We start from the raw sequence: 144,179 nt of genomic DNA, 5'->3' as shown, positions 1-144,179 counted from the left end.
TGACTGGGGTTTAATCCCTGACAACCAATATGGTCCCCTGAGCCTGCCAGGAGTGATTCCTCATTACGAAGCCCTGAGTGCCACTGTGTGTGGCCCAAAAACAAAACAAAAAAAGAAATGTTTCCAAAAATGTAAAACTTTTTTCTTGGATGGCCCCTACGTGTTTCCCAGACACTTGTGTGGAGGACAAGTTTGGTCCTCTCACTCCACTCTTTCATCTATAGAAGCTGTAGCTCTCTGAACATTGCTTCCTACTCTCCTACAGCTTTTATCCTTCATGCTTCTTCTCTTTCATATCTAGTTTGACCAACTCCTTGAGTCCAAGCAGTAAGTGAAATTATACTGCTTGGGCATTACTAATTTGCTATTCACCACAAAGTAATATGCTATTTCCTTATAAATATAACCCCTTGTAAGCAGACTAACAGTACCAGAATTTTCAAATACTTTATACTTGAAGTTTATTAATATATGGAGGCTTCTTAAAAATCCAAAGCCAACTGCACCCAGCACCCATAATCACAAATGCTTCTGACCAAAATCTGACAAATCTGACCAAACTTTAGTTATGCTCATATTTGGATGAACATAATCAGGTATTTTTTGTAGTGAGCGTAGGAAATCTCCCCACTGCTTTCTCATACTTCCAGAAGCCCTAGCAGCCAAAACTACAATGACCACAGTATCAGCAATAGTGCTTGGAATTTCTGGATCACATGGCCAACAATTTCAATTTTTAAAATACTGTTTTCTCTATAGACAACACATCAATTTAGAGACCAATGTATATCTGAAGCTAACTAATATTCAGATAAAAAAGAAGTAAATAATAATCAACTAGCAACAAGAGATTACTGAAAATTTTGACAAATGACTTAACAATCTCATTGTGATATACAATAATTTTCACAAATTTTCTTGTACTTTCTTTCTCTTTCTTCTTTCTTTCTTTTTTCCTTCCTTCCTTCCTTCCATCCTTTCTTTCTTTCTTTTTTCCTTCCTTCCTTCCATCCTTTCCTTCCTTCCTTCCTTCCTTCCTTCCTTCCTTCCTTCCTTCCTTCCTTCCTTCCTTCTTTCCTTCTTTCCTTCTTTCCTTCTTTCCTTCTTTCTTTCTTTCTTTCTTTCTTTCTTTCTTTCTTTCTTTCTTTCTTTCTTTCTTTCTTTCTTTCTTTCTTTCTTTCTTTCTTTCTTTCTTTCTTTCTTTCTTTCTTTCTTTCTTTCTTTCTTTCTTTCTTTCTTTCTTTCTTTCTTTCTTTCTTTCTTTCTGTTTTTGTTAATAATTTTATTCCCACTTACCTGGAAACAAATTATTATGATCAATGATGTCATCTATATGATGCATGCTCTTTAAATAAAGTGATTTATATTAAAAATCCAAGGCATTCTGATCCCTTTTTTTTCTGCAAAAATATGTACCGATATGTATATTTTGTTTTTGTCTCCGAAGTGTATTATGATTCTCTGTTTTTGTTTGATTGGTACTGGATTACACATGGCAGTGCTCTGAGGCCCATCATACCTAAGAAACTATGGTCTACTGGGACTGACCATACCAAGTATGTACTTCAGCCTGCTGAGATCACTCAGTCACTTACAATTCTTGCAGGGGTCTCAAATTTGCGGCCCATGGGCCACAAATGGCCCTCCATACAACATTCTGTGGCCTTGTCCTAGAGGAATCTTTTTTTGTTTTGTTTTGTTTTGTTTTAGTTGTTTGGGTCACAGCCCCCAATGTTCAAAGCTTACTACTGACTTTGCACTCAAGCATCACCCCGATTTTGCCTCCTGCGGCCCCCAGGTAAATTGAGAATCGATACTCAGAAGTTATTCAGTTAACAAATCTTAGTTGTACCAACACTGTTTCTCTGTGAAGGAGAGAACTCCGCATGAGTATACAAAGAACAACATATGCTAACATCTTATTCTATTTGCAACCTTTGTGCTAACTAACATTATTCACAGCACTCACATTTGTTTACCTTTTAATTTCATATTTCACACTAAGAATCATTGGTAACTGTGGGTCCGGGGCAAAATTTTACAGATTCAGAAGTGCCTAGTCCTCTTTCTATTGCTGCTCTTCAAGTTACGGACACAATTGTCTGAGTTATGTTATGTGGCAGTGTATGTTCCCTGCTTTATGTTTACGTGGGACTCTGGAGTGAGAGGGCTGTGTGGGTGGGACAATAAGCCTCCTCCTTAGTGTAAACTTTCCTCAGGAATATATATGGGTGACCAGTACAGTGATCTATAATAAGTGGGGGAGACCAGGGATTAGTACATTGGATGGGTGCTAGGTTTGCTTGTGGCTAAGGTTTACTAGTCAAAATTCCTTATGGTTCCCTGGTCACCACCAGTTGTGTTCCCTGGGCATCACCATATGTCACTAAAATAAAAGATAGAAAAAACAAATGGAAGATGGAATGTCAGAATGAATAGGGTAATGAGATAGAGGAGGAAAAATCTTTTTTGCCTTGTACATGGCCAAACCTGGTTTATTCCCCTGCAACCTATCTGGTCCCATGAGACTGCCTGCAGTGGTCTCTGAGCACAAAATTAGGAATAAATCCCTATTCACCACCAGGTGTGACCCAAAAATAAAAAAAAAATTAAGTTTTGATCCCTGTTATTCTATTTTGTTTCCTGTGCACCATCAGGAGTGTCCCTGAGTAACTATGGTTATAGCCCCAACACCAAAAAATCCAAACCAAAACTAAAATATTTGATACCTTACACTACATAAAACTCATAATAAGCTGTAAAAAGGCAGGCATTTCTAATGTGACTGATGAATCTGCAGATAGAAGCCTAGGCACAGAGATCAAGAAAACATATCACATGAATGTTGCTGAAGGCAGCAGAGCAGATCATTAGAACGGTAACAGCACAAAATCTTGAGTGAGACACCAAAGATTCAATCAGGTATGTTCGATCTTCACAAGACTTTCTCAAGAATAATAGTGTGACTCTAATGAAAAATCAATAATAGGTAATGCATTAACTTTTTATTTTTAATTCTTTTTTTTTTTCTTTTTTTTTTGGTTTTTGGGCCACACCCGTTTGACGCTCAGGGGTTACTCCTGGCTATGTGCTCAGAAATCGCCCCTGGCTTGGGGGGACCATATGGGACGCTGGGGGATCGAACCGCAGTCCGTTCCTTGGTAGCGCTTATAAGGCAGACACCTTATCTCCAGCGCCACCTTCCCGGCCCCTTATTTTTAATTCTTAAAATGTTCACTAAATTGTTCTAAAGAAATTAGGTGTTTTAATTTGGACTATTTAATTTTAACATGCTTTCATAATTATTCCATATATCCTAATCTTGTTACCAAAGATAATTTAGTAATATATTATTTTTAAGTAATATCAACACATTTTTAGAAGCTTCATTTAATGGTATTCTATATTTTGGCAAAAAATATCTAGCATAAAATTTACAAGAATATGCAGTGAAATTCACTTATGTTTATCAATTCTTACAGTTCCCTTCTTGGCAAAATTGAAGCAAGAGTTGGAGGTATTTCAATCATTGTGAAGGATAAAGATTTCCTATATTGATGTCATAGTAGAGTTGTATATCATATATACTAAATGATAAATGGGTCTTGAGGTAGTATCAAAACAAATAAACAGAAATAATATTGAATTTCCAGCAAGTCTGTCTCTTATACTGTTTGGAAACATCTGTCTAGTGCTTATAATTGATATCACAAACAGATATCATAAAATGGCAGATCTGGTAAGAAGCTCTGACATGCCTTATAAACAATCTTCTAATTTGAAAATATTGATGTCCAGAGAGGTATTTAATCTGATAGGATTATATAGAATATTTTATAAAAATAATGTGTACAGCAGAAAAAAGAAACAAAGAATGCCAAAGCTAATGAAATCAATCTATTTGTAGATTGGACTTTGGGAAAACACATCAACTTCCCAATTTCATTTTTCAAGGGCTGATCTCAGAACTCCACTAAATAAAATGAGAAAAGAAGGTCAAGTACTTTACAGGCAATCTATTTGTACTGAATTCAGAAAATAGGCCAGGCAGAATTCCATGTGAGTCACCAAACCAGTTCTGAGAGTGGAAACACAAGTTGGCACAGCATCAGGCAATGTTTCATAAATCTTCTTCTCTAACTCACTTCATCCAGTGATGGGCATTATAGTCAAAATACAGAGCCGCCAAGCAGGATAAGAACAGTGATATCTGGGCCCTTAATTGGGACTTCAATTTCTGTTCAGCATCCTAAAGTCTTGAAAGCTAAAAGATTTTAAAGTAATTATGCAATTGTGAAAAATCATTTAATAAGAAAAATGTGGGATCGTATGATAGTATAGTGGGTAGAAGACACTTGGATCATAAGTGGCCAACCTAGGATTTGATCCCTGGCACTAAATGTTGTCTCCTAAATCTAGTCTTCAGAGCTAGCAATAAACCCAGTGCACTGTTAGTTGTGCCACCTAAAACAAAGCAAAGCACAGACACACACAAAAGGAAAAAATAGAGATAATAGGAGAAAATCTTAACATTGTTTTTCTAAGATAATACCTATTTTTTTATTTTTTTATTTTTATTATGACTGAAGTTCATTACACAGAATTATTTATGGTTCATAGTGTCAATGAATAAAGGGCATTCCCACCACCAATGTTGTCCTCCCTCCACTCCTGTTCCCAGCATATCTCCCATATCTCCCTCCTCCCCCCCTCCCAGAATACTAGTGTAACTGGTCTCCACTTTGCAGCTTGTTGTAGGTTGGGTATCTATTCTGTTTGGTGTTCCAGTCTGGTCATTTTTTATTTACACTACATGTTCACATGACTAGTCCTGGTATCATTCTTTCCCCCTTCCCTCAATTTATGAGGCTGAATGATTCAAATTATGCTATTTTGTTGGAGATAAAAAGGTTAAGGAAAAGAAAAGAAAATATTTGGTATCAAGTACTAAAAAAAAAAAAAGAAAAGAAAAGAAATGAAAAAAATCACCAAATAATATCCAGAAGAGTGAAAAAAAGTGGAAGAAAAAAGAGAAGGAAAATAATATCTAAAACAGACAAAAACAAAACAAAACAAAACAAAACAAAACCAGAATAAGGAATGCTGGAGTGGCAGGGTTTGGTGTTATCCCACTTTTTTTTTGTATAGGCACAGTAAGTATTGGGGAAGGAAGGAAATTTCCATGGTCTAAGAGATTCAGGATTTCTCCGCTCTTGAAGCATATTGTCATGGGAACAACCACTGGCTCCATACCTTCTCATTGCCATATTCCAGGGTTTGTTGTGTGTGTGTGTGTGTGTGTGTGTGTGTGTGTGTGTGTGTGTGTGTGGTGTCAGGAAACTTTCCTCTTGGTTGTGGATGAGAAAATCAGGCCACTGTAGCAAACAATCTTGGTATTTTCTCAGGTCCTAGGACAAGGCCTAGGATAGAGTCTTTAAGGTACTAGCAGTGGTCCTCAAACTTTTTAAACAGGGGGCCAGTTCACTGTCCCTCAGATCATTGGAGGGTCTGACTACAGTAAAAACAAAAGTTATGAATGAATTGTTATGCAAATTGCATATATCTTATTTTGCAATGAAGAAACAAAACAGATACAAATACAATATGTGGCCCACGGGCCATAGTTTGAGGACCACTGTAAGAGGTTCTGTTCTAACATTGTTGGTGTGTTTAGTTTTCTGTATCATGTGTTCCATGTTTTTGCTCAATCTCTAATTATGGTTACAAAGGTTCTGCTCAGTCTCTGTTGTCAGAATTGGGCCTTGTACTAAGAAATCTTGATTTTTTGTAAAAGACCTGGGCTATAGCCTAGGTTAGGGTTTTCCTTAATGCTCTCAAGGTACGTTCTGCCCAGACACGGTTGTCAAGGTCAGTTTTCTGTAGTTACTGTTCTTATTTCTCATAGTTCAAAGGATGATACATCTTCTGATTTCCACTTAGTGTTATGTGATGTGAAAGGACCTTCTGATCTTAGGTTAAGTTCTCATTTCCTCGCTGTCCTCATTGTCATATTAACACTAACACAAGTATATCTCCCAACGGAGCTTAGTTCCTGGTGTTGTTGCAGGGAGTTGTTTCAGTTCTATGTCTGGGATCTGGGATTAGAGAATGAACTAACAGTGTCCGATCTCATGGAGACTGAGTTGTATCCACATTGACATATGTCCAGGATGGGAAGCACCCTTGTGTAAAAAGTGTGAGTTCTTATCCTTAGAAGATAAGATCTTGTGTCTGAGTCCATGATTTATCCTTATTTACTGTGCCTATACAAAAACATATGGTGTCCTTTTGTATTGCTGGTGATATTCTGGGTAAGGATGACAGGCTACACATACAGTATCTGTGGTGTGGTCTGAGCTTTTAACCCAGGCAAGACGTTTTCTTGATTTTTGTACCAAGCAGCACCAAAACTGGTAAGGATAAAGAAAATATGCATATATAAAAATAGAGCAAATAGATAAAACTAAGATAAAGAAAAGGTAAATTGAGAAAAAAAAGGGGGGGAAAGGTATTTGAAAAAAAAGTGATGGGGGAGGTATTCTGTATGTTTAGGAATACATATCTTAAGATGCATTATTATAAAGGTAGTAAGCTTATGTAGGCAATATAGGCCTCTCAGTTAGGTCTTCTGAGATAGTCTTGTGGGGAGTGAAAGCCAAGGCACTTTTTCGTATCACAGACTTTGGTCTAGAGTTTAAGATATGATTTGCGGCATTTCAGAGTCCTGTAATGTCCTTGAGCTGGGAGTTTTGCTGCAGCTGATTCCGGTATCATGCATCAGTCCACGATTTGATGGGGGTGAGAGGGGTCACAAGCTCATGTTGGTTGTGTTTTCTTGCTGAGACACGAGATGGGGGGTCGAGAGAGTGTCTTTCATTGAGGAGCTGGATAGTGGTTTGTTGAGGAAGGAGGTCGGTCTTGGTGCCTAACTAGTTAAGAACTGAGGGAAAAGCGGGTTAAATAAAGGGGAGATAACAAATCCGAGTTGAGATATGGGGGAATAGAAGGGTCTCTGAGTGTGAAAGGGCAATGTATAAGAGGGGCTATATACATTGTATAGATGAATAGTTTAAGGTTAAGGCTTGGCAGTCAGAGAGGACAACTGTCTAGAAAGTAACATTCACATAGATATTGATTTCAGAGATCTACTTGAGTGCTATCCTCCATATATAGGGTATTCCATTTCCTTTCCTCTAAGATAATACCTATTGCACAAAAAAGTTATTGGGTGGGTAGTTTTTAAAAGTAAGAGCAGCATTTTCTTGTCAGATAACTTTTACAAAGCATCTTTATCTTTTTGGGGGAAGGCAGGTGAATTAGTTTCACTCTGTCTGGCTCTGTAGCTTCAGTTCTATTTCTGACAGTGCTCAAGTAGAGTGGTGTGTGGGATTAAATTAGGGTTAGCACCATACAAGGCAAATATTTTCATTCTGGTACTATTATTCTGGACCCACTTCCATATTTTAAAATAAAAAAATTATTGTTTGGCTAATATCATTGCATTAGGAGTCAGTAGAGAAAAGTAGAGACTATATTGAGATGTGAGGCTGGAACGAAACCACAAATTGGATGATATGCCCTATTAGGGGACTTTCATACAGTCTACTTTCCCCTCTACATTCTGATGATTTTTAACAATATGTTAATATGTGATCATGACAAATTGATTACAAAAAATTAATTCTGCATTGATCCCTTGACATTCACTTTTGATACCTTGACATCCATTGATATCTTGACCATCCTCCCCACACTGTTTAATGGTTTAAAATGCTCATAAAGCAATGCAGGCATTTTCAAGGTGACTGAAATTGAAAAGAAAGTGAAACTCCAATCTTACACTTTCTGTCAAAGAAGTGGGGCTATGGTGCATAACAGAGATTTTTATGGAAGATACTAAATTTGGAGCGCAGGCACATAAGTCAAATTATTTAGAACAGAGGAAATCTACTGCCATGCAGACATACAAAAGGAGATAAAATTCACTTAAGGGTAATTTGTAGCTGACAGTAAGAATCTTTCAGTGTCTATCCAAAGGAACAAAGCCTTTTAAATCAGACAATAGACTTGGTTATTTATTTACAGTGAGTGTTCAAAAATTACTGACATAAAACTAATATAACACTGATTTCTTTGCAATTACTCTGAAAGCTCCAATAAATCTCTATGTGAAACCTAAAAATATAAAGAAGAAACCAGAATATAGACAGAATGAGAATAGAGGAAATTTCTTCACTGTATCTGACTGAAGATTTCTCATCAATTCCTAATGAAGATGCTGGAAATGATCTCAATACCATTATATGAAATATGCATAGCACAATATTATATATAATTAGTGCTATGCATTTTTTGCTATTTATCAGGAGAAAATTAAAAAGTCTATTATGTTCCCAAAATGTTGTAAAAACATGATCACACTTAATAAAAATATTATTTTTTTCTTTGAAATATAAATGTTACACCTAATTTTTCTGTGCCCTGTGGGGAAAAATTGTTAAGTATATATAATATTCTGGTCAGACCCTTAACATTTAAAATCTTATAATCATTGAAAATAATGAGTACAGCCTCAATTCAGTAATTAAATAAATTCAAACCACTCATTTCTAGCTGAACTATTAGAATGCTGTCCCCATTACCAGAACTCTCTAACATACAATCTCTTTCATTCATATATTGCATTTCTATTTAAGCTGGCCAATTATTACTTCCTCGGTCCCTAGAAATTCAATGACATCTCATTTTCTCTTTGTTAAATCTATCTCACCCCTGCTTTTGACTTTGCTGAATAAAATCAAACACAGTTTTCATGTGTTTGTTACATGAAAAAAAAAAAAAAAAAGAGAAGAAAGGGCAAAAGGAAGAAAAACATAAAAAAAAAAAAAAAATCAAACACAGTTTTATGTATATGCAAGATTTATATCTGATCTATGTAAGACTCAGTCTTTGCCAAAAAATAAAATCTAGGGGCCAGAGAGATAGCACAGTGGTAATGCATTTGCCTCGCACAAGACCAACTCAGAATGGAAAGTGGTTCCATTCCTGGCATCCCATCTGGGACTCTGAACCTGCCAGAAGCGATTTTTAAGAGCAGAGCCAGGAATAACCCCTGAGCACCACTGGTGTGATCCCCCCAAAATAATAATAAAATAAAACAAAATAATTTAGACAGTAGATCAATACCAAAGAAAACACAATGAACACAAATAAGGTTTTTATTGTTTCTATTAAATTTATCTTACTATATTAGAAGTAGGTAAGCACTCTAAATTCTCAGTGGTGAGGTTGAGTGTGTTTACAGAGAGGATATTTCTGAATATATAAATGATTACTATAATTTGTGTGTACTGTGTGGAAGAACATATGTACTGATCATGGGACTCTTCCATTTTTAAAGTGTTACTACTTCGTTTAACTCTACTGATAAGAATGTGTGTCCATGAATTTATCTGAAATGATGATTTATATCACTTGGACTTTGGAAAAGAATCAGACCATGCTAAACTTGCTGACCAAGATGATGATGCATGTCCTAAACTTTCTCCTAGCTGGGTCAAAGTTAGATGTAGCTCATCTTTAATTTTCATTATGCTGGATTAATATGTTAGGTCAAATGGAAATGGACAGTACAGAAAACTAAGAAGAAAGTTACCTGAAGGTCTAAGGTAAACTTAAATGATATTTGGCCTGTTTGGAGTTTGCAGGATGCAGGGATTATGAAGGTCCATCCCACAACTTGAAGTTAGATAACCTAGAGACAATTCTCCATTCATCTTTCTCATTTTCTGCATACCTTGTATGCAGAGATAACAAAGGACTTTGATTCTAAAGTAATAGAATGCCGTTTACTTTCAAGTAAAATCTTTTCTTCTGTAACAAAAACCAGGCATTTCTCCCTGTTATAAAACACTTGTATTCCCTAAACTCACAGCTCTGTCAATGTACTGTGTTTGTGTGTGCATGCACAAGCAATAATCTTGGCATAACCTCAATATTTCCAGGGCAGAATTGGGAATAACAATAACTCCGAAAAAATATGCAGATTCCCATACTTCATGCTTTGGTGTAAATAATGAATCACCTGATATCATGCCATTTCCAGGATCTATGACAGAATCACTTGTTATCTTGTAACTAGAGTGAATGCAACACAGCTCTTGACAGATGTCTAATCAAGTGTCATGTTTTATAATATAATATCTAAAATTTTGAGTATACTGATATTTATACAGTGCATGCTGATGTTACTAAATGTCACCTACTTAAAGGCACTTACTTTTCTATTATGTAGTAAATAACAGAATGTGAGAAAATATTTCAGTTGTTTCTAACATGCTTGGTTCCAAAAATTCCAGTTGACTCAGAAAAATTGAGTCCCCATACATCAATATTTTAAGACCTAAAACTACTGTCTAGCTAGTTGTTTTGAGACCTCCTCAGGAATACTTTAATGATTTGACCCAGTCTTCAGAAAACCTGTAACTACATTACCATGGACAATGAATGGTATAAAGTTAATGTCATTGGGATTAGAATGGGACCAAAATTACAGGAATATATTCTCTAAAGAAAAACATACAAAATATCTCAAGGGAATTTGTGAGAAAAGGAGTAAGTGTCTATTTCTAGGGCACAAACCTAGCCAGTGAAAGAGCCATCTCAAAATGTTTGAATAATTTTCCAGTTTTGATTAAATTCAATTATTCCCTTCAGACTAAGAAAGTGTTTCACACAGGCATGTGTAAGAATAAATTCAGAGACAGTTAAGCTCCCAATGAATACAAAGGCATTGTATTAATATTGGGCATTTAAGTCTCCAATTTGCATTATGGCAAACATTTTTATCTCAGAGTGACATTTCTGCTTTCTCCAAGTAATTCCCAACACTCACTGGAGAGCAAAACAAAGGCTTTTGAATTGTCTGGATGGTTTTACATAACAGCTACACATTATTTTCATTCTGGTTCAATGATCCCAATACTTTCTGAAAAGAATGGAGAGGTTGCATTTGCACAGTGATCTGTGGAAGCTGGAACTCTGAATTGAACAGGTGGTGAGTTCCCTTGTGCCAGAACAGGGCAGATGGATATTTCCCACTGTTGTTGGTTATTAATGGTGAACAGCTGCCTCTCCAGAAAAGTGAGACAGCACATGCGTCATCAGAGCTCATTTTAATGCACTTCTGCAAACAGTGACTCAACCACTTCATTTTATGGGCTTGTTCAACCCCCCCCCCAACCAATCCATTATGGACCACATCGTTAGTAATAAAAATGATTGATTAACCTATCCAAGCCAGTTAGTAATGCCGTCCACATGCTCAATTATACTCCCTTCATATACAATGCTATTCTCATCTCATGGAGATTACTTGCTTGCTCCATCAAATATTGTTCTTTCACATAATCCTTTGGTTGTGGATATACCTAAGTAGAATATTTATTCCACTAGAGAAAGATTTAGGTCCTCATGTTCTTTTTCACACATAACACCCCTTATAGCATAGAAGAGCCATTAGTGTCTAATAATGATTTCTTTGAACATATTTATTCTATCACAAAAAGGACTGGAGATTTTTTACTCGGTTGTCAATAATAGAGATAAATCTTGTACAAAATTGATAGATTATTCACATGAGAAAATGAGAAGCATAGAATTCACTCTAAATGCAGGCTTGTACAATTATGCACATTATAAACATATACCATGCTGTTAGTGAGAGGACTTAGGAGTCCTGTATTCTGTACATCCAAATCTGCAAAAAACATATGAGTTCTAAGTCAATGACTTAAATTCTATAGTTTTGGAAAAACAGAGACAGAGATAGAGGATCAGAACAGAGAAAGAATATTCCCTATTGATTATTTGTGCCAATTAGGTTGTCCTAAAAAGCTAAAAATGCCATAGAAACAGAACTTCACTATGATCCTCCATATACTAACACATGACATTTTTTCACTTTACTTGTACTGACCCAAACTGGCACCCAAAATAAAGACTAAAGGAGAAAAGGCTAAAATAGGAGGAGTCAGTCATGAGAGAAAGTTCAGTGATTCCAGAATCAAACTTTATTTCCAGACCTCCCACCTGTTCAAATGATCTACTTTGCACTTCAAATTGGATATCTGAGATCTATGGTCAAGATCTCAATATGAAAATTAGTTGTGAGAAAGGGGGAAAGCTGTTAAAAGAAGAAAACATTTAATGAATGGAGCTAAATAGCATTTGTATAATAGTGAGCAAGACATTAACATTTCTGTGACTTTGTTTCAGTCCAATAATTTATAAAGGCTGCAAAAATAACATGGTGTTTTGTAGCAGGCATCATGTGTGATGAAAAAGATGAAAGATATTAAAGATGAAAGTTTTAGGATCTAGAATGATAGCACAGCAATGGCACATTTGCCTTGCACGCTGCCGACCTGAGATGGACCGAGGTTTGATCCCCAGCATTCTATATGGTCTGAGGAGCCAGCCAGGAATGATTTCTGAGCACAGAGCCAGGAGTAACCCCTGAACACCACCGGATGTGGCCAAAAAAATGAAAGTTCTAGAACTTTTCTTCTCACAATGAGGGCATCATTTATTTGCGGGTATTTTTTTCAATCTGCCAATTCTGGCCAATAAAAGTAATTGGACTAGAAAACCTATTTTCTTCATATTGCTGAGGAATGGTTGAGTTACAATTTTTGGTCTGGCATATTCTTGTAGGCTTTAAGTCTTCCATGATCTAAATTTTCTTCTGGTTGCTAATAGGTAGGTTTTGGAAAACACAGTATAGTTTGTCATATGAGTGTATGAATATGAGAATCATTAGGGTCCATTAGACTTCAGAAAAATGAGTGAGGAGACAATATAATTTTATAATACTATTTTCTAAATATGATACACATTTTCTCCAAAACACATCATGGACATTTACACATTTTAGATATTCTCTAACAGGGTTCAATAGCCAATAAGTTAGTTGGTGGAGATGAACTGTTGATGATTATTTTCTTATCTGGAGTTGAAGGAGACAACCAGAAAATTAGTGTTAGATGAGTGTACCCTGTTTAAAATATTACTACTAGCTCTGAAAGTTGAAAATTTTTATTTTATCAGTACCATTCTAGAACTCATAATAGCTCTGCCGTGAGGACTCTCAGAACTTTTAAGTAAGACTAAGACACACAGAATGATTACTGAAATTCATAGAGATCACAAGTAATAAAATTAGGTTCGCTCAGAATTACTAAAACTAGAAATGCAAAAGGAAAGTGAGATTAATAAAAAAAAGGGGGACCAAAACTCAATAACATATAGGGAGGGATTACTGAGTAAGACTGAAATGAAGGAAAAAGCACAGAAGTAAGTTAGATTTTAGTCAGTGGAAAAATAATTACAGAAATAAGAACTAAAAAAATGCCTGTAGGTTCTTTCCAAAGCTCTGAGGTAGTTATTTCTTTGCTGACATAGATAAATGACCAGACTATTTCTAAGACTAAAATGGTTTGGCCTTTGAGGGTCAGTTGTCAAAGTGCATCTCTTCAGAATAACATGAATTTCTCTGACAGCACACCATATCAGCCACCTTAGCTCACTGCGGACAACCTGGTTCACTCAGTCTCTGCAATTCATGAAGCATTGAACTTGTGTGAAGTGGTTGGCACAATGCTCAGGACATAGTTACTAACTTGTTTCCAGAAAATTCTGTGGTGTAATAAAGTTAGAAAACCTAGAGTGCTTCTTTTGACTTCAAAATCTCTCTGATGATCAGTGAATAATAAAGCTCTTCCTTAGGGAGACTGTCTTTCAGAGATTCAACTGTGTGAAGATGCCACAGGATGCACTCAGAAGTATAAGCTGTGGCCTGCACTAGTAGATCAGTGTCTTACCTTAACTAATGATACCTTAAGGATTTTTCTGACCAAGGGGAAAAAGTCTACAGCCTCACCTAAGCAATGTGGAGAAGCTGAAGAGAAGAACTCAAAGCAATTATACATTCTGGGTTCTTATTATTCCTGAGGGCTATGGTTATCTGGTTTCTTCGTAAATCTTTACCTGGAACTCTAAAGGAGAAATCTTCAGCAAAAACCTGAGGTTTACTTTGAACTGTATACGCAAGTGCTTGACTCCATCTTCTGTTTCTAACCCTGAGTACAATCCCTTCAACACAAACTTGAGCTTCTAAACCTGGCCTGCAGCTTCTGGTGACCTCCAGCACAGAAACACTGGAGTGCTGAAGCAAAAGTAGAATAAGCAGCTAGATGATCATAGGAACAGAAAATACTGTGAGATGATAACAGTGTGTTTTGCGAAGCAATTAAAACCACAAAAGAGGAATTCTATTGAAGGTAAAAGGAGGAATTTATATGTGTTGGCATCTTTGATTTTTAAGGAGTGTTTGCAATAGATGGGATTACATAGCCTTTTTTGCCAGAAGCTACAACAGAAGCACAAATGTGGTTAAATAACCTTCTCTAGTTCATCCATGGGCAAAGACCAAATTTTAACCATACAGAAAAGTAAATAATCAAATTACAATTTTTCTAAAATGCCAGAATGGAAAAGAAAATCTATATGTATTTAACAGACAAGTTAAATTTTTGCTAGGTTTTAAATGGAATAAGAATGTTTGAGTGGGGGAGGAGGAAAAAATCTAAATAAAGAAGTAAAAGATGTTGGATTAGCACAGAAGGTATGGAGAAAGTCTGAAGTATAAATGTTCACTGGAAAGCTATCTAGGGAAAAAGTGATAAAATAATTGAGTATGACTGATTATCCACTAGAAGCTTGAGACAGGGTTGTGCAAGAACATAAATCCATCCTGGGTCTTTAGTATGGTGGCATAATGAAAAATCGGTTAATGAAGAATAATCTGACAGCTATAGAATGGGATACTTAAAAGAAAAAAATCTTGATTAAGGAGTGAATGATATAAATTGAAAGATTGTAGCTGCAAGAAATATGCAAATGATTGAACACATGATGCATTATTAAAGAAGCTATAGGTATCCAAAATTGGTAAAGAGTAAGTAACTGCCTCCACCAGTTTCAATTTGGTAAATTGAAAACTTAAGAAAACTATTAAAAAATTGAAAAATATAATTACATTCCTTATTAAAGATAAATGTTGACTCATTTGGCATGAAAAATTGACTTTGTCCATGAATATGGCTATCAAGAAAGCTTGTTAGCAAAACCATTTACTGAACTCATAGTTCTAGAACAATCACTGTATATCACTGATATCAGATATTGGGTTAGTTACTGAACACAATCTGCTGAATAATTGACATCTTTGACCAAGATCCTAATTGGATTCTATTCTCTGTAGAAAAGATGAGAATCAAATGACCCAGAACAAACATGAAAAGGCGTGTTTTCTGAGACACATGAAATTAAGCTCATGCTGCTATGAGAAATTACATTTAGTTAAAGAAGAGTCTTTGAAGGAAATGTGATTTGAGGAGCTGAGGAGTTAAGTACTCTCTACTGTCAAGGTTAAGATGGATCCATTTGAAGAGAGGATCAAATTGACCAGCTTACATGGAAAACATAATGGGTTACAAGAAAACTATTTTTCAAAGAAACACTATTCTCTTGAATGTTAGTAGCAGATGATTTGCAAATATAAAAATGCATTGCAATGTATACTTTAATGTTTATTTTTAAATCCATAGCTTAAAAAACAAACCACAAGACTACATCACCTATGGTTACCAATATTAAAAATGGCAGAATGACCGCATAGGCCATATAAAAAATGAAAACCTCATGGATTTAAAAAGACCTTACCTCAATATCAACTCACATCAAATTTTAATTTTCTAGGTCTCTTTAAACACTGAACAAAATTACGTTATAATAAATCTACTTTGTTAGGCTGCTTAACAAAGGATGTAGCAAAATAACCTAAAAAGCAAATATTTTCTCTATCTCTGAGTACTAATTATTTAAACTAATATTAATATTAAATATAATAAGTGTTACACTAGTGAAACTGACATCTCATAGAAAATCATATTCTTAAATCCAAGAAAATGTTTGTTACATATGCACACATACATAAATCTATAGAGTATAATGTTAGAGTAAACAGAGTAGGCTCTCATATATTTTCATTGGAACTGTTACACAATCGTTAATTTGGAGATTATGTTGCTAAAAGAATTACATTGTTAAAGGAATTTATGTTGTTAAAAGATTATGCTGTTAAAGAATGGGGCCAGAGAGATAGATGGAGGTGGGTCGTTTGCCTTTCATGCAGAAGGTCATAGGTTCAAATCCCGGCATCCCATATGGTCCCTCATGTCTGCCAGAAGCATGGAGCCAGGGTTAACCCCTGAGCACTTCTGGGTGTGACCCAAAAACCAAAAACCAAAAAAAATGAATTCACACATTAGTGGGTGAGATGAAAAACTCAGTTAAAACTCAGTTAACATTGACAGGAGAGAAACAATTTTCCTTTAGAGAATAAGCAAAAACTAAAGAATACTAGCCAAAGTTTTCATTTGCACTGTAGGACAAGGAGGAGAGGACTATTTGGACTGCAGTGAAAGATGAAACTATTACCCAATCCATCTTAAAGTGCCTTTTTTGCTTTTGAAACTGTTTAATATATGTCTAGGTGGACAGAGTAAAAGACTAGACCACATTCTTTGTTTGGGGACTGTGGGCTTAATCCTCAGCACTTGGTCCCCAAGCACCATCAGTTATGATGCCCCACCCCAACTCCCCAAAAAACAGACACATAAAACAATTTTGCAGGAAGATATGCTTCCCATGCTTCCCACATGGGAAAGTTTTAGATTTAATCCCAAGAACCAACAGATAAACAATTAAAGAAATAACATAATTCTAAAAAATCTGGCATACGTTTAATATTTAAAAATGGACTTCTTTTCAGGCAAAACCACGCAACTTGAAATAGCTAGTACTGCCTCCAGTTAGAGGGGGAAATAAGGGAGGCGTCAAGTCCAAACAGGTCCAAGACTACTAAGTAGTAGGTTAGATACAGAGGGGACCACACACTCTAGTCGCCCTGGGGGTGAGGGAAAAAGAAATGGGAGGGAAAACAAAAACGGAGGAATAGGGAGGACAATTTGGTGATGGGAATCCCCCCTGATTTTATGTAAATATGTACCTAAAATATTATTGTCAACAATATGTAAGCCACTGTGATCAAAATAAAAATTATATTTAAAAAAATGGACTTCAGGGGAAAAGCAATAATATAGGGGCTAAGGCATTTGCCTTGCATGCAGTCCACTCAGGATTGATTGGTACTAAGCATCACATGTTACATATTTTTGTAAAATTTACTGCGGTAAACTGCAAGGTTGCCAGGCTTCTGCAGGTTACTGCAATAAGCTGCAAGTCTGCCTGCAGCTAGGCTGCTGCATGGCTACAGAGGCTCTATGTTGCCAGGGTCCTGTGCTGCAAGAATCAGAAGAACCCATTGGGCCTGGCTGCTGAACAGGGCCTCATGCCTAGTCAGGGATGCCAACCACCAGTCCACCAGCCCAGACTTAGAGAGAGGGATAGAATCCAAGTATCATTTTTATTTCTCCTGGAGTCTGAAGCCTGCTGCTGATGCCTGAAGGCGAGAGAGAGAGAGAGAGAGAGAGAGAGAGAGAGAGAGAGAGAGAGAAGAGAGAGAGAAGAGAGAGGACAGAGAGAGAGGAGAGAGAGGACAGAGAGAGAGGACAGAGAGAGAGGACAGAGAGAGAGGAGAGAGAGAAAAAGAGAGAGAGGCGGTGGGGGGAGTGGAGGAGGCCCTAATTCAAGACGGAAAGAAAGAGGGATAGTTACAAAGCAGGCAGAATCTTTCCAATACTTTTTCTCTAGCCCCCAGGGACCAGCAGACTATCCTGAACACCTCCCCCCCCCCACTATTTAAGCTTTTCCTTTTATACCCAACATGACAAGGGGAGTGTCAAAGAAGCATGTCCAGGTTTAACTGCAATACATCAAGAAAATCTGATCCCCAAGCCTGTAAGAGGTGATTTCTAAGTCCAGAGCCAGGAATAACTCCTGCACACTCATTGGTGTGTGGCCCAAAAACTGAAAGAAAGGGGAAAAAAAGACTAGTTTAAATTACTTTGTGTTTGTAGCACTAGCTGCAGAAATTTGAGTCCTGTTTTAAAATATTCAATGTTTCACACTACTTAACATAAGAATATTTTCCTACATTTGTTCATCTTCCCAGAAAAAAAATTCTGATCTATCAGTATTATATCCTACTAGTCTGGAAATCTGAAATTATAACAATACACAATTTATTTAGATGATTTTCACTTTTTTTCTTTTGGTTAATTAAAAAATAATGGTTGAAAATGATAGTTTATTATCATCTATACTAATCCCCTCTGTGATCTTAGAGGGGTCCTCAAACTTTTTAAACAGGGGGCAGTTCACTGTCCCTCAGACCATTGGAGGGTCTGACTACAGTAAAAACAAAACTTATGAACGAATTCTTATGCACACTACATATATCTTATTTTGCAATGAAGAAACAAAACAGATACAAATACAATATGTGGCCCATGGGCCGTAGTTTGAGGACCACTGTCTTAGAGTCTTTAGCATGTAAAAGAGAGAGAAAATTATTACTTATCTTATGATAAATGGTTGTATATACAGTTTTGACGTTATATCACAGATGTTCTTTTTATGATGAGAAAATCTAATTAGATGAGTTTGTAGGGAGAGTTTGAAAAATCTAGAGAGATAGAACAACAGACAGGAAGGGCCCTGGTCTTGCATGTGGCTGATCAGAGTTCAATCCTCAACACTTTGTATCTTCGTATGGTTCCCCAAACCCCTTCTGGAGTGATCCCTGAGCACAGAGCCAGGAGTAAGACCTGGAACAGCCAGGTGTAGCAAAAAAATTAATAAATAAATAAATAAATAAGAAAAAAAGGGGAAACAATAACTAACTGTACTCCATTTTAATCAAAGAATAGTCTGCCATCAAAGCTGGAGTTGACATCTTACATTATGTTAGATGACTTTAGAACTAACAAATGGCATGTATTGGTCCTGATAACACACACTGTACTTATTCTTCTTCCTAAATTGTGATCTTAGAGACTTCCCTAAAAGCTTTGTAATTAAAAAGTCTTTTCATTTGTAAAAATTATAAACCTATCATTTTCCCCTGGTGTATATGGTTGACAGAGTTTCTTATATGTTTTTTAGTTGATTTTAAGAACATTGAAGAGTTTCTATATATATTTTTTTCTCCAATTATTTTTATCTTACCATCCCCCCTTGTTACTAATTCATGCCTTACTCCATTCCAAAAATAGGAGCTTCTGGAATCAATCATGTGACTGAAAACATCTGAAGGGCTTTGATTATTGCCATAAGCTCAGTTTAAGAAGGGGGTTCAAAGCCTTGTACAGTGCCTGGTGTGGACCCAAACAAAATAACAATGGGAGGTCCATAAATTTCTCTTATTGAGTGTCATTCTCTTCAAAATAAGTTTAATATTTGATAAAGATAATAATATAACTTTTCTTTATTACTGTGGGTCATACTTGGCAAAATAGGGAAATATAAAATAGGGAAATATAAAGTTTTGAGGATTAAATCCAGGGTGCCCATACTGAAGGCATGTACTCTACCACTTGAGCATGTCCCAATTCCCATGCTAGACTTTCAGCTTACTGAAAAATCAAATTAGTTACTCAAAATTATTTAGCTCTCTAATTGACTTTTTTAATCTTTGGCATACATTAATACTTAGTAAGAGCTAAAAGTGAATTTAAATCTGCAAATGCCTATTAACTTTACCATTTTTGATATGGGATTTGCATTAAGTATTTATAAGAATACATACATGAGGACATTTTACAAGGGCCTTATTACTGTGGGCTATTATTGCAATGAGTCCATATGTTTCTAGTATGTTGCACATAATATAAATGAATTCAAATTACTAAATAAATTTATTACTAGTTGTTCTCCACTGAGGAGCTGGCAAATCACGAACTATTTCATGAAATATAGTCTGGTATGGTACGTCACAAAGTATAATGTGTTTAGGATCACTGGAGTACAGTTAAGTTATAAATTGACTCAGTAAATCAGAACTGGAACCCAATATCCTACTTTCCTAAAAAGCTCTGAGATGGTTTTATGATACTATTTATGAGAATCTAAACATGGGCTATACTAATCATATAACCAATGAATAAATGTATAGTTACATTTGTGATTGCAAGAGTCCATTGGATTCTGTCCTGACAGGGTAAATCTAGTTACCCTAACATTTAAGTTGCTTACCTTAAGTTCCATTTAAGTTACCCTAAATAACAGTAAAGATTTGTTGCTTTAAAAACTGGTTATGTCAGGAAAAGGAGGTTGGCTAAAGAGAATGGAGAAACAGAAAACTTGTTCTCCTAGCAACAACCCCTGAACCTTGATATAAAGAATGTCCAATTAATCTTTGTCACCTGGGATAGTTCTTTAGAGCATAATCTCAAGATTGATGGCTTCATAAAGAATTAGATCGGGCTTGAAATATCTGGACTTCAGAGCATTTAAAGAAATATTTTTTGCCTTCAAAACAAAATATTGTGTCTGGATTCTTAGTCTATTTAACAGCATTGGCTCTCTGCTGTTAAGTTGTTAAGAAACAGTACATATGTAAAGAAATATGTGTGAGTAAAGATTTAAATTTACAATTTTTTTTCAAGTGATGACTTGATCAAATGTTCAGCAATAACAGAGAACAATTTCCCACATATGACAGAATAAATTCTCTGTATCACTCTTTTTCACAATGTGTCTACTCAGAAATGTTATATTCTGAAATTTTCACACAAATAAAGTACAAAAATAAATACATAATTAAAAAGTAGCTGACCCCATCTATCGCAGTCATATAAAATATGTATTATGTTTGCATATTTAAATTTATGTTAATAATTTATTATGATTTATTATCTGGAACACGGCATATATCTTACTTGAATTAAGACTTCTGTTTTTTTTTCAGTGATCTTATATGTATAAGCTTAATTGGCAAAACTTTCTTAAAATTTGAAAATTTTTTCACTGCTCAAAAATAAAATAGCAAAAGTATATACTGAAATAATCTCAGGAGCACAACAGTACAATATCTATTTTTTGTTTACAAAAATTTTTTTTTTAATTTTTTTTTTATTTAAACACCTTGATTACATACATGATTGTGTTTGGGTTTCAGTCATAAAAGGAACACCACCCATCACCAGTGCAGCATTCCCATCACCCAAGTCCCAAATCACCCTCCTCCCCACCCAACCCCCGCCTGTACCCTAAACAGGCTCTACATTTCCCTCATACATTCTCAATATTAGGACAGTTCAAAATGTAGTTATTTCTCTAACTAAACTCATCACTCTTTGTGGTGAGCTTCCTGAGGTGAGCTGGAACTTCCAGCTCTTTTCTCTTTTGTGTCTGAAAATTATTATTACAAGGGTGTCTTTCATTTTTCTTAAAACCCATAGATGAGTGAGACCATTCTGCGTTTTTCTCTCTCTCTCTGACTTATTTCACTCAGCATAATAGATTCCATGTACATCCATGTATAGGAAAATTTCATGACTTCATCTCTCCTGACAGCTGCATAATATTCCATTGTGTATATGTACCACAGTTTCTTTAGCCATTCATCTGTTGAAGGGCATCTTGGTTGTTTCCAGAGTCTTGCTATGGTAAATAGAGCTGCAATGAATATAGGTGTAAGGAAGGGGTTTTTGTATTGTATTTTTGTGTTCCTAGGGTATATTCCTAGGAGTGGTATAGCTGGATCGTATGGGAGCTCGATTTCCAGTTTTTGGAGGAATCTCCATATCGCTTTCCATAAAGGTTGAACTAGACAGCATTCCCACCAGCAGTGGATAAGAGTTCCTTTCTCTCCACATCCCCGCCAACACTGTTTATTCTCATTCTTTGTGATGTGTGCCATTCTCTGGGGTGTGAGGTGGTATCTCATCGTTGTTTTGATTTGCATCTCCCTGATGATTAGTGATGTGGAACATTTTTTCATGTGTCTTTTGGCCATGCGTATTTCTTCTTTGTCAAAGTGTCTGTTCATTTCTTCTCCCCATTTTTTGATGGGGTTAGATGTTTTTTTCTTGTAAAGTTCTGTCAGTGCCTTGTATATTTTGGAGATTAGCCCCTTATCTGATGGGTATTGGGTGAATAGTTTCTCCCACTCAGTGGGTGGCTCTTGTATCCTGGGCACTATTTCCTTTGAGGTGCAGAAGCTTCTCAGCTTAATATATTCCCATCTGTTAATCTCTGCTTTCACTTGCTTGGAGAGTGCAGTTTCCTCCTTGAAGATGCCTGTAATGTCCTGGAGTGTTTTGCCTATGTGCTGTTCTATATATCTTATGGTTTTGGGGCTGATATCGAGGTCTTTAATCCATTTGGATTTTACCTTTGTACATGATGTTAGCTGGGGGTCTAAGTTTAATTTTTTGCAAGTGGCTATCCAATTGTGCCAACACCACTTGTTGAAGAGGCTTTCCCTGCTCCATTTAGGATTTCCTGCTCCTTTATCAAAAATTAGATGGTTGTATCTCTGGGGAACATTTTCTGAGTATTCAAGCCTATTCCACTGATCTGAGGACCTATCCTTATTCCAATACCATGCTGTTTTGATAACTGTTGCTTTGTAGTACAGTTTAAAGTTGGGAAAAGTAATTCCTCCCATATTCTTTTTCCCAATGATTGCTTTAGCTATTCGAGGGTGTTTATTGTTCCAAATGAATTTCAAAAGTGTCTGATCCACTTCTTTGAAGAATGTCATGGGTATCTTTAGAGGGATGGCATTAAATCTGTATAATGCCTTGGGGAGTATTGACATTTTGATGATGTTAATCCTGCCAATCCATGAGCAGGGTATGTGTTTCCATTTCCGTGTGTCCTCTCTTATTTCTTGGAGCAGAGTTTTATAGTTTTCTTTGTATAGGTCCTTCACATATTTAGTCAAGTTGATTCCAAGATATTTGAGTTTGTGTGGTACTATTGTGAATGGGGTTGTTTTCTTAATGTCCATTTCTTCTTTATTACTGTTGGTGTATAGAAAGGCCATTGATTTTTGTGTGTTAATTTTGTAGCCTGCCACCTTGCTATATGAGTCTATTGTTTCTAGAAGCTTTTTGATAGAGTCTTTAGGGTTTTCTAAGTAGAGTATCATGTCATCTGCAAACAGTGAGAGCTTGACTTCTTCCTTTCCTATCTGGATTCCCTTGATATCCTTTTCTTGCCTAATCGCTATAGCAAGTACTTCCAGTGCTATGTTGAATAGGAGTGGTGAGAGAGGACAGCCTTGTCTTGTGCCAGAATTTAGAGGGAAGGCTTTCAGTTTTTCTCCATTGAGGATAATATTTGCCACTGGCTTGTGGTAGATGGCCTTCACTATATTGAGAAAGGTTCCCTCCATTCCCATCTTGCTGAGAGTTTTGATCAAGAATGGGTGTTGGACCTTATCAAATGCTTTCTCTGCATCTATTGATATGATCATGTGGTTTTTATTTTTCTTGTTATTGATGTTGTGTATTATGTTGATAGATTTACGGATGTTAAACCAGCCTTGCATTCCTGGGATGAAACCTACTTGATCGTAGTGGATGATCTTCTTAACGAGGCATTGAATCCTATTTGCCAGGATTTTGTTGAGGATCTTTGCATCTGCATTCATCAGTGATATTGGTCTGTAATTTTCTTTTTTGGTAGCGTCTCTGTCTGGTTTAGGTATCAAGGTGATGTTGGCTTCATAAAAGCTATTTGGAAGTGTTTCTGTTTGTTCAATTTCATGAAAGAGTCTTGCCAAGATTGGCAGTAGTTCCTCTTGGAAAGTTTGATAGAATTCATTAGTGAATCCATCTGGACCTGGGCTTTTGTTTTTCGGCAGACATTTGATTACTGTTTTAATTTCATCAATGGTGATGGGGGTGTTTAGATATGCTACATCCTCTTCCTTCAACCGTGGAAGATTATAAGAGTCCAAGAATTTATCCATTTCTTCCAGGTTCTCATTTTTAGTGGCGTAGAGTTTTTCAAAGTAGTTTCTGATTACCCTTTGAATCTCTGTCATATCAGTAGTGATCTCTCCTTTTTCATTCCTGATACGAGTTATCAAGTTTCTCTCTCTCTCTTTCTTTGTTAGGTTTGCCAGTGGTCTATCAATCTTGTTTATTTTTTCAAAGAACCAACTTCTGCTTTCGTTGATCTTTCGGATTGTTTTTTGAGTTTCCACTTCGTTGATTTCTGCTCTCAGCTTTGTTATTTCCTTCTGTCTTCCTGTTCTTGGGTCCTTTTGTTGAGCATTTTCTAGTTCTATTAGCTGTGTCATTAAGCTACTCAGGTAAGCTCCTTCTTCCTTCCTGATGTGTGCTTGCAAAGCTATAAATTTTCCTCTCAGTACTGCTTTTGCTGTGTCCCATAAGTTCTGAGAGTTTGTGTCTTTATTGTCATTTGTTTCCAGGAACCTTTTTATTTCCTCCTTGATTTCATCTCGGACCCACTGGTTATTGAGCATGAGGCTGTTTAACTTCCAGGTGTTAAAGTGTTTCTTCTGAGTCCCTTTGGAGTTCACAAATAATTTCAGAGCCTTGTGGTCAGCGAAGGTAGTCTGCAAAATTTCTATCCTCTTGATCTTATGGAGGTATGTTTTATGTGCCAGCATGTAGTCTATCCTGGAGAATGTCCCATGTACATTGGAGAAGAATGTGTATCCAGGTTTCTGGGGATGGAGTGTCCTATATATATCCACTAGGCCTCTTTCTTCCATTTCTCTCCTCAGGTCTAGTATATTCTTGTTGGGTTTCAGTCTGGTTGACCTGTCCAGTGTTGACAAAGCCGTGTTTAGGTCCCCCACAATTATTGTGTTGTTGTTGATATTATTTTTCAGATTTGTCAGCAGTTGTATTAAATATTTTGCTGGCCCCTCATTCGGTGCATATATGTTTAGGAGAGTGAATTCTTCCTGCTCTACGTACCCCTTGATTAATATAAAATGTCCGTCTTTGTCCCTTACAACCTTCCTGAGTATAAAGTTTGCATTATCTGATATTAGTATGGCCACTCCAGCTTTTTTATGGGTGTTGTTTGCTTGGATAACTTTTCTCCAGCCTTTTATTTTGAGTCTATGTTTGTTCTGACTATTCAGGTGCGTTTCTTGTAGGCAGCAGAAGGTTGGATTGAGTTTTTTGATCCATTTAGCCACTCTGTGTCTCTTAACTGGTGCATTTAGTCCATTGACGTTGAGAGAAAGAATTGTCCTGGGATTTAACGCCATCTTTATTTCAAAATTTGGTGTGTCTTTTGGGTAGTCTTGTCTTAGATTAGGTCTTTCAGTTTTTCTCTTAAGACTGGTTTTGTGTCTGTGAAGTTTCTGAGCTGTTTTTTTGTCTGTGAAACCATGTATTCTTCCATCAAACCGGAAAGTGAGTTTTGCTGGGTATAGTATTCTGGGTGAAGCATTCATTTCATTCAGTCTTGTCACAATATCCCACCACTGCTTTCTGGCATTGAGCGTTTCTGGTGACAGGTCTGCTGTAAATCTCAGGGAAGCTTGCTTGAACATGATTTCCCCTTTTGATCTTGCTGTTTTCAGAATTCTGTCTCTATCTGTGGGATTTGTCATTGTGACTAGGATGTGTCTTGGGGTGGTTTTTCTGGGGTCTCTTTTGGTTGGTACTCTTCGGGCATGCAGGATTTGATCACATATATTCTTTAGCTCTGGGAGTTTCTCTTTAATGATGTTCTTGACCATTGATTCTTCCTGGAAATTTTCTTCCTGGGTCTCTGGGACTCCAATGATTCTTAAGTTGTTTCTGTTGATCTTATCATAGACTTCTATTTTCGTCTGTTCCCATTCTTTGACTAATTTTTCCATTGTCTGCTCATTTGCTTTAAGTTTTTTGTCCAATCTCTCCTGCTGTATGGAATTGTTATGTATCTCATCTTCCACAGCACCAAGTCTATTCTCAGCTTCTGATACCCTGTCCCAGAGCTTATCCATTTTGTCATTCACTTCGTTTACTGAGTTTTTCAGGCCTGTTAGTTGACATGTTATTTCAGTTTGGAGTTTTGTCATTTCTGCCTTCATATTTTCTTGGTTCTTATTAGTGTTCTGTTCAACTCGATCCATGGTTTCTTGGAGTCTGTTGAGCACCTTCCATATTGCTAGTCTAAAGTCCTTATCTGAGAGGTTGATTAGTTGTTCAGTCATTATCTGGTCCTCAGAATTGTCATCTTCATTCTCTATGTCTGATGCTGGCCTGCGCTGTTTCCCCATTGTCACATTTGTATTGTGGGTTTTTCTACGTGTTGTAGTGGTATTCATTGTCTATATGATGTAGGCAGCACACTCCTCTGGCTCCTCCCTTTCTGGATGGGCTGACTTGCCTCTAAGGGAGGGGAGTCCTCCGTGGATGAAGCCTCACACTGGGTCAAATCTTAGGCCCGAGCATGTAACAGAGAAGACAGTCCAGAGAGAAATGTTTGCTTCTGTGATATAGCGCCGTTCTTAGTGTGATTTTTCCTTCTTGTTGCAATGGAGTTCTTTCCTTAGAAAGAGTGCACGGCCGCGTAGCGAAGCGGAGCGGCCGTGCTCCTCTGAGCCTCTTTTTGCCCCACTCGCAAGAGTTTCACGCAAGAGGACAGTAGACAGACATAGACAGGTCACACTCACAGTCTTTCACAGCTGAGCCCCACTGGGCCGGTGTACTTTCACGGATTTTCCCCGCCTGGTGTCACACACAGGGAGCCAGCTTTTGCAAAGGATAGCCGGTTTTTATGCTCTGAAGTCCCTCCCTGAAAATGGCGTCTGGGCGAGCGAGGTTTCTGGAGGCTCTTTTTGCCCCACTCGCAAGAGTTTCACGCAAGAGGACAGTAGACAGACATAGACAGGTCACACTCACAGTCTTTCACAGCTGAGCCCCACTGGGCCGGTGTACTTTCGCGGATTTTCCCCGCCTGGTGTCACACACAGGGAGCCAGCTTTTGCTGTTTACAAAAATTTTTCCATCTTCTTTTATCAAGTCTTGCCCTGTGAATCATCTCAATGACAATTTAAATGACATTGGGAACTTGTCTCATCTAAAAGCATGAGAAGAAAGGTCAAATTACACTAAATAGTCAGAAAAAGGACAAAGTAAAGGAAAAACTATGAAGCCACAGTGAACATATAGAGAAGGAAATTAACTTCAAAAGAACAATAAAGATGTTTACAGGTATTACCTGTGAACCACACAGTTATATAACCACACAGTTATATAACAAATACACCAAAATCCCCGTGGCTCACCTATGGTCCTAGTTTAAGGCCTTGTGAAGATGAGGCAGTCACTGCTGTTCAAGTTCTTTTCCACCCAGTAATGGGGCACAAAGCCTTTCTCTACTGGTCCCTAAATCTCTTGTTTTTGTAATCATCTTTATCCATCAATTCAGAGAAAAGAAAATGGCATCACTCACCTGTTGCATCTTCTACTGGAGTGTGTCTGGAAATAACTCAGTTTTAAGTTCTGAGGATATTGATCAAGCATAATTGCAAGAGAACAGAGAAAATGTAGTGTTAGTAGCAGTAGGTTGAGAAAGAAAAAAATCTACTTTGGTCAATAGACTTGGATTTTTACCACAGCTTCATATTAAAAGTGAAAATACAGAGCAGAAAATGCAGAGAGCAACAGTATGGCATTTTGAGCAGGTTCAGACAAATGCCATTTCATTCTAGAGAAAAGCATAAAGCTAGTTATATTATTCTCCTCTAGAAATTTAAGGAGCCTGATTTAGGACCACATAATGTGGTCTAATTTATAGTTATTTTATTTAGTTAGTTACTTCAGAGTCAGGCATAGAACCTTGTATTTAGAAATGCATATGTTTTGCCACTGAGTTACGTCTTCAGTTTTATTGTGTTCAGTATAAAATAAAATGATGAGAGAGAAAAAGAGTACATGGGAGAGACTCTCCTTGCAAGTAGCTGAACCAGTTCCATTTCCACCCTAGATATAGTGCCCCAAGTACCAAGTAAGTACTAGCACAAAATATGTAGAAACCCTGAACACTAGTGGTGTGGCCCCAAACTAAATTGATTAACTTATTAAAATAAGGTTATTATTGGTCCTTGTCACATATTCAGAAAGGTTAATTCATAGGTTGTTGAATAATGATTTTCTAGCTTTTTTTTATAAAAGACTGGACCAATTTACATTCCAACCAGCAGTGAATAAAGTCTCTTTTTCCTCGATTCTGTGCAAACACTGGTGGTTACTTTTCTTTTAGATGTTTGCCAGTCTGTATGCTGTGAGATGATAGCTCATTGTTGTTTGGATTTGTGTTTCCCTGATGATTAGTGATACAGAGAATTTTTTCATGTACCTTTTGGGCATGTGTATCTCTTTCTTGAGAGAATTTTATTCATCATTTCTCCCCATTTTTTAATGGGTTTAATTTCTTTTTTTGCTTGTAAACATCTACCATGACAAGCAAACACATTTCTCTCAGTTTGTAATTGTCTTTGCATTTTGGTTATTGTTTCCTCTGATGTGCAAAAGCTTCTTACTTTAATATAATCCATTTGTTTCTTTGCTTCTGATTGCTTGGCTATTTTTATTGCATCCTTTCTGTTTTGTTTTAGGACCACAACATGCTGTGCTCAAGAGTTATTCCTGGCTCGGCACTCAGAAACCACTGCTGGCAGGCTCAGGGGACCTTAGGAGATTGCGGGAATTGAACTCAGGTTCATCCCAGTTGGCTGCATGCAAGTCAAACACCCCATTTCTGTGCTATTACTCTGGCCCCTGTTTTCCATCCTTAAAGATGCCTCTAGCTTCAATGTCATGGAAAGTTCTGTGTCTGTTTTCCTCGATGTGTCTTATGGAGTCAGGTCTATTATGGGAAGGGAAAGGAGGCTAGATCATGAAAGAGAACACACATAAGTTTATAGATATTCCATTGAGGCTGGCTATGAGGCAGGACAGAAACTGCAGACTTGGTGGGAGAAAGTGGACACTGGTTAAAGAATTCATGTTGGAATATTGCACAGCTTTAACTTTAGCCTGAATAACTTTTGTAACATTGCATTTTACCATAATCAATTAAAAATAAGTGTCATACATAATTAAAGTGACTTTTTATTTTCCCCAGGAAGAGAAATATTAAGGAACTGAATCTTCATTAACTAAATGCAATTCTCTGATATCTTTTCATTCCCAGACTTCTAATTTTCTCTTAAAGATTTGGTAAAAATAAAAAAAAAATCACTGCAAAAGGAAAACCAGCTGGAAAGAATCTTGCTTGATGATCTAAAGCTTTTGCTACTGCCTTTGAAATATTGGGGGTGTTGAGAGATGGAGCTTTCTCCAAGTCACTAAGCAGGGACTGTGTAATATGCAGGTTTTGATGCATTTTTGCTGGACATGAGAGAGTCAGATGCTTGAAGTTCAACCTCCATTTCAGGCATGGAAACATCAGGCAGCACAGACACATCTGGCCCTTTGAAGCCCGAAGTACATCGCCAAGTACCAACCATAAGACTATTCTGCCAATATTAAAAGCTGCCTCTGACTGAGCATTATGGTTTATGGATGGTTCTGTTGTTTTATTGATGAGGTGAGGGGACAGTGAGAGAAGATGCTACGGAATGAAAGCAGACAGAGTGAAAATTCACTCCTTTGAGTGCAGGTCGACTTGGCAGCCTGTGCTCAGAAAGCTGGCAGATGCCCAGAAACCCAGAATGCTTCTTTTGGAAGGATGCCTCAAAAGAGCTATTGAGGAGAAAAATCTATCAACATTTTATTCCAGGCTTGTAATTAAAAGAAATGCTCCTGAGAAAGACCATCTATCCAAACATTTCCTCCAGGCACAGAAAGATTATTAAATCACCAAAATGTTGAGTACTCATTCTTAGACTCCATGTACACAAAGGTCTCTAATGAAGATGATCAGTCTAGATGAAGTACTGATGTGTCTTTCAAAGGAAGCAGAGAGGAAACTCGAACTCCCTAGAAATGATTCCTTTAGAACCATCAAAGTCAAAAGTGGATTATTTTATCTATGATGCCAGATTCTCAAATCCATCCAAGGTTTTCACCTCGCCCTGTTTCCCTTTAGAGTCCTCTTCTTGTTCCTGCTAAGCAAGCCAACATTAATCTTGCCTTATGCTATCTCAGGTAGTTCATGGTACAAAAAAAAAAAATAAAACCACTTCATCTCATGATGTCAAGTACCACAGAAGCTTCATGTCTCTCTGCCTGTATTTATTAAGATCCCCATGAGATCACACAATAAGAGAAGGCTTAAGTACCATCGATGTCAAAAAGTGGAGCAATAAAATCATTTCCTATGGAGATAATTATCTCCAGGTTTATGAATCATCCCCAGAATACCTTCTAAGTGTGTTAACTGGAATGAGAGAGACATATGGCCTTTGTTAAATCTTTGACATGATATTCCAATTACAAATATAACTCATAAATAATACTGAATTATAGGTGGAGCTCAGAAGGAACAAAGTTATTTTTAATATTAACTTCCTTTATTCACTCCACTTTAAGAAAGGTATGAGATCAAAAACACAGTTGCCTTTTAGTGAGCTGATAATAGCAGTGGGGTGGAAAGTTCTCACTCACTTTGGGCCAGGTCTTTTTGTTTATTCCAGGGACAAACCCAGCAGTACAAAGGGCTTGCCTCCTGGTTCTGTGCTCAGGGATCACTTCTGGTGAGAAAGACAGTAGTAATTTTTTTCGATGCCAGGGACTAAATCCAGGTCAGCTTCAAGCAAGGCAAATGTACTACTCGCTGTACTATCTCTCGGGCCCAAGTCAGGTCATTCCTGAGGGATAGTTGAGGGTCATTCTGGTGCTCCCTGGACACAGGAAGTTGAATGTTCAATGACACCCTCGGTTTCTATCCAACAGCACTTCCAATTGCAACAACATATCTCCAGAGATTAGTCATTTTTTGTCTCCCAAGGGGAGTACGACTTTAGAGGTTTATGATGGGAGGGTTCTTAGGGCAGAAGCTTTTAAGGGAAAATCAGAGTATTCCTGGCAGAGAGAGTTTGCAGCCAGGAAGGCAGGTCAGAGTTCTTAAAGTTGGCTGCTTTGTAACATTGACTTTTCATGTTTCAGATGAAAGGCTGAAAAGCTTAAACCTCCATAGAGGCCAGTTCCTGGATGCCTTGTCAGAGATATTAAGATGTTAAGCAGAATCTTAATGGCAAATTGCTATTCCACAATTAATCTATTACAGGAATGATTAGACCAGGGTTTCTAGTAACACAAGTAGATCTTTATTTTAGTTACTTCATACATTGAATTAATTAGAGGTCAAGGTAATGTAAGTGTTTCTTATTGTGGAGACAAGGTGGTAATCTTGATGTTTTTCTTTTAATTTGATTACTTCTTTTCTGAGAGTTTTTTTTTCCCCAACACACAATAGAGCTCAGAACTTACTTTAGCTTTGTTCTCAGGAAATCGAAGTACAAGAGACCTTATGTGATGCTAGGGATTAAATTGGAGTTGACAACATGCAAGACAAAAACTTTAGCCTACATTTTTCTCTCAAGCCCTGAAATCGATCATGTGTTTTCTCATTTTTTCCTATACTTCATATATACTTAACTAAATTAAATTCTCTGTTAAGAGAGTTCTGGAAATCAAGCGATCCATGAAGAATATGTAATCTATCTAACTAGGTGTGTCATATTTGTGGATGCCTTGAGAGTGTCTTAGAAGCCTCTGAGCTCAGTGAGTTTGATTCATCAAGGATATTAGCCACTGGAGATTCCCCGTTCATCCTGTTGCATTTTCAAGATGTCAGTTCTTCCAGTGACCTAGTCTCAGAGAGTAACAATGGACTATGCCTCCTTTTAAGGCAGAATCATCTCTGTCTCTTCTTATAATATCGGGGTCCTCTTAACTGCATCTGAGGCTCAAGTAATCCCCAACATTTCTAGAAAACCTTTATACTGCAAGGCAGTTTGGAATATATCTATTTTCAGTTTCGCTTTCTTTCTTTTCTCTGGATGGAATATGCTGTTCTTGATTTTTTTCATTGATCAATAGAACATAAAAATGAGAAATAAAAAATAAATTTGAATCCATAAAATCATATTAAAATGTATCATAAGGTAGAAATATATGGTAAAGAAAGTTAAAAATTAAAAGGCATTCTTTGCCTGTCTTGAATGCAGTCAAGGTGTGGGGTAGGAGGGAGATTTCCAGCGTTGGTGTTGGGAATGTTGCACTGATGAAGGTGGATGTTCTTTTTTAATATGTAACTGAAACCCAACTACAAACATGTTTGTAATCATGGTTCTTAAATAAAGATAAATATATAATTTTAAAAAAGGCATTCTCTTTTACTTTTAATTAAAAATGCATGTCAAAGAAACAAGAAGCAATAAGTCAAAATCCATGTAACTTTTGGTATATATTTTATTTAAGAATAGAATATCCATAACGTTCTTTGTATTTTCTTCAAACTCTTAAGACTGTCTAACAGAAATATTATTAAACTTTTTATGTTTTCCTCCTAAATTAAATTCATATGATTTTATTGCCATTTATGCTACTCATAGTACTATACCAATGTTGAAAAGCTGTGAATTAAGAACATAATACATCATTAATATCCAATAAATAGGCCCATCTTGAACAAGAATGATGATTTTTGTTTCAAAATAGGATTTAAAATTACTTTTTTAAAAAGCATGGATATGTTTAGCTGAAAGTTAAAAGAACATTAAAGAATTGAAATCTTTAAATTCAATCTCTTCTGTAATGTTTTTTTTAGGAAAGACTAACATTATTTTCTTTTTATGGTATCATAAAGACATAATATTAATAAGGCTATGTACCCCAATTCTGATCTTACACAACAATTTTTCTTAGTGTAAACTTTCTAGTTATTCATTATTTGCACTGACAATAAAACTTCCTAGTGCATTTCTGTTATATTCCATAATAAACTCTATTTAGCTAAGATTAGTGGATAATAACTACCATGGATTAAAGTCTGTGCTTTGCAAATGTATATGTTTTATTCTTCAGAACCTTGCAGTATGCTTTTTTTGTAAGAAAGACAATTTCTTAATGTTCTAAGGAAGGACAGACAGGAGGAGAATGAGTGCTTCATCCACTATGACCAGTATCCCTACAGAACTGAAAAATATGGATGCAGTTTAAGATCAAAGATATGAAAGACCCTTATTTGAGGCCTTCAGAAGGATTTTACTGTATACACACTTTGATCTTAAACATAATTTCCAAATTGGGAGAAAACAAATTTCTGTCTGTCATCAGTCTATAGATTTGTTATAGTAAGCCTGGAAAAGGAATCCAGTGATCAAATATGATCTTGTTATTTCTCAAGTCATTTGCAGTAAGAATATATAGTCTTAGAAATAGGCCAACTTCAAAGCCAAATTTTTTTCTAAAACAAAAGGCCACATAACCTCAAGGAGACCAAGTCATAACCTATCAAGCTGAAGTGCTCAGAATTGCTTCCTGAGCATCAAACTCAGCGAATTGAATGTAGCATCCAAGCACAGAATGAGGGGCCTTTGCTCTAAGACGAAGAGTGTTAAGACAACAAAAAGAATGAGGCATTCGAGAGGTGAATTTTTCACACTTCTTTTTTTGTTTGTTTTTGCTTTTGTTTTTGGGGCACACCCAGTGATTCTCAGGGGTCACTCCTGGCTTTGTTCTCAGAAATCGCCCCTGGCTTGAGAGACCATATGGGACACCGAGGAATAGAACCTCTGTCTGTCCTATGTTAGAACATGCAAGGCAAATGCCCTACCACCTACACCAAGCTCCGGCCCTGAATTTTCCACACTTCTTTAAAGGAATTTTTTATTGACTATAAAGCAACTCTGAGTAGAGATTTGAGGTGTATGATGTCAAAGTTTACTTTAGAGATGGTAGAGCCCCATCCTCCTCTGTCCTAATTTGTAAGAGCAACTCACTGGGGCCACTTACCAGCTTGTCTAGAAATCAGTGAAGATCAGATGCTATTCTCTTTTTTCATTTCTTCACTTCCAGAGTAGCTTCTCATTGTCTACTTTTTCTTTGCACAAAAATATACACAGAAACCCTAAAAATATAATATTCTAAATTCATATATTTAATATCTAATATTAATTAATATTCTAATATTCTTATATAAATATAAAATATATTTTTTAATATTTTTAATATTTAACATGACCAGTATTTTCCATATAAGAAGGAGAAGAAATATAAAATTTCAACAAAATCTTTTGAAAACACCAGAAAGCAAGTGAATTAGTTACAGTTGCATATATGTGTGCATGTGTGTGCTCATGCATATTCACACACATTCACATACTAGTTAAGATGAAAAATTTGGATAAAAGGATAAGGAAAAGGTAAATTTATTATAACTTCTTTTGTTGTCAAATCAATATCATTTTATGGAAACTAAAGAGATTTTTGTTAGCAATAAAGTATCAGTCAGGTGTTGCTTTGATTTTGGTTCTTTGAAATTTAGAAATGGAAGTTTTACCTCTTATCTATATGCATTAAAGAATCATGATGATGTCATTTCTTATTGTGTGCCCATCTTTTCTATTAGATAATATACAAGAAGAGGTTCTAAACATGTTTTCAGTTGTGACCCCTTTTTGCCTGAGAAATATAGTCCAGTTGAACAATGCCAAGAATTCATTCCTCAAATTCATTCCACATTTGGACTTTAGTTAAGTTTTGGTCATTGAGCATTCAGAAATCTTTTACAATTTTCTAGTTTTCATCAGCCAAACATTGAATAATGAAGTCACAACACAGTTGAAGGTAGTATAATTAGATATGTTGTACTATTTTTAAGCATCTGTTTTATCATCTTTATAGACTCTAACAGTTTGAATGATGGAAATGATAACCATTTTTATTCCAATAAAGAGATTATTTTTAATTTTTTTTCTATTAGTATTTTATTTATTTTTAATTAATAATGAGGTCACAACACAGTTGAAGGTAGTATAATTAGATATGTTGTACTATTTTTAAATGCTTTGATTACAAATACGATTGTAGTTGGGTTTCAGTCATGTAAAGAAGAACATCCCCCTTGCCTTGTGCAACATTCCCATCACCAATGTCTCAAATCTCCCTCCACCCACCCCAACCCCACCTGTACTCTAGATAGGCTTTCTATTTCCCTCATTCATTCACATTGCTATGATAGTTCTCAATGTATTTATTTCTCTAACTGCACTCATCACTCTTTGTGGTGAGCTTCATGTCGTGAACTGAACATTCCAGTCCTCCTCATTTTTGTCTCTGAGAATTATTGCAAAAATATTTTTCTGTCTTAAAATCCATAGATGAGGGAGACTATTCTGCATCTATCTCTCTCCCTCTGACTTATTTCACTCAGAATAATAGATTCCCAGTACATCCTTGTATAGGAAACTTTCATGACTTCATATCTCCTGATGGCTACATAATATTCCATCCTGTATTTGTTCCACAGTTTCTTTAGCCATTCATCGGTTGAAGGGTGTTTCCAGAGTCTAGCTATTATAAATAGTGCTGCAATGAATATAGGTGTGATGAATGGATTTTTGAATTCTATTTTTGTGTTCCTAGGATATATTCCTAGGAGTGGTATAGCTGGATCATATGGGAGTTCAATTTTCAGGATTTTTTTTTAGGAATCTCCATATTGTTTTCCATAAAGGCTGGACTAAATGGAGTTCCCAACAGCAGTGAATGAGAGTTCCTTTCTCCCCACATCCCCTCCAGCACTGATTGTTCTTGTTCATTGTGAAATGTGTCAGTCTCTGTGGTGTGAGCTGATACCTCATTGTTGTGTTGATTTGCATCTCCCTGATATTTAGTGATGTGGAGCATTTTTTTCATGTGTCTTTTGACCCATTTGTATTACTTCTTTGACAAAGTGTCTGTTCATTTCTTTTCCCCATTTTTGATGGGATTAGATGTTTTTTTCTTATAAAGTCTGTCAGTGTTTTGTATATGTTAGATATTAGCCCCTTATCTGATGTATATTAGGTGAATAGTTTCTCCCACTCAGTGGGTTGCTTTTGTAACCTGGGCACTATTTCCTTTGAGGTGCAGAAGCTTCTCAGTTTAATATATTCCCATATGTTTATCTCAGCTTCCACTTGTTTGGAGAGTGCTGTTTCCTCCGTGAAGATGACTTTAGTCTCAATGTCATAAAGAGATTTATATATATATATATATATATATATATATATATATATATATATATATATATATATATACACTTTATGTTTTCAGGTCTGATATCAGGGTCTTTAATCCATTTGAAATTTACCTTCATATATAGTCTTAGCTGGGAGTCTGAGTTTGCTTTTTTCCAAGTGGCTAACAAGTTATGTCAACACCACTTGTTGAAGAGGCTTTCCTTGTTCCATTTAGGATTTCTTGCTCCTTTATCAAAAATTAGGTTATTGTATATCTGGGAACATTTTCTGAGTACTCATGCCTATTCCACTGATCTGAGAGTCTATCTTTATTCCAATACCATGCTGTTTTGATAACTATTGCTTTGTAATACAGTTTAAAGTTGGGTAAAGTAACGCCTCCCATATTCCTTTTTCCAAGGAATGCTTTAGCTATTAAAGCATGTTCATTGTTCCAAATGAATTTCAGAAGTGTTTCATCCACCTGTTTGAAGAATATCATGGGTATCTTTTCTGCTGTAAGGAGTTGGTTCTACATTTTATCTTCCAGTTCACTGATTTGTCTTCGGCTGCTGTTACCCTGTTGGAGAGGCTTTCCATTGAGTTTTTCAGTTCAGCTACCATGTTTTTCAGATTTGTTATTTCAGTTTGGAGTTTTCTGATCTCTGTCTTTGTGTTCTGTTCAGCTAGAGCTATGTTTTCTTTGATTTTCATGAGGATCCTCCATATTTCTATTCTAAATTCCTTATCTGAGAGATTAATGAGGTGGTTGGTATTTTTTGGGTCATCAGAGCTATCATCTTCATTCTCTGTGCATGGTGTTTGCCTGCAAGGATTCCCCCATTGCCACACTTGTAGTGTGATTTTTTTCTGTATGTTATGGTGGGGTTCATTAGTTAGAAAAAAATGCATGGCCACAAAGCAAAGTGGAACTGCTCTTCTGGAGCCTCTAGGAGACAGTTTTTGCTGGGCCCTTCTTTGCCCTCTCAGGATAGCTTCAGGAGACAGAAGAGTAGAGAAACATGCAAAGCCAACAGATATCCTCCATCTCTTCCAGTTGCGAATATCACAGGAGGGGCAGACCCCTCCTGTATCTTATTTAAAAGTGAAGAAAGGGGGCCGGAGAGATAACATGGAGGTAAGGCATTTGCCTTTCATGCAGAAGGTCATTGGTTTGAATCCCTGCATCCCATATGGTCCCCCTAGCCTGCCAGGAGAGATTTCTGAGCATGGAGCCAGGAGTAACCCCTGAGCACTGCCGGGTGTGACCCTAAAACCAAAACAAAACAAAGAAAAGGTGAAGAAAGATTATAAAGATGCTTGATGATAGTCTAGATTTGTTAATGTTACTCTTTGTATGTATATTATGTATGTATACAGGGACTGTTCAAAGTATTCTCAAAAGGCTGGAGTGTGGGACTATATATATATATTTAATATCTCCTTTGAAATGTTAAACTTTTGCTTCTTTTGTGAACATAGCTGTGACATAGGTCAATATTGAAAGTTTTAAAGATACTCAAAGACATGTTCCTTTACAATATTTTTAAGTGTACCTTCAGAGAGCTCCCCCTGATTAGAATTTTCTCTTTAGAAAGCTGGATGGAACAGTATTGTTTGTTTAAGATTATGACATCTCATTTTTCATGGATATCACACAAAATCTATTTGTTTTAGAAAACCACTAGACAAGTACTTTCCATTAAAAACAAACAAATTTAAAAAATATATAAGATCATAAACAAAGGAGAATTACAGCAAGGAATACTAATATGCATGATAACAAGACTGGGTTCCTAGGAATCCCCATGAAGAAGACTTGAAATCACAGGGCATGATAAAGAGGAAATTTGCACATTCACAGCTAGAACTAGACTAGTCATTGCCATATGTTCATTTTATATATGTTGGCTGCCACACAGTGGAGAGAGAAAAAGAGAGAGAGAGAGGATTCACTGCAGTGAGAGCTAAAAATCTGCAAACTGAAATAGATCCCCAAACCCTCTCACACCGAGACTGAAATTTGCACTAAAAGATCTACAGCAGCAGGTCTTTTCTGCCTGGCAAGATTTAGCTCAATTGAAAGGAGTCAAGGTTATTGCAATGTTCAATCAATGATGTTAAAGGGACCATATGATCTCTTTAGAAAAAAATTATTATAGGAAAAAGATACTAAATATGGTGAGAAATAACATAACTATTATGTTTGGCTGATGTTCTCATTGTTTCCCCTATTTCTGGCACTTGATTAGTTTACTTTTATATAGCCCTTCAAGTGAGAAAGAGAGAGAGAGAGAAAGAGAGAGAGAAAGAAATGTTTTGCTCTCTATTTAAATCAGGTAACTTTTTTCAATGTGCATAGAGCTACATGGTGTGTAAATAACAAACAGGGGTCCCAATGAATGCCAGTTGGAAATTCAGAAAGACACACAGAATAAAGAGATTTCTGTGGCTCTTTTTGCTAGTCAGAGCATAAGGAACATTATATGCAATAGACACTTAAGCAGGCACCTCTCTAAAATCACATATGCTATGATCATTTCCACTGTCTAGGGCGCTTGGAAATGGAAGCATTTCCATGCTGATTGTCCAAAAATAAAATGTAAATTGCCCAAATGGAACATAGTAGAGAAAATACTGAAGCTCTGACTCATTTTTCAAAAGCACACCTGGTCTATACTGAAATATAAAGGCTTTAATTTCTTGAACTTAAAAAATAAAACACTAAACATATAAGAACACCAGCAAGGCATATGCAAACATTTTAATTTCCTGGAACTGAGAGAAGTAATAATATTTTACGCCTGAGATCTTTGTTTATAATAAGACAAATAACTAGCACTAACAAAGTATAACTAGATTTCAGGGATGAACATTCTTAAAAGATTTTCAGCATTTTTGCTTGAACTTTCAGAAAAATCAACATTTTAGAAACCACATGGAACATCTAATCAACAGACTATTCAAAGTTAATGGGATCTTGTGAGTTATTGAGGGATAAGAAGTTAAATCAGCCTCTACTGTGGGGAGACTCTCTCCCCGCTGAGTAATAAAATAAGGAATTTCCCAATGACAAGTTTCACAGCACTAGGCAGGATTGGAATCTTGGAATCTAATTAGAATAATATTATGTCACATAACCTAGCTCTAATTTTCCACCTCAAGAATTTGTTTTTCCCTTCTATTGAGTAGTTCTATATTAACTGGAGTCAAAGGAGATTTAAGATAATAGAAGGTACTTAAAGTCAATTAATAAGGGGACCTCCATGACCTCCTTGAAAGTATGACATAAGAAAATCTGACTTCTGACCTTCCTAATTTCATTTCCCTATAATTTATAGTTTTTCAATCTTATTTTTTAATTTATTAATGTACCTCTGTTGGTCTATGATTTTTCATAAAAAGCTGACATTCTGTGCTTCAGTCTACATTTGATATTCACCATCCAACTCAGTAGGTACTAAAATATGTTAAATAAAAAATAAATAAATTATTCCCTAAGTTTTATTGCATGTTTTGTGATGATTCACTGTGGTTTTTTTCTCTTTTTGTGAGAAAGCAATTCTATTCTCTTTGATTATTTAACTAGAACACCAAGGTTCTCAGAAAATATCTAGAGATAACTTGAATCTATCATACTTAATACAACTTTAATGGTCAAAGCTATGAATATGAAAATATATTGTACTTTAGGTACAGTTCTGATGAAAATTAATCTCATCTAGAAACCATAGTGAGAAAACATTCTTTTAACCTAAAATGACTATTTTAACCTAAAATGACTGTGTCACCAATAATGGCAGTGACCTGTCATTCTTTATTAAAACATGAAATATAAAGAAGGCTTGTATTTGGAGTTAGAGCAATAGGACAGAGTGTAAGGAACTTGTTTTGCACGTAATAGACCCATGTTGGATCCCCACCATCCATACAGTTCCCTGAGCACCTCCAAGAGTGTTTCTGAGTAAAGATTCAAGAGTAACCACTGAAAAAAAAGGCCTGATTGTATTCCTTTTGCCAATCTCCCAGCAACTTAACCCTTGCTTTGTTTAAGTTTCTAGACAGGAAAGAATGTGTCCCCTCTTCCAGGGGACCAGTGTATCAGAGAATTTAAAGATCATTCTGTTGCCATAACCAGTTTGCAATGGACCCTTATAATGCACTTCCATTTTCTCTTTCTCTTCAAAAAGCTCTTTATGGTTTCCTTGAAGGATAAGATAGTCATATTGAATTTGCCATACTTGTTTTGCAAACTACATCCAAAGATGCTCAAGGTAATTCCTTGGTCTGTCCTCAGGAATCACTCCTAGAAGTGCTCTCGAGGCCATATGGATGCTGGAAATAAAACTTGAGTGAGTCGCTCTATCTGTTGTACATTCACTGTTCCCTTAGTTTGCCATGTTGCACCCTACTAGCTTGTGGCAATAAAACTCCTTCTGAATCTGTCTTTGTGCCTCAGGAATAGTGATCCTGGAGCACCAGAAGAGGAACCAGAGCTGCATAGTTACTGTCCTACACTTAAGCACTACTGTATTGCCCATCTATAGATATATGAGTTGAATAATAAACTTGTACTTTAGAGAAGATTCTCTTTCTCAGAGTGGCTCAATTTGATATATTGTTATTGCAATGAAATTATCTTGAAAATAAAGTCTAACAGTCCTAAGTTCAGAGAATGGGAGAAACTGAGTATTGGAATTAAACATGCTCTATTACTTAAGTGTGGTTGGTGTAAATCACTGATTTTAAGCTTCTAGATTTTGGGCTTTAGTAAAAGTGTTATCACGGCTAAAAATCATTTCACCCCAAAATATATCAAGTCAGTTGAGGGACAATATCTTGTAATCCAAATAAAGCAAAGCAAACCTTTATTTCCATCTACCAGCACGCCCAAGCTGACAGGCTATCATTCAGATAGGGTTTTGCACAAAAGTCTACTCTATTCTGTTATCCAAAACCAATTAGCTAATGTCTAGGGGACTTTCTACAGTTTTTGCTATCTAGGCTCTAACAAGTTATCTGTTACTGCCAGGTTAACAGAGTAGTGTTTATGGTTACTTAAGGCCTTGAGAGCCATAAGAGACCTGTGAGAGAGTTGTAAGAGAACCATGAGCTTTTGCAAATGGAAACTTAGCCTTGTTAGCCTTAAATCAACAAAGTGGAGTCCCTTCTGCTGTAGGCTCACATAAGCACATATTTTTCAACTAATTTTTCAGGAATTCCAAACCCCTTGGAAGACATTCACATATTCTCAAAAGGAATCTATATGTTATGTAAATATCAGAAATGAATTAATTTTATGTATTTAATTTAAAATATTAATTTTCAAATAAATATAAGTTAAAATTTTAAATTCAAATATGTATTTTCAGATATAAGAAGTTGAAAACATTTGAGATTTGAATTAAAGACATCTTATTATACAAGTGAGAAATCCAATATTTAGTAGATCTTTGTACATAGTTAATTCTCTAACAATTTATATTCCTGATTAAAGTATATATATATATATATATATGTTAATCAATAAAAGCTAAATCACATCATTTAAACAAAGTGCTTTTATTCAGTTGATGATTTCACAAAGAAATACACCTTTTTTTTTTTGGTTTTTGGACCACACCCATTTGATGCTCAGGGGTTACTCCTGGCTAAGAGATCAGAAATTGCCCCGGGATTGGGGGGACCATATGGGATGCCGGGGGATTGAACTGCGATCCTTCCTTGGCTAGCGCTTGCAAGGCAGACACCTTACCTCTAGCACCACCTCGTCAGCCCCAGAAATACACCTTTTTCTTTCAGACTTAAAAACACAAAAATTTAGGTAATTTGCGTGCCTCTAAATAAACTCATTGCTTAGAAAATTTCACATTTGTTTCCTTTGTTAGCTCACTACAGTGTAAAACTATCATAATATCATAACTATCTTTCTTGATCAAATGAAGATTTTTATAGAACTAGCAGGATTTTTGTTTGTTTGTTTTGGGCCACTCCCAGCAGCAGAGGCTGTGGCACTCAGGTGCTACTCCTAGCTCTGCGCTCAGAAATTGCCTCTGGCAGGCTTGGGGGACAATATGGGATGCTGGGATTCAAACTGGTGTCTGTCCTGTGTTGGCCGCTTGTAAGGCAAATGCCCTACCACTGTGCTATCAGTCTGGTCCCAGAACTAACAGGGTTTTTAAAAATCTAAAATACTTTTTATTTGCAGGTGTTGAATCAATGAGTCTTTCAAGCTAGAGTATGTTTTGGAACAAGAACTGAACTTCCATAAGGTTGAAGGGGGAGAGGGGACTGACTGCAAAGATATTAAGACACAGGGGAGATACTGCAGTTCTCAGGTATGTGGGTGGCTGTGGTGTTGGAATAATGCATACATAAAAGGTATGACTTCCAGTAATATAAATAATAGTACCTTGATAAAAAAAGTCTTTAAAAATTTTAAGAGGAGGGGCTAAAGCAATAGCACAGTGGGTACAGCATTTGCCTTGCACTCAGCTGACCTGTATTCTATCATGGGAAGGCTGTATGATTCCCTGAGCCTGCCATAGTGATTATTGAGCACAAAGCTAAGAGTAACCCCTGAACATTGCTAGGTGTGGCTCAAAAACAAAAAAAAAAAAAAAACAAAAAGAAATTAAGAGAGTATGTTTAAAAGGCACAATGATAGAGTCAACTCAAAAATATCTCCCCTGAGATCTGAAATTTTCTCATTGATGCCTCTTTCATTGTGAACCAATTCCCTGCTGAAATCCCCATGGAAAATGCCATCCAGATTGGTCTAGAAGCATAGAGAAGTGGTATTTATGCAAAACTATAACCCAAAGTTTAGTTCTGTTCAAAGTGATTTTGCTATTTGTGGGTCCCATTAGAAGGCAGTTTGTCAACAGTCACTGATTGACAACCAGAGCTGAATCCAAGACACAAAAAGGCAGAAAATGCCCATGGGGAACACTAGTGAAAAGAGCCAAAACTTAAGAAGCAGCAGTGTGGGTCTCCAGGGTGCATTAAAATGCAAAGATAAAGCATGTGAACAGAAGACGGTCATGTCTGAGAGTGACAAGGAAGAAAACTGTAGTGGGATAAGAAAAGCATATCTTAAGAAAATATTTCTTATTTTAAAGAAAAGTAACTTGAGATGGGAATCACTACTTCTCTGGAGAAGATTAAAAAAGGCAAGACTTTTAGAGATTTGAAGGAGATTTAATTTTTAATACTTGACACACAGCATCACTCTGCATTACCTTACCAGTCCAGATAAGGGATAAAAGTCAATATTTAAGAATAATATCTGAGTGAAACATTCTGGATATAGAAAATCAAGTAGATTAATATCTAAAATGTATGCAAAACAACTATCCCTGGTTTATCACATATGATCCATAAATATTAGCAATTATCTTGAGTGTAGAGTGGTGGATCTCTGCTCCTCAATACTTCTTAGAAAACATAAGGCTTATAAAGACTGATTGTTCACTAAATCATTTATTTTTTATTATCATATAAAAAAAGGAGTTGTCATTGGGTTATGGGACTTATTTTAGTAATCAGTGCTGGGAGCTATTTGTTCCTTCAATCAGGGCTAAATTAATAACTCCACTGGAGATTGATAAAACTGAATGACAGCCCCCTAAATCCTCAAATTTATTCTGATGTCTTTCAGGAATTTGACTCAACCAAACCCAAGAGTTTCTATTTCCAGAATGGCTAATGATGTCAAAGAAATAATAATACAGTGAGAGAAAAAAAAAGAGGACTTCAATCATCTGAGATGAAAAATGACAGAAATGTTGCTTTGGGGTTCTGAAGGACCAAAATATAGGGAGTAGAAGGCAGTGAACCAAATCAAACAGTAGCTAGACAATGGCAGAGAACAGACCCCCACTACCACATGGCCCACTGAAGTACTTCCCTCTAGCATCCGCCCTAGGCAGTGTCTTTCTTTGGGCAGGACCATCTCACACATTCCACATGTCCTTCATGATGAGAGACAGTTGCATGATGGCTTGCCTGCCTGCACAGAAATGTCACATTCTCAGGAAATTCTTCCATTTGTTCACTTTGCCTTTTCCTAGAGCTGCATGGGAGAGCTCTTGGCTAAGAAAGGTTTAATGAGGCTGGGCCAAGTTTAGAGGGACAAGTCACTGAGTTCCAAATAGCACCAAAAAGAGTCACCTGGTGTTCTTTCTGCCTGACCCAACTTCCCTCTGAGTCCTTGTCTTTCAGGCTCTGGGTGTCCTCACCAAGTCCAAGAGGCCCTTTTCCAACTGCACTCAGCAGCTACCTTTGAAATGGAAAGATAATAACCTGCCCTTTTCGAATCCAAAATAAGAACTGGACCAAATCAAGAGTTCTGTCTTGAGAATGCTCTTTAACTGAGCCAGACCTTCTCTTTGAAGTCAGAGACTTGGGTTTTGCTTCCAACTGAGTTTCTCTAGCTGCCTCTGTGCCCTAGGGAGTAATTAAAAGCTTCTCTTTCTCCCTATTTTATGACAGTCTTATTTTTCTAGCTCAGAAGGGAAATTATGAAAGCGGGACATTTCTGGATTTCCCTCCCAGAGATTAAATATTCTTCCTGATTGTCTACCCTGACTGATTGACCTCCCCCACAGTGTACCCCAATTCTTGACATGCTTACATTTGTTTCTGTATGACCAACAACAAAACATAGATTCCTTTCAACATGTCTTCTCTTTCTGGTTCCTTCCCAAAAAGATTTTTTCTTAGATTCTTCACTATCCAAGAATAAATACACAAGTTCTGGGGCTTGTGAGACAACAACACCACACTGGCAATGAGCTTAAAGTTGAATTATTTAGGCATAGATTGAAAAAGTAAGATGTCAACTTGTTTTCAATATTTTCCCTGAGGAAGCTACATAAAAAGTATTTAAGTAATGATAGCTCTTTAAAGATATTCTATCAAACATTGACCTTTGAAACATTTCATGTCTAAGTGCTATAATTTATAGATTTCTATTTTCATGTGTTATTTCAACAGAAGTGCATATATTTAAGATCTTTAAAATTATGAACTCAAAACCCCTACTGCCAGAATTCAACCCTGGGTGAATGGGCCATAAACAGAGGCACCATGAGGATTAAGAAACAAGACAGACATAAGAGAGAAAAGCAGAGAATCAGTGGGCTCTCAGCTCATGGACCTAGAATCCTGACTATTCTTCACATTTATTGTTCAGGGATAATCAACATGGTAGGAGGGTCAGATTCCTATCTAATGCTAATCAAGCCTATATAGATTTTTATATCTCACAAAGAGGGGTTTGGAAAGTCACTATGGTATCTTCTTCCAGGGGAGGTGGCAAAGCAAGAGTGATCCCATTCCAAACGGAATTTCCTGAGAATGCCAGTGTTCCAGTATTCAGGATTAAGAACACTTATTACCTTTTTCTGCCCCTCCCCTCAGATTATCATCTCTCTAGTTAAACTAATTTATTTCTCAGATTTCTCTATATTGAACACCTTTAAACAAAATTAATGAGGATTTTAAAACATAAATTGTAAATACTTGGCAAATTAAGCTATCCACCACTGACAAATCTAATACTGTGTGCAAGATGTCATCTAAAATGGTTTAGCATGTACTTTTTATTATTAAAATAGTGTATTCTCATTTTTCAGGTCCTTGAATATGGTTATTAAGTTAACACCATTAAAATCTACAACATCATACACTGGTATAATGTAACTACCAGTTACATGCCTATCACACTGATTAGCCAATGCATCATATTCAATTCTCTAAACCCTTATTATCTTTTTTGTATAAAAGCTTAAATTACAAACTTACCCATTTAAAACCCCAGTGAGTGTTTTCACTTTTATATTATTTATTTTTCTCTTTTAGATTATTTGTATTTTGGGGCCATATCTGGGGATGCTCCATTGTTACTCCTGAAGCTGTGCTCAGAAATCAAACCTGAAAGGCTCAGGGGCCCAAATGGGATGACAGGAATCCAACTTGGTTATCCACATAACTAAAATAATGATTTGAACTAAAATAATGTTTTTAACTAAAATAATGCAGAACATAACTAAAATAATTAAAATCAGAATGCCCAACTATCACCCTCAGTTATAGAAAGAGAGCTTCTTTGGTGCAACATACACACTAATAAACAAGATGACTTCTTTTGTTCAATCACTTTAAAAGTGGGCCTCCCTGAGAATGAAAAAAAAAAGCACAGTGAGTAAGGCCTGGTACGCAGCATACCCCAATTTAATTTCAGGCATCCAATAAAATCCTTTGAGTCCTGCCAGGAGTGATCCCTAAACATACAAATAGGAATAAATCTTAAGAACATCTGGGCATGGAAAAACACAAACAAACAAAAACAAATTCACCTTTTTGAAGCTCACTGAAGAATTTCTTGTCATTGAAAAACTACTCAGAGATAGGGGTAGGAAATTAGAAATTTTAAGTGTCAATTACATGAAGATTGCTTTTAATAGTAGCTCTTAAATTTTAAAATTGTGCTTTCTAAAAGCTGCATTTCATAAATATTTGAAGCCAAGCAAAGACTCATATGCATTTATTAAGAAATAAACATACCACTCTAAAAATCTCCTGTAGGTTATTCCATATGGTTTATTGACAGAGCTAAATGCATGTCCAGAAAAGCCAATCTTTAGCCTAAGACTTTTTTGTCACTTTGATAGCTTTGTAATACATGGTGATGTGTTGAAACAAATGAGTCCTTAAAATGTGTTTACTTTCACCTCAAAGAATCCTTCATTAGTAAGATATTTTTAGCAGAAAAAAATAACATGCTTATGTCACTCAAATCAATGTTCATGGGTGTTTTATAAATATTTAACTCAATATTTTTTATGGCCAGACCAGAAATAAAACCTCTTAATCATATGAAGTTGTTTCAAGGTTCATTTTGTTAAATATTGATTATAACTAGAATCTTTCTATAAGGAACACACATTCTCCAATTTACACAGCAGAACAACTTTAAATAAACAAAATCTAACAATGTTTATTTCAGAATTAAAATTCTTAATAATTATTATGCATCAAAATCCATAGAGAGAATGAATTATTATGACTATCTCAAACAAAGTCAGGGGAAAACTTAATTCTTCACTGGGTATTGCATGTGGGCACATTAGCGACATAATTTTAAGCTCAATTAAACTATCACTTATAATTTTCACATAGCTCTAAGTGTATGGTTTTTCCATTAGATTCTGTATAATTGTATTATTCTTCTTCAGATAAATAAGACTCAAACAAACAAAAATTATCTTCTAAATTATGGTGGCCCATCATTGCCCCTCTACAAGATCAGAAAATTCTCTAATCTGAATCAATCTGATGATGAAAGTTTGAAACCTGGGCTTCAGGATCCAAGGTCTGAGAAGAAAGATGTGCAATATTCAAGTCTAAAACTATAGATGTTCTGACTCTACAGAGAGAAAATTCACCCTCACAATTTTGTTTTGTTCTCAAACTCAACAAATTAGAAAAACCCCATTGTTGAAAGTCATTTCCATTACACATGTGACCCATTCAAGAGAAACCTCCTCTATGAACACCCTAAAAAAGGACATTAGCAACATTTCTAAGCTATCTAGATAACCATTGTTTCTATTTTATTGACACACAAAATGAACCATCACAAAAATCACATAAAATCAATTCATTATTTTCTAACAACCATTATCTTTTAACACAATATTTTACTTCTCTCACAGAACAATAGGAAACCCATTAAAAGTAATAGCTAAAGGGCTATCCCAAATCTTTCACAGTATGGTTCAAAATAAAGTTTATGCTTTGACATAAACCTGAGTCTACTTCAATAATAGCAATATATTTCCAGTTTTAAAATGTCAAATGACAGATCTAAAAAAAAAAAACAACCATACATTCCCAGTTTATTATTCAGCACACATAAGGTCCCTGGAGTACTGAAAGAAGATATACTTAGTACTATATATACATATATATGCTAATATATATAAATATATATATTTGTTTTCTTCTACTTCTTAACTTCATCTTTTTTGGTTCTGCTTGGTACAAAACTGTACAAGAAAAAGTATTTCCTGGGATTAAAACTCAGGTCAAAACCAGGGCACAGAGATGATGGAGCCTGACACTCTCAACCCCAAACGCACCAGCAATATAATATAGCACAATTTCTTTTTGCACAGGCATACTGAAAAAAGGGGAAAGTTTACATATCAAAAAAAATCTCTTTTCTAATAGGGAAAAATTTATACATTTTACAATACAGGGGCACCTCCAACTTTGAACATATGTCATGTAGTCCCAATTTAGACTCCATGTGATTAGATAGCAACCGTCCAATCCCACACCCTAGATCTCAGACATAAAACCGACACAGTTCTCTGCAACAGCTCCAGGAACCAAACTTTCTCTGGGATATTTTTAATACTTCTCTGACATCAACAAATGCCAGTTTTGATAAGACATCCTGACAATGAGGAAATGGCAACAACTTGGTCTAAGAGCAGGTTGCCTTACCTCATCACCTAACTATAAGATGAAATCAGAAGACATGTCATCCTTTGATCTGTGCAAAAGCTAAGATCGCTAACTACAGAAAACTGACTGACAACCGTGACTGGGCAGAACCTATCCCACGACCAAAAAAAAGATCCTCGTCTAGGCTTTGGCCTTCAACCTGTACAACACCAAGATCTCTAATTCCAGAGGTCTGATTGAGACAAGTGCAACTGAGCAAAACTACTGGAAATATAATGAAAGACTTTATTCTAGACTTCATCCTAGGATCGGCGCAAAAACCAAGATCACCAACTACAGAAGACTGATTAAAATAACAATGATGAAACAGAACTTCTGGAAATGTAAAGAAAGACTCCATCCTAGGCTCCATCCTATGACCTGTACAATTACCAATATATCTAGTTACTGAGGCTTAATTTTATCATCCATGACTGAGCAGCAAGTTTCCAGACATCACAAAAGGACCTAGGGGAGAGAAAAAGAGCATGTACGGAGTCTGTAGTTATTCCCATAGCAATACACTTCAAGGGAGGAGAAACCTTGTATCTCTTAGGCCAAGGGAATTTCCTTTCTAATCTCCCCAGTATTTAATGTGCCTCTGCAAAGAGAAAAAAATGAAGCACAAATTAATTTTTGTTGTTGTTTTTACTTTTTTTGTTTTGTTTTGTTTTTGTGTGTTGTTTTGTTTTTATCTCAGGACCATGGTTATTGTTTGGTTGTTGTCTTTATTGCTGTAGTGATTATTGCTGTGGTGCTTTTTTGATTTTTTGTTTGATTTTTTTGTATTGTTGTTATTTTTCTTCTTATTTTCCTTTCTTTTCTTAAATTGATATTTATAGCCTCTAGAAAGACTCCTCTCTTTTTTTGTTGCTTGTTTGATTATTGCCCCCCCCCCCCCGTTTTTTTTCTTTCTTTCTACAAAAACCACATAACTTGAACCATTTTGTTCTGCCTCACAAATTGAGAGAGAAATCATGGAGAGTACCAAGACCAGTAGTATGAACAATGAGTAGAAATAAAAAATGATCAGACTTAAACACCAAATCCAAAGCAAATGACAACAGAATTGATACCCAATCTACAACACTAGACACTGGGGAACCACTTATACTACCAGCCCAGGGGGCAAAGGAAGAGGATATGGGATGCATGCTGGGAACAGGGGTGGAGGGAGGACAACATTGGTGATGGGAATGCCCTTGATTCAATGTCACTATGTACCTAAAATATTACTGTGAAAGATTTGTAATCCACTGTGGTCAAAGTAAAAATTAAAAAGAACGTCATGAGAAATTGTAAATAAATGCATGATACCCATAATACACTCAAGAAAATGGCATGGCTGAAACATAAAGGATAATATTGAGCTGATGAACTATCATAAGTATTCTGCACCATGACTAGGAGTGAAAATGGTGCAACTACCTTGGACAAATATCTAGCAATATCTGCTTAACTCTAGTTATGAATCTTATGATTTTCTAATACTCAGTATAATGACAAAAATATATGTGCTTATATGCTGGGAACAGGGGCGAAAGAATGTCAACACTGGTCGTGTAATATGCCCTAATTCACCATTACTATGGACCTTAAATATAACTGTGAAAGACTTGTATTTTACATTGGTCAGAATAAAATTATATAATAAATTATATATTATATAATATATTATTTATATATAATATATAGAACAGTAAAAATATTCAACCAAGAAAAAGCAAACATATCAAAAAATGCAGAAGAGGGGCCAGAGAGGTAGCACAGCGGTAGAGTGTTTGCCTTGATGCAGCTGGCCCAGGACAGACTTCAGTTAGATCCCGGCATCCCATATGGTCCCCTAAGCGAGGAGCGATTTCTGAGTGCATAGCCAGGAGTAACCCCTGAGTGTCACCTGATGTGGCCCAAAAACCAAAATAAATAAATAAAGTAGAAGAGATGGACACTTGTTTCTAATAAAGCATTGCATATTTTCAACAAGCATATGAAAAAGTTTTCAGAAGAAGAAGAAGAAGAAGAAGAAGAACAACAACAACAACAACAACAAGAAAGAGGAGGCTACATGGTAGCCAATATAAATAGATCCAAATATTTTGTTAACAGAACTGAGTTTACCAAGAACTGGGGGAAAGAGAATCAAAGAGAAGAATCAGAGACACTGATAAAGAGATACTGATGCTTTGATGCTGTTAAGGTGTAGTAACACTGTGTGCCTGAATTAATATTAAATAACTAAATAAATAATATTAATATCAATTAGTATACCTCAATTTTATTAAATATTTTATATCACAATTAATTAACATACCCCATGATATCCCAACTTAAAATGAAGAATAAAGCTGTAGGAGCCATGAATAATATAGAAGTTTGTATCTACATATTAAATAATAAGTTTGTTTGGGAGTCACACCGTGTGGTAAATTTCCCATGTGAATTGATGAAGTATAATAACATATCATTTAACTTCATTGTGCTGTTTTCCTGCCTTTTCAAACCCCATAGCACTTCTGAACTATCACATAAATAATACACATAATAAGTTAAGACTTTTATTTATAATTATGGTTTTAATATATATACCCCCATGATATTTTCATTTCCCTACCAAATCAATTGTAAAAGAAGGCAAAATATCTCCACTTTATATGGAAATATTAACAACATACAGATAATTTAGCAATATAGCTAGCTGATAGCTAGACCTCATTTAAAAAGAATTGACTTGATCCCTATAATACAAATATAAGAAAGATCTTTCTTTGTTAGAGATGTAGATGAATCAAGAAATATCAAACAAATAGTGGGGAAGTAAAATTAGGGCAGAGAAGGGAGCACTATTTTTATATGTCATGTTCATAATTCATTGTTATATGTCTTAGCATTATGACTAAAACAATGAGAGTTGGAAATAATCACTCTGTAAAAGAATTGGGCGGTGAAAGGAAATAACTGATATGTATGGTTCCCCTTTCAATAACAATATTGCAAATCACAGTGACTAAAGGGGAAAAAAGGAGTGAGAGAGAAAGAAAAAGAGAGAAGGAAAATGTCTGCCACAAGGTAAGTGGGAAAAGGGGAAGGAGGAAGTAAAAGAGAAAAACTGGGTGCATTGGTGGTGGGGAAAATGCACTTGTGAAGGGTGTAGGACATTGTATGACTGAAACTCCACCAGGAACAACTTTGTAACTGTGAGAGGTGAAAAAAGACAACTGTATTATGAACAACATTGTAAACCACAGCGTTTAAAATTTTTAAAAAATATTTTAAAAAGAAATAGTAAGCAGTTCCCTTGCTGCATTGAGACCATCCATAGCCACTACTTGTGAAAAATCCACACACCATAATGCCATGAAGAAGAGGGATGTGGGTCTGGAGCAATGGCCATTGCAGGAAATAATCCAAATCAGGCTGAAGTTGAAACACAAATGCCTCATGAAGTTTCAGAGAGAGCTGCAATCCAAAATTGCAGTTGTTATTTAGTACAGTGATCTGTACCCCTGGTGGGGTGTAAGGACAGAATGCCTATCCTGAGCCAGTGCCACCCAGGTTTGCTTTGAGACATGTAAAATATGGTAAGTAGAAAAATCTCTGTTTAGGGGTAAAACCAACTGGTAAACAAATAAATGCATAAATACCAGGGATAATCTTTGTTTTGAGTGGAATTGAGTTGTAAGTTGTAAATACATACCTACTTACATGCTCATAGAAGCCTGAATACCAGCCATGACATATTGAAAATATCTAGGTATTGTTCAGTCCACAAATCAAGTTCAATGTTTATCAAAATGGTTACCACAGATTTATTGAATTTTTGACAATTTCCTGACACATTTCAAGAAATAAAAAGCAGGACAAAGAGAGAGTTCAATAAGATGAGCATGTGCTTTGTGTCCAAGAAGACTGAATTCTAGTCCAATACCAGGTATTCACCAAACACATCAAAAGAGTGCCTCAGCCATGTACAACACAAGTCCAGCTGTAGATGCTGAGCAGGTAGGTATGAACACACAAAAAAATCAAAAGACACATGATACAAAGGAACACCAGAATCCAAATTAATGGGCATAGACAAAGGCACGTTTGACAAATATCCTAAGAAGATTTTAACAAAATATTGCAAAACAAAAATGTAGTGTTTTTATTTTCATTAACTTTAGAACTTAAATATGTGTGTATAGATAGTATGAAAATAACTCTGTTCTTTAAAGCTAATTTGAATTCTTCATAATGTTTCTATAAAACTGATTAACTTAGAAGCCAGAGAGATAGCATGGAGGTAAGGCGTTTGCTTTGCATGCAGAAAGATGGTGGTTCAAATCCCGGCATCCCATATATGGTCCCTGAGCCTGCCAGGAGTGATTTCTGAGCCTAGAGCTAGGAGTAACCCCTGAGCACTGGTGGGTGTGACCCAAGAAAAAAAAAACAAAATAAAACAAACAACAACAACAAAAAAATAACTGAATGGCTTAAATGTGGGGGGAAATGTTTCAATTTAAAAAATCTTTCATTCAGGCCTGAGCAGTGGTGCAAGCTGTAAGGCAACTGCTTTGAGGGAGCTAGCCTAAGACAGACCATGGTTCGATTCCCCCACATCTCATATGGTTCCCCAATCCAGGAATGATTTCTAAGCTCATAGCAAGGAGTAACCCCTGAGCATTACCAGGTGTGGCCCAAAAACGAACGAACAAAATATTTCATTCAAATGGTTGTTCTAATGTTAAACTCTCAATAAACTTCAAAAGAACTGAAACTAAAGATGATGGGTACAATACAGATTACGCAAGAGAGAAAGAGAGGGAGTATCCAAATGCTTCAGAGTCCCACACAGTTGAGGCTTAAACCTCTACTTGTGACCATAAAAAATAAACCTGTCATTCAAGGTATAGTCTTTTACATCTAAATAAGAATAACTGTGAAAAATAAGAATTTTCTCTATGTTGTTTAGGTGCCTCAAGTGATCCTGTCTTCTAATTTTATGATTTCTCCTTTAGTCCTTTCTTTCATTGAGCTAATACACTGATCCCTTACATTGGTGATGCATGATTGACTTACTTCATTTCCATTTTATTTCCTTTTTTAAATAGTTTTCTAGGGGAATCTCCCAATATCTCCTCAAGGAACCCACATGAGACTGGGGATCAGGGACTAGGCATGACAAGTGTGCCCTGTCTTTGAACTGTCTTTGAACTGTCTTTGGCCCTCACACATCTCCTAAAGTCGAAATTTAACCATTCTCTAGGAAGATATACAGCTGGCAGAATTGTGGAAAAACAAATTAGAAAGCTAAGAGATCATATCAGTGCACTAATACAGGTAAATGATAAAGGTTAATTTACTGGAACCATTTACTCTGGAGAAATATTTTATGACAGAGACTTCACAGGTGTCATCAGAAATAATGATTCTGCTTCAATAAAGTGAGACTTCTGAAATATGCCTAATGTTGGTTCTCTTTCTTCCCACTCTCTATATGCTTTTATCTCTAGCATAAAAAATACTTTATCAAATGGAGAATCACATAGTATATAATATTAGAGTACTTCAGAGATGCCATTGATGAGAATATATTACTGAAGAAAACAACAGTTCTCCAAAGGACACCTGTATCCTGACTCTGAACATGAAGGCTTAAAATTAGACCTTTTTACCCCAGTTTACTACTTTTCTCTTCTTCAAACCAAACCACGCAAATTTAACTAACTAGGCCTGCCTCCCAGTTAGAGGGGGAAATTAGGGAGGCACCTAGACCAATCAGATGCAAGACTACTATGTAATAGGATAGGTACATAGGGGACCACATATTCTAGCAGCCCTGGGGGTGAGGGAAGAGGATACGGGAGATAGGACAAAAACGGAAGTGTAGGGAGGACAATTTGGTGATGGGAATCCCCCCTGATGTTATGTAAATATTTAACTAAAATATTATTGTTAACAACATGTAAACCACTATGATCAAAATAAAATTTATATTTAAAAAAAATTAGACACTTAAGACATGTTCATGCACAGAAAGTCAATGAGGAAATATTTAATGGTTATTTTTCAAAGGCCAGTGCTGAATTGGCACAAATGCATAGAACTGGACAGAAGTCTAAGACACCTGCTACCAGATAATGGTAACCATCAAAACATGAAAGAACTTTCTAGAGAAATAAAACCTAAAGCTCTTGGCTTTAGAATGGCTGTTCTGTTTCTTAGTACTGTACCTAGTTGTCAAAGGTTTCTCTAATCACAGTGTTCATAACTTCAACTCATTTGCACAAGTGAGTTCTGTATTTAAGACTGCTCTATGAAGAGTGAGTAAGGAATTCACCATGAAAACTGAGGCCAGTGAGATAGCACAGCGGCGTTTGCCTGGCAAGCAGCCAATCCAGGACCTAAGGTGGTTGGTTCGAATCCCATCTTCCCATATGGTCCCCGTGCCTGCCAGGAGCTATTTCTGAGCAGATAGCCAGGAGGAACCCCTGAGCACCGCCGGGTGTGTACCCCCCAAAAAAAGAAAATTAACCTGCATTATTAAACATATAAAAACTTAAAGTTTACTTAGTGGTCCAAAATACCTTCCTCTTTTTGCATAAAAATGTTTTTTCCTGGTATGTCAGCTTAAGTTCTGCATGCAGTTATATGGTGACTAGTGTCTTATTCTTTCTTACTATGTCATAGGTTCCTCTCAAAGAAGGAACATATAATCCACTAATTTTGGGGGTGGGTGGGGGGATGGCCTACACCTGGCAGTGTTCAGGGGATACTCATGGCTCTGCACTCAGAAATCGCTCCTAACAGGCTCAGGGAAGCATATGAGATGTTGGTAATCAAACACAGGTCTGTCCCAGATGGCAGCATGCAAGGCAAACACCCTACCACTGTTCTATCGCTCCGGGCCCAATCCACTAATCTTTTCACTTCATTATTGAAGCCATTGTCTTCTTGACTTTGTAGAATGGAAGTCATTACTTATTCAAGTATAAAAGAATGAAAATTTGAACCTTTGTTCCTTTATGAATAAACATTTTCTTACTCTACTAGTCACAAAACTAGTAGCTAGTACTAGAAACTAGTACTAGTAAACTAGTAACTTGTTGGCCACTAATCAGATATACATTACTCTATTACTTAAGATCAAATGAATAACTATAATTTATCATAAAATTGTATATTAATAGAGATCATCACTGGAGATACTCCAATATTCACCACTGCCATTTTTTCTAGGGAACTTATGTAATAGAAATAGAATAATTGATGTTATAAAAACATGTCTATCTTATACAATTTGCTTTATGCTGAGACATTTTTCCCATTTGGTAGAATAGAAAGCTTTCAGACTATTTGAAATAAGTTGATGTGCACATGGAGTTTCATCCTAAACATAATGATGGTGAAAATAATTCTTCAGAATCATTCTAGTTCTAAAACTGCTTATGCTACTAACACTCTTTGCTGTGTCCACCTCTGTAAACTCTGACTCTGAAACCTAAGGAGGGAACAAAGTTTGAGAAGGCCCTAGCCTGTACCTTTAAGGGAGGGCCTTTTGGAAAAAGTAGTCTGTACCTGCAAGGGAGGGTGCTTCAAAAGCCTCCTGTATCCACAAATAGGAGAGTACTTGGTCAACTAAAGACCTTGGTCTTCTGTCCATGAGACAATGAGGAAATAGGGTATGTATCATAAATATTATTTGAGTCAAACTTTACTAACATCCTAAAACTTTTCTTTGAGTCTCTATTTTTTGTTTTTGTTTGTTTGTTTGTTTGTGTTTTGGTTTTTTGGTCACACCCAGCAGTGCTCAGGTTACTTCTGGCTCTATACTGAGAAATCGCTCCTGGCAGGTCTTTGAACCTCTAAAGACATTTCTGGGGACAGAGTGGCAGGGTATTCGTCTTGAATACGGCTGACCTAGGGCAGACCGAGGATCAATTCTCCAGTGTTCCATATGGTCCCCCAAGCCAGGAGCAATTTCTGAGCACAGAGCCAGGAGTAACCCCTGAGTGTCACCGGTGTGGCCCAAAAACAAACAAACAAAAAACAAAGACCACTCAAATTTATATAAACACACTTTGTTTTGTGTTGATTAGAGTATTCTTTATTTAGTCTTACAGAATTATTAACCACTCTCTAACCTAGCTTGACTGTTAGTCTAAGTGCAGTCATATTGAGGGTTAATATTTCAGGCCCCAGCTCAGAATACATGAACTAGAGCAAGGCTAAAACAATAGCCAGACTCTGGGAACTGACCTTGCTGGAGGAACAAAGAGGCAGGGGAGTACCTTGTGCTGGGTTGACAGAGATAAACCTGTAGCTTGTCCTGGGCATTTTGTCTAGGGTCCAATGAGAGAATTAATGTTTATGTCAGCAATTGTGATGCCTTGCCAAGAAATTTTGTATAAGTGTTGTATTCTAGTCCAGAGATGGTACGACAAGTATAAAGAGACAAGATAGAACTTCGCTTGTGAGTATCTGAATTTCTAACCCCACTTCACCGACTTCATGCACACACCTTCTTGAGCAGGGACTCCAGTAATTTCCTCAGTGCCCGGACCAAGCAGGCTATGGCAACTCTTCAGGATGCTGATGGTGAAAAAGAACATTTTGGGGTTTTTAGTTTTCTTTTGTTTGGGGGCCACACTAAGAGGTACTCAGGGGTTACTCCTGGTTCTACACTCAAAAATTGTTCCTGGCAGGCTCAGGGGACCATACAGGATGTCAGGAATCGAACCTAGGCCTGTCCTGGGTCAGCCATATGCAAGGCAAACATCCCACTGCTGTGCTATTACTCTGCCCCAATATTCCTGGCCTCTTCAGACAAGTAGAGCTTAAGTGGAGAGCACTTAGCAACCTGGCCATGACCACAATGTTACTTCTGAAATCAACAATATTATTCTGCACTACATTTTGCTTTTCATTATACTGTGTTCTCATTTGAAGAAATATTTTCTCAGACATCAGAGATTAAGGTGGGTAAGGTATTTGTGTGGTATATAATTGAACCTGGTTTGATCCTCTGTTCCCTAAAACTATATAGTTCCCTGAGCACTAGCAGGTATGATCTCTGAGGACAGTCAGGAGAAAACTATGTGCAGTCTCGGAGCTCTAAAATCATTCGGACACTCTGAAGCATACCTGTACAATTGCACTGTTCTCTGAAAAGTCTAACATTTTTCCAGGTGCACTGGGAACTTTAAGCCTCTTTGAACAAGGACACAGAGTTCTTCTGGACTTGGAGCAATTTGGAAGAAAGTGCATCAACCATTGGTGAGGATATTGGCAGTGTTTTCAGGAAAGCGTCCTCAACCTTGGTGCCTTGCTTTTTATACCAGACTTCTGACCTCCACTCTGCCAGAATAGATGTGGACTTTTTCTTTCTTTTTCTTTCTTTCTTTCTTTCTTTCTTTCTTTCTTTCTTTCTTTCTTTCTTTCTTTCTTTCTTTCTTTCTTTCTTTCTTTCTTTCTTTCTTTCTTCCTTTCTTTCTTTCTTTCTTTCTTCTTTCTTTATTTCTTCTCTTTCTTCTTTCTTTCTTTTCTTTCTTTCTTTTTCTTTCTTTCTTCTTTCTTTCTTTCTTTTTCTTTGTTTCTTTATTTGTTTCTTTCTTTCTTTCTTTCTTTCTTCCTTTCTTTCTTTCTTTCTTTCTTCTTTCTTTATTTCTTCTCTTTCTTCTTTCTTTCTTTTCTTTCTTTCTTTTTCTTTCTTTCTTCTTTCTTTCTTTCTTTTTTTTTCTTCTTTCTTTCTTTCTTTTTCTTTCTTTCTTTCTTTCTTTCTTTATTTTTCTTTCTTTCTCTTTCTTTTTTCTTTCTTCTTTCTTTTTCTTTCTTCTTTCTTTCTTTCTTTCTTCTTTCTTTCTCTCTTTCTCTTCCTTCCTTCCTTTCTTTCTTTCTTCCTTCCTTTCTTTCTTCCTTCCTTCCTTCCTTCCTTCCTTCCTTCCTTCCTTCCTTCCTTCCTTCCTTCCTTCCTTCCTTCCTTCCTTCCTTCCTTTCTTTCTTTCTTTCTTTCTTTCTTTCTTTCTTTCTTTCTTTCTTTCTTTCTTTCTTTCTTTCTTTCTTTCTTTCTTTCCTTCCTCTTTCTTTTTTTGGTTTTTGGCCACACCCGGTGATGCTCAGGCTTGTGCTCAGAAATCTTTCCTGGTTTGAGGGAACATTTAGGACACCATAGGATCGAACCATGGTCCATTCTAGGCTATCACAGGCAAGCAGACACCTTACTGCTTGTCCTACCTCTCCGGCCCCAACATGGGTACATTTTCATGACTTCCATGCTTCCCTTACTCCTCTGATTTTTAAAATTTTATTTATTTATGTGTTTGTTTTGGGTTTATTTATTTTGGCAATGCTCGGGGGTTACTCCTGGCTCAGCACTCAGAAATTACTCCTGGTAGGCTTCGGGGACCATAAGATATGCCGGGGATTGAACCCAGGCCTGTCCCAGGTCTGCCGCATGCAAAGCAAATGCCCTGCCCATATGCTAATTCTCTGGCCCCACCTCTGATTTTTTTTGGCCTATCAATAATAAAGAAAATGAAGAAAATGAAGCAAATAGCCTCATAAAACTTGCTTCAGATCATAAAATCATCACCTCTTGGACCAGAGCAAAAAATAGTAGAATATATATGGCATATTTGTCTTCTACATGATCAAAGTTCAATGTCCATCATCCCATCTAGTCTCCCAAGCCTGCTAGGAGTGATTCCTGCAGACAGAGTGAGGAATAATATTGAGCAGCACTGGGGAATAAGCACTGAGCAGCACCAAACAAAACAAACTAACAAACAAAAAAATGATGTCTTTATACATTCTTGTTTTTTTGATGATTCCTAGAAAATCTCTATGAGCAATCAATTTTATTTTAAAACATTAATCATAAAAATTCAAATTTCAAAGAAACATGCATACTTTATTAGAGTATTTCTCAGTTCCAAATCCAACACTTCTTTTCATGCCTTTATAAGATCATTTTGTTATCGTACACACAATTCTTGCTTTTTGCAAGTTGCTTAAAAATGCATAAAAATCTCCTGCTTATTTTACCATATAATATATAACATAAAAATGTATCATTCTAAATATTTCACAAAATATTATCTTTGAACTTTGTGCCTGCCTAGCATAAAAGGATTTTCAATAATAAAAATGAACTATAAAGATACTTCAGATAAATAGCAAGGTCAGAATGTTTACCTGAAATCAACATCCATAATAGAAGATTTTAATGGATACATACCCTTTATAAAGAAAAACATCACCTGAATGAGTGGTTTTATATACAAAAGTGAATGAAAATGATAATGCTACTGCATAGATAAATCAAAGAAAAACATTTCTAATGTGTATATGATGATAAAAATAATAATATCCTATCTGTGGAGTTAAAAATACTGTTCTAAATGTATAGTTACAAAAGACAGAAGAACATAGAAAAATATGGCAGAAAATAATTTAAATATAAAATCTGATAATGTACTATTATCAAAAAACACAAAGAACTCTTTGACCTCAGCACTAAGGAGCAAGCAGCACAATCTTCAAAACAATAGGGCTGGAGTGATGGGACAGTCAGTATTAATACCTGAGAACAGAGTCAGGAGCAAGCCCAGTGCACTGCCAGATGTGGTTCCCAAACAAAACAAGCTAACAAACAAAAAACCTTACCTGAACAATACTCAGAGTGAATTCTAATGATAATAAAGGTATCACTAAACAGCCACTAAATAGTGGCTAATAACAATGTGTCAATATAGGATATCCATTATAAGTAAAGTTATGAAGTTACAATGGTAAAGGACATCAGTAGTGGAGCTAAATTGAGGAGGAAAGGGCTAGCAGATATATGGGACATTTTGGTGTCTTCTACTCAACATTTCTGAGTTGAGAGTACCCTGAAAATGAAATATGTTTCAAAGAAAAAATGCTAGACAGCTATTAGCAGCTGCCATTAGAGTGTGATTACATATAGTAAAAGTGTTCTAAGGTTTCCTTAATAGTCAAAGGGAAAGACTCAAAATAGATACTTAACTGTAAAATATCCCATATAAAAAGACATAAGGGAAATAGGAATAAGTAACTAAGTAATGAATGAAATGAAAAAAGTAAAGGAAAACTCCAAAGTCTGTCCCTCATGGATGAAAATAAAGCAGGAAAAAAAAACTATGAATAGATCTCAAGAAACAAATATAAGGCAATCACAAGTTGTCCAAATATTATAATAATCTCATAAACACATGTAAAAATTTTTCTGGCTAGACATTAAAAATTTCAAGATTAGATTTGATTAAATTTTCAAATGATTGATGTGCTTTTAACAACAAATATGTGAAAACATAAGAACTTTTAGGAATATTGAAACTATAGTAAGAAGAGAATTTTAGGTCAGTAGTAAACTGTCTTAATATTATATGTTATTTGGTATATTTATGCATATATACGTGTGTATAGTAAGAAGAGAATTTTAGGTCAGTAGTAAACTGTCTTAATATTATATGTTATATGATATATATATGCATATATACGTGTATATACGCAATATAATTCTAATAATGTATATAACAAACTAAATAAAAAAAATTTGTACCCTGGGGCCGGTGAGGTGGCGCTAGAGGTAAGGTGTCTGCCTTACAAGCGCTAGCCAAGGAAAGGACCACGGTTCGATCCCATATGTTTCCCCCAAGCCAGGGGCAATTTCTGAATGCATAGCCAGGAGTAACCCCTGAGCATCTAACGGGTGTGGCCCAAAAAACACACACACACACACACACACACACACACAAAAATTGTACCCCTATCCCCTCTAGAGAATTTTTTTTTTTTTTGGTTTTCAGGTCAGAACCAGTGGCGCTCATGGGGTTACTCCTGGCTCTGTGCTCAGAAATTGCTCCTGACAGGCACTGGGAACCATATGGGATGCTGGGATTCGAACCACCATCTGTCCTAGATTGGCTGTGTGCAAGTCAAACATTCTACTGCTGTGCTATCTTTCTGTCTCTCCTCTAGAGAATTTTTAATACTAGAGGTGTGCATCATCCAGATATTAGGTATCAGGTACTGCTATAAAATTTTGACAGATGGATTCACTTAAACTTTTCAACACTAATTTAATTCTATTATTCTCACTTTCACAGCTAGGATTATACTTAGAAACAACTAGACACAAGGAAGTAAAGAGTAGCTTTCCAAGAAAACATTCTATAAAAGACAGAGCCAGAATTTGAGTCTGAGCTACCTGACTCTGAAATTAGCTACCAACCTAGGGGAAAAATCTCGAGAGAGATTAACATGTAAACCAATATGTAGAAGAAATTGAATACTTAAAGGACAGTACAATCTTAAATAAAGGCAACCAGACACTATCACACTGGCACAAAAGTGAGGGTGATTAGAAAATCACATTTGAATATTTACAACACTGAGAACTATTTTAATTGACCTATATGTGTTTCTTTATGAAGGAAAATATCTTCCTTCTAATGAACATATGGAAGTATTGTTTTGGAAAATAAAAGGTGGCATTTCCATTAAAATAAGTCTTGGCTAAATCCTAAGAATATACTATTTAAAAATAATTGTAAAATACTCTTTGAGAACACTTTAAGTGAGATGAGTAGGGTGATATTTTATCCCACATTAATTATAGTGCTTTTAATCACCATATTTAAACTTTACAATAAGCTCATGTTTAAGAAATAATGATATTATGATTTTTTATGTTAGCTAGTGATCACTAGTAAAAAAAATGGTATCTAAGCAATGGACATGGGGGATGAAAGGAGGAGATGAAATGAAAGTGACAGAATTATAGTAGTGGAGGGTTTGAACTTCTTAAGTGACCTTTCACTGAAATACTTGTTTTATTCTGGAAAATAGGACTTTTAGTGACTATTTTCTACTTTTTTTAATACATAACTTGCTTTTTTCTTCATTTTTTGAAGGCTCATTATGTGGGATGTATAATGTTTGTCTGAGAAAATACTTATTATTTACTTATTTAGTAACATATTTTTTGCTTGTTGTCAGTGGTGAGGACCAATTCTGAACTCTTGATTCAGGGATGACTCTTGATAGTGTGTATGCATGACCACAGATACTGGCAGTGATCAAATCTGGGTCAGCTGCACACAAAGAAAATGCCTTAGCCTCCATACCTTATGATTGCCTTTGCTTTACTTTCCACACCTTATTTGTTTTTATTTGAGGCATCATGATTTTTTATATAATTTTCATTTTGATTATAGTGGCTTACATATTGTTGACAATAATATTATAGGTACATATTTACATAAAATCAGGGGGGTTCCCATCACCGATTTGTCCTCCCTACACCTCCTTGTTCGTCCTACCTCCCATATCTTCTTCCCTCACCCCTGGGGCTACGAGAATATGTGGTACCCTCTGTACTAGCTTACTACTTAGTAGTCTTGGTCTTGGTGTCTCCCTTATTTCCCACTCTAACTGGGAGGCAGCACTAGATAGTTCAAGTTATGTGGTTTTATTTGAAGAAGAGAAAAGTAATAAACTGGGGTAAAAGTCTAATGTGCCGAAAATGGGCGGAATCCTTCTAGAGATTCTCATTATCGGTTTGAGAGACTAAGGAGAAAAGAAGGTGAAACACCCCAATAGTACAAAAAGAAGTGTCAAATATCCAGTGAGCACTCCAGTGATAACGATAAGCACCACAAAAAAAAGCCATGGTCTTGAGTTAAAAAACATGGCAGAGCACATAAAAAAAGAAAAGAAAGAAAGAAAAAAATATAAATGGGGACAACAACTTCAATAACCACACCAAAACAAAGAAATCAACAAAAAGTAGATAGGTAAATAAAAATAATAAAAATAAATGAAGAAAATATAATATATAAAAATAAAAATAGTTTTGTGCTTTTTGCCTTTTTTTTCCCTCCTGCACTGGCACAGTAAATATTGGGCTCATTCAAAAAGGAATTCACTTGGCTTAAGCGCTATGGGGTTTCTCCACCCTTGGAGTATATTGTCACGGGATTAACTATAGACTCCGTTCAGGTTCATTTACTCTCCCGGTGGTGCTTTTGTGGTGTTTGGAAGACTTCTGCTCCGTCCTGGGTGATGAAATAAGACCTTTGTATCTAGAGTTCTCAGTATCTGCACAGGTCCAGGAGTGGGACTTATGATGAAGTCTTTCTTTGTGGTTCTGAAGTTCTGTTCCGTCAGTGTCATTTTAATCCATCTTCTGTGTTTGGTGGTCTTGGTCTTTGCACTGATCCTAAGATGGAACCTAGGATAGAGGTTTCCAGAAGTCCCATTTCGTTGCAATTGTCTCTGCCAAACCTTTGGAACTGGGGATCATGGTTTTTGTGCGGGTAGTAGTTCAAACCCTAGACTAGGGCTTTTATATTGGTCCCAAGATATATACAGTCCAGTCATGGTTCTAGCAGCCAGTCATCTGTAAATCGTGATCTTGGCTTTTGGACCGACCAAAGGGTGACAAGTCTTCTGATTTTGTCTTATCGTTAGCTGGTGAGGTAGGATAACCTGTTCTTGGGTCAAGTTGTTCCCATTTTCCTTGTTGTCAGGATATCATATTAGAACTGGCACTTGTTGGTGGCCCAGCGGTATTAAGGATGTCCTGGATGGGATTTGTTTCCTGTAGCTGTTGTGAAGAACTGTGTCGATTCTATGTCTGGGATCCAGGGTTCAAGGCTGGACGGATGGTGTCTAATCACCTGAGGTCTAAGTTGGGTCCGCGTGGCATATTTTCAAAGTGGGAGATATCCCTGTATTGTAAACAAGTATGAGTTCTTATCCCTAGTAGATAAGAGCTCTTTTTATATGTAAGATTTCCCCTTTTTTTAGTGTGCCTTTTCAGGGAGAAATGGTGCTACTTTATATTGTCGGTGCATTTGGGGGTGGACAGAGAAGAAAACAGAAACAGGTCACACATCCAAAAAAGATAAAAATAGGAATAAAAGTATATGTGCTCACATATGTATATGTAGAACAAACATTTAAAAAATGAATTAACAAAATAATTAAAGGAACAAAGTGATGCATGAGACTACCTTACTTTTGGGGAAAAGCAGGTAAAGAGGTGGTGAAATACCGGTCTTATACTTATGTTCGAAGTATAGGTTTCCCCATTGTCTTTTGGGATTTTCTTGTGGTGGTGGGTTCCCAGGCACCTTTCCATCATTCCTCCTGACCTTCTTGAGATTGGCAAAGGATTTGCGGCAGGGAGGTCTTGGAAGAGCTCTTGCATTGGGGATACTTTTAGAGCTAAGTTAGGTTTCAAGTAACAGTCCACGGTAAAGGGATTTAGTAGGGAGGGCCGTGCAGCATGAGTCCGCAGGGGAGTTGGTTGCCTTTTCTTGCAGGGGGCGAGGTATGGGTTTGACTGGGTGTCCCTTCGTTTGGGTAATGAGTACTGGTTCATTGGGGGTAGGAGGTCAGTCTTGATACCTAATGGATTAATAACTAAGGATGAAGAGTTTAAATATGGTGGGAGGTCTGGATGGGATTGAGGGGTGAAAGGATAGTTGGATTTCCAAAGGGGGGAAAGAAGAAAGTATATGGAAGGGGTAGGAAAGAAGAAAAGAGAAAATACATTAGAAAGAAAGGGAGAAGAGAAAAGAAAAAAGAAAAGAGAAGAAAAGAAAGAAGAAAAAAAATAAAGTAGTGAGAAGAGAGGAGAAAATAGCAAGGGAATGCTAGTTTGCTTAAATGTGTTCAATGAGAGGGCCTATAGTATAAGTCTGTATGTCACAGTTGCTGCTTAGGTGGTCTGACTGGTCACATGCTTCAAATCCTTAAACAAGGTATAACCTAAAGATAAAGTGTATGTTAAAGAGTTTTCTCGGGACATTCTCTTAGTGCAAGCTGGGAATGGTATCTCACATGACTGAGCCCTGAGATGCCATATTAGTTTGTCCACCCTTTGTATCCAAGAACACCTGTGAATGGAAAAGCTGAGAGGTTATTTTAAATATAGTAAGATTAAGTCATTAAAACATAGTGTTATGGGATGTTTCCTTTGGAATCAGTGATTTCCCGTGGTATATTTTACCTGTGATCTTGTATAAGACCCTAACGGATTATTATGGGCCATTGTAGTAGAAGGCTGATTATTTACCTGTTCTCTCTATGATGCTGTTTCTGTTGTTGCTGGTTTCTTTTTGGTATAATGCGTAGTCAAGAGTTTGTGTTGTTCCTTTTTCATGTATTTTGGGCACTTCTCTTGAGTATATGTTGAGTACTACCATGTTTGGAGTTTCTACCCTGTTATTTGATTGTTGAGTATTAGTTGTATATAAGGTGTATGTTCTAGGTGCTTAAGGATAGTGCTATCATTCTGTGTTTATCTTTTGTCTTCTGACTTATTTCGTTTAACATAGTATGTTCTAGGTCCATCTACATTGCTGCAAAGTCAGTGATTGTATCATTTCTGACTGCCATGGAGTATTCCATTGTGTATAAATACCACATCTTAATGATCCATTCATCTGTTGTTGGACATCTAGGTTGGTTCCAAGATTTTGTTATTATACTGAGTGCTGCAATAAATAGTGGGGTGCACACGTATTTTGGAATGAATATCCTTCCAACTTGGGGGTATATACCTAGAAGAGCAATTGCTGGATCAAATGGCAGCTCAATTCTGAGTTCTTTGAGCACTCTCCAGAATGTTCTCCATAGGTGTTGGACTAGGGGGCATTCCCACCAGCAGTGGATGACAGTGCCTTTCATACAGCATCCCGGCCAACAGAGGTTGTTCCCATTATTTTTGATGTGTGCCATCCTCACTGGTGTAAGGTGGTATCTCCTTGTTCTCTTGATTTGGATCTCCCTGATGATGAGTGAAGGTGAGCATATTTTCATGTGTTTGTTGGCCATCCTTCTGTATTCCTCAGAGAAGACATTTCATTTCATCTCCCCATTTTTTATGGCTTTGTTTGGTTTGGGGGGACTCAGCTTTCTGAGTGCTTTGTATGTTCTAGATACCAGCCCTTTATCTGATATGTCGAGTGAAAAGATTTTTCCCATTCTGTTAACTGTCTTCTTGTGTTAAGTAGGGTTTTTTTCACCATGCAGAAGTTTTTTAGTTTGATGTAGTCCCATTTGTTTATGTATGATGCTAAAGTTCTTACCATTGGTGCTCCATCCTTGAAGACCTTTTTGATATATAGGTCTTCGAGTGTTCTGCCTATTTTATTCTAGACAAACTTTATAGATTCGGGTCTGATTTTAAGGTCTTTGATCCATTTTGAGTTGACTTTTGTATAAGGAGTGAGGTATGGGTCAATTTTCACTTTTGTACATGTGGTTTTCCAGTTGTAACAACACCATTTGCTGAATAGACTTTCTTTGTTCCATATTAAGTTCTTGCCTCTTTTATCAAATATTAGTTGGCTGTATATCTAGGGGTTTATGTCTGGGAATTCTGTTCTGACCCACTGGTCTGAGGTCCTGTCTCTGTTCCAGTACCATGCTGTTTTGATCACTATGGCTTTATAATATAGTTTCAAGTTAGGTAAGGAGGAGGCATCATGATTATATGACAGGATTTAATGTATACCATTGTGTTCTTTCCTTTGTAGAAGACATGCTTACCTGGATTTTAGCAATGTTTATAATTAACCTTGAAAACTGTAAACTTTAAAGAATGACAATATAGATTAGATACAAACTATAGTATAATATGACATAGCATGCAATGACAACAAAGAAAAGGGGATAGTATATCTTCATGATCCTTTCAAATTTACAAAAAATAAAATTTATTTCTAATATAAAAATATATATGAAGAGAATGATGATTGTTTAATCTAAAAATATGCTAAAGCAAGAAAATACTGGCTAATCTCACTATAGTAAAGAAATGGTGGGAAGGAAGATGAGAAAGGAAAGTAATGGGGGAACTGGGATTGGGGTTTCTATTATATTGGTGATGTGGGAATGTGGTATATAGCTATACATACAAAACACAGATTCAACAACAATGAAAATATGAGCTGTGAGCTGCAATCATCAAATTTTGTAATGTACCTATCAAGATAGTAGGCAGGGAGTAATGGATAACAAGAGTATGGGAGCACTGGTGATGGGAATTGACACTGGTAGTGGGATTGGTGTTGATATATTGGTGTTGTTATATACCTGAAACTCAACTGACAATATTTTTGTAAACCAATCTTTTTTAATTCAATTTCAAAAATGTTAAAGCAACAATTAAAATGAGGCCCAGTATGTTTCTAATAATAACAAGCATATGGATGTATATAAGACTGAAGTTATGAAAGCGGTGAGGGAGTGGGTTGGAGGTGAAAGTGTGGTTAAGGAAGAAGTGGACCCAAAATGATGGAAGGACAATCAATAGTGGTGTCAGTTTGTGAATGTATATGTGGGGTATCTTTGGCACTTTCGATGATGAAGGCACAGTGATTTTATACACCATAAGGATAAATGTTAGCCTATTATAATCATGTTACCTCAATAATTTTTAAAAGTAGAATTTAATATTTCTAAAAATAAAGTTATCAGCAGATAAAAATAAATAAATAAAAAGAAGCTCTATATGTGCTTTTCTGCTTTTCTATCTAGCAAATATATTGAAAATTTAAACATGACTTACATAATATTTATCACTGAGTTTAAAAATGAAATGTAAGCTGTCAGGGGCAGGAGCAATGGTGCAGCAGTAGGGCACTTGCCTTGCATGTGACTGACCTAGGACAGACTAGAGTGTCCCATATGGTCCCCCAAGCCAGAAGCAATTTCTGAGCACACAGCCAGGAGTAATCCCTGAGTGTCACTGGGTGTGGCCCCCAAACAAACAAACAAACACAAAAACAAACAAACGAAAATGTAAGCTTTTAGACTACAAAAATTCTATATGCATTTAGGGTTGACTTTTTATTTTTTTCTAAATACTGATGTTATTTTGGGCTGCAGAGACATACTTTTTATTTTTTTTTAATTAAAGGTACAGATGAAAATAGCTAAAATCTCTGGTCAGACATCAGTTGAAATGTTGTTTGCAGTTCATTTCACCACTCAGTCACCCCACTACAGCAATTTCCATATTCGGTGAGGAAAATCAGTAACAATACAATCAAAAGACTGAAATAAAAAATGCAGTTGGGTAGAGAGAAATAACCATGTAGATAAAAAGTTCAGACAACTTGTTATAGGGGAGGTTTGATGAAATGTGTTTAAATGAAGGTGTTTTAATGAAAGTTTAAAGAAATGTGTAGTTAGAGCAGGAACGTCTTCTCGGAAGAAATTTCATAAGTAGCTGAAGGTCTATCATGGACAAGAAGATGAAATGAGTCCCATGTGGTTCCAGAGATGAGAACTAGGTCCAGTGCGGGGAAATGAGAGAGTAACTGACTTTGACAGAGTTCAAGGAAAGCTTGATCACATTCTAAATGTCCTGGAATCAGAAGTAGCTGCTATCTCGAATGCCTCTGAAAATCAGCTTTCATCCCTCCCTCCCTCCCTCCCTCTCTCCCTCCCTCTCTCCCTTCACCCCTCCATCTCTCCCTCTCTTCCTCTTTCCCTCCCTCCTTCCCTCACTACCTTTCTTCCTTTCTTCCTCCTTCCCTTTCTTCACCCCTCCCTCCTTACCTTTCTTCCTTCCTCCCTCCTCTTCCTTCTTCCTTCCTTCCTCCCTCCTTCCCTTCCTTCTTTCATTCCTTCCTCCATTCTTTCCTTTCCTTCCTCCCTCCCTCTCTTCCGTTCCTTCTTTCCTCCCTCCCTCCTTTATTCTTCCCTCCCTCCTCTTCGTTCCTCCCTCCTTCTCTTCTTTCCTTCTTCCCTCCTTCCCTCCCTCTTTCCTTCCCTTCCTTCTTTCCTCCCTTTCCCTCTCTCTTTCCTTCCCTTCCTTCCTCCCTCTCTCCCTTCCTACCTTCTTTCCTCCCTTTTTTCTTCCCTCCTTTCTCAATCCCTCCCTCTTCCTTCCTTTCTCCCTTCTCTTCCCTTCCTTCCATCTTTCCCTCTTCTTTCTTCCATCCATCCTTCCTTTCTTTCTTATTTTTCTCTTTCTTTCTTCCTTTCTTTTCCCTTCCTTTCTTCCTTCCCTCCCTCTTTCCTTTCTTCCTTCCCTCCCTCCTTTTTTATTTCTTCACTCTTTCCTTCCTTTCTCTCCTCCTCTCCTTTTCCTTCATTCCTCCCTCCTTTTTCTTCCTTCCTTTCTTCTTTCATTCTTTCCTCCTTCCTTCTCTTCCTCCCTTCCTTTAATCCTTTCTTTCTCCTTTTTCTTTCTTTCTCTTTTTCTCTCTTTTTCTTTCTTTCTTTCTTTCTTTCTTTTTTCTTTCTTTCTTTCTTTCCTTCTTTCCTTCTTTCCTTCTTTCTTTCTTTCTTTCTTTCTCTTTCTTTCTTTCTTTCTTTCTTTCTTTCTTTCTTTCTTTCTTTCTTTCTTTCTTTCTTTCTTTCTTTCTTTCTTTCTTTCTTCTTTCTTTCTTTCTTTCTTTCTTTCTTTTTCTTTCTTTCTTTCTTTCTTTCTTTCTTTCTCTCTCTCTTTCCACTGTACTATCACTCTGACCCTGGGGAATATTGTTAGTAGGATAACTCTCAACAATAATTTGGTCGAATAGTGCTTAGAAGTAACCAGGGATAAGCCTGGCAATACGCGGAGGGATTTGTGATGACAACAATATATCTCAGGGCTAGGGGAAAAATCAGCAAAAAGAAATGAAGATGGTAGATAAACATTTTGATAAGAATTGGTCATCAAATTTGAAGATTTTATTTTTATTCTGGGTTTTAGATGCCTCTGGCATTGGTCTGGAGCTCCACCTAGCAGTGCTCATGGACTATGCAATAACAAAAACGAAACCTCGGATTTTTTGGATGCAAAGCATGTCTTCACTGCAACCTCAGACTTGAAACTTTAAAGTAACAAGGAAGTTTAAAACTCCAATGAATCTTAAAACTGTTTTCCATGTGTCATTTTGAAAATAAGATTGCATATTGATTTTTTTCAAACTGTGTTGTGGATACAAAATATAGTTCTTATTATTAAAAGCTGTAAATTTTTACAAATAAGTTGTTACAGAAATAAAATTTTCTAGAATTCATTTACTGCAAATTTGATTCATTTCTTTAAAAAGTAGAGAGATGTATCAGTGTTATGGATTTGAATTTTTTATACTTGCAACAATGTTTTGGCATTTTTGAATAAACAAATGCACTTTTAGGGATAGCATTGAGTGAGTTACTGAAAAAACATGATAGTCTTAAGAAGATGGAGACAAACACAGAAGGTGGCAACAAAGGGAAAAATAAACATTCACTGAATTACACTCCCACCTTCACGGGCTAGATGAGTCATAACAAAAGACAGGTTTGCAAGAGAGAAACTCAGTATAATAATATTTGTGTGAAAATTTTACATAGTGATAAATTCTAAAATGAAATGGGTGATGGGTCCAAAGAGATAATAGAGAAGGTGCAATGTTTGCCTTGCATAACTGATTTTGGTCACTAACACTGCAAATGATTCCCTGAAACCAATCGGGCATAATACCTGAGCTTAGAGCAAGAAGTCAACCCAAACACTTTTGGGAATAACCTTCAAACTAAAAGAACATAGGTGGAACTGGAGATATTTATCCTGTATTAAGGATCTGGAAATGATGAGTAGACAGTGACTACTCAGTTTAATATTGTTGTTGTTTTTTTCCTTTGTTTTGATTTATGTTTTGAGCTCTGTTTTGTTTTTATTTTGGGACCGTTTGTTGTTTGGTTGTTGTATTTATTTGTGTGGTGCTTTTTGGGTTTTTAGTTTGATTTTTTTTTTAGTATTGTTGCTATCTTTTTCTTCCTTTTTCCTCTTTCTTCTCTTAAACAGATATTTATAGCCTCAAGAAGGACTCCTCCCATTTTTTGCTGTTTGATTTATGCCTCCCCCCACTTTTTTCTTTCTTTTTTTTTTCTTCTTTTCTTCAAACAGAACCACATACCTTGAACCATCTTGTTCTGCCTCTCAACCTGGGGGGAAGGGGATAATGGATATTACCAAGACAAAATAGTAGTATGAACATTGAGTAGAAATAAAAAATGATTAGACTTAGATACCAAGTCCAAAGCCAATGACAACAGGATCGATACCCAATCTACAACAAGCTAGACACAGAGGGGACCACTTACACTAGCAGCCCAGAGAGCCAAGAAGGAGAATATGGAATGCATGCTGAGAACAGGGGTGGAAGGAGGACAACATTGGTGGTGGGAATGCCCCTGATTCAATGTCACTATATACTTAAAATTTTACTGTGAATGATTTGTAATCCACTTTGGTCAAAATAAAAATATATATAAAAAAAATAAAAGAAAGTTTCTTAGAATAATATCATCATCATTGATAAACCTATACCTGTATGATACCCCCAAAATCCATTCTTATATAGTGCTTATGTACTATAAATGGTGGATAGCACATATCCAATTGCTCAGTAAAAGGATATAAGTACTATATAAAATTATATATTATATATAAAATTATATTATATATAATATAATAGTATAGTATATTATTATGTATAAAAATGTCTGCGTGGGGCCAGAGTAATAGCACAGAGTTAGGGCATTTGCCTTGCACGCGGCTGACCCTGGATAGATCTGGGTTCGATCTCTGGCATCACATATGGTCTACCAAGCTAGGAGCAATTTCTGAGCGCATGTACAGGAGTAATCTCTGAGTATCGCCGAGTGTGGCCCAAAACCAATATATATATTCTATGTGTGTGTGTGTGTGTGTATATATATACACACACAGATAGAGATAGATAGATAGATGAAAGATAGATAGATAGATAGATAGATAGATAGATAGATAGATAGATAGATAGATAGATAGATAGATAGATGTGTGTGTACCTTTGGATTGCCAAGCTTAGGTTTCCAGTATCATAGAAAAAGACAGTGACAAGGCCACAGAGTGACACTGTGATAAAAGTCCTCATTGATTTGCTACCAGTCTGACCTCTAGTATCTCCCCATGTGCCAAGTACAATCCCAATGTCATTATGTTGTGATCCTAGAACCATAACAAATGTCGTGCCAGAGCACCGTGAGCACTGTGTGGTTGCAAAGTATGTGACCCCCATTCATTGTAAGAGCAACAACAATAACCAAGGGAAGAGAAAAAATGAAAGGCAGAAAAATAGAAAGCTGCAGCATGCAGGTAGAGAAATAGCTAGGTCTTCCCTGGTTATCTTAATAGTACAAATATTTATCTTTGGAGTTAGATACAAAATTAAAGCTACCTTGTATGAGTATATAGAACCAATCAAAGGGATGGGGATTAAGGTGGTCTTCATGGTCTTATGATCTGGACTAAACTTTAGAGTTCTCCCTTCCCTAGAAGCTCTGAATCACTTTTGACTTTGAGCATTTAGCTGAGCAAGGTCTGATTGGAAATGTAGTCACCGCCCTTTGACAATACATCTTCCGCCAGCCTCTTGTCAGTTTTATAATGCTGAGAGCTGTCCACAGGGAATAGATTGCCAGAAAAGGTGCTGTGTCTCCCAGTGTCTGGTGGGCCAGAGGGCTAAATGTGCAAGATATTTGACTCCATGGCAATGGCCAATCCTTCTTCTAATGGCACCTACTCTTTCTCTAGCATGTAAAAACCTTCCCTGCAATAGCTTTTGGTACTTTCATATTGCAATAACCTAAAGCAATGCCTTTCTACACTATTTAACTCTATCTGCTAAACTATATTTTCTCCAATAGTGTCTCTGAATCATTTTTCTGCTGCCTCTATAAAGGATGAATAAGTATATACTCAAGATTCCTCAATATCCCCAACTCCAAGTGTATTCAAGAGAAATTAAACCTGCTGCGGTTTCACCCTTGAGTGCTTTCATACTCTCTTTCTCTCTCTTACTCTCTCTCATTCTCCCTATTTTACTCTCTCCCCTGTATGTTGCTACTTATTTTTCCAGAATTAAGTTTTCAGTAGCTGTATTCTCATATATGGTGTCTAGCTGAAAGTTAGAGAGATGATGCCAGAATTAAATCTTACACGTAGATGACCCTGGTTCATTCTTGAGCACCACATGTTCTCTTAGCAACATTTGATCCTCATGCTAAGCCCAATTAGTCATAAATCATGAGCCATGGTCCCAGGGTGTCTCTTTAAACACAGCTTGAGCAGCCCCCCCACCAAAAATGTGATAAATGGCACTTTATTTGCATATTTTATATCATAATTTTTAATTGAATAAGTTTTTAGACACCTAAATTTTTCTTTTTCTCCTGTATTTTGGTTTTTGGGTCACACACAGCAGTACTCAGGGGTTCCTCCTGGCTCTATGCTCAGAAATCACCCCTGGCAGGCACAGGGGACCATATGGGATGCCGGGATTCGAACTACTGCCCTTCTGTATAAAAGGCAAATGCCTTACCTCCATGCTATCTCTCCAGCCCCGAGACACCTAAAATTTTCATAATTTCATCATCAAAGCAGTAAAAAGAATGAAGTCTTTTTTCCTAATAAATGTACCGGATACATTAATATTAATTAAATTGTGGACCAAGCAAGTTAGTCTTACAGTCTGGTCACATGAAACTTCTGTATACTTCTATATACTTAAACATTCAGGTCCTAGGGCCTTATTCCACACTGAATGCGCAGGAATTTGTGGGAACGCGGTGGCAATTCTGCTCACTCCCCATGTCTGAGGCTTGCCAGGTGAGAGCCTCTGCCACGGGCTACTCCACACACTGATGAAAGTCCAGCAGCTGGAGTCCTAGCACACAAGGAGAGTCTAGGAGAGGCAGCATCCAAGCAACAGGCAAACTTCAAAAGGGTATTTTTCTTTCCCTTTGGTTCCACCACCGAAATATCAAAGAAGAAATTTCTCTTTGTTCTACTTGGTCAGAAAATATAAATGGGACCAAAATCAAAGAAACGGAATTAGGAAAAGAAATGTGGGAGCGAGAGGGAGTCTTAGTGTATCTGCATGTTAATGGTAAAATATGGCATCTCCAAGTTGTGAACAGCAAAATTTCAATTGCCGTACTCAAGATACATGAAGAAATTGAAAAATCACCAGTTCACTAGCATAAAATAATCTTCATGTTAAGATAACAGAAAATACAGCAAGAATTCAAACCTTGTTTCCCTGGTCACATTCTAATAACAAAGTCCAAGAGCAGAGAAGCTGGGAAGAGTTTTAGAATCAGGTTAAAAAAAAACATTTTTTTAAAGGCATGAAATGCACATTCTTCCAGATGAGAGATTCACTCACATCTCAACCCAAGATGTGTGCCTTCTCTTCCTCTCTTTTTCTTCTTATATTTACCCAACTAAATATATTTTGTTCTAGTCAAAAATAATTTCCACATGTAAGAAATATTGTAAAGTTTAAAATTAAATCAGACAAGTATAATAATAGTGCAGAAATATGAAGCCTAGAGAGAGGAATGGGCTAATATTCAAATAATCACAGGTTAGAAAAGTAAAGTTAATAAAAAGTTATTATAGGAGCCAGAGTGATAGCACAGGGTGTAGGGCCTTTGCCTGGCATGCAGCTAACCTGGGTTTGATCCTCGGCATTTCATACGGTCCCCTGAGTCCACCAGGAGTGATTTTTGAGTGCAGAGCCAGGGGTAACCCCTTAGTACTGTGGGTTGTGGCCCCAAAACGAAACAAAACAAAAATGAACATAAAGATACCATAAAGAAAGATATCAGGAAAAAGTTCAGATTACAAATGAAAATTCTCTTGTACTAAGACACAATGAATTAAAATAAATTAAAAAGTAGTGATCACGTAATAAGGAAGAAAAATGAAAACACCAGTGAAAATCAGGAAAACAAAAATCTTAACTACTCTGTAAATGTGTCATCTCAAGACTCTTCATTTAGGTATCCAATTCTTTTGGTGGAAGCAGGAGAAGAGAGAATGAAGGAGACAGTTGCTTTCTTCCATTACCACAGTCCAAAGAACCAGATCACAAAAGAAACTTTCTGGGCCTCTGGGTTTTCTCTATGCTGTCATGTCAGATGAAAGCACACAGGCACACAGAAAATTTCATCTTCGTGTTTGCATAATACCAAAGAGTATTCAGTCAGATGTACAGGTTAATAAAGACCCTATGATTTTCAGTCTGCAATATTTATTCCTTTACCAACTTTCTGAAACATCTTGTCAAAGAAGCCACTATAAAAAAATGTAAACTTAACCACTTTTAACGTTTGACTATCATCAAAAGAATGAAACTTCTGGAAGGGAAACCAGGTGTTAAGTTGCATCATTTATTTCAATAGGACTCCGTTTTTTTTTTTTTTCAGGTTGAATTTAGCTTATTTGCAAATATAATTGGTTCTTTGTCTTTATCCCTTTTATTTTAGCCTATTATTCTTTCTCCTTATCTTGCTGACCAGAACCAGGATATTTTTAGCACATACTTTAAATATTCTAAATATTAGAATCTGTGTGTGTGTTGCTCTAACTCTGTCTCTTTTTCTTTCACAGGCACAACACACACTCTCATATGAACATACCAAACTACTAACAAGGCATTTAAAAGATCTAATCATTGAAATTATTTCAATACATTGCATTTAGAAGAAATTTAAATATCTTCTTTGACACTATCACACAACTCATCCACATACTATCAATCATTTTTGAGGTGCAAAGCGCATGAATAAATAAGTAAATTAGCAATCACACTTACAAGTATAGTTTCACAGCAGTGTGCCCTTCTTATTATTTTTTATTTTTGTGTTCCTAGAATTGTGTATCATTTATTTCAAAGTCAATCAATAAATATTTCAATGTGGAAGGCTTTCCAAATTGTATGTAATTCAAGATAAGCCCCCAAATTCTCAAAATACTTTAAAAGGCCCTCCCCTGGGGCAGGAGAGATAGTACAGCAGTAGGGCATTTACCTTGCATGAAGACGGACAATATATATGGTCTCCCAAGCTTGCCAGGGGCTATTTCTGAGTGCAGAGTCAGGTGTAACCCCCGAGTGCTGCCGGGTGTGACCCAAAACCTAAAATAAATAAATAAATTAAAGGTCCTCCCCATTGTGTCTTAAGCTTCCCTCAACTTTCATCTACCTGTAAAAAATGTGTGTTTGACAATAATAAAGACATAATACTATCTCTACTTACAGTAATTTTTCAAAGTGATAAAAAACAAATGATGCATTGAAGGAAAGATGAAATATATAAGTGACTTTGAAGTTATTTCTAAAATAAGTCTAGTATTATTTGTAAATTAATTCTGTACATTTTGATTTTTTCGAAAAGTTCAAGTGCAAAACCAAACTCAGTAATGCCAAATGGCTTGATGCATTTGTTAATGAAATGATTACTATGGGATGTTTAACACCATGAACCTTAGAGATGGCGACCAGCTACAAATGCATATATATATATATATATACATACATACATACATATATATACACACACACACACACTTCTCCTGATGAACTAAGAAAGTGCTCTACCTTCCAAGACCATGTTTGTAAACTATGTATGTAAACTATGGTCTACTGGTTCTATGCACTGTTGCTCCCAACCCAGTGATTCAGAACACCATCTCCATCTCCCTGTTTTGACTTTGCTAGCCAAGACCACTTCTGATAACAACAATCTTCCATTGAGTTTGCTCCTGACACTCACTGAAATGGGGGACTTACTGCAGAGGCTTACTAAGAGATGCTTCTTGTGTAATGCACCAATAACAACATGAGGAGAAAAGAAAAAAATGAACTGACTCTGTGATCACAATTGAATCCTGAATACTCCCACAGGAAGCTCAGTTGGGATTTTTGATGCATCAAGGGCCAGGATTTTCCTTACAGTACTCATCATCCCTGTGAACCCATCATTGGCCACTGCTACCCTTGCGGAAGGTTTGGGAGGTCAGATGGCTGGAGAAAGTTATCAGTAACCAAAAAGTAACTCCTGGTGAGGGGTTTCTAGCTAAACAGTCAGCAGTTGCTGGGTAGACCATCTTGGAAGAAGAGATTTGGGGATAAGTCTTATTCACAAAGCAGGAAATGCAGAAGGTAAACAGAACATCATTCAAGACATGAGGCTAAAAAGGATTTTGAAAGAGGTGTTAGATCTTGCCATTACTAGTGCAGTGTAAGAGGGTTTCAATACTTTGGAGAAAGAAGGGAAGCACAGGTTCATGGAAAATTGTACAGGTCCTGAAATCTATTATTTATGGTCACACACCAGTTAATCCCTTTGTCTCTGGATAAATTATTAGCTGGAGTAGAACAAACATTGGTTTATATGAGATGGTGCCAAGATTCTGAAGTCAAGTTTCCAATCACACATTAGCAGAAGGGGAAAAAGACTCTTTATGTGTGATGAGATTTTGATGAACTTTTTTGTGAGCTGTAAAGAGCAGCCTGGAGTGATAGGGCAGGAGAAAATTGGGCCCAAGGGGGAGGATACTGGATGTTGTTACTGAAATGATTTAGAATGAAACTTCACAGAAGTGAGAACTGACTTCACAGGAGATCAGAGTGACTCCCTGAATTTTCTGTGTTAGTGAAACTAATTTGGGGAGATGAATAGCAGGAGGTCACTTTGACTGCCTCAGAGAATAAAACCAGAGTGAGAAGGTACAATGGAGACTTGAAAGTGAGAGTGTCAGCTGGGAGGCAGTACTCCCAGGAATCAGGGTGAGCCTCACCCCTCTTGTGAAAAGGTTTCCCCAAACAAGCTCTAGTAAGAGATCTCCTCCTGTAATTACTTCCAGTGTAATGAACCTGTGAACTGAATGATGAGAGAAAACTTCCTGTACTTTCTATCATGGGGAAGATTTTCCAGAGGCTTCCCAGGACAGAGATCGGGGAGAAGTAGGACATATGTTAGTCTTGGTTAGAATGGCATGATATTCTGGAAACAAGCAAAACAAAAACAAAAAAAAAAAAACAAAAACAAAAAAAAAAAACGTTTACTAAAGACCAGCTTTTCAAAGACAAGCTTTCTGTGAAAAGAAATTAGTGTCATATGAAACTCAGTCAATAATTCTACTTGATATTCTGTGGAGATAGAGAGAAGAGTCTGCTCAAGGAATAGAGAAACAAAGTAAGAACCCAACAGGGTCTTCCCTTTCCTCTCCTCATTTTTCCATCTTTCCATCTATTTTTTCACTCCACCGCTTGATGTAACTTAATGTATTACTTAGAACTAAGAAAGTTCTCTACCTTCCAAGAGTCTGGAACTCAGGCCTTGGCTGGCCAGTCCAGTTGGGTGAAGCCTGTGCAACAGAGTCTTTTCCATTCACCATATAATGGCAACACTCTGATGGTGTTCTCCTGAATGATCCATGCTGTGGAAAATAACGTCTGTTCCTTAGCTGTCAATTGCTCTCCTTTCCATCTCAGGAATAACTGCAAAAATGTCTATAAACTCTTATACAACTTATTAAGGTGAAAGAAATAGATCATTCTTTCTCTCTCCCTTTCTCTCTCTCTCTCTCTCTCTCTCTCTCTCTCTCTCTCTCTCTCTCTCTCTCACACACACACACACACACACACTCATGCACACTCAAAATCAGATCATGCCGATGCATTCACATAATAGAATACAATTTGGCAGTACTCACAAAAGTTGAATATTGTCTTAAGACATGTAATTCAAAATTAAAACATAACAGGAGAATAAACTCTTGGTTTCTGTCAAAGGAAGCTTTAAATGTTAAGTCTCAAGGTTCTAGAAAAATCTGCCACTAGTTCCTCAAGAGAATTTTAACAAGTGAAAATAATAATTTTATTTTTAGCTGATTTATTGCTTTTGTATTCTTAATCAGATCATCAAATGGAGAACTTCCACTGCTGCCTAGGGACAGAGAAAAGCCAGGGCAAAGGCACAGGGATATGCCAGGTGAGGAGAGACCTGGATGCAACTCATCTTAAATATTATGCTTCTTTGCTTTTCTTTTTCTTCTTATTCCCCTGATAATTTGGCAACAGTGCCCATGCACACACGCACACACACATACACTGGTTTTCATTTCAAAGTGAATCGATTACGATGACTAAGAGATCAAATACTTACAGGCCCTGGAGATTGCTCAAAAGGCTGGAAGGCAGGATATGCCCACAGGCTCCCTGGGTTCATGGTACTAAATAGGCCCCAGGCACCACATGGTGCCAAGTCAATCATCAACAGCACATATTTTATGGAAAAAATTTACAAAATAGTCTATGTTCTTTTCTATCAACAATATTAAAACTAAGTAATTGTTGTTTACATATATTCTTGAAAAATATTTTATATTCTATAAAAGCTAATAAAAATTCAGTTTTAATAAATTTAAAATAATAACATGATCTATAGCACTAGTAAAATTAAGAGTAGACATTTCTAAGACCTCATATTCCATTAATATATTATATAATTCATGAATTAGATCAAATAAAATACTCATATTTAATGAAATCCATTAATTATATAAAGCTTATTTTTCAATTAAAGTTTACATATTGTAAAAAAAATCTATTCCCCATGAAATTTTAGAATATTAAATAGTTATATTAAAGTAATTGATATTTTTACACTTCAGTTGATTGGAGAGATTCTAACCTCTTTTTCCTTCAAACATTTTTGACATTGCATCTAATTTTTCATGTCACTTCACATAATTTTTGATTGCAAGACATTTACCTAGTTTGTAATAGTCTTTAAGAAATATATAATTAAGTAAAGGCACAGATGAAAAACAGATTAAAATTACATAATTAAGTAAATTAAATAAATGGCATACCAAAACATTGCTTCAGCATTTTTACTTGACCATCAAAAGATATAAAAAATTTGGGGTTGTTTCCCTCTGTGAATAAAAGGTTTTGAAATCCAAAATGTCAAATCTCTCAAGTTGTAAAAAGACAGATCAATAATGTATGCCCTCAGACTCCCTAGTCTCTTAGTCCATTAAAACATCTGGTTTTAATTTATGTATATATACATAAATAGAATTTGGAACTTTATTTCTTAGGACAGACAGTGAAGTCTGAAGCGAAACTGAAAAACCATCTTCAATACAAAAGCATAGTTTGACAGGATAGACAGAAGAAAACGTTATATTCTACACTATTGATCTTTTCATTTGCTTCCAATTGAAAGGGAAGAATTAAATAAAAATTTCTAATAAGAAATAAAAATAAAAATAATTAATTAAATAAAAGTACTAATGATGTGAAACAATGGTGAACTTACATTTGTGTTCCCAGTCAGTTTTTGCTCCAGTGACTTTATTATCTTCTCTAAATTCCACTTCCCTCACCTGCAAAGTGTGAATAAATATAGTTCATTTCTCAGTCACTTCGACTTGGCTATTTCTTTTTTTTTTTTTTTTTTTTTTTTGGTTTTTGGGCCACACCCGGCAGTGCTCTGGGGTGTGCTCTGGGGTCACTCCTGGCTGTCTGCTCAGAAATAGCTCCTGGCAGGCACGGGGGACCATATGGGACACCGGGATTCGAACCAACCATCTTTGGTCCTGGATCGGCTGCTTGCAAGGCAAACACCGCTGTGCTATCTCTCCGGGCCCCAACTTGGCTATTTCATGGGGACATTTCTGTTGTAAGATCCAGCCCTCTACCTTCAGGTGAGAAGAAACAAAAATGAAGCTTCTCTGGGACTGTAGCCACAATGGAAGGACAATTCCAGAGGCACTTACACATCACATCTGGAGGATTGCAGAGACAAAAGACAACTTGATGACAGTCCTCGGAAACAAAATTCTGCGATTTATTGAATAAGTAAAGGACATGCAAGGGGAGGACAAACCACCTCTAAATATTCTCTCTATCTTGGTAACAGAACAGTTCCAATAGCATTGTTTTACTTAATGTTGTTTCATTAGAATTGTCATTAAAGTGTTCATTTAAATTTATAATGCAATTAAAAATGAAGCCAACGAATGGGACTGTTGGAGGCCATGCTGTATTATTTAATTTGTTTCACTCAAGATTGAGGTTTCCAAGAACCTATTGCTAGTAAAGAGGAGAATTTGCTATAGTCTAGATTGGTTGATTCCAGCATACAAAATTTTTTTCAAGTTTTCTTAAGGTCCTGCTTCAATATTTCACTCTCTCTCAATTTTTTTCTCCTTTCAAATTTCTACAAAATTGAAATAAATTTCCAGGTAAGATATTGCATATTCTAGAATGTACATTCAACATTTTCTAAATATTAATTCATATATTCAATGATATTTTAAGTGCCTAAAATGAGTCACTTAAGTGGATGTCAGTAATGCTGTGATGACTTAAAATTCCTAATTTTTAGTACTTAAGAAAAGGAGACAAATTTAAACACTGTATTTAAGTTAGAGCTAAAACACAAAAATAGTAAATTAGGGCCCGGAGAGATAGCACAGCAGTGTTTGCCTTGCAAGCAGCTGATCCAGGGCCAAAGGTGGTTGGTTCGAATCCCAGTGTCCCATATGGTCCCCGTGCCTGCCAGGAGCTATTTCTGAGCAGACAGCCAGGAGTAACCCCTGAGCACCGCCAGGTGTGGCCCAAAAAACAAAACAAAACAAAAAAGTAAATTAAACAAATACCATGTCATCTTTTTGAAGACAGGAAAAAAGATACTTAAACTGAGTCTTGGGAAAATATATAGGTTAGTGTTAAGTGAGATAAATGCATTTCAAGCAAAAGTACTCATCTCACCCACAAGACAAGTATGGAGAAAAACATAAGAAAACTCACTAAAATTTGTTCATAATTACAATACTATAACTTGAACTTTTTCTGGTCATAAATTACATATATATTGCATACATATAAATTGCATATATTACTAGAATAAGCAGAGTATGGCTATGTAGATATTATTATTTTAAATATACACACAGGTACTTTTTGCAAATTATATACAATAGAATGGAATCAAAAAACACTTCAGAGCAACAGGACTTCAAGAATATAAAAAATGCAAGACAGATACTCATATTAAGAGGGCAAGGTGAATAATATAAGGAACTAAAACGATGTTCAACTCTTGGACATGTTTATAAATTAATAGAAATGCAACAAAGATAAATAGTACATCATTCTGAAATAAGTAGAGATATGAAAAAATCTGATGAAACTTCAAGTGTTATACTCTTTGATTCAACTACTGTAAACATATTGCAACAGAAATATAAACCAATATGGGCAATGCTAAGTACTATTTCCACACATGAATGACTAAAACACACAGATGTCCAAAAATAGAAGTGGTTGAATATTATATTATATTATATTACATTACATTATAATTACTCTATACTTCTCTTTGTTTGCTTTCCTACCATGTATGATATATATATGTAAGTGTGTGTGTGTTTATATATATATATATTGATCTGCCCTCTTTACAATAAAGGGAAGCTAGCTGGCTCTCACTAATTTTCCATTTTCTTTGTCTCTGTGTCCTGTGTGTCTTTGTCTCCATGTTTTAAACCCATACTTCCTCCAAAAAATTAACCCCGTTTGTGGTGTCCCTGCATGGTTAGAGATGCTACAGTGGAAGAAGCAAAAGAAAAAAAAAGTTCCTTTTCAATAAGAATGAAATTTGCATCTCTATGAAATAGAAGATATATGTAAATAATTTTCTATTTACTCTATAAATATAAAGTTGAAACATGGATACATGGGTCATTGTAGTTTTGTTAGAGGAAGAGTAGTATTGAAGTTATTTACCCGTTATTAATCAAATTAAGAACAGATCTGAGGCATTTGTAGACCTTCTGTAAAGTTTTAAAAATTTGTATTCATACATTTTATTTCCTTGGATTGGTGAAAATGTTTCACAAAAAGTAATTATTATGGCACTGGTGAAGGGGTGTGTTCTTTACATGACTGAAAACCAAAATAATTATTATGATCATGTAAATGGACATGGCTTAAGAATTTATTATAGCTTTTTCATGCCTTAGAAAAATCCCCATGACAGTTCAACTGGTGGGATGCTTGCTTCGCATGAAACTAACCTAGGTTTTTTTCTGGCATCCCATCTGGTCCTCTGTGCCTGCCAAGAGTGTTCCCTGAGCACAAAGCCAGAACTACATCCAGAGCACTGTTGGGTCTGGCCTCAAAGCAAAACAAACCAACAAAAAATGTCTTCCCAGACTCTAAACCACTGTTTTCCTGAGTTTTCAGTGAATGACAAATAACTTTGAATTGAGACAGAAGACAAGTAGATAATTTCAGGAGTTCTGGAACAAAAATCAATGTTTTTATACTTAATAACATCCTTCAAATATGTAAAAATCTTTTACTTCTTTATAAAAATTTATTATATAAGTATGAAAATTAAAAAGTAAAGACTTGCTGACACAAAAATAGAATTGCAGAATGTTACATTCATGCTTGGCTAAATAATTCTTGATTCCTCAGAAGAAATCAATATCAGACTAGATAATATGTGTAATTTTAAAATATAAGTGTGTGTTTATATGACAGGACTATAAAAGAATACAATTTGTAAAAGCAAAACTAAACAACTGTTTTATTAACCCATCTAGTTTCAGAATAATTATTGGTATCAAAGAGAAATTAAACTGCTATATTTGATGAAAGAGAGAAGTGTTGTTACACCAGATTTTATAATATCTTTAATATATAATCCAGAATAGCACAGATTATATACATGAATGCATTTTATGATATACTTACTCACATGCATAAATATATAGTTGAGGGTTAATTCAATCTTGATCTTTTGTGTGTGTTTTTTTCTCATTATTGGGCCTCATTAAAAGCAAAGCCAAAACAAGTACCAAAGTACCGAATTTTTTACTCTATGAGATACCTAAACATAAGGCACAGGTAGTTTTTAGATCTTCTCCTCCCCTGCACTCAGGCTTCAGCTCCAGGTGACATTTGCTCCATAAGATGCATCTTTTGGGGGGAAGTGCGTCTTATGGTACAAAAAATATGGTAAGTACTTAGGTGGCATATTTGCAATGGCATCAGACAGACACACCTAAACACAAGAATATCTGATCAATAGCCTAACAAATTATGAAATTCACTTACATAGTAGCAATTTGTCTATCATAATATAGAAATGTTATTTATATCTATGCTATATATAGGGGTATGCCTGGTATGTAATCATGGGGAGAAAAGCAATTAGTGAAGAGTTAGGCAATGGAGCAAAATAATGACTTGCTTATTAATAAAAAGAAGAACAAAAAATTGGCAGAAACAAGCTTAAAGCTACTGCATGACTAAGTGTACAAGAAAACAAGAGAACAGTGCTTTACTTTGTCTTTAGAAGACTGTCTAATCCTCAAATCCCTTAAAAATGTGGGTTGTTGGGGGCCAGAGAGAAAGCATGGAGGTAAGACATTTGCCTTGCATGCAGAAGAATGGTGGTTTGAATCCTGGCATCCCATATGATTCCCTGAGCCTGCCAGGAGCGATTTCTGAGCATAGAGCCAGGAGGAACCCCTGAGTGCTGCCGGGTGTGACCTCCCCACAAAAAGAACTTGGGTTGACAATTTCTGGCTCATATGGCTTTAGTTATTTACATCAAGTTTCTCTAAAATATTTTTTAAAACTTTATTAAACTGGTCTTTGCATTTCCTTCTATGGTGATTGTTTTTGACCACTGTTATTTTATTATTATTAATTTTTATATTATTTTTATTATGTACACCCAAGACTGAACAGGCCTTACTCCTAGTTTGGTAATTAAGAATCATTCCTGTGATGCTTGAAGGACCGTAGGTTTTCAGGCATAGAGCCCAGATAAATTATGAAGATTATTTCAGAAAGAAAAAAAGAATATCCAGTCTACATTTAGTAATGTAATATTCTTTTATTTTTATAGTAATTTTAAAAATTATTAATCCAGGCATTCAACTCAGTACTGTTATAGTAATGTTTCTAACATAGAACACAATTACAGTATATGCCATATTGTCCTCACTCTCCTCACTCATTAATATCTCATTATGAATGTGAAACAATGCAAAGATTAATACCACTTTCTGGGGCCGGCGAGGTGGGGCTAGATGTAAGGTGTCTGCCTTGCAAGCGCTAGCCTAGGAAGGACCATGGTTCTATCTCATATGTTCCCCCCAAGCCAGGGGCAATTTCTGAGCGCTTAGCCAGGAGTAACCCCTGAGCATCTAACAGGTGTGGCCCGAAAAACTAAAAAAAAAGAAAACACACTTTCATTCTATAAATGTTCTCCAAAAGTGTTTAGTGTTTTTTAAGTATTTCTCTCAAATAATTGTTAATTGTTCTCCTCACTTCCTATTTTTAATTGCTATAACATCTGTAGACACAATACTTTTCAATTGTTGCCTTAAATCTCACATTTCATTTCAATCAACATTAAGTCTACTAAGTATTGATATTTGGATTTATTTAAGATGCCAACACAAATCTCATTATTATCTTCTTTTTTGAACAAACTCCCAAAATGTATCCCCAAAGTATCATCAAAAAATCAAAGGTAGGATTTGTATAAACCTTGGAAAATGAAAAAGGTCAGACTTTTCTCACATAAAGAGACAACACTCTATAAATATGTACAAGTACAGAGAAAACTTTCTCTACTGAATAGATGATACACTTACAAGGAGTAAAATTTATTTTCTTGATTTAAAAAAATGCAGGTGAATGACAGTTATAATTAATAACAAACTCATTTGGTACTAACTCAACACAAATGAATACAAAAATTTAAAACTACTCCAAATTTATTCTTTCAGTAAAAATCACCATGTAATTTTAAAACAAAGGAGATTGTATATATTTGTCAAAAACAATACATTGGGAACTTCAACACCTTAGAAAATATTTTGTACAAAAGCACTGTCTTTGCATTGTGTGTGACTTCAATTTTTCAGTCCCATTTATAAACAGAAGAATCCTTACTTTACTACATATCATATTGTGACATGTTTTAGAAAATTTATTTTTAAGTAAAGATATCTATAAGATAGAATATTAGGAAAACGCATGTGATATAAAGAGAAAATATAAATTGATCTAGTCCATATTAAAATATAATCCATACAGACCATAACTGATATAAAGTATATTGGTTTGCTTTAGTAGCCACACCATGCAATGCTCAGAAATTACTCTTGAATATGTGCTTAGGGATCACTTCTAGTGATGATTGGGGGAACATCTGGGGTGTCAGGAATAAAATCCAGATCATCAGCATGCAAGAAACGTGCCTAAACCCTATACTATGTCTCTCTGGCCAGATATTACTAAAATGAATATTAAAGAGATATGAATTTGAATGACATATTTTCTGTCCAAATAGCAATCACTTGTTCTATGTTTGCTTCAGGAGCTAAGGGAAAACAGGAAAGAGAAAACCCACAGAGATACACCATGATCATCTCTTTGAAATAAAAACTCAAATTTCAAGAAAGGGGAGTAAAATACAGCATCCATGAACTATAAGATGATCTAAATAAAGCCCAAGAAAATTATTTTGAGGAGGAAATAATTTCAAATTAGGCTTGATGAAGGAGATTTAATTTTGCTGGACACCAAGAGAGGGCTAGATCATTGAAAAGTCTGGATCAAATTTCAGACAAAAGGAGTAGCATAAGGTAATATCTGATTTTCTAGGATTTTGCTGGAGGAGGACTGCATCCACAGTACTAGTATAGGCAGATTTAAGAGGGAAAATTGTTGTTCAGTGGCAGAAAAGCAACATTTGAATCTTCAGAAATTAACAAAGCAAATTCCCTTTGAAGATAACTCTGTTGGTTTAGTCTTGGAAGGATTTAGTAGCAGACAGATCTGAAAAAGTAAGAGAATCCATCTCAGGAAACCTACCAGGGTGCATGCTCTCTCTCTCTCTCTCTCTCTCTCTCTCTCTCTCTCTCTCTCTCTCTCTCTCTCTCTCTCTCTCTCTCTCTCTCTCTCTCTCTCTCTCTCTCATCCACTCGTACTTCATGGCCACTGATTTAATTTTTGAATTTTACCAAAATTTTATTTCTAAGCACATCAGTTTTTACAGTTATTTCATGTTTAAACACATGCTTTGCCTGTATGAGGCATTGGCTTTGTTTCCCAGCACCGCAAAGTAAACAAATAAATATGTTTATACCTTGATAATTAATTTCCTAAGAAAGTTCTCATATCCTATAGCGTGATAATTAGCCAACCACCCAGTATAAAGAAGTTAATGATAAAATCTCTTTCAGCAAACATTAAGATAATTTAGTCTAAGTAATATTTCATGGATAAAATGCACATTTCTTTTTTCTTTTTTTTTTTTTTTTTGGTTTTTGGTTTTTGGGCCACACCCGTTTGACGCTCAGGGGTTCCTCCTGGCTATGCGCTCAGAAATTGCCCCTGGCTTGAGGGGACCATATGGGACGCTGGGGGATCGAACCATGGTCCGTCCTATGCTAGCGCTTGCAAGGTAGACACCTTACTTCTAGCGCCACCTTCCCGGCCCCTAAAATGCACATTTCTTGATTAAATACTTATTACAGATGAAAATACAGAAGTTACTGTTGGCTCTGCTCTCAGAAATCACTCCAGACAGGCTTGAGGGATCATATGAAATGCTGGGGATTGAAACTCTGTGGGCTGCATGCAAGGCAAACGCCTTCCCTACTGCTGTTGTTCCAACTCCTAAAGTTAGAGCTTCCTTATTTTTTTTTTGTTTGTTTTTTGGGTCAAACCTGGCAGTGCTCAGGGGTCACTCCTGGCTCCATGCTCAGAAATCGCTCCTGGCAGGTTCGAGGAACCATATGGGATGCCAGAATTCAAACCACGGTCCTTCTGTATCTAAGGCAAAAGCCTTTTCGCTGTGCTATCTCTACGACTCCGAAATAAGAACTTTCTTAAAAAAAAAAAAAAAAAAAAGCTTCACTTGAACTAAAGACAAATAATAAATAAGAATAGAAATAATTTTCATTGCAATGATCAAATATACTCTTTGACAAGAAGTTTGTTGAGCTGCATCACAACTGGATATCTTGTACCAGTTGGGCCTAATTGTTAAATTCAATACTTTTCTTTTTTATTCGAAACTGCTTATTTGGAAATCTCCATTTTAGTCAAACCAAGCCCATTTGAGCTTGTTGAAGGAAGAAAAATGACACATGGATTCTACATGGCTGAGAGATATTACCTCTTATCCAGGCTTCAGTGTACATTTGGGAGCACAGGGAAAAGAAAGTTAAAAATATGTCTTTTATTGAAAATCAAAGTATTTTATTTAAGAGAAATGGCTTTGTATTTGACTGGTGGGAAAAAAATAAAGGATAAAAGGTGAAGTGGGATAGTGGGTTTGAATGAGAATAAAAATCTTCTCAGCAAGAATCACCAGGGAAGTTTTACTTCTCTCAAGAAGCTTTGAAATCTTAACCTTGAACGAATGACACAGGTTACAGCTTTTCTTGTTGAAACTCTTCAACTTCTTCCCATTCACTGACCAAGATAATAGTCCAATAATTAAGTCCACAGAAATAATTCAATGCAAAAACCAGAGGTTTTGAAGAAAATTATTTTGGCAACTAAGTATGACATAAAATCATGCATAAAGTTTTTCTTCTTTATTATTTATAGTTCAAAAAATATTTGCTTTTTTTGAAAGGCAATTTCCCCCAATTACCTTGCTATGTGTGCACAGAGAAAGTAAGGTCTGTATCTAATATACTGGTCTATACATATTGAAAATATGGCCATACATATAAAAGTCAAGAGATTTTTATCTCTGCCACAGAATAATACAATGATATTTTAATCATTTGTGTGTTTAGGTAATAATTACCCTGCCCTCAAAGGGAAAATCTTAAAATTTGAGTCATTAAAATAGTATGAAAACACTCATTGTTATTCAGCAGATAGCAACAATGATTTATTCATTTAAAATTGTTGGAAGAACTTTATCACAGATACCTGCTTATTTATTTGAGTCGATCCCACTAATTTCAAATATATTTAAAAGCATTTAACAATACGTATCAGATATATGGATATGGAATGACACTCTCAGAGATATTAACATTCTGACAGTAAGATATTATTGTTCTATGTACTTTAAAGTAAGCATTTCAAGTAAGTGGAACATTTCTCACACTTTTTTTTAATATTTCTTTTTTTTTAATATATAATTTTTATTTTGATCATAGTGGCTTACATATTGTTGACAATAATATTCTAGGTACATATTTACATAAAATCAGGGGGGATTCCCATCCCTAAATTGTCCTCCCTACACCTCCGTTTTTGACCTACCTCCCATTTCCTCTTCCCTCCCCCCCAGGGTGGCTAGAATATGTGATCCCCTCTGTATTTGACCTACTACTTAGTAGTCTTGCATCAGTTTGGTCTTGGTGCCTCCCTTATTTCCCCCTCTAAGTGGGGGCAGGGCTAGCAGTTCAAGTTGGGTGGTTTTGCCTGAAAAAGAGAAAAAGAGTAAATTGGGGTAAGAGTCTAATACCCCAAAAATGGGCAGAATCCTTCTAGAGGTTCTCCTCATCGATTTGGGAAATGAAGGAGAAAAAGAAGGTGAAACACCCCATCAGTACCAAAAGAAGTGTCAAGTATCCAGTGAGGACTCCAGTTACATCGATAAGCACCACAAAAAATTGATTAAAAAAATACAAACAAAAACAAACAAATATATAAACCAAAAAAACTCGCCGTGGTCTTGAAATAAGAAACATGGTGTAGCACATAACGAAAGAAAAGAAAGGAAGAGAAAAAAAAAAACAACAAATAAAAAAGAATAATTGGGGACAACAATTTCAATAATCACATCCAAACCGAGAAATCGACCAAAATAGGTAGGTAAATAAAAATGATAATAACAATAATAAATGAAGGTAATATACATATATATATATGTATATAAAAAATATCCAAGGTTTTGTGCTTTTTGCATTTTTGTTTTTTCCCTCTGCCCTGGCACAGTAAATATTGGGGTCATTCGACACGGAATTCACTTGCCCTATGAGATATGGGGATTCTCCGTCCTTGGAGTATACTGTCATGGGATCAGTTCTAGTCTTTGCTCAGGATCATTACTCTCCCGGTGGTGTTTTTTTTTTTTTGTTTTGTTTTGTTTTGTGTGTGGAAGACTTCTGCTTTGTCCAGGGTGATACATTCAGAGCTCTGTGTTTAGTGGTCTCAGTATCTGTACAGATCCTGAGGTGGGCCTTATGGTGGAGTCAGTCTTTGTGAATCTAGAAGTTCTGTTGCCTCAGTGCCATTTGAATCCATCTTCTGTGGTTGGTGATCTTGGTCTTTGTACTGAACCTAGGATGGCATCTAGGTTAGTGTCTTTCTTTGTGCTTCCGGAAGCCCCTTTCCGTTACAGTTGTCTCTGCCGGACCTTTGGAACTGGGGATCATGCTTGTTGTGCCGGTCTTAGTTCAAAGCCTAGACTAGGGCTTTTTAATTGGTCCCAAGATGTTTACAGTCTGGTCGTGGTTCTAGCAGCCAGTCCTCTGTAAATCACGATCTTGGCTTTTGGACCTACCAAAGGGTGCCACGTTTTCTGGTTTTGTCTTGTCGTTAGCTGGTAAGGTAGGCTAAACTGCTCTAAGGTCAAGTTGTTCACGTTTTCTTCATTGTCGGGATATCATGTTAGCGCTGGCCCTTGTTGTTGACCCTGCGGTATTGAGGCCATCCCAGATGGAGTTTGTTTCTTGCAGCTGTTGTGAAGAGCTGTGCCGTTTCTATGCCTGGGCACCAGGGTTCAAGGCTGGATGAATGGAATCTGATCACCTGAGGTCTAAGTTGATTCCACATGACATATTTTCAAGGTAGGAGATATCCCTGTATTGTAAACAACTATGAGTTCCTATCTCTAGTAGGTAAGAGCTCTTGTTTTTTTTTTTTTTTTGTAAGATTTCCCCTTTATTTATTGTGCCTTTGCAGGGGGAAGTGGTGCTCCATTATATTGTTGGTGTATTTGGGGTGGACAGAGTGGATAACAGAAATAGGTCTCATACCCAAAAACGATTAAAAAAAAAAAAGTGCATGTGCCCACAAATGTATATGTAGGGCAAACATTAAAAAAAAAAAAAAAGGAAATATAATGAGTTAGTGAAGTTTTTAAAGGACCAAAGTGGTGCAAAAGACTACTCTACAATTGGGGGAGAACACGTAAAGAGGTGGTGTATTACAGTTCTTATGCCTATGTTGGAAGTACTGTTTTTCCCCTTGTCTTTTGGATTTTTCTTGTGGTGTGTGGGTTCCCAGGCATCTTTCAATTACACTCCCTGACCTTCTTCAGATTGGTAAAAATTTGCGGCAGGGAGGTCTTGGAAGAGTTCTTGCATTGGGGATACTATTGGACCTAAGTCCGGTTTCAAGAAACAGTCCACGTTATGGGGAGTTGGTAGGGAGGGTCTCGCAGCATGAGTCCACAGGGGAGTTGGCTGTCTTTTCTTGCAGGAGATGAGGTGTGGGTTCTGCTGGGTGTCCCCTCCCCTGGGTGCTGGGTACTGGTTCGTTGGGTAGGAGGTCGATCTTGATGCCTAAAAGATTAAGGACTGAGGGTGGAGAGTTTTATTATGGTGGGAGATCTGGATGGGATTGAGGGGTGAAGGGATAGTTGGATTTCCGGGGGGGGGGGGAGAAAGGGGAAGGTATATGGGAGGGGTATGAAGGTAGAGAAAAGAGAAAATACCGTAGAAAGAAAGGGGGAAGAGAAAGGGAAAAAAGTAAAGAGAAGAATAGAAGAGAAAAAGAAAAAAGAAAAGAAGAAAAAAGAAAGAAAAAAAATAAAGTAGTGAGAAGAAAGGAGAGAATAACAAGGGAATGTTGGTTTGGCTGAATGTGTTTGATGGCTAGAGCCTGTAGTTTAGGTCTGTACGTCGCAGGTACTGCTTTGGTGGTCTGACTGGTCATGTGGTTCAATTCCTAAAAGAAGGTTTAACCTAGAAATAAAGTGTATGTTAAAGAGTTTTCTCGTGGCCATCTCGTAGTGCAAGCAAGGTACGGTATCTCGTGTGGTATCCCGAGTTGCCATCTTAGTTTGTCCGCCCTTTGTATCTAAGGGCGCCTGTGGGCAGAAAAGCTGAGAGGTTATTTAAAGTATAGTAAGGTAAAGGGATTAAAACGTAGTGTTATGGTATGTTGCCATCGCATTCCGTGGTTTCCCGTGGTGTTCTATACTTGTGTTCCTGTTAACGATCTCTAAGGGATTATTGTGGACCTTTGTTGTAGGAGTCTGATTACATACCTCTCTATGTTGCTGTTTTCTTTGTGGTATAATGTGCAGTCAAGAGTTTGCGTTATTCCTTCTTCATGTATTTTGGACACTGCTCCCATGTATATGTTGACTATTACATTGTTTAGAGTTTCTACCCTGTTAAACCCTGTTATATGATTGTTAGGTTAGTTATGTATAAAATATATGTTCTAGGTGTTTCAGAATAGTGCTACCATTCTGTGTTTATCTTTTGTCTTCTGACTTACTTCGTTTAACATAACATGATCTAGGTCCATCCACGTTGCTGCAAAGTCTGTGATTGTATCATTTCTAACTGCCATGTAATATTCCATTGTGTATATGTACCACATCTTAATGATCCATTCATCAGTTGTTGGACATCTAGGTTGGTTCCAAGATTTGGCTATTATACTGAGTGCTGCGATAAATAGTGGGGTGCATACGTATTTTGGAATGAATGTCCTTCCATCTTGTGGGTATATGCCTAGGAGAGCAATTGCGGGGTCAAATGGCAGCTCGATTCTGAGTTCTTTGAGCACTCTCCAGACTTTCCTCCATAGGTGTTGGACTAGGGGGCATTCCCACCAGCAGTGGATGAGAGTTCCTTTCATACCGCATCCCCGCCAACAAAGGTTGTTTCCGTCATTTTTGATGTGAGCCATCCTCACTGGTGTAAGGTGGTATCTCATTGTTGTCTTGATTTGGATCTCCCTGATGATGAGTGAAGGTGAGCATGTTTTGATGTGTTTGTTGGCCATCCTTCTGTCTTCCTCAGAGAAGTGTCTATTCATTTCATCTCCCCATTTTTTATAGCTTTGTTTGGTTTTGGGGGGCTCAGCTTTCTGAGTGCTTTGTATGTTCTAGATATCAGCCCTTTATCTGATATGTCGAGTGAAAAAATTTTTTCCCATTCTGTTGGCTGTCTTCTTGCGTTAAGTAGGGTTTCTTTTGCCATGCAGAAGCTTTTTAGTTTGATGTAGTCCCATTTGTTTATGTTTGATGCTAATGTTCTTGCCATTGGTGCTCCATTCTCAAAGACCTTTTTGATATATAGGTCTTCGAGTGTTCTGCCTGTTTTATTCTTGATAAACTTTATGGATTCGGGTCTGATTTCAAGGTCTTTGATCCATTTTGAGTTGATTTTTGTATAAGGAGTAAGGTATGGGTTGATTTTCACTTTCGTACATGTGGTTTTCCAGTTGTACCAACACCATTTGTTGAATAGGCTTTCTTTGTTCCATTTCAGATTCTTGCCTCTTTTATCAAATATTAGTTGGCTATATACCTGGGGGTTTATGTCTGGGAATTCTGTTCTGACCCACTGGTCTGAGGTACTGTCTCTGTTCCAGTACCATGCTGTTTTGATTACTATGGCTTTATAATATAGTTTCAAGTTAGGTAAGGAGATGCCTCCCAGCTTCTTGTTTTTCAGTATTTGTTTGGCTATCCTGGGTCTTTTGTGGTTCCAGATGAATTTTGTGAATGATTGTTCTAATTCTTTGAAGAATTGTGTCTGGATTTGGATAGGGATTGCATTAAATCTATATAGAAGTTTGGGTAGGATAGTCATTTTGATTATGTTAATTCTACCTATCCATGAGCATGGGAGTTCTTCCATTTCATTAGATCGCCTTCAATTTCTTTCTGAAGTATTTTGAAGTTTCCCTGGTATAGGTCTTTCACTTCTCTTGTAAGGTTGATTCCTAGATACTTGATATTTTTTGATACTATCTTAAATGGAATTGTATTTTTAATCTCTCTCTCCTCAGCTTCATTGTTTGTATATAGAAACGCTACTGTTTTTTGTGTATTGACCTTGTAACCAGCCACTTTGCTGTATTGGTTAATTGTTTCTAGGAGTTTTACTGTGGACTCTTTTGGGTTTTCGATGTATATCATCATATCATCGGCAAATAGAGATAGTTTGTGTTCCTCTTTCCCAATTTGAATTCCTTTGATTTCCTTCTCTTGTCGGATTGCTATTGCTAGGACTTCTAAGGTTATATTGAATAAGAGTGGAGAGAGTGGACAGCCTTGCCTAGTTCCTGATCTTAGTGGGAATGCTTCTAGTTTCTCACAATTGAGTATAATGTTGGCTGTAGGCTTTTCATATATAGCTGTAACTATCTTGAGGAAGGTTCCTTCTAATCCTATTTTGCTGAGTGTCTTTAACATGAAAGGATGTTGGATTTTGTCAAACGCCTTCTCTGCATCGATTGATATGATCATGTGGTTTTTGTCTTTCATGTTGTTGATGTGGTGTATAATGTTAATTGATTTGCGTATGTTAAACCAACCTTGCATTCCTGGAATGAATCCCACTTGATCGTGATGTATGATCTTCTTGATGAAGTGCTGGATTCGGTTTGCTAAGATTTTATTGAGTATCTTTGCATCTATGTTCATTAGTGAGATTGGTCTGTAGTTTTCTTTTTTGGTAGTGTCTTTGCCTTCTTTGGGAATGAGTGTGATATTAGCCTCATAAAAGGAGTTGGGGAGGATTCCTGTTTTTTCTATGGTTTGGAAGAGCCTATGGAAAAGTGGTAGTAACTCTTCTTGAAATGTTTGATAGAATTCACCTGTAAATCCATCTGGGCCTGGGCTTTTGTTCTTAGGGAGTTTTTTAATTATATCTTCAATTTCCTCTGAGGTGATTGGTCTATTTAGGATCTCTAGATCTTCCTTTTCCAGTCTTGGAAGAGGGTGTTTTTCCAAGAATCTATCGATTTCTACTGGGTTCTCTAGCCTAGTTGAGTATAGATGTTCATAATATGATCTCATGATATGTTGTATTTCTTGGGGTTCTGTTGCAATATCTCCCCTTTCATTTGTGATCCTACTGATTTGGGTGTTTTCTCTCTTTTTTTTGGTGAGTTTTGCCAATGGTTTGTCTATCTTGTTTATTTTTTCGAAAAACCAACTCCTGGTCTCATTGATTTTTTGTATTGTTTTCTTAGTTTCTATGTTGTTTATTTCTGCTCTAGTTTTTATTATTTCTTGCCTTCTGGATGTGGTTGGATTTCTCTGTTGCTGTTGTTCCAATTCTTTGAGGTGATCTTTTAAACTGTTGGTTTTGTTATTTTCCTGTTTCTTGACATAGGCCTGTATTGCTATGAGTTTCCCCCTAATTACTGCTTTTGCTGTGTCCCATAAATATTGACATGTTGTCTCTTCATTGTCATTTGTCTCAAGGAATCTTTTTATTTCTTCCTTGAGTTGTTCTTTGACCCAGCTGTTGTTGAGCAGCATGTTGTTTAATCTCCAGGTATTAGTTTTTCTCCATTGCTTCTTCTTGACATCGATTTTGAGCTCTGTTGCATAGTAATCTGAGAGGGTACTTCTAATGATCCTTACCTTTGTGGTCTTATATAGGTTGGCTTTGTATCCTAAGACATGGTCTATTCTGGAGAAGGCTCCATGTGGGCTTGAGAAGAATGTGTATTCTGCTTTCTGGGGGTGGAGGGCTCTATATAAGTCTATTAGCCCTAAATCTTCTAATTTTTCATTCAGAGTTCTTATTTCTTTGCTAATTTTCTGTTTGGTGGATCTGTCCAGTGGTGATAGTGGAGTGTTGAGGTCCCCTGCTATTATCACATTTCCCTTCATGTGCTTCTCTAGGTTTGCCAGTAGTTGCCTCACATATTTTGCTGATTCTACATTAGGTGCATAGATATTGACCAGGGTTAGTGTTTCTTGATCTAATGTTCCCCTGATCAGTAAGTAGTGACCCTCTTTGTCTCTGACCACTTTCTTGAGGTTGAATGCAATTTGGTCTGATATGAGAATGGCTGTCCCTGCTCTTTTTTGTTTTCCATTGGCCTGAATAATTACTTTCCATCCTTTGATTCTTAGCCTATGCTTATCCTGTAGCTGTAGGTGTGTTTCTTGTAGACAGCAGAAGTCCGGTTTATTTTTCCTAATCCAGTTCTCTACTATGTGTTTTTAATTGGAGAGTTTAGTCCATTAACATTTAGGGAGATTATTGAGAGAGAGGACTGTTGTGTAGTTGTGTTGTATAGGGTGGCTTTTGTTACAATCGGGTGTTTGGATTGTGTAATTCGTCTCTCAGTAGGTCGTTTAGGATCGGCTTTGTTTGGACAAATAGCTCTAGTTCGGTCTTGTTTGAAAATGTTTTCAGCCTGTTCTCCCATATGAATGATAATTTTGCCGGATATTGGACTCTAGGTTGGAAGTTTCTTTCATTCAGTCGTTTAAATATGTCATTCCACTGTCTCCTTGCTTGGATTATTTCGATTGGGAGATCTGGTTTGATTCTTATGTCCCTACCTTTGTACTTGAGGTTTTTTTTCTCTCTTATTGCCTTAAGAAGTTCCTCTTTCTCTTTGTTTTTTGCCATTTGGATTACTATATGTCTTGGTGTAGGTTTATTAGGATCTATTTTACTAGGAACTCTCTTGATTTCCTGGATTTGCCCTGGAGTTTCATTCCAAAGGGTGGGGAAGTTCTCTGCTATTATCTCTCTGACTACTTGTTCTTCTCCTTTCCCTATTTCCTCCCCTTCTGGTATACCCATGATTCTTAGGTTGTTTCTTTTGTCCTTGTTCATTAGGTACTGGACTTTTCCTTCCAGTGCTTTGCCTTTTATTTCTTTGTTGGTTTCTTGTTCATTTTTTGTTTGCAGTTTTCCTTCGAGTTCTTCGATGTGTTTCTCCAACTCTGTGTTTCTGCTAGTAAGGCTTGTTACTTTGTCTGTTAATTCCTTCACTTCTTTTTGTATGGACTCTCTCATACTCTTTAACATTTCTTCTTTAATTTGGGTGATTTGTTCCTCCATAGATGTTTTATACTCGGTAGCTAAAGTTTCTCTCATTTCTTTAATTAGTTCTTGCGTTTCCTTCCTCATTGCTGCTTTTAGGTCGCTTTCCCACAGATCTGTGCGTTTTGACGGGCTTGGAAACTTGTAAAGGTTTGTCTCCGTATCTTCAGATCTTAGGGTTCTCTTTGATTTACCCATATTTCCTTGTGTTTATTGCTGTGCTTTAGAGTGCTGTTTCTTCCAATTTCAGCCTGTTTTGATCCCCTGTGAGGTGGGAATGGGTCCCCTCCCTGAGGGTGGATCTAGTGGTACTGTTGGGTGGGCTTGTTGCGGTTTGGCTCCTCTTGTGCTCTTTCTGTGGTCTGATTCGTTGCTTTGCCTTATTGTTGCCAGCTATTTCTGGGGGGCAGGAGATTCTCGACGGGGGGCGGGGCACTTTCACGCTGTCCGCGTGGCTGTGTGGAACTTCCCTACCTTCCCGTGGGCAAAGGAGCCCCAGCAGGAGCAGGGCAACCGTTCGCAGGGTCGGAGTGGGTGGGCGGACCTTCCCTACCTTCCCAGGGACACGGGAACCCCAGCAGGAGCGAAGCAGCCATTCGTGCGGTCGGGGTGCGCGGGCGGGGCTTCCTTACCTTCCCGGGGGCAAGGGGACCCCAGCCGGAGGAAGGGAGCCGTTCGCGCGGTCGGGGCGGGCAGGCGGAGCCTCCTTACCCTGCCGGGGGCTATGGGCACATTTCTCACACTTAAGACTGCAAGTAAGAGTTTCGTTTACCAAGGACTTGGATTTTCTTTCCACCAAAGAAAGGACATAATTCAGCAGGCATTAAAAAGACAATTTCTTGGGGAGTTGTAAAATAATCTCCAACTACTGATCTAGTAAAATTTTTCCCAATGTATAAAATACCTAAATATGGAGGTAAAAAAAATCTAACCATACTTTCCTATTTTTAATATTACAGTTGACTTTTATTTTTCAATTCTCTCCCCTTTATTTTACCAGCATCCTATTTAACATCAAAATTTCACTGAACAATTCTTAACGAAAACTGAATAAAAGCTAAGTGAAAATAAACTATTTTCTTCATCCTACAAAGCCAGTAATTTGATATGAAAAACGTGCAAAAAAGAATACATTGTCCTCGATCTTATATTGATGTAATTTTTTTTAATTCTCTAGGAAAAAAACTGAACACTAACACTAACTAGTTTGAGTTAAATGCAGGTTTACAACATGATGTTTAGAAAGTTTCTTTCACTTTGGGATCTACTGGTGTAGCATAGCTAAAATCTGATGCTTATTTAGTAGTAGTAGTAGTAGTAGTAGTAGTAGTAGTAGTAGTAGTAGTAGTAGTACTTTGCACCCATCATTCTTCAACCAAGTTGTGTTGTCTCTTCCTGAAGAGAAATAACAGGAACTAAGAACATTTATGTTTTAAAATTGGGAAAGCAATATAAAAGCAGAGTTATCATGTGCCTTGCCTATTTCATTGATCTCTATGGTCATAAGCTTTGGGTCATAGTAGTAGACATAATCAAAAGGAAATGGATAAATTGTAGTATTTTGTCAAGACATTGTCATAATGTGCACTCTTTTTGGAGTTTAATATGATAGAGCACTGAATTGTGAAATTAGGGTGTTCAATCTATATCTCCAAGAACCTCTGTGGATAAAGAATTTGAAGAGTTATTTTAATCATATTTAAATTAAGGTAGTGCAGTGGGAGTCTCTGGCTTCCAATCTGCACCTGATTATGTGGATAAAAACCAGAGAGATAGCACAGTGGTAGGACATTTGTCTTGCACATAATTGACCCAGGACAGACCTAGGTTTGATCCTGGGCATCCCATATGGTCCCCCTAGCAAGGAGTGATTTCTGAGCGCATAGCCATGAGTAACCCCTGAGCATCACTGGATATGGTCCAAAAAGGAAAAAAAACCATTAGAACATTAATAGGCCTTTGTAATGAGAGGTTGAACACCTATTAAATCCAAACAGATATTTTCATTGTTTCATTATTTTCATTTGTAGTATAAGAGAAAATAAAGGCTTTGTAATTCCTAATAAAAATTACAAAGACAAAAGGCAGAGCCATCAAGTTTTGTTCTATGTAGCAACCAGGCACACTGCATGATGAACATGCACATTCAACAATCAAAAATTTCGACACGTGTCAGGTTTCTGTAATTGAAATACTAAGTGTTGGTTATGCAATTAGGAAAGTACAAGGTAGGACAGAGAACAGAAGAGCTGAAGAGCTGAGGAGATGCAGAGGCTTTAGAAGAGAAAGATTCCTGACTTTCAAGGTGATGCTCAGAAGGTTAGGAAATCAAAACACATGATGAGTAACAGTAAGTAATATCAGGTTGTCCGGTTAAGAGGTGTAGGCACAAACCAAATTAGCCTGAAGTTACTAATCAGACCAAGGTCAAAGTTTTCATATTAACCTGAATCTTACCCAGAGGTAAAGAGTATATGTTTAAGAGCAATTGGCTCTTTTGAGGGGAAACAATGATAAATGATCATTTTATTGGGTCACCAATGTGCACTTCACAAAAAAGCATGGTACCCTAAACTCAATTTTCCAAATAACCATATAAAGGTATAATTCTGCACCTTTATATATAAAATGTGTCTGACAGTCAGAAGAGGCAGCTGATCTTTTTAGTTAGTTCTCCTCACCTGCACTCAGGTTTCAGCTCCAGGCAGCTTTCATTCTATAAGAGACACTTCAGGTGGGTGGGGAGTGTCTTATGGTATGAAAAAAGTGGTAATTCTTGTTTTCAAGTAGTTTGTAATTAATATGAGGATTACCAGGGCTCTCATTTTTTTTCTATATTTGACACACAGAATAATTTCAGTAAAATGCAGGAGTTGATGTGTCATGCTTCATAGAAGATGATGAGCAAATATTAAATATTCAGGTATTTTGTAAGTTGGTTGTTAAACTATGACATTTGAGATTGTCGATTTTAAATGCATGTCAATTTTTGAATGAATCAACATCAAATTTGTAAATATAATCCTCTTCTGGTCATTATTGTAGTATTTTAACATTTTTCACAAATGCACTAGTTGAACTTTTGTAAGAATTTTATTGACCCCACCTACCTAACCTCCATGTTAAGAAATTTTACCCAGACATGTCTCTGAAGGAGAGTCAGCTCAAATTACATCCTCATGACCATTATCTTATCAAACCTTCCCAGAAAAACCCTGACCCTTTGCAAGAAATATTCTTCCTCAGAAACTTATTTGTTAGCTTTCTTCAGAGATGGACAAATACAATAATGATGCTTATATGTACTACAACAAAATATAAAGGCAAGTTATGCTAAAACTAAAATAAGTTTAGTTCATGATATATTCATTTTGCTTCTGTAATTGAGTACAAATTTTCTTATCTGCAGTGATGACACTGAGGCCCTAGAGCAGGGGTCTTCAAACTATGGCCCGTGGGCCACATATTGTATTTATTCCCATTTTGTTTCTTCACTTCTAAATAAGATATATGCAGTGTGCATAGAAATTTGTTCATAATTTTTGTTTTTACTATAATCTGGCCCTCCAACAGTCTGAAGGACAGTGAACTGGCCCCCTGTTTAAAAAGTTTGAGGACCCCTGCAGAGTATTATCTAGTTATTACATAAGTAAATACTTCTAAAAGTGCAAAAAAGAAGAAAACATGTTGAATAATGCCATTTTACTAGCTCCAGCCATTTTTTATGGTATCTTGACTTACCAAGTGGTTCATAATACAGTAATATCAGGCATTGCTTATTCAATCAACTATCCCACCACTAGGGTGACCGTCCCCTGACAAGTATCCCCAATCTCTCATCCACCACCATAGCTTGTCCCCTTATAGTCATAAATAATCTACTTCCTATTGCTTGTTACAACACAAAGGCACAAGAACTATCAAAACTTAGATCAACAAGGATCAATTTGAAATGATTATTATATATCTTCATGGTGTGACTTATGTCAGTGTTGAAGGATTTCCTGGGCTGTGGTTGTTATTAGCTGAGTTTCTTCGTTATTTTCTAGGCTCGTTGAGTTTGGGAGATTTCTATGGAACTTTCCCATCAGATTCCCTGAGATACTGTTGGTCCAGCACTACTATAAAATATGAAGGTGTCGGAAGCAGGTTTACCTTGTACATGTCTGGCTCAGGCTCAATCCCTGGCATCCCATATGTTCCACTGAGGCCTGCAAGTAGTAATTCCTGAATGCAGAGCCAGGAGTAATCCCTGAGCATCACCAGATGTGACTCAAAATCCGAAAATGAAATTAAAAATAAATTAAAAGTAGTTCAAAATAAAAAAAAATATGAAGGTGTCATGCTTCCTCAGACATAAAGTTTTACAAAGTATTTATCTATTGGAGTATGAGAAAGAGTAAATCACAGTCAAATTTTTCACAAAAAACAGATATTTCTGATGGATGTGGATAAAATAGAATATACTGTTTTGCAGTGTAGAAGACAGAGCAATTGTAGGATTGAGGTGCCTTGTGCCTAGCATTAAAGCTTCCCCAAGCATTACAATATATAGTCCTAAAGAGTCTTGGAACTGCCAGAGTAATTGAGGGTGATGGCTGACACTGCAGGACCTGTGCAGCAGCAAATCCTGATGTACTTATGCTGAACTACTAACCCAGTTAGTGGAGAATCACCAAAGGACAGTTAAAGGGCCACCTAAGTACCACTTGGGCGACAACAAAATTCCACTTGAATTCACTATCTAGAAAAATGAAGAAGAGAGCTTTCCTTTTGTTCTTTTTTGTTGTTCCAATACTGTAGTGATAATAAATCACAGTTGAATATTCTTTAATATAGTCCTGCTTTTCAAAAACAAGGAATCATTTCTCCTGGTAAGTAAAAGAAGTGGCTGAATTGAAGCTAAGACTCTTCTAAAAGAATGATGCAAACTAACAGGCACACACACAAATACACACAAAACACACAACTCTTCTTGCTTCTTGGTAGTATGTGTTACATGTTAGCAAGACTGTTTTAAAACAGTTTACATAAAGTCAACATTTATCTATGAGTTGTGATAATAATCATTGATAGGACTTAAATAATGGTTCTAATTAATAATAACTAATTAGATAAGACTTAAGTAGTGGGCTCCCTGTGTGTGACACCAGGCGGGGAAAATCCGCGAAAGTACACTGACCCAGTGGGGCTCAACTGTGAAAGACTGTGAGTGTGACCTGTCTATGTCTGTCTACTGTCCTCTTGCGTGAAACTCTTGTGAGTGGGGCAAAAAGAGCCTCCAGAAACCTCGCTCGCCCAGACACCATTTTCAGGGAGGGACTTCAGAGCATAAAAACCGGCTAAGCTTTGCAAGGGCTGGCTCCATGTGTGTGACACCAGGCGGGGAAAATCCGCAAAAGTACACTGGCCCAGTGGGGCTCAACTGTGAAAGACTGTGAGTGTGACCTGTCTATGTCTGTCTACTGTCCTCTTGCGTGAAACTCTTGCGAGTGGGGCAAAAAGAGCCTCCAGAAACCTCGCTCGCCCAGACGCCATTTTCAGGGAGGGACTTCAGAGCATAAAAACCGGCTAAGCTTTGCAAGAGCTGGCTCCCTGTGTGTGACACCAGGCGGGGAAAATCCGCGCGAAAGTACACTGACCCAGTGGGGCTCAACTGTGAAAGACTGTGAGTGTGACCTGTCTATGTCTGTCTACTGTCCTCTTGCGTGAAACTCTTGCGAGTGGGGCAAAAAGAGCCTCCAGAAACCTCGCTCGCCCAGACGCCATTTTCAGGGAGGGACTTCAGAGCATAAAAACCGGCTAAGCTTTGCAAGAGCTGGCTCCCTGTGTGTGACACCAGGCGGGGAAAATCCGCGAAAGTACACTGACCCAGTGGGGCTCAACTGTGAAAGACTGTGAGTGTGACCTGTCTATGTCTGTCTACTGTCCTCTTGCGTGAAACTCTTGCGAGTGGGGCAAAAAGAGCCTCCAGAAACCTCGCTCGCCCAGACGCCATTTTCAGGGAGGGACTTCAGAGCATAAAAACCGGCTAAGCTTTGCAAGAGCTGGCTCCCTGTGTGTGACACCAGGCGGGGAAAATCCGCGAAAGTACACTGACCCAGTGGGGCTCAACTGTGAAAGACTGTGAGTGTGACCTGTCTATGTCTGTCTACTGTCCTCTTGCGTGAAACTCTTGCGAGTGGGGCAAAAAGAGCCTCCAGAAACCTCGCTCGCCCAGACGCCATTTTCAGGGAGGGACTTCAGAGCATAAAAACCGGCTAAGCTTTGCAAGAGCTGGCTCCCTGTGTGTGACACCAGGCGGGGAAAATCCGCGAAAGTACACTGACCCAGTGGGGCTCAACTGTGAAAGACTGTGAGTGTGACCTGTCTATGTCTGTCTACTGTCCTCTTGCGTGAAACTCTTGCGAGTGGGGCAAAAAGAGCCTCCAGAAACCTCGCTCGCCCAGACGCCATTTTCAGGGAGGGACTTCAGAGCATAAAAACCGGCTAAGCTTTGCAAGAGCTGGCTCCCTGTGTGTGACACCAGGCGGGGACAATCCGCGAAAGTACACTGACCCAGTGGGGCTCAACTGTGAAAGACTGTGAGTGTGACCTGTCTATGTCTGTCTACTGTCCTCTTGCGTGAAACTCTTGCGAGTGGGGCAAAAAGAGCCTCCAGAAACCTCGCTCGCCCAGACGCCATTTTCAGGGAGGGACTTCAGAGCATAAAAACCGGCTAAGCTTTGCAAGAGCTGGCTCCCTGTGTGTGACACCAGGCGGGGAAAATCCGCGAAAGTACACTGACCCAGTGGGGCTCAACTGTGAAAGACTGTGAGTGTGACCTGTCTATGTCTGTCTACTGTCCTCTTGCGTGAAACTCTTGCGAGTGGGGCAAAAAGAGCCTCCAGAAACCTCGCTCACCCAGACGCCATTTTCAGGGAGGGACTTCAGAGCATAAAAACCGGCTAAGCTTTGCAAGAGCTGGCTCCCTGTGTGTGACACCAGGCGGGGAAAATCCGCGAAAGTACACTGACCCAGTGGGGCTCAACTGTGAAAGACTGTGAGTGTGACCTGTCTATGTCTGTCTACTGTCCTCTTGCGTGAAACTCTTGCGAGTGGGGCAAAAAGAGCCTCCAGAAACCTCGCTCGCCCAGACGCCATTTTCAGGGAGGGACTTAGAGCATAAAAACTGGCTAAGCTTTGCAAGAGCTGGCTCCCTGTGTGTGACACCAGGCGGGGAAAATCCGCGAAAGTACACTGACCCAGTGGGGCTCAACTGTGAAAGACTGTGAGTGTGACCTGTCTATGTCTGTCTACTGTCCTCTTGCGTGAAACTCTTGCGAGTGGGGCAAAAAGAGCCTCCAGAAACCTCGCTCGCCCAGACGCCATTTTCAGGGAGGGACTTCAGAGCATAAAAACCGGCTAAGCTTTGCAAGAGCTGGCTCCCTGTGTGTGACACCAGGCGGGGAAAATCCGCGAAAGTACACTGACCCAGTGGGGCTCAACTGTGAAAGACTGTGAGTGTGACCTGTCTATGTCTGTCTACTGTCCTCTTGCGTGAAACTCTTGCGAGTGGGGCAAAAAGAGCCTCCAGAAACCTCGCTCGCCCAGATGCCATTTTCAGGGAGGGACTTCAGAGCATAAAAACCGGCTAAGCTTTGCAAGAGCTGGCTCCCTGTGTGTGACACCAGGCGGGGAAAATCCGCGAAAGTACACTGACCCAGTGGGGCTCAACTGTGAAAGACTGTGAGTGTGACCTGTCTATGTCTGTCTACTGTCCTCTTGCGTGAAACTCTTGCGAGTGGGGCAAAAAGAGCCTCCAGAAACCTCGCTCGCCCAGACGCCATTTTCAGGGAGGGACTTCAGAGCATAAAAACCGGCTAAGCTTTGCAAGAGCTGGCTCCCTGTGTGTGACACCAGGCGGGGAAAATCCGCGAAAGTACACTGACCCAGTGGGGCTCAACTGTGAAAGACTGTGAGTGTGACCTGTCTATGTCTGTCTACTGTCCTCTTGCGTGAAACTCTTGCGAGTGGGGCAAAAAGAGCCTCCAGAAACCTCGCTCGCCCAGACGCCATTTTCAGGGAGGGACTTCAGAGCATAAAAACCGGCTAAGCTTTGCAAGAGCTGGCTCCCTGTGTGTGACACCAGGCGGGGAAAATCCGCGAAAGTACACTGACCCAGTGGGGCTCAACTGTGAAAGACTGTGAGTGTGACCTGTCTATGTCTGTCTACTGTCCTCTTGCGTGAAACTCTTGCGAGTGGGGCAAAAAGAGCCTCCAGAAACCTCGCTCGCCCAGACGCCATTTTCAGGGAGGGACTTCAGAGCATAAAAACCGGCTAAGCTTTGCAAGAGCTGGCTCCCTGTGTGTGACACCAGGCGGGGAAAATCCGCGAAAGTACACTGACCCAGTGGGGCTCAACTGTGAAAGACTGTGAGTGTGACCTGTCTATGTCTGTCTACTGTCCTCTTGCGTGAAACTCTTGCGAGTGGGGCAAAAAGAGCCTCCAGAAACCTCGCTCGCCCAGACGCCATTTTCAGGGAGGGACTTCAGAGCATAAAAACCGGCTAAGCTTTGCAAGAGCTGGCTCCCTGTGTGTGACACCAGGCGGGGAAAATCCGCGAAAGTACACTGGCCCAGTGGGGCTCAACTGTGAAAGACTGTGAGTGTGACCTGTCTATGTCTGTCTACTGTCCTCTTGCGTGAAACTCTTGCGAGTGGGGCAAAAAGAGCCTCCAGAAACCTCGCTCGCCCAGATGCCATTTTCAGGGAGGGACTTCAGAGCATAAAAACCGGCTAAGCTTTGCAAGAGCTGGCTCCCTGTGTGTGACACCAGGCGGGGAAAATCCGCGAAAGTACACTGACCCAGTGGGGCTCAACTGTGAAAGACTGTGAGTGTGACCTGTCTATGTCTGTCTACTGTCCTCTTGCGTGAAACTCTTGCGAGTGGGGCAAAAAGAGCCTCCAGAAACCTCGCTCGCCCAGACGCCATTTTCAGGGAGGGACTTCAGAGCATAAAAACCGGCTAAGCTTTGCAAGAGCTGGCTCCCTGTGTGTGACACCAGGCGGGGAAAATCCGCGAAAGTACACTGACCCAGTGGGGCTCAACTGTGAAAGACTGTGAGTGTGACCTGTCTATGTCTGTCTACTGTCCTCTTGCGTGAAACTCTTGCGAGTGGGGCAAAAAGAGCCTCCAGAAACCTCGCTCGCCCAGACGCCATTTTCGGGGAGGGACTTCAGAGCATAAAAACCGGCTAAGCTTTGCAAGAGCTGGCTCCCTGTGTGTGACACCAGGCGGGGAAAATCCGCGAAAGTACACTGACCCAGTGGGGCTCAACTGTGAAAGACTGTGAGTGTGACCTGTCTATGTCTGTCTACTGTCCTCTTGCGTGAAACTCTTGCGAGTGGGGCAAAAAGAGCCTCCAGAAACCTCGCTCGCCCAGACGCCATTTTCAGGGAGGGACTTCAGAGCATAAAAACCGGCTAAGCTTTGCAAGAGCTGGCTCCCTGTGTGTGACACCAGGCGGGGAAAATCCGCGAAAGTACACTGACCCAGTGGGGCTCAACTGTGAAAGACTGTGAGTGTGACCTGTCTATGTCTGTCTACTGTCCTCTTGCGTGAAACTCTTGCGAGTGGGGCAAAAAGAGCCTCCAGAAACCTCGCTCGCCCAGACGCCATTTTCAGGGAGGGACTTCAGAGCATAAAAACCGGCTAAGCTTTGCAAGAGCTGGCTCCCTGTGTGTGACACCAGGCGGGGAAAATCCGCGAAAGTACACTGACCCAGTGGGGCTCAACTGTGAAAGACTGTGAGTGTGACCTGTCTATGTCTGTCTACTGTCCTCTTGCGTGAAACTCTTGCGAGTGGGGCAAAAAGAGCCTCCAGAAACCTCGCTCGCCCAGACGCCATTTTCAGGGAGGGACTTCAGAGCATAAAAACCGGCTAAGCTTTGCAAGAGCTGGCTCCCTGTGTGTGACACCAGCGGGGAAAATCCGCGAAAGTACACTGACCCAGTGGGGCTCAACTGTGAAAGACTGTGAGTGTGACCTGTCTATGTCTGTCTACTGTCCTCTTGCGTGAAACTCTTGCGAGTGGGGCAAAAAGAGCCTCCAGAAACCTCGCTCGCCCAGATGCCATTTTCAGGGAGGGACTTCAGAGCATAAAAACCGGCTAAGCTTTGCAAGAGCTGGCTCCCTGTGTGTGACACCAGGCGGGGAAAATCCGCGAAAGTACACTGACCCAGTGGGGCTCAACTGTGAAAGACTGTGAGTGTGACCTGTCTATGTCTGTCTACTGTCCTCTTGCGTGAAACTCTTGCGAGTGGGGCAAAAAGAGCCTCCAGAAACCTCGCTCGCCCAGATGCCATTTTCAGGGAGGGACTTCAGAGCATAAAAACCGGCTAAGCTTTGCAAGAGCTGGCTCCCTGTGTGTGACACCAGGCGGGGAAAATCCGCGAAAGTACACTGACCCAGTGGGGCTCAACTGTGAAAGACTGTGAGTGTGACCTGTCTATGTCTGTCTACTGTCCTCTTGCGTGAAACTCTTGCGAGTGGGGCAAAAAGAGGCTCAGAGGAGCACGGCCGCTCCGCTTCGCTACGCGGCCGTGCACTCTTTCTAAGGAAAGAACTCCATTGCAACAAGAAGGAAAAATCACACTAAGAACGGTGCTATATCACAGAAGCAAACATTTCTCTCTGGACTGTCTTCTCTGTTGCATGCTCGGGCCTAAGATTTGACCCAGTGTGAGGCTTCATCCACGGAGGACTCCCCTCCCTTAGAGGCAAGTCAGCCCATCCAGAAAGGGAGGAGCCAGAGGAGTGTGCTGCCTACATCATATAGACAATGAATACCACCACAACACGTAGAAAAACCCACAATACAAGTGTGACAATGGGGAAACAACGCAGGCCAGCATCAGACATAGAGAATGAAGATGACAATTCTGAGGACCAGATAATGACTGAACAACTAATCAACCTCTCAGATAAGGACTTTAGACTAGCAATATGGAAGGTGCTCAACAGACTCCAAGAAACCATGGATCGAGTTGAACAAAACACTAATAAGAACCAAGAAAATATGAAGGCAGAAATGACAAAACTCCAAACTGAAATAACTTGCCAACTAACAGGACTGAAAAAGTCAGTAAACGAAGTGAATGACAAAATGGATAAGCTCTGGGACAGGGTATCAGAAGCTGAGAATAGACTTGGTGCTGTGGAAGATGAGATACATAACAATTCCATACAGCAGGAGAGATTGGACAAAAAACTTAAAGCAAATGAGCAGACAATGGAAAAATTAGTCAAAGAATGGGAACAGACGAAAATAGAAGTCTATGATAAGATCAACAGAAACAATTTAAGAATCATTGGAGTCCCAGAGACCCAGGAAGAAAATTTCCAGGAAGAATCAATGGTCAAGAACATCATTAAAGAGAAACTTCCAGAGCTAAAGAATATATGTGATCAAATCCTGCATGCCCGAAGAGTACCAACCAAAAGAGACCCCAGAAAAACCACCCCAAGACACATCCTAGTCACAATGACAAATCCCACAGATAGAGACAGAATTCTGAAAACAGCAAGATCAAAAGGGGAAATCATGTTCAAGCAAGCTTCCCTGAGATTTACAGCAGACCTGTCACCAGAAACACTCAATGCCAGAAAGCAGTGGTGGGATATTGTGACAAGACTGAATGAAATGAATGCTTCACCCAGAATACTATACCCAGCAAAACTCACTTTCCGGTTTGATGGAAGAATACATGGTTTCACAGACAAAAAACAGCTCAGAAACTTCACAGACACAAAACCAGTCTTAAGAGAAAAACTGAAAGACCTAATCTAAGACAAGACTACCCAAAAGACACACCAAATTTTGAAATAAAGATGGCGTTAAATCCCAGGACAATTCTTTCTCTCAACGTCAATGGACTAAATGCACCAGTTAAGAGACACAGAGTGGCTAAATGGATCAAAAAACTCAATCCAACCTTCTGCTGCCTACAAGAAACGCACCTGAATAGTCAGAACAAACATAGACTCAAAATAAAAGGCTGGAGAAAAGTTATCCAAGCAAACAACACCCATAAAAAAGCTGGAGTGGCCATACTAATATCAGATAATGCAAACTTTATACTCAGGAAGGTTGTAAGGGACAAAGACGGACATTTTATATTAATCAAGGGGTACGTAGAGCAGGAAGAATTCACTCTCCTAAACATATATGCACCGAATGAGGGGCCAGCAAAATATTTAATACAACTGTTGACAAATCTGAAAAATAATATCAACAACAACACAATAATTGTGGGGGACCTTAACACGGCTTTGTCAACACTGGACAGGTCAACCAGACTGAAACCCAACAAGAATATACTAGACCTGAGGAGAGAAATGGAAGAAAGAGGCCTAGTGGATATATATAGGACACTCCATCCCCAGAAACCTGGATACACATTCTTCTCCAATGTACATGGGACATTCTCCAGGATAGACTACATGCTGGCACATAAAACATACCTCCATAAGATCAAGAGGATAGAAATTTTGCAGACTACCTTCGCTGACCACAAGGCTCTGAAATTATTTGTGAACTCCAAAGGGACTCAGAAGAAACACTTTAACACCTGGAAGTTAAACAGCCTCATGCTCAATAACCAGTGGGTCCGAGATGAAATCAAGGAGGAAATCAAAAGGTTCCTGGAAACAAATGACAATAAAGACACAAACTCTCAGAACTTATGGGACACAGCAAAAGCAGTACTGAGAGGAAAATTTATAGCTTTGCAAGCACACATCAGGAAGGAAGAAGGAGCTTACCTGAGTAGCTTAATGACACAGCTAATAGAACTAGAAAATGCTCAACAAAAGGACCCAAGAATAGGAAGACAGAAGGAAATAACAAAGCTGAGAGCAGAAATCAACGAAGTGGAAACTCAAAAAACAATCCGAAAGATCAACGAAAGCAGAAGTTGGTTCTTTGAAAAAATAAACAAGATTGATAGACCACTGGCAAACCTAACAAAGAAAGAGAGAGAAAGAAACTTGATAACTCGTATCAGGAATGAAAAAGGAGAGATCACTACTGATATGACAGAGATTCAAAGGGTAATCAGAAACTATTTTGAAAAACTCTACGCCACTAAAAATGAGAACCTGGAAGAAATGGATAAATTCTTGGACTCTTATAATCTTCCACGGTTGAAGGAAGAGGATGTAGCATATCTAAACACCCCCATCACCATTGATGAAATTAAAACAGTAATCAAATGTCTGCCGAAAAACAAAAGCCCAGGTCCAGATGGATTCACTAATGAATTCTATCAAACTTTCCAAGAGGAACTACTGCCAATCTTGGCAAGACTCTTTCATAAAATTGAACAAACAGAAACACTTCCAAATAGCTTTTATGAAGCCAACATCACCTTGGTACCTAAACCAGACAGAGACGCTACCAAAAAAGAAAATTACAGACCAATATCACTGATGAATGCAGATGCAAAGATCCTCAACAAAATCCTGGCAAATAGGATTCAATGCCTCGTTAAGAAGATCATCCACTACGATCAAGTAGGTTTCATCCCAGGAATGCAAGGCTGGTTTAACATCCGTAAATCTATCAACATAATACACAACATCAATAATAAGAAAAATAAAAACCACATGATCATATCAATAGATGCAGAGAAAGCATTTGATAAGGTCCAACACCCATTCTTGATCAAAACTCTCAGCAAGATGGAAATGGAGGGAACCTTTCTCAATATAGTGAAGGCCATCTACCACAAGCCAGTGGCAAATATTATCCTCAATGGAGAAAAACTGAAAGCCTTCCCTCTAAATTCTGGCACAAGACAAGGCTGTCCTCTCTCACCACTCCTATTCAACATAGCACTGGAAGTACTTGCTATAGCGATTAGGCAAGAAAAGGATATCAAGGGAATCCAGATAGGAAAGGAAGAAGTCAAGCTCTCACTGTTTGCAGATGACATGATACTCTATTTAGAAAACCCTAAAGACTATATCAAAAAGCTTCTAGAAACAATAGACTCATATAGCAAGGTGGCAGGCTACAAAATTAACACACAAAAATCAATGGCCTTTCTATATACCAATAGTAATAAGGATGAAATGGACATTAAGAAAACAACCCCATTCACAATAGTGCCACACAAACTCAAATATCTTGGAATCAACTTGACTAAATATGTGAAGGACCTATACAAAGAAAACTATAAAACTCTGCTCCAAGAAATAAGAGAGGACACACGGAAATGGAAACGCATACCCTGCTCATGGATTGGCAGGATTAACATCATCAAAATGTCAATACTCCCCAAGGCATTATACAGATTTAATGCCATCCCTCTAAAGATACCCATGACATTCTTCAAAGAAGTGGATCAGACACTTTTGAAATTCATTTGGAACAATAAACACCCTCGAATAGCTAAAGCAATCATTGGGAAAAAGAATATGGGAGGAATTACTTTTCCCAACTTTAAACTGTACTACAAAGCAACAGTTATCAAAACAGCATGGTATTGGAATAAGGATAGGTCCTCAGATCAGTGGAATAGGCTTGAATACTCAGAAAATGTTCCCCAGAGATACAACCATCTAATTTTTGATAAAGGAGCAGGAAATCCTAAATGGAGCAGGGAAAGCCTCTTCAACAAGTGGTATTTCAACAAGTTGGCACAATTGGATAGCCACTTGCAAAAAATTAAACTTAGACCCCCAGCTAACATCATGTACAAAGGTAAAATCCAAATGGATTAAAGACCTCGATATCAGCCCCAAAACCATAAGATATATAGAACAGCACATAGGCAAAACACTACAGGACATTACAGGCATCTTCAAGGAGGAAACTGCACTCTCCAAGCAAGTGAAAGCAGAGATTAACAGATGGGAATATATTAAGCTGAAAAGCTTCTGCACCTCAAAGGAAATAGTGCCCAGGATACAAGAGCCACCCACTGAGTGGGAGAAACTATTCACCCAATACCCATCAGATAAAGGGCTAATCTCCAAAATATACAAGGCACTGACAGAACTTTACAAGAAAAAAGCATCTAATCCCATCAAAAAATGGGGAGAAGAAATGAACAGACACTTTGACAAAGAAGAAATACACATGGCCAAAAGACACATGAAAAAATGTTCCACATCACTAATCATCAGGGAGATGCAAATCAAAACAACGATGAGATACCACCTCACACCCCAGAGAATGGCACACATCACAAAGAATGAGAATAAACAGTGTTGGCGGGGATGTGGAGAGAAAGGAACTCTTATCCACTGCTGGTGGGAATGCTGTCTAGTTCAACCTTTATGGAAAGCGATATGGAGATTCCTCCAAAAACTGGAAATCGAGCTCCCATACGATCCAGCTATACCACTCCTAGGAATATACCCTAGGAACACAAAAATACAATACAAAAACCCCTTCCTTACACCTATATTCATTGCAGCTCTATTTACCATAGCAAGACTCTGGAAACAACCAAGATGCCCTTCAACAGACGAATGGCTAAAGAAACTGTGGTACATATACACAATGGAATATTATGCAGCTGTCAGGAGAGATGAAGTCATGAAATTTTCCTATACATGGATGTACATGGAATCTATTATGCTGAGTGAAATAAGTCAGAGAGAGAGAGAAAAACGCAGAATGGTCTCACTCATCTATGGGTTTTAAGAAAAATGAAAGACACCCTGGTAATAATAATTTTCAGACACAAAAGAGAAAAGAGCTGGAAGTTCCAGCTCACCTCAGGAAGCTCACCACAAAGAGTGATGAGTTTAGTTAGAGAAATAACTACATTTTGAACTGTCCTAATATTGAGAATGTAGGAGGGAAATGTAGAGCCTGTTTAGGGTACAGGCGGGGGTTGGGTGGGGAGGAGGGAGATTTGGGACTTGGGTGATGGGAATGTTGCACTGGTGATGGGTGGTGTTCCTTTTATGACTGAAACCCAAACACAATCATGTATGTAATCAAGGTGTTTAAATAAAAAAAAATTATAAAAAAAAAAGACTTAAGTAGTGGTTCTAATTATTCTCAAAGATTTTTAAATCCTCAAATTGTAAATGCCTGTAAACTCTGGAAATACATTGATAAAAAATAGATTAGTAATTTTTATGGTAGAAAGGAAGTAGACTACATAAGGTATAGCTAACCAATAAACCATCAATATTTTGTCAATACAAGGGCCTCAATAAAAATGATTAAAATAAAAAAAAAACCATGAACTCAATGAGGTCAGAGAAATACTACAGTAACAATGGATTATAAAGAATCTCTCTTATCTTGAAGGCTACTATTAAAAGAATCATTTTAACAATAGCAGTCTCAGCCTATTGATAGTGTGATTTTTGACTAAGATAAAATGACACAAACAGTTCCTGACATTCTAGAGATTAAAATAACTTTTAATGTGTTCAATGACTTTGAGAATTGAGCCATGTAAAAGACTCATACTTAGAGAATGTGAACAGGAAAACAAACATAAAATGACAGGACAAATATGATTACAAGAGTTAGAGGATAAGATAGCTGAAATAAATTAAGAGTGCCTGAAAAAGAAGTAGTAAAGAAGTAGTCATAAATGCATATCACAGCTAAAGGATATTGAAAGTAATTTTTAAGGTAAGTATTTATATAACATCTAAGTGTACAGTTCTTTTTAAAGAATTACTTGTATAATGAAAGTGATACATAATGGAACAGAAAAAGAGAATTTGAAGAAAAATCAAGTAAAAAGCCTAAGAGGAAAAATAGAGTCATTGAAAGGACAATAGGTAGATTATACAAAGACCATGCTCAGTTAAAGAAATAAGATTTAGGAATTAGATTCAAAATTACCCAAATAGCACAGAGATTTTAAGACTTAAATATACAATAAATAAAAAAGACTCAATATTTATAGAGAAAACATAACATCAAGCTGAGAATTTTCCAGCATGAAACTAAGATACATTTCCTCAATTGCAATAATGTGTTTATCTTATTTTAATTCTCATATAGATTTTAAGTAAGAATAATTTTTAGGAACGAAAATTAGGAAGAGGAGAAAATTAAACTGTCAACATCCATTCCATGAGCAAATAGCTGACCTGTCACCTTAACTGCAAGACCTATTCATGTCCTTCAGGCCCCTAGATCTTGGTCAACTATAACAAAAGTATCTATGGAGCTGCCTAGATCAAAGACCCTTCATCTTGCAGGACACCTATTTGTTGCAATTTATTCAAATAAATAAAGCAATATATTCTATAGAAGGAGCATTTGGAAAGACAGACAAGATTCAACATCTATTCAAGAAATAAAAAGCAAATAAAAAACCTATTTGAAAAGAAATATGCAATTAAGTATTATTAACTAGAAGTGGATTCATTAGAAGAACCTTGAGCTGATAGTAGAATTTGAATTTCACTTTGTATATGGAACATAGACTTTTCTCTACAGGGCCAAAAGTTCCTTGAGTCAAGAATGTTGGATTAACTCACTTAAAATTTGAGGTTAACTTAAGCTAATATGCATGTATATGGAAATGTAAGAAAATACTATGCCTGTAATGTTTAAGGAGTTATGTAAGTTTTATGGCTTTGGATTGCCTTGTGTGCTGTTAAGAAATATTATAATGTGTTACAATCTGGGGACTTGAGGGACAAAGTAATTGTACATGGATTCTGTCTTAATGTTCTTTGGCTGAAATTTCAAAGTTAAGATATCAGCAAGGGGACTTCTGAGAATTATGTTATGGGTGATTGTCCTTCCACTGTAACTTTACTTTGTCCTCTTTCTTTGCATCCTTGTTCTCATAATTAAAAATAAAAATTAAAAAAAAAGAAAAAGAATGTTGGATTAACCGGTTCTTTATTCAGGATAAATCTTCTTTGCATGTACTTGTTCTTCCTAGTTGGAATGTACCTCTAAATTGCCCCCCTACTCCTACCTATTCTCCACCCATAGGGGTAGTCCTGCTCTTATAATAAAGACCTTGGGTCAGAGAGACTTCTTTGGTTTTGGTCCCACAGCTAGCCTTTCTGCCTGCCATACTGTTTGCTTACTTGCAGATAGCATGTGGTGGAAGTTCTTGAACCTGTTTTATCTTCCTAATCTTGTGTAGGTTATTCCCTGTGCCTGTGTTGTTTTTGGACCCAAATTCCCCAATCCCCCTGGGACTGGGGTATGAGGCTTCAACTACACAAGGACATATTTTACTCATTTTGTATTCACTACACAATCAAAGTGACATGCACAGAAAAGACACTTTTAATGTGTGCCATGATTTTGAGAATTGGACCATGTAGGACATTTGTACATAGTTAGATAATGGGAACAAGAAAACAAACATAAAATTATAAGACAAATATGGTTACAAAAGGTAGGATAAGATAGCTGAGATAAATTAAGAGTGACTGAAAAAATTAGCAGTCATTAATGTACAATGTCATTAGAAAAAAATATGATAGAAATTAAAGAAGAAAAGAATTATAGAAAGAAGTGGAAGATGGGAAGAAAGAAAGAAGGAAGATCTGAATTTATAAAATAAGTTGTGGTCTAAATATACAATTGTGTATTATACAATTATAAGAAAATAGAAAATATTGCATTTAGCTGAAATTTGGATAGAACTGGGATGCATACTGTTCATTTGAAATGTATGGACAGATAGGATATGGATAAGTATCAAATGGTTTCACTCATCTGCGATATACAGAGACAAAAGAAAACAGCCTAGGACAGATGGCAGTTTGATCCCACAGTGTCCTGTATGGTCTCCCCAAGCCAGGAGCGATTTCTGAGTGCATAGCCAGGATTAACCCCTGAGTGTCAAATGGATGTGGCCCCCAAAATAAAACCAAAAGAAAAAGAAAGGAATATATAGTTTTACATAATACGAAGCCCTTGACTTTGAATTACAAAACCAAGTTCACCAGTCGTTGTGGGGGCAGTTGTGGGGGCAGAGAGAGGGACTAAGGGCAGAGGTGGAGGGTCCTGAGCACATACTGAGAGTGAAAGTGAAGAAATTTTGTACACCAACATTTGTTATTAATAGTGCAACTATGTCATTTAAAGCCAAATTTCAATATCAAAGACCATAAATGACCATTACATATGGCACCAGAAGTGAGTAGTCAATTTTTCAATATGTATTATCAGTAAAATACAAAGAAGGGAAACCAAATACAATACATAATGTCTATTAGAATTTCAAAAATCTGTCCTTATTGTTTTATTATATAAAAATTATCTCTACTGTGACTCCACCCCGGATTTACGTGTACCTACCTGCAAGGCCCGTCCATTCCTGGGAGGCGTCTTGGGCGGATATTACCTGTTTCATTACCTGCAAGGCCCACCCAGGAATAGGAGGTTATCTTGGGGAGATTATAAAGGTGTGGCCTCAGGGCCACAGGAAGGAATTTGCATTTACCTGGATGAAGAGCTATGGCTAAGGGATAAGCAAGAATGCAGGGCTGAATGCTTAATTAGGTTTATACTATAGGCCACAGGTGATGGCCAGGGCCAATCAAAGATGTTATCTCTCTGGAAGCCTGCCTGTGAGTGAGTTCTATACCCGCCAATTTCCTGGACCCAGAGACCCGATGGCTGAAGGGGGTGTAGAGCCACGTGGCCAGGAATGGCAGAGAAAGGTCCCTCCGTGTGTTCACCACCATCCAAGCCCATCCTAAGGGCTTAATGCAACACTCTACTAATTTCCTACAAAAAGTAAAACAGCAAGATAATTTGGAGAATACTTTGAGCAATGATTATGTTTTTTAAAAAAAATGGAATGTTGCAATGAAGCTCATAATATCTTTTGCAATTAACTAAGAGTTACCTATAAGCATTAAATAGTCTTTCTACATATGAGGACTCATAATTTGGAATCCATTTACTGTTTTTATACCAGTAGAAATAATACAGTAGTTATTTAGAAATGATACTCTTCTCTCTTAAAATATATTTTAAAAGTTTTACTATGGACAACACTGTTTGCTTGTAATGTTGGGTTTTTTGGTTTTGGTTTTGGTTTTTTGGGTCACACCTGGCAGCTCTCAGGGGTTACTCCTGGCTCTGTGCTCAGAAATCACTCCTGACAAGCTCAGGGGACCATATGGGATGCTGGGATTTGAACCACCATTCTTCTGCATGCAAGGCAAATGCCTTACCTCCATGCTATCTCTCCGACCTCTGCTTGTAATGTTTTAAGCCTGGATTTTAGAACACATTTTTTTAAATGTTTTATCTAGGCTAGAGAGATAGTACATCAGGTAGAGAACTTGACTTGCAGACAGGCAACCTGGTTTCAACCCCCAGCAGTCACATATGGTCTCCTGAGCAACACCTGAAGTGATCTCTGATCACAAAATTTGGAGTAAGCCCTAAGTACTACTGGCTGTGGCCCAAAAAATGGTGGTTTCTCTGACTTATAGAAATGTTTTAATTTTATTTTTATCCTTATTTAAAGGATACAAGTATTTTTTCTTAACTTCAGACATATATTTACTCTAGAAATTAGGATGAAAGAGCACGAAACTCCCCAAGGTATTAGAGGAGTGGGTTGCTGTCTAAGAAGAATTCCCAACAAAATGAGTTTTTAAACATGATATAACAGTTTTTATAAATTAACACTGAATAGGTGTGTGTGTGACAGAGAGAGAAAAAAGAGAGAGAGAGAGAGAGAGAGAGAGAGAGAGAGAGAGAGAGAGAGAGAGAGAGAGAGAGAGAACATTGGGCACTTGATACCCAAATGTGGAGGAAGGACTTACCTGCTGAAGTCTCAGTGATTCTGAAACTTTGCAATAATCTAGTCTGCTAATCTTTCTAATAAGGCAAAGAAGAGAAAGCAAAGTAAAAGTATAGTTGACGTTAGTGAGGAAGATTCTATTATACTTCTTTAGGGAGGGACAAATGATGTTCAGGAGATTTGGGGGCCTCTCCTGGGAATTAAATACTCAGTCCAAGGAGGAGATGCTGCTCAGGACCTGCAGTGTTATCTGAGAGACATGTTTGTGTTGGGGTAGGGAGTGTCTCCTCACCACGCACCTGGCAATGTTCTAGGGAGCATGTGGTGTCAGAGACTGAACCAAGGTCAACAGTAAGGTAAGCAAGGCATGTGCCTTAACCTCTGTACTATTTGCCTGAACCTCTAAGTAACTTCTCAACAAAACAACATTTCATTGGTAAAACAAAAGACCTGTTTATTCTCCCATGTGCTTTCTTCTCTGAAAAACCCAAACTCTTCAAGTGGGAGCAGCTGGCAGTTATATCCAGGATTGATAGAACAGAAAATAAACACAGACTTGGAGTTTTCTTGGACAGAAAAAAAAAGTGCTACAATATAATGTTTGCAATTATATCAAAATGATCAAGTGGGTATTTATGCCTTTTTCTCATACCTTAATTTCTTTATTTTTATTATTTTTATGTTCTCATTTAGAAAGTTTTCCCAGAAGATTTAAAGCATAGTGTTAAACCAATTCTCAGTCCAAAGCTGTGCATGCCACTGTAAGAAATTCTTTCTAACTGCATATGTGTGGGTTTTTCTATAACTGGAATGATACCTAGTGCTAGGATATTGCAGAAGTCCATGTTAGAAGTCCACCAATAAATTATTCATAAATTTCCACCGTGTACAGAAATTATAACAATAAGTCAGTTAAATCATTGACTTAATTGCTGACAGTCTCAAAATTTTCCTTTCCTGTGTAAACAAAGAGAATAAGATGCCAAGGGTATTTGGATTTTCACTTAAAGCACTTCTTCCCTTAAACAGTTAAATAATCTCTAGCTAGTTCCACTTAAAAATCATCCACCTAGCTATCTGCTTCTCTTTTTCTTGACATTTTAAGGAGTCCAGAGAAATGTGTCTTTTCAATTGCTTCCACGTCTCACTTCACAGAGGGCTGAAAATTGGCCTTTAACCCATGACTTGAGCATCTAACACTATTTTTATGTTTCTTGAGTAGACAGAAGGATAACATGTGGAAAACTAAAACACCAAGCACAGGGTCACATGGTGAGCCTATGACATTTGGGTTGACTCATGCAGTAGGTGTAACATATTAGAAGAGAAATTTTTATTCCTTGTACAGAACCCAGGAATCTGAGAGGCTGGGCTAGCACCAAGGGCAAAGCTACTTAGAAAAAACCTCTGTTATAACCCCTGTTGTAATTCTGACAGTGTTCATTGCTGGTTTAGAACTCTATGGAACTCCAAATGAACAGAAGAAACTTAGCTAAATTTCATCACAGCCTCTCCCATAGATAACATTTGTCTTTAGTTGGTTGTCATTTGTGATGTTTGCTGAACATTACTTCTAGGGCAGTTTGCTGAGAAACAAACTGTCTACAGGGGTCTCAAAATCGTGGACCGTGGGCCGTTTGCAGCCCTCCATACATTTTGTGGCCCTGCCCTAGAGGAATCTGTTTTTGTTTTGTTTTGTTTTAGTTGTTTGGGTCACACACCCCAATGTTCAAGACTTTGCACTCAAGGATCACCCGACTTTGCCTCCTGCGTCCCCCAGGTAAATTGAGTTTGAGACCCCTGCTAGAATGACATGACATTGACTTCTTTCAGGAGACAGAGAGTAAACAAAAGTTCAGCAATAGGGTGTTGCAGACACTCAAAGGCTAAAATGAAGATTTTTCAGGATGGATGTGGACACACAGCTAAACCTGGTGAGAGGAGATAGAGTAGAGGAGTTTTAGTATGCAGGAAGTTCTGAAGATAAATTGGTATTTTGAATAATAATAAACGTACTGCACTATCTTTTACACATAGAGGAACGAAGTAATTGGATTAACACTAGCCTGCCAGAGATGCTGGGATGAGAAATGAGGAAGTATTTTCAAAAGACTGAAGAGCTTCCTTCAAAGAAAACGACTCTGTTCATCCACAGTTATAAGGGTAATTATCAAACTGCTCTTCGGTTATAAATTGACCAAAAAAATAGTATCTAAGATTTATGAATAAATTTGGCACAGTTCTTGCAGAGCAAGTGGAACTGAGGGAGAGAAAAGCAATTATATGGCTACAATTGTGTGGCTGCATGGTATTCAAGTCATCTTTCACCTAAGAAATATAGATGACCATGAGACTTACAGATAGATAGCAATTATTAATCAACTACTATTTGCTACAGACACATAGTAATTATTATAGATTCAGCACCATTGCTACAGATAGATGTTTAGTTATACCGAGAGCAAATATTAGCAGAGCACGATGCTGCATTCTTTGGGAAATTTAAAGGACTGATATAGTTTTCCAGAGTTAAAGATGATGCAATCTTTGGTGTTTACTCATAATTTTTAAATTGAACATAAAAATTAGATACATTTAATGTTTTGAGCATGAATATTAAATACATCATGATTTGAAATCATCTCAAATGCTACTTGGGCAGCATGTATAATAAAATCAAAATTATGCAGAAAAGATTATTAGCCTAACAATCATGCTTGAATATTCACGAATTAGTGAAGCAGCCTACTTTTTTTTTTTTGAGATGTAGGGGTCATATAGATTTGACTTGCAAGTGGCTAACCTGGTTCTACCATATGACTCCTGAGCACTTTCAAAAGTATCCTTAAGCACAGTGCCAAGAGTATTCCAGAACAGTGTCAAGTGTTATTGCAAAACAAAAAAAATTTAGTTTTAAAACATAAAAATACTAAAATATATCTTTAAGAATCTCTTAAAAATTGTATACTAGCTTTGTTCTTGACATAACACTAAATCATCATAGATGTAAGATTATAAATGCATACTGTTTCAGAAAATACAAGTGTTGTTATATATATTTGAGTTTTCAAAATTATTCAGCAAATCTATTAATATAAGCAGGAGGAAAACCTAAGCATTGCCAGGAAGGAAGGAAGGAAGGAAGGAAGGAAGGAAGGAAGGAAGGAAGGAAGGAAGGAAGGAAGGAAGGAAGGAAGGAAGGAAGGAAGGAAGGAAGGAAGGAGAGGAAGGAAGGAAGGAAGGAAGGAGGGAAGGAAGGAAGGAAGGAAGGAAGGAAGGAAGGAAGGAGGGAAGGAGGAGAGGAGGGAAGGGAGGAGAGGAAGGAAGGAAGGAGAGGAAGGAAGGAAGGAAGGAGGAGAGGAAGGAAGAAAGGAAGGAAGGAGGAGAGGAAGGAAGGAAGGAAGGAAGGAAGGAAGGAAGGAAGAAAGGAAGGAAGGAAGGAAGGAAGGAAGGAAGGAAGGAAGGAAGGAAGGAAGAAAGGAAGGAAGGAAGGAAGGAAAGAAGGGAGGGAGGGAGGAAGGGAGGGAGGGAGGAAGGAAGGAAGGAAGGGAGGGAGGGAGGAAGGAAGGAAGGAAGGAAGGAAGAGAGGAAGGAAGGAAGGAAGGAAGGAAGGAAGAGAGGAAGGAAGGAAGGAAGGAAGGAAGGAAGAGAGGAAGGAAGGAAGGAAGGAAGAAGAGAGGAAGAAGGAAGGAAGGAAGGAAGGAAGGAAGGAAGGAAGGAAGGAAGGAAGGAAGGAAGGAAGGAAGGAAGGAAGGAAGGAAGGAAGAGAGGAAGGAAGGGAGAGGGAGACAATGAGAGGAGGGCTGGAACTTGCAGCTCATTTCATGAAGCTCACCACAAAGAGTGGTGAGTGCACTTATAAAAACAACTACACTGAGAACTACCATAATGATGTGAATGAATGAGGGAACTGAAAAGCCTGTCTAGAGTACAGGTGGGGGTGGGGTGGAATAGAGAGAGATTTGGGACATTGGTGGTGGGAATGTTGCACTGGTGATGGGGAGTGTTCTTTACATGACTGAAACCTGAAACCTAATCACAAACATATTTGTAATCAAGATGTTTAAATAAAGAAAAAGAAAAGAAAAAATATTGGGGAAAAGACCTAAGAGAGTAATTATGAGGACAAGAATTTGGAAATTCTGAGAAAAGATGATAGAAACTGGCCATGAGCAATAAAGGCTCAGAGTGAGGAATACAGGCCTATTGGTGGCAGTTGAGAAGATCAAAGACTGCAACCCAGATCCTGCAACAGAATGTTGTAAATCAAATGTTGGAATTGAAAAGGGAAGTCAACAACTAGTTACACCAGCCCCCACTGCTGTAGCTCATGGAACTTAAAGGTCAGGTTTTTGTAACCAGAATTCTGTGATTTTTTTATGCTTATACATGCTTTTTGTATCTAATCCTTTTTGTCCTAAAAAGAAAGCTTATACCAACCTAAGCTCCTGTGATACCTTGTGCTACCTCAAAATGTCTTAGAGAATGTTATGCCCTTATAAGGAACTTGTATTACCTCAAAATGTCTTAGCAGATGTTATGCCCTTGTAAGGGAATCATCCCTATCTCCTCTCCCCTTCTTATGGTATATAAGGATGAACAAAGAAAGCCACGTGGTCCTTTGCCTTTGTTCGGTTCTGGACGGGCACTGGACCCTGGCCAGCCAGAATAAAGAACCCACTTGAACTTTTGCCTGAGTGACTGTCTCTTCATTTCTCTGCATCAGAGCAACATCTGGACTACCGAGCCTTTCAGAATGTCATCTGTAGAAGGTCTTTACCAAGAACAGAGACTTGTCTGAGGAATGGAAGCATGAAATTAAAGTGTATGTATGTTGATGTAATAAAAATTATAAAAAAAAAAACCAACAGAAAAATAAAAATTCTCACTGTTGAATTGGCCACTGTGTTGAACTAAAGGGTGTTAATAAACCACCATCCCTCTGCCATGAGCTCTCACTGGAAGGCATGGAGGGCTCTGATTCACAGATAACTAGTGGACCCAAAGGGCCAATACAATTGGAAAATAAGAGTCTGAAGTTTCTCTATAAAAATAAAGACTCCATTTTCTTATACAACTAAGGGTGGCTCTATTTCAAATTAACTTTTTTTTAAAAAAATATAGGTTGAGGGCCACGTCCTGCCTACAGATTGTAACTTGTAGACCTACCAATCTAGACAATAACATATAAACAAAAAATCCTCATATTGAGAAATTAAATCATAGGAGAATTCTTATATTTATTGCTATGCTTTCCTCACTAGAGTGATATAATTTAAGGTCACAGTTCTTAAATATAACCTGTTTGGGTATGAATAATGCAGGAGGAAATACTTAGATCCTGAGTAAGAAAAGAAAAGAAGCCATCAAAAATTAAGGGAATAATAAGACTTAGTCATTTTCCATATAGCCCCCTCCTCCTGGAAGATAAGTATGCTCTCCCTGTTAATATCAGTCAAGTTTGACATCTTATTTGTCATCTTTTTGGCTAAACCTGGGAAGTGTGTTTCAGCCTGAAGGACAATTAAGCATCATCAATTTTTTTTTTTTTTTTTTTTTTGCTTCAGGACTGGTCCTAAATTTGGCTTTGGAAAACAGAGTGTGGATGAAAGTGATGTGGGTTACTTCTAAACAGAAGTTTTAAGAGCAAGCTAAGCCTAGAGTTATCTTTCCTAAGGCTCAAGATTAACAATGTCCTAAACAGAAACAGTTCCTCCCCCCCTAGGTGGGAGTGAATAAGATATACATTTTTGAAGTAGCTAAGAAATGTGGGGGGAAACAGCGTTTTTTAGACATGTGGAGTAATTATGCAAGGTGTTTATCAATACTTAGACAGATTTGAGCCTCAAAGATTCCAGTCCTCCTGTGTATTATCTTGGACAAATTGCTAAACCTCCCTATATTTTCTGTTCCTGTTCAACAAGAATCAGATGCTGAAGGTATTTTTCAGGTGTTTATTTTGAATATTAAGTGAATTAATACCTAAAGCATTGCAAAATAGTGCTTAGCATAAGGTAGAGTCAATACTATCTCCATGATAGTTTTTTTTTTTTTTTTTTTTTTTTTACTTAGAGAAAATCATTACCGATTGTTCTTAAAAGCTGATTCAGGACATTAGACTAAGCAGCTATTGATAAAAAAAAAAATGTTCCCTTCCTTTATTCTTGCTCTTCAGCTGCTCTACTGCATCAGGCTATTGTTTTCTATATAGAGTCCTAGGAGAATAACAAAAAATATATATAATTACTTGGCAGGCCTAATTAGCATTTTAATCAAACTCAACAGATGGCCCTTCAGATAGTATAAAAAGAGAATATGTGAAAACCAGGCAAAGAGTTTTTACCCAAGCAGGATGTTTATTTAAAAGAAAAACAGATAAGAGATAGGATAGCCCCAGGAGAGGGGCTGAAGAGTCCTAGTGATTTTATCTAATCTTTAAATCTTCATGTAAAAAATCATCCTCCTCTTTGATGTCAATGAAGTTTGGTATTCGGAGCACTATGATATTTGCATATGAAAAGCAAGGAGGTAATTATATTCTACCGGTCCACCTGAGTGGATAAAGATGATCAAAACAAAAAAGAGGCCAGGAAGAACATACAACATTCAGAAGCAAGAGCTGAGCACCGGAGAAAAGTGGGGGATGCTACTGAGAAAACCGGAAGGTTGTTGCCAGATCACTGAGAATTCAGATGAGTTTGGTGAGCACCTGGAGCACTCTGACTGTGAAGCAGACTCTGCTGGGCACTGACGACAGAAAAGAGGATGAACAGGAGGAGGAATGGCTGCCCACCATAAATAAAATAAGTAAATAAATAAAACCCTCCTAAATCCCACAGGATACACCAAGTGGTTCTCAGCCAAGGAGAGTTCTAACTAGCAAAATTGCTAAAAAGGGAGGAAATGGCAATGCCTACTCCTTTGTGTGTGAGGGGAAAAAAGTAATTGAAGGAAAGGTAGAATCCCATTATTTAAATTCTAAAGAGAAAAAGAAGGGAGTTGTCAAAAATTACCCAGTTTGTTAAGAGTAGTAGAATTTTAATTACAGATTTATTTTTATATTGCATAGATATCTAAAGATATGTTCCTGTTGTTTGATTGTTGTTCATACAAGTACCCTATCTTTCAAATCATAAGTTTAATTTTTTTTATTTTGTTTTATTGGGGCCATAACTAGCTGGGCTGTGGAAAAGATGTGAATCAAACTCCAGGTCTTCCACAAACCAGCCATGTACTCCACCATGTAAGGCAATATCCTGCTCTAAAGTATTGCAATTATCAAAATAACAGCAGATTGTAATTTTCATTAGGTTGTGGAATTACTGTCAATGCAAAGATTAAAATTTCGCTATCAAAATCAAACTACATTATACTTAAATAATCAACATAGAAAAATGGGTAGTACAACTTATTTGGTGACTCATATATATATATATATATGTAAATCAGGTAAGATATATTACTCTATAAAGCTATCTTATTTTTTAAGAATACAAAATAAAATAAACATGTGAATTCAGCATTTACAATTGGATCCAAAGTAAATTCTTTTTCATTCACTTAATTATTTGACAAAGCTCACTATCCTGGAAGTGGTCAGAATTTTGACATATTTTTAAGTGCTCTTTCTAAGGTCTAACAAAACCTGATGACAATAAGAAACAGGTCTAATCTGATTTGTGACCTTGAATGTGGTCGTTTCCTCTAAGGAGATGACCCTGACCAATCAGTATTGAGCTCATGGCTGACAGAATAAAATTTTGCTTAGCTTAAAAAAAATAAAAATAGATCGAATAACATAGTTATAGTGAAAGACTTAGTTTAAGTAACTAGATCCCCTAATTATGGAAAGTGCAAAGTCCCAAGTTCTAGAACTGAAATTGAAAACCTTAAGACTCATGAAAGTTGAAGATAAAGACTTGTAACATAAGAGCCAGGGATGTGAGTGGTATAAATTTTAGTCAGAAAACCAATGATTAATCCCTTTCCAAAGTCTCTGTTCATTCCAGAGAGTCAGGAAGAATTCCTCTTAATTATTCAGTGTTCTCAAATTCTTCTTACTGGGAACAGAGCCTCTTATCCTTCAGACTTTCAATGAATGGGATTTCTTCCCCACTTCCACTTCATTTGAGGGCTTTACTTAATCAAACTGAAAATCTCATACACAAATACTCTCAAAGACACACCCAAGATTATGTATCATATAATTTTTCAGGTCTCAGCACTCTAGACATTAACAAGTAAACACATAAAATTAACTATCACACCTGGTTAACAATAAGAACTAATTTACTTGTTTAATTGCATTGGAAAGCCAGATGGTCCCCCGAGTCTGCCAGGATCGATTGAGCATAGAGCCAGGAGTAACCCCTGAGCACTGCTGGGTGTGACCCAAAAACCAAAACAAACAAACAAACAAATAAAAAACAATTCTGTAAAGACAAAATTATCTTCAGGTGATAAGACTATAAAGTGTAGGAACTGGGGGCCGCAGTCATAGCACAGCGGTAGGTAGGGTGTTTGCCTTGCACACGGACTACATGGGAGGAACCGGGGTTCAATCCCCAGTATCACATATGGTCCACCTTTTCTTTGCACTCCTTCTCTTGAAAGCTTAAGCATGGTTTCATGCCTTATCTGCTTGTTAACATAACCCAGATACTTTCAGAATTCCTAATCACAGACCAACTGTACAACAGTTTCTGAAGCTAGGACTCAATCATTATTATTATCAAAGAAATTTTGAAATTTCTCTGCTGAGATACAATGAGAAGATTCTTGGTTTCTGGAAATTAGGTGAGAGCTGAGGAGAGGCATACACAGGCCAGAGGACAAGCTTTTTAGGATTTTCTTCATAATGTGATGATAATAATAGATTTGTGTCCAGATACATTTGTTCAGAGCCAAAAGTAAGATCTACTATGGACTATTCTGATGCATTTTATAGCTCATCAACCTACCCTCTAGTATCTCTCCCTCTTTCCCCAGCATCATTGTGAAGGGCATGTCACCTTCTGACTGCTTTTCAGAGGACTAAAAGCCCACAGAACAAGGTGATCAAACCACACTGTCAGAATCAAATGTGATCACTTGGATTCTCTTCCTGAGCAACCAGACATTAGCTGCTGCTCCGAGATCACAAAAAAACCTGAGGCAATATCTCTACTAATGATGTCTTAGTGAGCTGACAGAAAGAAAAGTAGAGAGTAGAATAATTGACATGAGATTAGTATGATCTGACCACGTTCATCTAAGGTTGATTACTTGACATCTTCAGATCTGCAAAGTTGTCCCCAAACATTCTTCAAATTAATATGTTTCTTCTTCTTATGGTGACAGTTGTTTGGATTATTTATCCTGATGGGGTATTTTTATCTTTATATGACCCTGAAATGTCCTTGAATTTTAAGATCCCATCTTTTATACTCTGTGCTAAAATATTACATGTAGGATAGGAAAATAGACAAGACTTTCAGAGATTTTTCCCGTTGGAAAAACACTTGCTTTCTTTTTCCTTTTCTCATTCACTTTGGCACACAGGTATATGTGCGCGCACGCACGCACGCACACACACACACACACACACACACACTCACTCACACACACACACACACACACACACACACGCACTCATTCGCTTTAACCATAAGCAAATGAGTTTAAAACTACTCTTGCAAAATAGATAGAAGAAACTTTGAAGAGAATATGAGACTGAAGTTTTGAACTCGGACAGAATTTTTCTCAGCTAAAGTAACAGAAATATTTTAGAATCTGCTGAAAGATAATATTCCATGATTCGAAAAATATGAATTTATGGAGCACAAAGGAAAGGCATTATTCTAAACAACTAAAGATATATGTAATTATAACACAATAAAGACTCCTCAACAAACTTGTAACTCAAATACCTACAATGTTTTAATCTTTAATAAGCATCAATTTTCTTTATCTTATATTGCTGAGTAGAAAAGGATCTAAATATCATGTGATAGATACAATTTTTCTTGTGAGAGATTTTATAAATCAACTGAAACAGATTGAGTTTTAGAAAGGTGGATGAGCTATATCTTGAAGCTTTACTATAAAAATCTGATGCTTACTACATTAATAAATACCAATAATATGAAGTCATATTACCATGTAGTTAGTAATACCACCTATGATATGAATTATAACTTTGTTAGTAATATCACCTACAATGCAAAATAATTCATTTAGAGAAAATTGTTATTAAACAATTAAAATTTCTAAATACATCTTTCAAATTAGCAAAGCTAATGATAAATGCCTGAATTACTTGTCCAGTTTTCTGGACCATGTGACCATGGGTTCCACACCAGGTTCCAGACCTTTCCAAACAGGAGTTGGACACTGTCTCTGTAAACTTTCTTCCAAGCCCAAACTCTAGAATCCCAGCCCATAATCTCTACAGACACAATCAGGCCTAAATTTTTATCATTGTTAGAATTTGCACTCTCTAATAAGTGCTCTATCTATGTTAAATAGCTTTGTGTATGATTACCTTTATTTCAAGTGATCTTTCAGACAAAAAAAATATATTACTGGAAGACTACATAAGTATTATAGGGTTAAAGGATGAGACCAATATGGGTTCAATTCCCAAAAACACCACTAGATATAGAACAACAAAAAAAAAAAACAGCCACTATAGTTGGTGGTAGAGGGAGATATAACACATAACACAGATTAGTCACTTTTTCACATGGCCTCATAAGGGTCTCCTGGAGCAGTCTTGAGTAGCCCATATCCCAGGTAAGGCCCTGGAGAACCCCAAGAATCACTAGGGTGGCCTAAATAATTCCCAAAACTACTGGAGCAGAAATAAATCCTCAGAAGAACCCCCAAATATGAATCTTTTCAACTAATTTTCTTTCTTCTAGGTACACTTTATTATTAATTATATTTAGTGATGGTCATTGATAAATATCAATGACCTTTATGAGGGGTTTGTCTTGGGTCCTGTCCTCTTTCCAGGGACAGGGGAGAGTAGAAAAATTACACCTTATATCTGGGCAAAAGTATTTGGTTTCATTTAATTGACTCAATATTTGATAAGGAATTGGAGGTTTGTAGAGATACTATTACTACAGCTTGACTAGTGGCTTTATGTCATGTTTTTTCTATTAGCTATACAACAAAATGCAAAAAGCAAAACTAATTCCTTTTGAATAGAGAAAGAAAAGAAGGTAGAATTCATGAAATATTTCTACTAAATACTTTTTTGGATGTATCAAATAAACAGATTTAATAAAATACAAATAATAAAAGATTATTGTCACAAAACATGGACTAAAACTAGAAGACAACTGATTGGGGGAAAGATTTTGGGCTCAACACATCAGATAAAGATTTGATATCTAGGATATACAAAGTGTTCACAAATGTTAACTCTACAGTATCTAAGAAACATTCAAAAATGGGGAGATAAAATGAACAGACACTTCTCTGAGGAAGAGCAACAGATGGCCAACAGACACATCAAAAAATGTTCTTCATCATTTATCCTTAGAGAAATTCAAACCAAGACAAAAATGAGATACCATATTACACCACTGATGATGGCACATATCAAAAATAATGGGAACAACCTTTGTTGTATGAATGTGATGAAAAGAAAATTTTAACTTTTTAAACTCTTTAACTGCTGGTGGGAATGTTGCCTGGTCCAACCCCATATGGAAAATAGTATGGAGGGTTCTCCATAAACTCAGAATTGAGCTACCATATGACTCAGCAATCTCACTTTCAGATATCTACCCCAGGACTGAAAAACTTTCATTCAAAAGCATGTATGCATACCACTATTCATTGCAGCACTCAGTACAATAGTTAAGACTTGGAGTTAACCTAGATGCCCATCAACAGATGAATGGATCATGAAGATGTGGTACATATACACAATGGAATGCTACATAGCAGTAAGATACAATCATGCAATTTGCAGTAACATGGATGGAACTAGAAAATTTGTGTTAAATGAAGTAAGACGGAAGAAAAATAATCGTATTATTTATTTGTGGTATTTAGAATATATACCACATATACATATAATATTCCATGAAGAAACACAATGGTCTAAATGGTAGAAACTCCAAACACCATAGGTGCCAGGGTATAAGAATGAAAGGTGATCAAATCAAGTGGAATAGGAGAAACACAAAGATTTTACTATCTTTTATACCACAAAGTAACCTGCAATAATGAAAACAGCTGTTTAGAGAAAAACAGATGTTCAATTAACCTCTAATCAAAAAGTCCTATAATAATGTTCTAATGTTCCAGGTGCAGAATATGATTGGAAGCCAGGTACTTCTGCAGCAGTGCTTACTATCAGTATGTTTAATGCCTTAATTTTATTAGGCATAAAATAACTCTTCAGCTTCTTTGTCCACAGTGGTTCTTGGAGATACAGGGTGGACACCCTAATTTTTCAATTTAGTGTTCTATCAAATAAGGTACCATATACAGTGCTTATTATGACAATGTTTTGATAAAATACTCCAATTTACCCATTTCCTTTTGATTATGTCTTTTTCTAGGACCTAAAGCTTATGACCATTAAGACCATTGAAACAGGCAACTGCACAACACAGACTAATGTTACAGGTCCCACTCATTGAGTAGGTTTTTGAAAATTACTACTATCCCTTTTCTTTTCTTTCTTTCCATGTTGTCTACTTTTCAATTCACCCTATATTACTATTATATCATAAAGCCCATGCTGTCAGTTTCTTTTTAGGAAAGTAACCTTTATGCATAAGATATGATAGATAATACTACATAGGTAGACTCCTCTTATCGTGCTCAATACCATATTGCTTAGTACCCTAGACGTAAAAATTGTGCTTATCCTAAAATGCTCTATTCACAATCTAACCCTGAAAGCTTTATTTAGCAAAGTTCATTCCTTTGATAAAGTGCCTATATATTGGAAAAACCTTCCTCCATCACCAAGGCGCCAGCCCAATTATTTTACTTATTTCTTTTTATTTTTCTCTCTTCTCTATTTTTTCTTTCCTAATCTATCTTTTAGTCATTTAATTATTTACTTATCTTTTCTTAATTCAATTATTTCTTTAGCATCAGACCCATCATATGAGGGTCAGGTCTCCAACTATAATTTATGAATAGACCTCTAATAATTGTCTATAAGTGGGTGTGAATTTGCATACAGTGGACTCTTCTATGATTGCCCAATCTATATTCTAAACAATCCATGCCTATTTTGTATATAGCTCCTCTTATATATTATCCCTCCTTTCTCCTCCAGAACTCCATCTATCTTCTCATCCCCTCAATCTGATCAGTTATCTCTTCCTATTTAACCTGCTTTACCCTCTGTTCCTAACTCATTAGGTACCAAGACCAACCTCCTGCCCCAATAAGCCGCCACTCAGCTCCCAAAGTGAAAGGACACCCTCTCAGCCCCACATCTTGTGCCCCAGCAAGAAGCTGAAACCATCACTCCTGCTGACTCATTCTATGAAGTCCTTCTCACAACACCCTCATGTGAACTGTTGCATGCTCCCGGATTCAGCTCCAGAAGGACCCCCAGCTCAAGGACACTACCTGATCCTTTAGTGCTGCAAAGCGTTTCTCAGACTCAATAAGACCACAGTGGGATGAAAATGTGTTCTGGATCTCACCCACACTCAAGACTATCTCAAAAGTCTTAATGGGGATATCTATATTTGTATGTTTAATGCCTTAATAGTTATGCCTCCTAGTATATTTATTTCCAAATGTAAAGGTAGCCTCCTTCATACCTTTTGTTTTCTTTTTTATGTTGCTTATTTTGGTTCTTGGTTTTGCTTAGTATGATATTCTAGTAGAAAAAGTCTTGCTTGAGATAAAAGCTCAGGACAAAATCAGGGCACAGAGATTGTATAGCCTGTAATTGTTATCCCCAAATTCAACAATATAATATAACATCATTCCCTTGTGCATAGGCATACTAAAATTGGGGATTCTTATGTATAGAAGCAAGCTCTTATTTACTAGGAATAAAAATCAATACATTTTATAATGCAGGTGCCTCCCACCCTGAACTCTTGGGAACTCAATTTAGACTCCATGTGATCAGAAAATAGTCATCCAATCCAGAACCCTAGATCCCAACATTAGAACTGACACAGTTCCCTGCAACAGCACCAAAAATATAACTCCCCCTGGAGAGTTCCTAATACCACTCTGGCACCAACTTGCTCCAAGATTAGTTGATATGACTTTCTGACAACAAGGAAATAGCAAAAACTTGGTCTAAGGGGAGGTCTACGCACTACCTCATCATCTAATGATAAGATGAAATATAAAGATTTCTGTGAAAAACACAAGATCACTAATTACAGAAGACTGATGTTGACAACCACAGCTGAGCAGAAATTTTCCTGGAACCAGACAGACTCTATCCGAGGCTTCATCCTAGGAATTGTGCAAAAACCAAGATCTGTAATTCCAGAGGTCTGACTTTGACAACTGCGACTGAGCAGAACTTCTGGGGCTGTAAGTAAAAACTCTATCCTAGGATTCCTCCTAGAATCTGTGCAAAAACAAGACCACTAATTAAAGAACACTAATTAAAGACTAATTAAAAACCACTGTATAACAACAGTGACAGAACAAAACTTCTAGAACCATAAAGAAAGATTCTATCCTAGAATTTGTCCTAGGACCTATGCAAATACCAAGATCTCTAAATACAGAGAACTGATTTTGACAACCACAACTGAGCAGAACATTTTCTGACATCATATAGATATGTTTGATAATGAACATATCGGAGCCTACGGTTGTTCCCATGACAGTAATCTTCAAGAGTGGAGAAACCTTGTATCTCTTAGGCTAGGGGGATTCCCTTTCTAATTTCTTCAATACTTACTGTGCCTATGCAAAAAAAGAAAAACAAAAACCTTGCTACACCAGCCCCCTGTCTTTTTCCTTATTGCTGTTGGTTGTTGTTGTTTTTGTTGTTGATTTTTTTTATTGCTTGATTTGGTTTTGTTTTTTCTTTTTCTTTCTTCTTTTGGATTTATATTTATAGCTTCCAGATGGGCTCCTCCCAGCTTTCTCTCTTTCTATTTTTTTCAACAGAACCATATAACTTGAATCATCTTGTTTTGCCTCATTAATTAAGGTGGGGAAATGGATGGTACCAGGGCCAAACAGACTCATGAACATTGGTTGAAAATAAAAAATAAATACCAAATACCAAACCAAATACTAAATACCAAACCCAAAGTCAACGACAATAAAATCAAGATACCCAATCTACAACATGAGATACACAAAGGGAACCTGTTACGCTAGCAGTCTAGGGGTAAAGGGAGGAGGTATGGGATGCATGCTGGGAACAGAGGTGGAGGGAGGTCAACACTGGTGGTGGTAATGGCCCTAATTCACTGTCACTATGTACCTTAAATATAACTGTGAAAGACTTGTAATTCACATTGGTCACAATAAAACTATAAAAATATTATTGTCAAACATCTATATCATCAAAGATTTTGATTATTAATATATCTCTATATTTAATATATATAAAGGTATAAGTATCTTTATATAAATATATATAAAGATATCTTTATAAAGTCTAATAAATTATAGTTTGCTATGGACATATGTGATATTTGTTGTGTTGTTAATATAATGTTGATATAATGCTATATTAACAATGTTAAAAAATGGTACATTACTTCAATTTTAAATTAAATTAATTTTAAATTAAAAGATTTATGCATAGCAACATAATTAGTCACAAGAAAAAAGGGAGATATAAATATAGAATAAAAAATAAAGTGAGTAAAAACACTAAGTTTCATTAAAGGTATCCGAGTAAGAACACACATTTTTTTCCATTTATCAGGTTTTCTCTAATGTTTCAGCTTTCTTATTTATTTTTTTATTGTAAGAATTTATTCAAGAGACAAAATTGATTAACATAATGAGGTAAACTAACATAATATAGTGACCTAACATAACATATAATATAATTGATATAATAATAATACATGTAAGTCAAAGAAAATTTCTGATTAAAAACACAAATTTTTTCCATAATGGCTTACATACCTTTTAAAGTAGTATTTTAGGTACATATTAACATTGAATCAGGGGAATACCCATCACCAAATATGTCCTCCCCCCATTCCAGTTCCCTTTCTACAACCCATATACCCCACCATCACCCCCCAGGCTGCTAGAGTAGGTGGACCCCTCTTTGTCTGGCTTACTATTAGTGATCACATATCTGTTTGGTCCTGGAACCCTCCCTTGTTTCCCCCTCTATTTAAGAGGCAGAGCTAGGTAAATTGAGGTATGTGGTTTTGTTTGAAGGAAAGAAAAGCAATAGATTGGGGTAGAAAATAAGAGGAAAAAAATAAAAAAGAAGTCAAAAGTCAAATACGCTGAAAATGGGTGGAGTCCTAGAGGCTTCCAACCTCAGTTTGAGAGAGGATGTGACAAAGGTAATTGAAACACCACAATATACAGAAAGAAATATCGAATTAGATAACCAGTGAGCACTACAACAATAAAGACAGGCACCACACTATAGTCTCGGTTCTGAAATCAAATCATGCTCGAGTGCAAAAAGAAAGAGAAAGACAAGACAAAATAAAATAAAATAATATTGGAGACATCAACCTTAATCTCTACACCAAAATAAAGACGTCAAAAAAAATCGATCAATTGATAAATAAACATGTGGAAAAATGGTTGTTTTTGTGCTTTTTTTTTTTCCTTTTCTTTTTCCCCCTGCATAGGCACAGTAACTATTGGGGATATTGTAGAGGGAATTCCCTTGACCTAGGAGATACAGGGTTTCTCCACCCCTGAAGTATACTGTCATGGGATTAACTCTGGACTCCTTGCATGATCATTTACTCTCCCCTTGTTGCTTTCATGGTGTGTGGAAGACTTCTGCTTTGTCTTGGATGGTAAAATCAGACCTCTGTATCTAGAGATCTTGGTGGCTGAAGAACACACATTTTTATATATGTGTATTTTCTTTATGCCCATAAAAATGCACCATAAACTGTAAGATTCTAGTAGCCATAAAAAACTTCAAATCTTTGTGCTTATGTACATTCCTTTCCAAAAAAAATTTGTACAACATTAAGGTAAATCCAAGTGTGGGGGAAAATATGCAAGATGAATAAGTAAAACTGCAATTGTTGAACCACAAAGTTCTAAAAAAGAGTCATATCTAAGGCACATAAGAGGTTCCTGAAGAAATTTCATAACAATTTTAGTTCCCTGTGACTATCAAGAAAAAAATTAGTACCAAAGAATATTGTCACATATAAAATTTTAAAATATCTATTAATCAAATGAGGAAGAGATTTAAAACAATGCTCTTTTTTACAGGTGAGAAGACAGGAATAAGAGAATTAAGAAATGCTTTTCTCCTCTCAAGGTATCTAATTTTAAAGAGAAGATGATAAAATGATAGCAATTAAAGAGGTAACTGTAAGAATTGTCAAATAAGTTTGCCATTAGACTCATTGTTCAACGTTTCTGTAGCTTTGTAAATGTTACAGTTAAACACACGGATTTTAAATTATGCACACAGAATGTGACTGCAGTTTTCAAGGATACATGCAAGCACAAGGAGACTTTATAAGCAGTCTAATTGTTTATGCTGGGACAGAGAAAATAGGAAAAAGAAGTAGAATAAAAAGAAATAAATTAATGAAACAGGAGTAAGAGGTATTTTATTTTATCTTGAAATGACAATAAGATATTAAGATTCGGGGCCGGGCGGTGGCGCTCGAGGTAAGGTGCCTGCCTTACCTGCGCTAGCCTAGGAGACGGACCGCGGTTCGATCCCCCGGCGCCCCATATGGTCCCCCAAGCCAGGAGCGACTTCTGAGCGCATAGCCAGGAGTAACCCCTGAGCGTCACCGGGTGTGGCCCAAAAACCAAAAAAAAAAAAAAAAAAAAAAGGATATTAAGATTCTAATTGTCATAGAAACACTAAGAAAAAAATTGAATGATGCTTTAAGATGATGAAGAGAAAATAACCCTACTTAGTTTTAAGTATTAAAACTTTTTTAAAATTTTATCTAATCTGAGACCTGCTTAGAATTTGGACACACAAAACATGATGGAATAAGTTTATTTTTCTTTTTAGTTAAGCAACTATATAATAAATCCGTGTTTATATTCATGATTTCTCTGTGATTTTCCTTGTACTTTTATTACTTATAACAATATTTCAACAAGAGACTACGAGCTGAAATGTTCTGTAAACAGAAATGTCCTTACTAGTATTATATTGAAAAAAGTCATTGACAAAAAGACAAAGAGAGATAGATTTTGAGATAAATCCAACTGCTTAAGTTTTTAATTCTTCTCCAGAATAAACATAATAGCTGAGCTGCAGTAGTAATCACATGGATATTTCCATATGAAAAGCAGCTACTTCATTATATTTTGACTTGTAAACCTGCACCCAAACAGGAGAGTGAAAACATCAAAATAAACATCAGCGCATCAAAGCAAGAACTGGATCAGTAGGAGGACCAGACATCAAATACAAAAGCAGACCTAGTTTGACCTAATTTGTTAGCATTTACTAATTCTAATCTCAATAGAATCCCACTGGTGGATTTTGTTTGTTTTTATGAAACACAGAAGAAAAAAAACTCTCATAAATTAGTAGTTCTTGTACAATCATCTTCCCAAAAGAAAGTCAGACTTTTGCCCACCTTGTTGTGACTCTTGGCTATGGAATTTCAACTTCAATAAACTGAACCATTGTCCAGTGGATTTTTGCAGACACTCATATTTGGGTCCAGATATCCATTGACCAGGAAAGAATAGAGTTTACATACACTTACGTGATCCAAAATGTGCACCAACATGTGAACAATGTCACTGAACACACTACAAAATGGTCTCAGAGTTGGGCACGATCAAAGCTGGAATCAGTTCAAATGTATTAAATAGAACTAGAGTAAATGTTTTTGTGAATAATTCCACTGAACCACCAAGCGTGTCACCTGTAAGATGCCTGTTATGCTGCTGGTGACCACTGCCCCCCACCCTCCAAGTGAAGGGATTGCATGTGAATCATTCTTATTTGGGCTCCAAGTTCAGTAGCATCCAAGTAATACGTTTGAGCATCTCTGTTCCTAGACTGGTCTTTTGCAGAAATCATCCACCTCTGAGTCCAACTTAGAAACATCTGGTTTGACTGATACAGTATCTGATGGTTCTGGGGTTATTGATTCCAACTCTAAAGCAGGTCTATAAACAAGAAAGAATCTTGCAGGAAATCCCAAAGACCATGATCTTGCATATCCAAACAGGGAGTCTGATAGGCTATTCACCGCTCCAGGGAATTTTCCCAGTGATTCTATAGGTGAGGATAAACAACTCAATTATATGACAACCATGTCACAGAGCCTCCACATAGCACTGTCATAAAACCAGAGCCCAGAAACAGATCGGCACATGTCTACATGCTGACATGTGGATGGGAATCATTTACAACATTGTATGAGCCAAAGTAGGAAAGAGTGAGTCTTCAGATTACATCCATCAGTGGTGGCTTATAATGTTTTTTCCCTAGGTGCAACTTCATACAATTAATTTTGTGTGTGCATATAGAAATACCTTATATATGACATATATTATAGCCACATATGTTGACATGTTACATATTTTACATTATTTAATAAAATATGTACTGCATGCCATTATGTTATATACACTATATTATACTAGTACACAACATGTATGACTATGTAATAATGAAGGTTCAGTAACCTTAAGCCTATTATATTTTAAATTATTCTGCATTACCATACCTTTAAATCAATATTGTATTTGATAACTACAAATAAGGAAAATACAGATGTTAGAAAACAAGATTTACTAGAAGGTATCATATATCTATAATGAAAATGTGAAGAAAATGCAAAAGAAACTTTTTTATTGTATATATTAAAATATTTTAGGTTTTGTGTCTTTCATTTTGGTTTGTTTCCTGAATCTTTTATAATGTATGGTATATTAACACATAAGAAAATAAACTAATGTCCACATATCTTAATTTAATCTTGAGACTTGACATAATATTAAATTTCATTTGCTTCTAGGTAATGCCCTACATGAGATGGGTGCATTACTTTCAGTAACTGGGTATTTTTTTTCCTGCAGGGGATGGAAAATTATTTAAAAATAAATGAAATTTTAGTCCAATGCATTACATTTGGCAGTATCATGGAAAAGTATGAAAAAAAAGCAAAATAATCTAGAATATTTACTTTTTTTAAAAGATAGAAGATTACTATTTCCTCCCTGTAACGTCTGAGGTTATTTATTTTTTTGCTTGTTTTGAGATTTTTTTTGCTAATACTAAAATTATTCCAAAATTGTGCTGCACACTTTACATTGTTATTGTATAATGATAAACTAGTCACGTAGTAGACATTTAAAGATCCATCTCTCCAGTCCCTCCAAGCTCCTTTCTGATCTTTTCCCTCATTTAATAAATGACTCTTCCTTCTGACTGGTTTCCCTGTAGGGTTCCCAGCCACCCTGTATGTTAGTAGACAGCACCTCTGCTTCCTCCAAGGGCCAGCTGTGGTGACAGCTCTCTGCCATTGAACTTGTGATGTTTTTCAGAGCTTTGACCAGGCCATCAAATAATTCAGATCTGGTAAATCTATCAATCTTCAAATTTAGTTCATCTGGCTCTCTAAGCCTTAAGAAATACGGAGCTATGCAGAGATTGACTATTGGAGAGCCAATGGCTGTGGGATATGGATAGTCCTCACTGCCATCACAATAACCCCCCGGATGCCTAAGAGGAAAACTACCCTTCTACCAGTCTGATCCAGGTTTCCTTTTCACTCACCATAATTTCTTTACTCTCCTCATGAAACTTCACTTCATCCTCAATACAACTGCCATACCAGGATACCCTAAGAGACCTTCTTGCATGTGCTAATTTCATACACTAGACTTATGTCCTAGTTATGATCAAAGGTGGAAAGAATGTCATATGTTTTTCCAGGCCCCTTGAATGTTATTGTTTTAAGTCACATTTCTTCTTTTTAGCAGGCTGGACTTCAAAGTAAACCAATTTGCATTATGATGAAGGTCATGGCTCTTTTGATTTCTCTGTTCTCTAGCTCTTGGGCACATATTGTATTTCTTGTTAACTGTCTTTTAATAAATGCTCTCATAATATATTCTGTGTGTAATATCAATGTGTATTTGGCATGGCATATATATGGCATATATATTATACATTATGATTTATTTTATCACATGTATAAATATACACATCTATGCACTCTTTTTTGTTTGTTTTTTGGGCTACACCCAGCAGTGCTCAGGGATTACTCCTAGCTTCTGGCTCAAGAAACCATGTGAGGTGCCAAGGATGAACCCAGGTTTTCTGCCATGCAGTTGTTTATCTTGATCTGTAGAATCACAGAGAAAATTTCCTGGGGCAGTGAAAAGCCTATCAGACTCCATATATTTGTATGTATAAAACCATGGCCCAGGAGGAAAGTGAATCATTTTCCTTTTCTCTATGTAGGAACAAGGTCATTAGGGCAGCAGAAGGTTCTGGAATTTTCTCTTGCCCAACAGGTGGGTTTGATAAAACTTAGGAGGATATCTTCCTTCCAGCCCATCCCCAATTCAGTCTTCTGGTCTGAGCAACAGATTTAATATGTGGCACTCCTTGATCCCCACGCATCACAGGTGTGGTCCTGGAAGTCTCTAAGCACCACTGGGGTGGCTGATGTGTTCTCCAGCCTGGACTCATCTGAGAATCTCTAGCAAACTCTGGCCATAGAACTGAGCTCTCCAACCCAGTTGGCCAAGAGTGGCCTCAAGCTGGTATGGTGTCCCCTTTTTGAGTTCCCTCCCCAGTGCCACCACATGTGACATTTGCAGCAGTGCCATTGGTCTCTCTGGTGCCACAACAAATATAGTAACATGTGTGATCTCCAGGCACTACAACCAAGGGTGTGTGACCACCAAGACCAATTAAGTGTGGACACCAAGATCAGGTGTTCAGACATGAAACTAAAAGCAAAACACAAGTAACCACAAAGCAGCAGAAAGAAGGAAGACCTTGTTAACTAACCATTAGTAACAATAATGCTACCAATACTTGATTTGGTTTTTGCTTGTTTTATTGGTGCCACCCCTAGCAGTGCTCAGGACTTGCTCCTGGTTGTGTGCTCAGGGATCGCTCCTGGTTCTGTGCTCAGGAATCGCATCCTGGATCAGCCACATACAATACAAGTGACTGATCTGCTGTACTGTATTGTTTAGTCCCAGCTCTTGAAACAGTTTTCTATACTTTCAGAGAGACATAGATTCCTATTGCACAAGTGTGAAAGAGCCACATTATGTCATGTGGCCTGTTCCAAAGAAGATTCTGGGCTGAGCATTTGCATGATGGTTAGATTTGACAAGCTCCTTCATGGGCAACAAGCTGCTGCATTCCCCTGAGAGGAATGTCTTCTATGTGATGCCACAGGAGTAAATGCTGGTGTATTCTGATATGTATATCTGGAAAGATACACGAGACATTTCCTCTTTACAAAGAGAACTAAAACACTTCCTTGTAAATCTTTTCCACTTTCTATTTTTTATTTTATTTATTCATGTATGTATTTATTTTGAGATGGGCTCGGGGGATTTTCCTGGCTCTGAACTCAGGAATATCATCTCCAGATGATATTCAGAGGAACATATGGGATGCCCAGAATAGAGCTGGGTCAATTGTGTACAGGCAAAAATGTTCTACTCACTGCTATTGCTCTAATTCCACTGTTGTGACTTTCTAACATGCTTTGACTTCCCAGTAAATACCAACTAAAGACTGTATACTGTGCTATTCTGAGATAAAAAAAAACCTGGTTTTTAAATATGAATATTAATTTAATGAAAAATAGTAAGAAAAATGCGAACTTATTATGCACCAATGGAATCCTTAATATTCTGAAAATAATTATCATTCCATAGGTCAAACATTCAGATCATTTTCTAGTTTTATTATCTATTTACTCAAGTTGAAAGCATTTTTTATATTCATCTTGACATTCATTTATGAACTTCCTACTTTTTCTGTCTTTGTACTATTTCACGGACATACCAAAAATATAAATCTTGTCAGTGAGCAGTAATCTACATAAGGGAAATTCTGCAACTCTTTGTTTCTAAAGCTTCCCATAGTTAACCCCCAACCCAGAGCCATTTCCTTTGGTGTGTGGCCAGTGGCAAGAGCTATTAACTTCTTAATGGTCTTACAGAGGAGATGAAAAGCTCCCAGCTGTGTTGTAAGCTAGAACAATAACAGCTAGAGATAGACATGTAGAATTGCTCTCTGATTCTGGTGATGATAAAGCTGCTTAAATGATGTCCTTCTCACAGAATCTTGGTCTCCAAAATTTCTAGATTTGGTAATGCTGGCATTATTGTAAAAAATAATTAGCAGCCCAGAGTGGTGGCACAAGTGGTACGGTGTCTGCTTTGCAGGTGCTAACCAAGGACAGACTGCAGTTTGATTGATCGCCATGCGTCCCATATGGCATCCCATATGGTCCCCCAAGCCAGGAGCGATTTCTGAGCTCATAGCCAGGAGTAACTCCTGAGTGTCAATGGGTGTGGCCCAAAAACAAACAAACAAACAAAAAAAGACCTGCTGTAAAAGACCTGTCAAATCCAGCTCAGCTCTTTGCATGTACATGCATAGGCAATCCAGAGTGCTGTAGTTAAAGGGCAAAGGGAAAAATAAAAAACTTCCCTGGGTTCTGGGTTCTTAGAAACAGAGAGAAGCTGTGACCTGTGTTAGCCTGATGGTTACAGGTTCCAAATGTAGTGTTGGACAATGTTCTGACTTCATCATTTTTGCACATGTAGAAAGGAACAGGCATCTCTAAAATGGCACTGAGGAAAAGTGGAGCTCTGGTCTTCCATTCCTACAGGTCTTCCTGCAATATGAACTAGTATAATTCTAAATAAAGAAAATTAAAATTAAGCAACCTTGGTGACTGAGAATTAAAATAAAATAAAAATTTAATGAGAAATTGTTTCAACCCAGTTCCCCTCACCTGGAGACACTCAGGGATTCCCAGGTTTCTTACTTTCTTGTTTCACAAATTATCCTGACAACTACAAATCATTCTCTCACCCAGTACCTCTCCTGACTTCCGGCCAGCTGGAGTCTTCACACCTTGTGTTTCTCTTATGTCTTCTCCATCAGCACTACAAAGATTAAACTATACTAGTCCCATTATAAATCCACTGACTCAAACATTAGTTTGAGTCATTCTATGAGAATATTTTTTTGTAGGAGAATAGCATTTAAGGTCAGAGAAATGACTCAAAGGACTAGAGTGAATACTTTGCCTGAATGAATCTAAGGTTCAATTTCTAGTACTGCATAGACCTCCAAGCACTGATGGTTGTATGCCTCACTTCCACCAAAAAAAATTAAATGGGAAAATTTTTTGATATAAATTGCTTTCCATAATATGAGCGGGTCACACTTATTCAGTCAAGGGCCTAACTCCAAGAAGACTGATTTTCTCTGAACAAGAAAAAAATTCTGCAGAATCAATTGTTTAACTCAAAAACTACAATACTGGTCTCATTCATACATCACTGACAAGTTGACTCCCCACCCCCATCCCACATTAGCTATTGTACTGCACAGGGATGTATATTTTTCTCTTTGGGATCCTTATTTTCATTTTTGGTGACATATAACAAATAATGTTCTCAGACCATTCTGTAGTTTTAATTCTTTTAGAAAGTTTGATGGTGTTTCCTCTCATAGTTATACTATTCTACAGCCTCATGAGAGTTCTAGAGAGTTCCAAATATCTTGTATCTTCATTAAAGCTCATGATTTTTTCATATCAGCCACCTTTCCCCTCTCCTCCTTCCCTACACCCCTAATCAGACATTTCCACCAGGAAGCAGTAAAGTAGGCAGGTTTACAATCTGTTATCATTATTTATTTTCCTTTTGACTTTATTTATAAGACTCTGAGAAAGGGGCCAGGAGAGAAGGTCCAGCTGAGGAGAACAACAAGAAGATTCCAGTGTTCTGTGTGTATTTTTTTTTTTTTGTAGACCTCCAGGTAAAGTGGAAAGATCTCCCATGTTTAGGGTACTATTCTCTCTACTCTATAGATACATTGGCAAATCTTGGCAATGGTGGATTCTGAAAAATAATCATTAAACTTGATTGGAATCTCTTATCTGGAAGAAAATATTTCTCAGTGTCTGACGACAGAGAAACAGTACAGAGTTGAAGGCCATCGATTTGCATGTAGCTAACTCTGGTTCTATTGCCTACCAGCACACATGATCTCTCAAGCATGATCTCTGAGCAATACCAGGTATGGATTAACACTCCCCACACTCATAGACAAACTTATAAAATCCTGTGTGTTCTATCTGGAAAAATATTAGACAAGAATTAAGAAACAGAAGTATCGGCTGAAATACAATGGAGGTTAAAGCAACCTAACATTTAGAAATATTGTACCCCAGTATTGGGCAGAAAAAAAATCAGGAGTCCAACTGCAAGTTGAAAATTAGAACAAAATAGGGGCCAGAGAGATAGCATGGAGGTAAGGCATTTGCCTTTCATGCAGAAGAATGGTGGTTTGAATCCTGGCATCCCATATGGCCCCCTATGCCTGCCAGGAGCGATTTCTGACATAGAGCCAGAGTAATCCCTGAGCACTGCTGGGTGTGACCACCCCCCCAAAAAAAATTAGAACAAAATATAAAAAAAATGGATTTATATGAGTGACTTTAAGGA

This window comes from Suncus etruscus, chromosome 10 (assembly GCF_024139225.1).
Source record: "Suncus etruscus isolate mSunEtr1 chromosome 10, mSunEtr1.pri.cur, whole genome shotgun sequence".
In the NCBI taxonomy this organism is placed as follows: Eukaryota; Metazoa; Chordata; class Mammalia; order Eulipotyphla; family Soricidae; genus Suncus; species Suncus etruscus.
This window is presented reverse-complemented; position numbering follows the sequence as displayed.